The sequence below is a fragment of the Diadema antillarum genome, unplaced genomic scaffold (assembly GCF_040938485.1).
Source record: "Diadema antillarum isolate AM-2024a unplaced genomic scaffold, OU_Dant_1.0 seq00000839_RagTag, whole genome shotgun sequence".
In the NCBI taxonomy this organism is placed as follows: domain Eukaryota; kingdom Metazoa; phylum Echinodermata; class Echinoidea; order Diadematoida; family Diadematidae; genus Diadema; species Diadema antillarum.
The window spans coordinates 227,498-353,804 of NW_027271715.1; the positions used below are offsets into that span (position 1 = coordinate 227,498).

The window sequence follows — 126,307 nt, forward strand, 5'->3', positions numbered from 1 at the left end:
GCCTCCATTCTCAGTAACACTTTTCATGAGGGAGTAGTGTCTTTCAATTATTTAGATAGGTTTACAGGAGAGTCCATTTGTGTTGAATATCCATCATAATCTCAAGGTCAGAGTCTGCTCTTCCAAAATGTACCCTTAATTAGAAATCCATGTCTAGTGACTTTGTTGGTTCTGTGATGCAGGGTCACATTTATTGTATACAAATGTACATCCTTCATGATCAAGTATCCATGTATGATCTATACATTGGCAAATTCTTGCCCACATACAGCTTGTACACTTGTAATCTTCAGTCCATCAGAATTATGATTGCTACATCACATGATTTTGACTCAGCAAATATCATAAGAAAGAGAATTCTAGATGCATGTTTTTGTTTTCTGCCGATAAGTAAACTCTACATAATGTGACCACTAATTGTTAAAAAGTACTGTACAGATCAGACTTCTTGCATCTACAAGGACACACACACACACACACACACACACACACACACACACACACACACACACACACACACACACACACACATTCAATACACACACACACTATGACAGGAATTTACAAAATTTGAAATTATTTGAAAATATTGATAAATCTCATCATACATGTATGAGCATGTGCTTTTGTCGGCACATCTTCAAGGTGATAAATCATAAAGAAATTGCAACCATGCACATGTCACTTCTTTTCTACAAATCAGCCAATCTTTTTATTGATTTTACAGGTGACCAGTTTATAGAGGAGGAGAACCTTGTTATAACAAGCAGCCAGGGACCAATGAAATTTCCTTCTTATTACAGGTTTCTTGGTATATCAGAGACAAAATCAAAAGAATGTCAAAGGAATTGAACTACAGAGCAAAATTACCTCACGACATCAGGTATCTCTTTATATCCATTCTAATTATAACAAGGTTTCACTGTATGTTGTACACAAAGTAGAGAGTATCTGCAAGAAGATCTATGTGTAGCTGTAGGTTTGGAGTACAGGATTGTGTACAAAAGAAATTGAATGTGTGTGCCAACTTTTGCTAATGATGCATGTCATCTCACAAAGCTGTAAACTTTAAAGAACAGCTAAAAGTATAGTATACATACAATACATTACATTAGTCTAATTATTTGACACCAACATAATCAATACACTTGAATGTACCAACACAATCACATCTAAGCATTTCTACAGCAATGCTTGAAAAATGACTTTGTCTTGCTAAATACGTTTGCCAGGTACTGTAGTCTGTTCCTACACATGTATTTAAATCAACACATCAATTGTAAGCAAGTACATACAAAATTTTCACACGCATAGAATAAGTCTAAAATGAAATCTTTACTTGCTACTGAAAGAAAGACTGCTCTCGTGTTTTACTGCCTTTTCTACTTTAAATAGCTCTTCTCCACATTGATTTCTACAATTTACACATTTTGTTCTATATCAGAATGTGACAGTCAATTCAGCAAGTACCCCACTACTCTTTTTGCCATTAACACAATCAACTATCTCATGAACATGTTCCTATATTGACTTTTTTCTTTTTGTGTGTGTGTGTGTACCTTCACCTATCTTCTTCCTATTGTTGCTTTTATTAGGGGGAAGCAGCAAGACCATACTTGCTTACTTATACACATTCTTTCTTACATAATACCATCAGTGCTATTAAAAACATCAACAACACTGTGACTCCTAAACAAACAAGTACACAGATGTCGAAAAAAGGAAAGACATGGTAACATGTAATAAAGAAGTTAAACAACTCACAAAAGTCCTATTACTCCTGAAGCTTTTAGCAGAGAGAACCACAGATGATAAAAGTGACTCACTCAAAGTAGAACTTGTATGTGGTCAGAAGGAAATACACCATGTCTTTGTGTTGGAACATAACATATATGGAATGAGGTTTTTACAATTAATATATGTACGTCTATGCCTTCTGATAAGATTGTTATATACAGAAACACTGCAAACAGACCTGCAATCCAAAATGATTGAGAATGAGTTGTGCATGTATAAACTATGACTACATAGGATGTCACAGTTATATAATTATGATACATTGTAGGCATTAAGTTTCATGTAAACAAGTTTTGATCATTAGAAATGCGGTGGTCTCTGTTTCATCTAAATTTCATTTAAAAGCAAATCCACTAGACTTAGAAACTTAAGTCCATGCTATCCTAATCATTGCAGTGGCATAGCAGATATATACAATGTAGTACAATTTCTTGCAATGCAAGTTTCATCCTTCGTAAGTCATTTGATACATTTAAAATTACTTGTAAGTACAAATGTACAAGTGTATGTATATCTGTGGTTGTATGTCAGTAATACAGAAGTCAGTCTGATGATTAACTGAACTATGATGTGTTTGTTACAAACTTCAATGTGCAGTTGTCCTCATGAATGTAATTGAATCAGGAAAATGCTGCCAGGCAGAAATGATGAGAGAATGCGAGAGAGAGTGATTGTTTACATGCATGCAATTCATGTGAGTATGGTGTGTTCTAGCCTATAGAGGGCGTCCTCTTCAGCAGCAACTGCAGCAGCAGCCCTCCTTACTTGACTCTATTTTGTCTATTGTGTCATGTTAATCAAAGTAGAACATCAAGTCTGAATACATCTGCTGTACCTATGCTACAACATTACACTTGCTTCATTGACATGTACATCTATGTACATGTATGTACACTGTACATCCTCTATTGTGAAAGCCATTCACTTTTTCACAAGCTAACTTTTCATTGGAACCTTATCAATCAATAACTTACATAATATTATTGTTTTTAATTATATTTCTTGAGTACCTTTAAACACACAGAAGCAATAGAGCTGGTAGGAATATTTTAGTAGGTGTGATGGTTCATTTGAATTCTGCAACTTTGAAAACCCATATGCCGAGTGAAAAGCACCCAATACATTTGCCACAATATTACAAGGTCTACACTGTATATAAGCACACTGCTGCATATTGCAAGCTCCAGTCCAATAATTATGATGATAATAATCAACATAAAGTGTGATTTTGTCATTGCAATATTGAAGATACACTCCTCTGCCATGCTTTGGGTTATCAAAATTTTAGGGTCTGTACGGTTACACCAATACATTTTTTTTTTTAATGCCAGCATTAATCACACTGTACCTTTCCTGCAATGAAAATATGTTGTAACATGTTTTCATGATATAGCTCAAATGAGTTCTCTCTTGACAATGCATATAATTTAACATACATAACTTGTATTCCATTGTGTTTTTAAACATAAAACTGAAAAAAAAAGGAGCAATACAAATGAAATATGCAGATAATTGGGGGTTCACATCTATGGGCTGGGAATAGAATTTGTTACATTCCTGGATGTTGACATCAGTCAGGGGATAAGGCACTCCATTGGCGACTAAACTTCTAGAAGCTAGACACAAACAAATGAAATATAACAATTTTGTCTGTTTGCAGAATGATCATATTAATGTCCAATCTCCAGCTGCAAGTCCTATTCAGTCTGTTACCCTCTTATAAGTGAAAACAATTGACCAACGGCAGTGGATATAAAATAAAACTACAATTCGTCACACAAACCGAGAAAATCTTTCAAAATATTGTGACAAAAGTAATTTTGTGTCCCTCATCGGGTATACAAATTCCCATCAAGTAATTTTGTAAAATCTTTATGCAAGATATTTATAACGGTGATAGGGTGAAGGCATTTTCATTTGTTAGATTGGAAGACTCTAAGATTTCAGATTTCAACAGGAGAACACATGTCCAATATGTGATTTTGTCCTTGAATCATACCTACCTGCATCATGAATGATTGTATTAACAAAAGGCAGTATTTCAGATCATATTCTCAGTACACATGGGTAGCCTAGTCTACATGTACATATGTCCATTCAATCCTGGTGGCACTTTGTGCATCATTAGGGGGAGAAGTATTTCACTTAATCAAAATTAACTGTTGATTTTAGATTTAGTAACATATGTATGTTAAGATTTCTTATAAATACTTTCATGTTCTGACATCAAATAACTTGCAGAATAGACATGTACAATGTAACTTTCAAAATATAACAATTATTCTGGACAAGATTTCTCCATGCTTACTGTACTGTAGTGGAACATAAACCTACAATGCAAAAACATTTTCATTGAGTGCCATTAAAATTTCTTTTCAAATAATCCAGACAGGACACCTAGACAGAGGATTATTACCAAGATATGACATTACCACAAGTAAATAAAGTAATCAGTGCATCAGGCAACAGAATTAAATAAACAACCAACAGGGAATGTGAGACACAGTTTACTGTTTATAAATTTGACCCGTTGGTAAAGACATTTTAATGTACTGATTAACACAACAGTACATAGCATTATAGTTCCAAACATAAAAGTAAGTGGTGTCTTCTCGCTGAATTAATAACTCCCGTCTGCCGTCAATATTATGTGTGTGTTAGAGTGTTTGGGGGGTATTAAAGGGGATTACAGATCTGACCATTCAGAATCTTGGACAATGAAAGGTTTTAATTCTGCTGGAATAAAATCATATCTATTTTACCTCAGCTCTGTGCCTTAACTCCTTGATAAACCTGAATTGATAAAATAATCAGTCACTGCACCATGTGGCTCCAGAGAAGAAAGTAATTCGACAGACAAGACCACTTGTCTTGTATGCAGCTTGCAATCAAATCTAGCTTCTGCCATTAATTGCTAGGTCTCAGTCCAGCAGGTATGAGGACAAGACCACAAGATGGCAGGAGGTTACATCTACTCAAGGTCCAATCTAATGTAAGGGTCCCATCTTACAGAGGAGAATTCAAAGGCATCATTGCATCAGTACTCATTTTCTCACCTACAGCTGCTACATTGTAGCATGGCATCTACTCCTCTGTTTATTATACAAATGATGCACAGGATAGAGTGCGTTAGTGTAGGCGTAGTGCACTCGAGGGTATTTACAATTGTGAAACATGCACGAGGCGAAGCCGAGTGCATGTTGCACTACATTGTAAATACCCGAGAGTGAGCTACGCCTACACTAACGCCACGAAATAATCCTGTGCATCATTTGTTTTATAAAATGGGTCGAAAATTCGAAAACTAACATCATTTTTCAGCGTTTTTCACGTACCTTTGTGGGTCAAGACGTCCGAAGATGTTCGTCCCAAACTTTTACGCACGTCGCACTCGCGGAAGTCCCGCACATACAGTATAAGTATAATGGGGGGTTGGGTTTCCGGACACCCGCATGAAAACTTACTTATTTTACATAGAATATGCACCCTTTACCTTAAAGACTTGATATAGACTCCTCATATAGGCCTACTAGACAACATACTCTGAAAACGGCGTGAGAATTAACCTGCTAAATCGTTGGATTTGCTCTTCAAAGTGACTCCATGTACGCGTCCGGTCCCATAACGCTTGGTCTACTGTACTGTACAAAGTGTACGTATAGTACAGTATACGTACGTACGCCACATATGTTATGCACAAGGGAAGACAGGCCGGCCGGCCGGCAGCCCGAACTAGAAGTTGTTTACAGGATTGACAGCGCGTACGCGTATGCATGCAATTCATCAAAGGAGCCGCCGCGCGCACAGACGATCGGCAATCTACCATAGGATTACAGGCAGTGCAGTTGTACTGAAGTAAAGGAAGGAGGTGTGTCTCATTTCAGCGCTTCCTATTGGCTACATTCTTGAACCCATTTTATAATACTTTTTAACCCCTTGGTGTAACTTTATTCTAATATCTTGTCAGCACTAATTGTTATAAAATGATGAAGTAGACCCTAATCAAATGATTGATTGACAGCATACATGTGACCAGGCATTTATTTCACCTAACACATAATTTTGCTCATAACCAGTCCTAAGTAAAGTATAATGACCACTCATGAGCACTTTTCATGTCGCGACGGTGACTGGGCGAGATTTCCTTGATGTAATTACACATAAAACCAGCTGCTGCGTGATTTAGGGTGGATTATCAAACAACAAGGATCTGCTTCATCACTTTATAAAACAAATAATGCACATCACTATGTTTGGGTATGGCATCCACACTCAGTTCCTTTGAAACAATCCAAGCAGAACACTATCAGCAGTTGCCCTGGGTATGTTAGACTGTTCAAAAGGTACCTTGCCCTCACTAAGATTATATGTATTATTTGTATATTATAGCATTCAGATTGATGAACTCAACCTACAACCGGTATACTCACTCTGGCATTAGGACTGGGTGAACTCAAAATCTGTACCCATAGTATTCATTGTAGCGATAGGCTTGCGCTACTTCCAAGGCTTTTGCCAAGTTCTGTGATTTACGTGACTGACGGGCTCGCTTCTTGGACTCGAGAGATGTTGCCCTCTGGAAGGAATGGGCCTGGCGCAAACTAGCATTCTTGGACCGCACCCATCTGCAATAGAGGAAAAAATTAGACTTAGGCATACAACATAGGTGATGACTGTTATTCAAAACATCCGTTGGCTGGGAGGTTTGTTATTCAAAAGATTCATTAAATATTCTAAATGTTTGTTATTTCTGAACACACAAATTCCATACATGTACAATTGTATATACCTAGATGTTTGTTGATCTAACAGTGAAAGAGGATTTATTAATCTGAACATGTGTGGTGTTAGACTGAAGTTTCAATGGCCCAAAATGAAAAGCAGTTCAGACTAAAAACCTTTTTTTTTCATTTTCAGATTAAGGAACTTTTGGAATATCAAATTGTAAACATTAAAACATCATACTTCCATTGGAATGTACCTGTACTCAGTATCACAATGGCAAGTTTAAAACAAAGGATGACATTCAGAGCATGGTAACAAGATTCATTCAAAAATATGATTGTAAGACAGGAAAAAAACTGCCATGTTTAGAGAGAGTATATTAGAATACAATGTAGAAGACAATGATAATGTGCAATCATCAACTTTCTTTTACATAATCTGAATTTCAATACCTCCCAGTGACTCTAGTCACATATGTGCATATAGCCACGAAAGACATCACGACATAGGAACCAGGTATCTTTCATGTAAAGAAAAATGTCAAGCATTTCATTGCATCCAAAGAGTTCACCTAATTTCCCTCACAGAAGCACAAGAGTTGCTTTCGAGCCATTTGTCATAAATTTTGTATGATGTACTGAAAAATACAAATCACGCTCACATGTCCCCTGACTGTCCTACGTTATCTTAGTTTGAATCCAAGAAGTGTGGTAGAGATTTCAGCATCTAGTACCTAAAATCATGTAGTACCTAGTATAGAAAAGAAAAAAGCCCCCCCCCCCCCCCCCACAAATGACGAACAGGTAGTACTCACTGTTTAAAGGCTCTCTCACAATCTTCTCTGCTCCGCATGAAATATGCTTCTCTCTCCTCTGCAGTCAAACGCTGCATGACAGCTTTCTCAGCTTTCTTCTGATCTTTCTTCCTTTCCATCCACGCAGTAAAAGCTTCTTCAGGAAACCTCTCTTCCTGTACACATGAATGAATGGAGGCTAGAATGTCAGCCACATGATCAAAGGGGATCAATCCAGGAATATATGACAAATCAAAATCACCGAAAAAAAAAAAATGTTTTGATGGAATAACTGACTACTATGGTCTCCCTTCAAGAGATTCTCTGTTTTTGTTCCACCCCCCCCCCCTTCATTTATCAATTACATAAGTAGCAAATAATACTTTTCATTTGCAAGCCTGAAACAATAATGAGGAATACAATGTAGATCATTATTTTGCAGCATAGAATCTTCCTGAGAAGCAAGTATAGATCATTATTAATAACAGTATGATGTGTGTCTCAACTTGGAAGTACAACTACTTAGATAAGTTTCAAACTTACTTTATTTTCCAACTCTGCCTTTCTTCTTTCTTTTTCCTCCTGTCTGCGCTTGGCAGCTTCTTCTCTCTTTTTCTCAAGCCAAGCCTTGAATACTCCATCACATGTCTCTTCTTTGTCTCTTTTCTCCCTTTCTTCCCTCTCTTTTTCCTCAGCTGCCTTTTGGGCCCTAAGCCTTGCCTGCTCCCGACGAAATTGTTTCTGCTCTGGGGTCATTCCATATCTTGACCTTACATTCCCAAAGGGCTCTTCATAAATGGCAGCTTGGCGCTCCTGTCTATCATATTCCTTGCTTGTCTTAGCTGACATAGCACGAGGTGGTGTTGACCTCTGATGCCTCAGACTTGAGCTGCCTCCAGTTGCTGTTGACGGGCGGGGTTTTTCTGGTGGCTTTGGCTGTACTACAGGGAATACACTTTTGTTTTCACTTGGCTCTGACTGAACTCCAGGTAGCATCACACCTAAACTTTCTCTTTCTTCTGGACTCAAGTCTTGAACATTGACATAGAAGAATTTCCCTCCACGCTCAATCAGGACATGTTCATCATCTGCTAAATCTTTCCCAGTGCTCTCCTCAGAAGAGTTCAAGCTTGGATTTCTATTACTCTGCTGCTGTGGTCTATCAAGAAGTCTTAACTTTTCCAACTCAATATCATTTGGATCACCACTACCACTGACAACATTAGGACTCTCCACATTATTAGTCACTGTCTGATCAGGTGCACTGGATTGGTGAGAAGTAGAATCCTCCTTGTTCACAGGATCTGTTGCTTCAGTTGCAGCAGCATGTTGTACCTGTTCCTGCTCTTGCTGACTGCTATTTTCTGGTGTCACACTTCGCCCATCCCCCTCAGTCCTGTTTGGCAAACTCTCATTATCATTTTGTGATGGGGTCTTCTGGTCTGCTTCATCGCTTTTGATTTCTTGTCTAGATGTGCCATCAGCTGCCTTGTTGGTATCTGGTAGAATGTTCTTGCTGCTGTCTTCTTCCACTGTCCTCTGGGTTTGGTTTTCCTCATTTGCAGTCTCTAGCTGCTGAGGAGATTTCTGGTTAGTTTCTTCAGCTTCCTTGATGTCATTTTGACCAGACTCTCTCCCACTCTCTCCAATGTTCCCATCTCCTCCTTCTCCATCCAGCCTCCCTGCCTCTTCATTTGCTATGGCAACCTCATCCTCAGTGTATTCTGGAGGAGGAACTGCCATGCTGACAATATTCTCATGAAAGAACACTTTCCTGTTCTTCTTCTCCTCTACAGGACCCTCCTTGGCTAGTTCTTCATTGAGTTGTTTAACCCTGGCTGCCACATCATACTCTTCCTCCATGTCATCTGGGGAGTTTGATAAAAGTTCTTCCCGTAGTTTGCGTAACTCCTCATCGATAGCTCGCTGTCGAGCATCTATATCTCCTTTTTCAGCAGCATCCTGAGGAAATATGGATAGGCAGTAATGAAATGACAATTTGATTGACATCACGAAATTAACAATCACATTAAAAAACCATGAGTATTCAATACAGTAATGCTTTCAATGAACATTCAAAGAGAATGTCCTTGAGTTTGAGAACTTTGATGAACATTATAACTGGCAATCTATGCTATGTGACTTCAGCCAATATCCTGATACATCACACCATGGCTGCCTTTGTTTTGTTTTGCTTTGTTTTTTGCTTTGCTTTGCTTTTTCCTCATGGATTGGGAGGCTCCTAAACATCTCATGATTTCCAACTTTTTGACATACCATATTGTACATTATCATCTACTACAATGTACACTGTAGGACGTTTTAGCGGCGCATTAAAAACGTGTATTGTAGTCCGCTCAATTTTTACCGTTCAATATCAGAGCATATTGAACGAAACACATCTATAGGCCAACGCATTAATTCACCATAGGATACCGTTATTACTTGCCGTTCAAGATCCCATCATATTCAATTCTGTCTTGTCTATTGCACGAGCCCTTGCTGAATGTGCAAACACTTGCTACTATAGCGCGTCATTTTGTTACAATTCACAAGCGCGCAAACATCTTGCTAGTTGTTTGTTTCATACGCAGTTTTAGGGGATTTAACCTTTTCAGAGCTGGGATGTGACTGCAGAGTCAACTTCCAAGACGAGTAGAAGCCGGGTAATTTTGTGCAGTTTATGCTTGCTCTGCTTGACTATACAACGTAGATGATAATAATTACATTGGATGGCCTTGATTCATGGAATACCAGGGAATATTGCACTCGTTAGGGTCAATATTACACTCATCTTCAATTCATGCAATATTGGCCCTAACTCGTGCAATATTCCCTGGTATCCCATTCATAGCCATCCAATATACACTGCAATATAAATATCCACACTGATGTTGGAACCTTTACTGGTACACAACAAGTTTCTACACTGTACATGTATACAAGAGTGTTTCAGTAATGCTAGTCTAAATTATCAAACAATCACAAGACCTTGTGTGATAAAGAATAGAACAGATCAGGAAAATTTCTTTCACAATACATTTCTGTCCCAAACTAACAGCAGAGCTACACAGATAATGTCCTCATATAATCCTAACAAACTTATGTTTAGAAGGAAAGCACATAATCTGCCACAAACTATTATCTTTCCTATCAAAATTGACTGCAACGTAAAAAGAGGCTTTTGTTTGCATTTTAAATCCAAAAGTAAAGCATTTGGTTATAAGTTGTACATGGTACAATGTAGCAGCATGAATGAAAGATACATAGTGTACTTGATACTGATATAATACTTAAAATTGTGTTTTAGTACTGGTAATCTACATGTACTAGGACCATAGGAAATCTGAATTCTTTGCTTTTAAAAGTGACATACAAGATAGAAAATGATCTACAACCATTTGAAACATGTAATACACTGTATTTCATCTTTAATTGCTTAGAAGGTGCTTGTAATCTCAAGATACAGTGCAGCACACTGTTCATTTCTGACTGAGACCAAGTATACATTGTACATCACTGGTTGGCACATTTTGTTTTGTTTTGTTTTTTGTTTTGTTGTTGTTGTTGCTGCTGTTTTATTTTATTTTATTTTATTTCATTTTATTTTATTTTTTATTTTATTTTATTTATTTATTTATTTTATTTTATTTATCTTATTTATTTATTTATTTATTTTTTTTTTTTTTGGGGGGGGGCTTTCCTGAACATTTCAAAGACATTTTTTACATACATGTGTACAAGGACTTATCCCACCAACAATGATATATTACTGTAATGAGCACTTTCCGTTGCCAGGTATTAGAAGAACAATTGATGTCTAAAACACAGATCGAAACAGGGTCTGGAAACTGCATCTAGTCATCATGGATTTATTGATCTGCATTCTTATGAGTTGAATAATCTGTTATTCTCACAGGCTTTCTCAGCATTTCAGCTACAAGCCTGTACCTGTATGAGCATGGAAATCAATCATTGGCCAACATTTCATTGTGTGCATTTCTGATTTTCATCAACCAAAGAGATGCATTTTGCTTTGGGATAGCAGTCTTTTGGTTCTCATAACCATGCTACAGTGTCATAAATATTAGATTAGATTTGTACATCAGTCTTCCAGTAGCACGTAGACTTCCATCTGGACAAGACATGTTCTACATAACCAATGCCTGGGATAACCCATATCTCACTGCACTATCATAATGCAGCCAGTCTTCCATGGAAACAACCCAGTGTGTGTATTTGGAATGGACCACTTCTTCAGAATAAAGCCCTGCTCTATGGTTGTGATGAATGAATGAAGTGAGGTCTTTTTACATGGACCTGATGACTCATTCATACACAGGACCTCAATTTTTGTGAGTGCTATTGGTGGGACAGAGTGTCTCACCTCAACTATAGACTGTATACATTTAGCTATCCAAAGCGATGGAATGATAACATGCCACAACATCACTCAGAAACTCCACACTACATGTAGGTTTTGAATCTGAGCCACTTGACTGCAACAGTGGAAGGCAGTACGCTACCTGTATTGCCTGAGCCACTTCGCCAAGATGTGAAACACAACTTACATTACTTACAATTATAAGCATCCCTAACAATTTATTTTTTCTATGATTATTATCATGATTATAATTATCATCATTATTATCTTTATTCTATTGTTGTTATTATCATCATTATTATCATTATCATTGTTATTATTATTGTCATTATCATTATTATCATTATCATCATATACATCTGGACTAAGCATCTTCAATTGATAGGGCACAGTTTTATTTTTCAACACTCTGCTGTACTACAGTTGTCGTACTAGCTGAAATTACAACCCTATGGCCCGAATTCACGAAGGTGGTACAAATGAAACCATGGTTTAAACCATGGACAAAGACCATGAAATGCCAAGTGTCGCCCGGAATATTTCGTTTACGAAATTGGTCATTTCGTCGATAAAATTACCGTTTCGTTGACGAAATGTTCATTTAGTTACAAAATGTTGCCATTTCATTACAAAACAATCATTTCATCGACATAATGACTGATTACGTAACGAAATATTCCATGCGACACTTGGCGCTTCATGGTTTTTGTCCATGGTTTAAACCATGGTTTCATTTGTACCACCTTCGTGAATTCGGGCCTATATGTGCAGTGCAGTAAATTGGCTATCTATATATTTCTGTTTGAGGTGTACATTTTTTTTTAGTCCCCATGATAAAGTGATATTTCACATACATGTAAATGATTTTCAAGAGATGGTATGTAAGAAGATAACATGAATTTGCCTTTTAATGGTTTTTAATCAACAGCAATCTAGAATGCTGGGATTAAGAAAGATCGATCCTTGGGCCTATGTCATTTCTTTCGAATATAAATGATTTGCCAAATGCTTCTAATATTTTACAATGAATTTTATTTGCCGATGGCACAAGCATATTTTGTCCCATGATGATATGGATTCTTTACAAGAGGTTTTTAATAATATTTGCAATATGTTACAAGTTGGCTACCAATGAATAATTGTTAATATATCAAAAACTAATTTTATGATATTTTCAAAGAAAAAAATGTAGCATTGACACTGTATTTATTACATTGTAACATGTGTGGTTCTCAAATCATGCAGGCTTCTTCACTGAAATTTCTTGGAGTTTTTGTAGACAATAAGCTGAGTTGGTCTAATCATATCAATTATGTTTGTAATAGATTATCAAAAAATATTGGTGTAATGTATTATAAACTTAGTTTTCTCCCGAAGTCTGTTTTGAAATCAATCTATAATGCTATAATTGTACCTCATTCAGATTATGGAATAACTGTTTGGGGTAATGCTCATGACTGTCAAACAATTCAAAGACTTTTAGTACTTCAAAAACGTGCAATACAAATCATTTCCCATGCCTCTCATCTTGCCCATACCACACCACTTTTTTAATCCCTGAAAATATTGCAATTGATGTATAAATATCAAGAGGGGATTTTTATGTACCAACTGTATTTATGAAAGAATCTTTTATTACCAAAAACTCTCTTTTATTTTTACATGTACATGTACAATAATGAAATTTATAATTATAATACGCGAACCACAAGTGATTTTCACCTACTGTACCTTTATCTCGTACATCTTTTTATCAACGATCTATTCTTTACAGTGGTCCTATTCTGTGGAATTCTCTCCCCTTTGTAATACGCAATGCTAACTCTTTGAATATTGATAATTAAATCTGGTTATGAAAAAATTCTCCTCAATAATTACAACCAAACTCAGTTAAGTTAAGAGCATCAGTTTTTATCCTTTACAAGTATGTTATGAGACATCAGGTATTTTGTTATTTGTCATTGTACGTTGATTGTCATGTCTTCGTCTTGTCATGTTCTTATGTTTTACTACAGTACTTGCTTCGAACACATTGGTAACAGAAATTTAGCGAATATTTTTAGGTCAGCCGAAAATAAGGGTCATTTCCTTTCTGGCTGCTGCCTACCATAGCATTTCTTTGTACACTGTTTAACTGATATGTTTGTAATTGTTTTCTAATGCTGTTGTATGTGTTGTTTGTCTTTTAATATCTTCTTTGCCTTGGTGAAATAAAGAAACTTGAAACTTGAAAGAATTATGAAGGAGAACATACTCAATCTTAATTTGAAAAATTAACTTCAATGTTAAATTTACAATGACTGATTCATAGCATCATGCATTTTTTTGGGGAATAAACGAGAAGAATACAAAACATCTATTACCTCTTCATCCTCCAGTTCCTTGTCGACAAGCCTTTCCAGCTCCTCATCTGTCTGAGGTTCATCATGGGCACCATTCTCTCCTGATTTCTCTCTCTCCATCTCAGCTTTTAGTCATCAACGTCTGGAGTGGAAATTTAGCTCAGCATACCAGCGATGTCATCCCAGGGGTGAAAAGTACCATTCCTGTGTCAACATTTAAATGACGGCAAAACCGATAACTACACCAGTAGTAGGGCTACACATACTACTGAGCATGTATCAAGGTATTTTCGTAGAAGTTTTGCATAGAAAATGTGAAGGGGAGAGAGGAGACCAAAATGAACGGATGAAAGAATTTGGCTTTGGTCTGTTTCACTGTGCATTAAATCATCTTTAATTTATATGTTTTCATTGTATTAATGGTACTGATTGATTACAGGTTTGTGCACAATACAACCTACAACTTGTACTTGATATCATTGCCTACTGTATTGGGTTAAAATTGTATTTTCACGCATATGTGCAGTTATCATACTGACTGACCCTTTGTTTTAATTGGGATCAGTAGTACACTGTAGTCTGTACAATGTACGTCATGTAAAGTTTTCTGCATTTGGTAAATTGTATTTCACAACGGGTTCTTGATATTTTTTCTCTAGTCTGTTTTAGAGAGTGCACTGCACAACATACGCAAGCACAACTGGAAGTGAGTAATTAATAAATGTTTGAAACGCACTTGCAGTGTTCAACTTGCACGAGTTTTGAACATGTTTTGATTAAGGTAAAACCCCTCTACACCATGGCATGGTACCATAACAGAACTTACGGTAATCCACACACAGCCATTGATGAGACTGTCAACTGCTGCAGAGATTACTACTATTTTTAGGGTTGGTCCTAATACTCATCGACTACCTAATTTCTATTTGCCTGATAAGAATATTTAACACTGAAATTCACGTAAAAACTTGACCTACGTGATTAAGAAAATCCAGCACTATCAAATGCTGTTGTTCTCTTTTCAATTCGAAGTTTCAGTGCAAAAATGTCGCCGTCAAACTTGAGTGCCCTCTTTTCAGCTCCCCGCGGTGCCGCTCCTTTTATAGATCGACCGCTATTTTTGTATTGACAATGCACACAAACCGAGTTGTATTGAACACCGTGTTGTATGAAGCTTTTTAGAAAATGCATTGACATTACGTTATGATTCGGTTAAAATATTCATTCGAAATTTTGTCCTTGATTTAAACCATTAACAGTGAATTTTTGTTTTCCCCACACATCCTCATCAACAAAGCCAACAACACATTTTTATGTGCTCTGCGCGCACATGCAGTGCGTACTAAGAGTTCTGTGCGCCAAAAACTAGTGTTTGGTTTCAAAAATGGTGGTCGATGTGTAGTAGAGTTGCCATTACTACTCAACCAAGGAGTGCCAGTGGTTTCTACTGCACTGGTTATTCATCAGCCTTTCCTCTCATCATGCTCATCAGCTTCTAAAGTTCTAGAAGCTGCTTTCATTTCTTTATACTCATAGTTCAATCATTCATACTGCGACTGAATGTTTGTCTCAATACTGAGGACGAATTTAATTGCTGATTTCAGATTTAATAGTCTGACTCTAACAGTTAAGTAAGTTTATAGTCATAACTTTAACGTTACCACATTTCTATCTACCAACCAAGATTTTACATGAAGAGTATCTTTTCTATGTCGTCATGAATGAGTAATAACACTATCTCCTTGAAATTACAGCTATCATTTATGGCGCATATCTATCAACATGTGTTAAATTGAATCGAGACAGCATACACTTGCCACAAGAGTAGGCTAAATCACATTTTTATTTAGAATAGACATAGAATCTATATTTGCGTTAAGAGCGAAATTTCGCATTACGCAGATAGAAGCCTTCGGGACTATATGAGAGCTGTCGGTCCGACATTTTGCTATTGCACATTTATCAAAAGTTCGTCTAAAATCGCCATGATGGCAAAAAGTATTGCTGTAAAACAGTAATCATTCACATGAACTTACCCTATTGTATGATATTATTTATCATATCCTAGATTTACGCTTGATCACTGTCCAAAAATAATCAAATTTCGGTCGTCACTCAAACTTCGCTTTCACGGTTTCTATGGAGGTCGTCCAATCAATGTTTATGGGGCAACGCGAACCACATACCACGTCCATATCACGTACGGACGAACGTATTGCACACAGCACAGTGTACCCAGTGATAGCTCATGCATTGAGCTCCGCGAGCCGTGGCGACGACTCCATACGGCACACACACACAGTCATACACACACACATACACACACACACGACACACACACCTTGTCCAACAACTCAAACGTTCAAGTGAAGTGAAGTGATAACTGCTGACACACAAACCCACGTTGAAGTAGGATTCTGCGAATACTAGTACTCAGTACATTCAATATCATCATACAAGTCAGGTGAAGATGCCAGATGCAGAATGCAATACTGTTTTATGTCATTTCTGGAATTAACGGGGATGATGACACCCACCTCCCTGATTAATCAAGTGATAACTGAATAGATGATCGACCTGTGATGATGACAATATTTATCTTGAGATTATGGATTCAACGGCTTATACCGCGATCTCTCTCTTTTCCTTCGACGTGTTCATACTGACATAATAATGATAATGTTATCCCCGCCTGACTTTCTGAAAGAGGCATGTCAAGTACTCTTTCTTTCTTTTTTTAAGCCTATTTTAGAAAACCGAAATTGCGTCAAACTTTCTTTATGTATTCTGTATACCGTTTTCCATACTTGACGTCACAAAGTTCGTGGCAGCACCGAAACTTTTTTTTTTTTACAATTCATAACTTTTCAATGGACTGACCGATTTTCCTCAAACTTTCATGCTGCATTCACTCAATTTACAAGTATTTGGGTGTCGTTCCCTTTGACAGGGTAATTCAAAACCAGCTACGAGTTGTCTGAAAAGAAAGAATACAAATTTTCGAGCGCAGCAGCGAAAATCTGATCAAAATCTGATTAAAACTAGGGACCGGGGTTATGAAATTGTGACGTCTTGTAAATTCTAGCCGGACAGATATTGAACAGTTGATATAGATACTAGTATGCAAAAGAGTGAACTGATAAATGTCATCACCTCATCCAAGTTTACCACAAAAAAAAAAGAAAATTAAATTTCCTGCTAAAAAAAATAATAGATTAAAAAAAAAATTAGTAAAGCAGACCCTAATGTTATTCCTGCCATGGCTAGATAACTTCAAAATAATGATCACAGTCAGATATATTAAGCTGTGGGGTGTACTAAATTTTGGAATTAATTTGGTAACAGTATAAAGGAAGCTTAATTCTAAATATTTTTCATACTTTCAAAAATAAAGCTAAAATTTTCTATAGTCTTATGTCCCAGGATTAGTCATACTTTTGCGAGCTCTACTTTCCCGAACAAACTCATTTAGTAATTATGGTCGCAAAAGCCAACCTTCTTTCTATAGGTCCTATCTTGTTGAGTCCGTAAAGTGTATATCAAACTCATGCGTGTGCATGGCAACTGGTTCTGGGGCGATGACATGAGTAACTATAAACTCATATAATTCCATCATATTGACTAATCAAGAACTGTGAAAATTACCCAAACTTCAAAATGTTGTAGCATCACTTTTTTTTCAGATTTTGATTAAATTTTCGCTGTTGTGCTTCTCAAATTTTACTCTGTAGTTTCAGACTAACGTTTGACTTGTCAGGAATTGCCCTTTGCTGAACAAAAAACAAAAAACAAACAAACAAGCTTAATCAAAGTTCCGTCATTATGTATAATTAAATTGAAAGTTGATGATGATTATCATAGACTGGTCCCATTTTACCAAGAGCATACATAGAGCATGAAAGACTCTACAACTTTGAACTGCATGCTCTGTGAGAGTCTCTAAGACCCCGTTTACAGTGCGAGGCTCGGCCGCGGCTCGGCCGCGGCTGGGCCCAGCCCCGCTTCAGTATAAACGCGCAAAAGGCCAAATGCGGGGCCAAAATTGGCTTCGCATTTGGCCTCGCTCTGGAGGTGGTCTCGGCCGCAGCCGAGCCGCGGCCGAGCCTGGCCTTTTCTCAGTGTAAACGCAAACTGGGCCAAATGCGCGGCCAAATTTAGTCTGGCTTCCAAACCCTCTGCCTGTACTATTTCGCTATTCAGGATATTAACCCCCTCATCGTCGAAAACTAGTATAGTTTAAGGTTGTTTTGTCCTGCAAAAGATTTTTCCTTCGGCAAAGGCCTTTGCCCGAACGGCGACTTCGTCGCCACGGAATTCAGTTGGCAAAGGGTCTGAAAACCAGACAATACCAAATTGCGTTTGTTTACAAGCAGAGCGCTACTACGACAAAAAACTGAAAGGTTTGAATCAAAAGCGCGGCCGAGCCACCGAACTAAAAGCCCGGCAGTGTAAAGTTCGGTGGTGTAAACGGACAAAATTGCGGGGCTCGGCCTCGCAATTGAGGTTGGGCTCGGCCGCGGCTCGGCCCAGCCCCGCACTGTAAACGGGGTCAAAAGACCCCGTTTACAGTGCGGGGCTGGGCTGAGCCGCGGCCGAGCCCGGCCTCAATTGCGGGGCCGAGCCCCGCAATTTTGTCCGTTTATACTCCGGGCTCGGCCGCGCTTTTAATTCAAACCTTTCAATATTAAGTAGTTTTTTGTCGTAGTGGCGCTAAACAAACGCAATTTGGTATAGTCTGGTTTTCAGACCCTTTGCCAACTGGATTCCGTGGCGACGAAGTCTCCGTTCGGGCAAAGGCCTTTGCCGAAGGAAAAATCCTTTGCAGGACAAAACCACCTTAAACTATACTAGTTTTCGACGTTGAAGGGGTTAGTATCCTGAATAGCGAAATAGTACAGGCAGAGGGTCTGGAAGCCAGACTAAAATTGGCCACGCATTTGGCCCAGTTTGCGTTAACACTGAGAAAAGGCCGAGACCACCTCCAGAGCGTGGCCAAATGCGCGGCCAATTTTGGCCCCGCATTTGGCCTTTTGCGCGTTTACACCGAAATGAAGGAGGGCTCGGCCGCGGCCGAGCCGCGGCTCAGCCCCGCACTGTAAACGGGGTCATAGTTGACATTGTTGTTACTATGTTATTCAATACCCAATGCATTAATACGCATATAGTCTTCCACTCGTTTAAAAAAAAAAGATATGAAAAGGTACATCAACATTCTACATGTTGTCACTCCTCAAACCTTTTGTAAATAATTTTGGCAAAAGTTAAGTTTAACACTCAAAATGTCGGATGTAATCATTAATTTCTGTAATAGTATAGTTCAACATTTTGAGTGATGAATTCAACATGAATTATTAATATTTACAAAGGTTCGAGGAGTAATTAGGTTTACCATAAGTTTCATTATTAGAGTGTTCGAGACCTGGATGTAAAGGGACAATGTGGGCAAAGCATTGTTCAAAGACTTCAAAAGCCTTACTATGTATTCAGGGCAGGACTGGAATCTTATAGGACCTGTTTATGTGAAAATCAATACTTAACCACAGTAGACCTATAATAATTGTTTATAACTGAAGGAGAGACGAGAAATGTCACCCGGCTTTAAGATTTACCTTCCATCCTCTTTATCTCTTAACAGTTCTCCTGAAATGTGACCGTTTCACGATGTTTTTACCAACCCTCTCGTTATGTTTCATGTGCATGATAATGGTAGTAAACGAATCAAAAGCGAAAGACAGCACGTCATCTTTTAGCTGACATTTTCTTTACCCTCGCTGCGTAAACTGTACCCCTCGAAATCATCAGCTCCATCACAATGTATTGTATAACACGGACATAGTACTGTACTCCTAGGCCTATGCCACTGGCGTAGCCGGGGGGGGGGGGGGGTGGGCGATGGGGGCGGTCGCACCCCCCCCCCCCCCCCTAAGATTTGGACCGGGGATTTGGGAGGCGGAAAAAAAATGCGTGTATACTGTATGTATGCACATGAAGCGGGTCTCCTTTGCAACTTTTCATCAAATAAGATATTTTTTTTGAATATTTCACTCAAAGTGTGCACCAGATCGTTGAATTTCAATTCAAAATATGCAAAATCTCTCGTGCTTGGGAGGGGGTATCCCCCTCCCAAACCCTCCCCCTCTGTGCCTCTTTCCCTAGCTAAGTACACTTTTTAGATTTACAAAAAATTATGAATAATTCTGAGTGCACAAGACTTATCACTTATATTCCGAAAACTCAAGGTTCCCTCATGTATAAGGGGAATTTCCCCTTTTAATCGACGCTTTCCTCCCTCAGCCCCCCCCCCCATCAGTTTTTTTTTTTTTTGTGTGTGATTTCCCAAATGTTGATTCCATCAAATATGCGTATACGAGATATCTCAATTTCAACCTTAAAAAGGCAAAAGCTCCATCGGAAGGGAAGGGTGGAGATAACACTCGCCCACGCCTTCTCCCTGCTCGTCCCCCCCCCCCCCCGCCATGCACAGAAGTAGACTGTGGCTATACCCAGATCGCTTTATTTCAATTCTAAAAACGCAAAAGCTCCACGAGCGGGAGGGGGAATCCCCCTTCCCCTAAGCTCTACCTCACTAGACTTTATACATACACACAGATGGTGCACATTCGGAATAAGAGCTAAATTCCGTGATTTTAACACTTCGATGAAAAAGCATTGCAACAAAAATTTGCACCAGATCGCTGAATTTCAGGTCAGAAAACGCAAAATCACCTTCGTGTGGCAGGGGATATGCCCCTATCTACACCCTCGTGTGCATGCTTTTTCTGTTTGATTGCTGAACAGACAGCGTTCATGATATTCAGTGTAAGAATTAATACAAGAAGACTAGTGTATTTGATATACCATTTTATAGGCAAATTGTTCAATAATAATCTACACTAAAATATACTGCAACCTTGAACAAGTGGGACTGTTTCAACTCGTTAAAACACGCAAAAACATGCATCAAATTGCACCATTTGCAACATCAAAATGCAAAAAGTTCTTACCGTGGGAGGGGGGACACCCCCCTCCCACACCCTCCCCTACCCCCTCGCTCGCTCCGCTCGTTCGGGTTCAGTCGCGTTCATGATATTCAGTGAAAAGAATTAATATAAGACGTGTATCTAAATTATACCCTTTTATAGGCAAATTGTTCAATAATAATCTACATCAAAAAATAAACTGCTACCATAAACAAGTGGGACTGTTTCACGTCGATAAAATGCGCAAAAACATGCATCAAATTACACCATTTACAACAGCAAAATGCAAAAAGTTCTTACCGTGGGAGGGGGGACACCCCCCTCCCACACCCTCCCCCCTCGCTCGCTCTGCTCGCTCGGGCTCGGTCGCTTCGCTCCCTCGCAGACTAACCGCCCCCCCCCCCCCCCCAAGATGAAATCCTGGCTACGCCGTTGGCCTATGCCTATATAGATTGCTCATTCATCAGCACAAAGCAACAGCCGCCGAATACATCCGAGTACATATCCGTTAATGAATGCATGCTAGTCCAGCGTTGTTAATTCATTTTCAGTGGCATTGAACCCAATGAATTCAGGCAGCCTTGGCTTGTCATATCACACTGCCAACAATGGACTTACTATAGAATATACATTTATGCCTGCTGTTGTTGATAGGGAATTCGCCATATAGGCTACTGACTCGGAATAGCATCGTTAATCACTTTTTGAACAGTGAAATAAAAAAATAATAATAATTTGAAATTGTATCAATGCTGCACGCGATAATCGCATTTATGTAGGCTGGTATAATGTAATGGACGATAGGAAGGATAACCATAAATCATCTGTCATAGGGAAAGAGAGGGGGAGGGGAGGAGGAGGAGGAGGAGGAGGGGAGAGAGGGGAGAGAGAGGGGGAGATACAGATAAAGGATGAGGGACACTCTGAATCACAGTGTGGTGCATGACTGTGTTAGGTGTATAGTGCGTTTGGTCAAGAGATGGCGCAATTATCTCTCTCTCTCTGTTCTGCCATGGACGTCACTTAGTTTGCAGGCACAAACCCTTGTTGGTCGTATTAGGAGTCTGCATGTGCCAAGACTAATACACGCACCACTGTAGCTACAACACAGGGCCTATGGGACAGTGCCGAAGTGGTGCATATAGTAGTCTTGGCGCAGACTACTCTACGACCAACAATGGTTTGTGCCTGCAAACTAGACGTCACTGCATGCCCGTTGGCGTGTTTTTTTTTAGACGGCGCAGAGTGGGGAAACTAAAAATTTATCGGGGACCCTATCCCTAAACCTAACCCTAATCGTAATCCTAACCCTAACCATCAAACCCTAACCCTAACCCTAACCCTAACCCTAACCATAACCAAAAACCCTAACCCAACGTTTTTCCCATAGGTTTAACACGCGCCATGCCCCAATCTGTACCGTCTTAAAAAAAAACGCTGCCCGTTGTCGATCACTGATGCAGTATGTTTCCGCCATCTCCCTCTATCGTCGCACGAATGCAGCAATGTAGATCCTAAAATAATTAATAATAATTATCAGAGCGGGATGATAATTATGTACGGGAGGCTCTGTGTACAGCCTGCAGTTTGATTATTGCTCTCTTGACCGTCCCGTAATTTTTATATTACATAAAATGGCACCGTTATAAAAAAATTCACATGTTATTAATAGATACCGAGAACTGAGCAGGGATACCGTCTCCAAAAACTTAACCTTGGCGATGCATGTCTCCCCTCGTGACAATAGGCCTATAGATAGCTGATGTGTTCAGAAACTTCCTGTAGGCCCTATATTGTATGCGTTCAGATACAGCCTCTTGATGTGCATGAAGAGTACTAACGCTCTTTGGAGTATAATTCGACATAACGAATACTGTTGTTATGGTGAGATGCAACGTGGAAACATCCTCTTCGTCTACTCAAACTTCATAATCATGAGCCTGTGGATTATGTATTTAAAAAAAAAAAAAACATCACCCATTTGTAATAACGTGTGGATCAATAATCGATGCATGGGTACGTAGGCCTAATGAGACAAAACAATCAGTCATTCATTTTCGTCGGTGAGCGCACACTGCACATGCACATTGATAAACTTCATATGAGAACATTATCAATAACAATGTGGTTCACATTGGCTCATACCCCCACGCAATATAACACCCCCCCCCCCTGCAATTTGAGTTATGTATTTGTTTATTACTGCATTAAACATCCAATCTTTCGGGGTAGTTAGTAAGATGTGCTAGCAGACTATACGGTGGAAGGGATAAGAGTTTTCAAAATGTGATTACAGCATAGAGACCTTTATTTTTTTGTTCTCATATTTGAGTGATGAACCATGCTTTCCTGGCAGATTGCATGAGACACGTGAATGAATATCTAAGAAGTATGTTTTTTCTGCAATGACCGATTGGAATAGGCTCTACAGGTGCATGTCATGCATTATGTAGGCGTACCATTTTCCAGTGACAGTGAATTTTACAAGGACAATGCGAACAGACGAAAATCAAATTTTACACGCAGATTTAATTTATTGAAATGTATGATAAACAGGCTCTTATATAAAAGGATCAGTCTGCGCCGGGTTATCTAATTCCACAGCTGCTTATAGCTTGTGTTTAAATTGCACAACTTATTTCCAACATGCGTCTGTATTATTATTCAGACTTTCATATGAACGACATGCGATCACGGAAAACGTCGTTTATATGCTTTCATTATCATAATATTATATTATTTTATGTCTCCTTATCTTTTTAACACAGGACCGCCACGTGGCAGGTCTGAATGTAAGATAGCCAACTTTTTTTGATTAGCCAACCACAGTTCGTCGACTATCATATAGCTGCAAGCGACATTGTTCAAATATATGTGAATGACTCCATGTAATAACATGCGCGATTTATTGGTCATGCGGGCGTTGAGATGATGATTATCCGCTTGGATACAAATGAACTTTTGCTCTATCTAGAGCCTTAAAAAATATAAGAAAACAACGAATGAATACAAAAGTTTTTAAAAGTAGACAAGCACTGATCTCGGAGAGTATTACTTCTGCAAAATGGCTCATTTCCACCCGTAAGATTCAGAGGGTGATAAGGGCACCATTTCATGAAATATTATTATGATAGCAACTGATAACTGTTGCTGGAAGCTCGGAACGGCAATTGTTGTTAGAGTAACGACATAATACTAGTATTGGCTGTTGATATGGGATACTTAGTACTGAGTATTGCCATTCCAGCAAGATATTGGTTGCTATCCTAACACTTTTAACGAAATTGGACCAGCCATAACATCATTACCAAAATTCAGTCATGTGTTCTTGGTGTGATTATCAACTTTTCCTATAAATTTCAACCATATCAGTTCGTAAACTTTTGATTATTTTTTTTCCCCGCAAACAGACAGACAAACAAAAACAACCCCGGCACAGGCCTAAACATAACCTCCTTCTATGTCCCGTCCTTTACTTGGGGGAAACTGAAAAAGAAGAGAGGACGTGTGGTACAAAAAGTCTTAGTAGGCCCTCTACGGTCATGAATCTATAATTTTTGACCGCCATGATAATATCGGTCACCGCAAGTCTAGCTGGCTAGCTCTATTTCCGCCTGCAGTGTTGGGTGTAACTTCGAGACATTCGCGTATCAGTCGCAGAAAGTGGAGGAATTTATTCACCCTGAAAGTGGTGGCTATATTTGCGCAATACAGTGAATGGTAAGTATTTGAGATCAATGATTACATTACGGACTCGTAAATGCAATTGCACCTCTTAGCTTGAGCTGAAGTGATAGCTATATGTAGGTGCTGCCTGGTCTCTCTCTCTAGCTCTCCACTCCAGTGCCAGTGCCCAGTGGCAGTGTAAATTACAGTAGAGTCTACTACTGTCTGTATTCGCTCACCGCTCACGTACTCACCAACACACCCACATATTATATCCATACATGTATTGTCACATTACAAATTGTACGATAGGCGACACCTTCCCAGGCCGATGGCGATAGCCTACTGAGCCTGAGAGGTAAACTAAGATTGTCAAACTAAGTTTGTGGTGTGCGAGAAGTGTAGTGTATGAATACATTGTAATGTTGACAGACAAGTCTGTCTAATTCCGCGATAAACTTCTCATTTATCTAGGCCTATATAATTGCTGTACTAATGACATTTGCTGGGTCAGTTTTTCGCTTCTTTAGACAGACACCATTCATTGTAGCCCAGGAGACCCGCTGCTCTGCGGCGGGGTCCTGGCGGCTACCTCGCAGTTTCGTTAAAGTGAGAATCACGAACAACTCCCTATTGCCACATAGTCAGATATACGGCAACTTCACAAATAAACCATGGCTAAATTTCTATCATAAACACAGTGACAATAAAAAGTGAAATATACACTACCCCATTGCCCTAGTGGCCTAGTGGAGAGCTTTGCTGCTATTTTGAACGTGTATATCCATTAGTACGCATCTACGCATGCGTGAACAATGACGTCAACGTTACGGATGCTCAAGGATGAATGCATCATCGCACGGTGCATAATAAGGTGAAATGAATATGCATCATGTAGCGAGCTAGCCTGACCAGACACTGTGCTGCGCACAGGGTCTGACATGTGTTAGTGTTTCAACGTTGTAAACGACCGTCACTATTGACAGCAAAATCACATAAAATACCTTTTATTTTGTATGATTTTAAGAGTAATATAATTTGCAACACTTACCTACAGCGTATTTTCCTGATGGTTGAGTTGAATTCGGCGTTTTGTTGGTATCCAGACCTTATTGTTGAATTTTTCGGAGTAGATCGTGCGGTGGCATCTTTTCCTTCGAGAGCTTCACAAAAGCAACAAACTACCACGCATGCGCATTCAGAAGTAGTTGCTTTTTACGTACGCCCGTGCGCCCGTGCGTTTCATGTGTTACGTAAAGCTTGTAGTAGATCCGCGCGTGCTGCACCGGCAATGATTTGAACTTTTTTAGTCGGGGTCATCCGACTATCTCATCACTTCCGCCCCGACTACCTACGTTGTAGTATACGAGAGTGAATGCCATTCATATAACGCGCAGATGAGGAGTGAAGCAGTAAGGACGTTTACAGACCTGATTTCAGCCATAGATTTCGGTAAGTTTTAGACGTAATTAAACAAAAAATCGCATACCGGTTATTGAATGATGGTCATAGATTACGATTATTCCTTATATTTTAGTTTTCCACGATTAATAAAGATATTCATGAAGGAAACAGTGAACGATAACAACGTCCGCGAAGGAATAGAGGTGCAGCGCTGTCGCCAGCGCTGCGTGTAGTTAGTAGCGAGCAGACAGCTGTCGATGGACTGCACTGAATGCATGCTGTGCGCATGTGCAAGTGATTGTGAGTTTTAGTGAGCATCGGTGAGCTGAAGATATTTGCCTTATAAGACAGCATTTTCTGCATCATAAGCAATGGAATGCATCAAACAGTCGCCGATGTGAATCATTTAGGGTTAATCGACCCATGTAAGTATTCCTAGTTGTTTTTGTTGAAAAATTAAGGAAATATAGCACCGGAACGGCACCTGTTTTGTACAACATTAAAATCTGAATGCGAAAACGGCGCAGCCCCAACGCTGCACGTTGGGGCTGGTCGCAGTTACATTCATTGATACATACGCTATTGCGACGGTTTGAATCGTTTTGATTCAACGCAACTTCGACCCAGTTCCCCCCGCAAAAAATGGTTAGACCTATTATTATTTTTTCCAGCTTGGTTTTCAAACCAATCTGGAAAAAATATATACAGGATTATCGGTAATCAGTAAACATTTTGACTCACCTCTTCCACTGTTTCCTCCTGTTTTCTGGTCGTTTCCTCCACTTCTTTGCAGCGCTACCAATTCTCGCCGCCTTCATTTGAAAAATTACCGCACGAACGACTACGGCAAGCCAAATGCTCCATACAATCACTATATTGTATGACTTACGTTTATTGACTAAAGTAATACAGTTGTAGTAAGTTCGAGCGCTGAATTTGACTTCGTAATATTGTGAATGAGCATAATAATGCTCATTCACAAATATTGTGAATGAGCATAATAGTGCTCATTCACAATATACAGTAACAAAGTTAAATTCAACACTCGAACAACTTACTAGTACTTTTGTCAATGCTCATTCACAATGTATTGCGAAGTTAAATTCAGCGTTCGAACAACTTATGTACTATGTACTAAGAGTATTTTAGGTATCTGTGCAGTCACTACTGGATGAGAAGACTACTGTACTACAGTGTATGATGTCACATGCTTACAACTATAAAACAAAAGGAAAATAAAAAGAGAATTTCTCAAAACTTTACTTTTTTGGTAAAGTGCACATTTCTTCGACTTGCTACTGAAGTATGTTAAGGGCAATTCCGCGGTTAGCAACGTTACATTTAAAGAAATTTAGATATTTATTTTCACTTCTAAATCACTATTTATTCATTTCAAGTCAAAATTATGTTAAAACATGTTCATCCTTCCCAGGTCTATGATATAGAAAAGAATGAGTACAATCCAATAAATATTAGAATTGCTATGGCAACTAAAAGGGCTGGTTAGTAACGTTACGAAAAAAGGACATGACAAAAAAATCAATGTCTTGTAACAAAAAGTGTGCAAAATTTCAAGTTACTTCAAACAAAGTGTTGCATTAATTTCAATTATTGCATCATGACAAATGTCCACGCAAATATTTTTAGCAGTTCGACAGATAATTTATTAGCTAGACCCCCAAATGCATTTACGGTTAGTAACGTTACATTTGTCCGGAGTAATTCCGCAGGTCATTTCACCCGTTTGTAATTGACAAAATGTCACATGACTTCTGGTGTATTTAAATGTATTCATCTTTTACCTTTTAGCAAAAATTTGAGGAAAAAATTTCAAAGCAACCCACTGTAATTTGCATTTAAGTGAATTTCAGCATCCCCAGTCCCACATGTACATCTTAAATGATGGTTTTAGATTTCGCAAAATCAATAAATACGAAAAATAAAATCTACTGAATTTGAAAGACCTTAGTGATTGGTGAACATCCATGGCATTAGTTGATACCTAAATTAAAGAGTAAGATAAAGAGGCACATTTCTTTTATCCATGTCATGTCCACCTAACTGCGGAATTGCCCTTAAGGGTAATATTACTGTATTCCCCCTGCCTTCTGAAAGAGAGAAGTCAAGTGTTCTTTTGTTATGCAAGAAAAATGGAAATATGTTGAATTTTCTTTATTCTTTCTTTATATCATTGTACTCATGTGACATCACAAGCTTACTTAGTCTTTTCATGTAGTCAGACTGAGCAGGAACTTCAAAAATTCATAACTTTTGAACGGATTGTCCGATTTTCCTCAAACTCTCACTGATGTGTTCTACTAATATTGCTGCATTCACTCAACCCACATGTCTATAAAGGTGAACTTGTCCTTTAACATAATTTTGCACCTGTTTGTTAAATTACCTCCAAACATGCACAAACTAACTCAAAATATCCAACAATAGCCTAGAATATTTGCATCTGAGTGAGATTTAGTCCAGTAGAAAAAGAATTTTTCACTATTTTGACACTTAAAAATTTACACTTGTCGGGATATGTCGATCGCAGCTAAACTGCGCTGCGTTGCATACAAATGTAGGAGCAGACAACGCAGCATGGTGGTGTACAAAACATGTTTACGGCAACATGAAGTAGCTGAATGTAGCTATCTCAGCTCACAGCGATCCGAGCAAGTATGGTATCCTTAAAAAGAAAATACTTTTTTCACCTTTCTCTCAGCAGCCGAGTCGCGGAAGCGACTGATTGAAGATGGGGTTGGTGGTGTTGTATGCGTGTGTGTTTGTGTGCGCGTGCGTGTGTATGAATTGATGAAACATTTTCATGAAATTTGTATCATTATACAATTAACTAATTTGTATTATTGTTTGTATGAAAAAGGAAAAAAATAAAAGATTGACAAAAACAAAGTGTGTGAGGGTGTGTATGTGTGCATGAAAGAAGATTGTGAAAAATGTGGTTGTAAGACGAGGTCACAAGGGTGAAAGAATATTAAAAGTCTTAAAAAAGGAAATGAAAGAAAAATAAAAAAAAACTGGAAAAAATCAAACAAAGGGTTTACAAAATAAATCACTGAAAGATAATGAAAGGAAAGAAAGAAGAAAAACTTGCATTGTAAAGGAAAGCAAGGGAGAGATAGATATGTTTGAAAAGAAAAACAGGAAAGCAAAGAGAAAAAAGTAGATTGAAAACAGAAAGGCACTACGTAGAATAATAGAATGAGAGATGAATCAAAACTGGATGAAAGCAAAGATGATTAGAAAGGAAGAAAGAGTTATACAGGTTGAAAATAAAATGAAGAAAAGGATTCATAAGAACGACGCATAAGATAAAGATATTGGAGAGGATAGGAAGGAAAGACCCTTGTAGTTGGAGGAAAAAAACAATCCATCAAGAAAACAAAGGACAATTAGGCAGAAAGTACAGTTAATTAGGAAATCGAGAAAGTTAAGAGGGAAACCAGGAAGAAATGATTAAAAGGAAGGAAAGGGAAATTTAGACAGATTCTGCCTGAAATGAAAGAAGAAAAGACAGAAAAGAAAGAGAGGGATACACTAAGTGGCAGCACACACTCATGCATGTGCTCAACCATTTGTTGTTTGTTGGGGGGGTGGGGTGGATTCTGCCCCCCCCCCCCCCCCCCCCCCCCCCCCCCCCGAGACGTTTCGCGCTATAATTCTGTAACTTGAGAAGGCCTCGTCGCGAGGCTTCTTGACTTTGTTCAAGTCTTGCGCAACTTTTGAGACCAAATTTGCGACGTCCGCGCATACTTTTGCGAAGCCACGCCCATTTTTGTAATGGAATGTCGCCCCAAAATGGGCACAATTTTGTGAGTTTGTGTACATTTCCTATGGAAAACAGTGCTCTGTCATGAAAGACATAAAAACCTGATTATGTTTACAATTAATCACTTTCATTGATTAATTTTGTGCTAATTATGGTAGAAAAGTGGTCAGTGACAATTTCCAATGAAAAAACAAAGAAAAAAAAGTTGAAAAACAAAGAAATACATAAGAAATTCTGAAAACAATAAGATACATAAGAAATGAAATGAGTTTTGGAAGTTTTAGTAATGTACAATTGTTGAATGTGCTAAAACAGATTTACAGATCCAAAATTAGACTCTCAATGCTTTTGATTAGGCTAAAATTAATAATTAATTAATTGAAATTAGAAATTCATTGTTTCAAAAAATCTTATGACACAGTCTTGTAGATTATGACGTGGGTCTCACGCATGCAAAATTTCATCGCGATGGCACCACCGATGGCCGAGATCTCGGGGGGGGGGGGGGGGGGGGGGGGGGGGGGGGGGGAGGGGGGGCGGAATCCATCCCCCCAGGCTGAGCATAGCCAAAAAAGCCCGGCCCTTTCAGAGTTATAGCCAAAAAAGCCCGGCCCTTTCAGAGTTAAGATGTGTAATGGGCACTTGGAGAGTAAAGGCCAGATGAAGGTAGGCCAGGGCGAGTCTGCCACCTCTCGATTAGGGAAGACGGGTATCCTGTGGCCAGACCATGAATGGCCTTAAAACTTAAAAGTGAGCAGTAGGATCTTGAAATCAATTCTGTTCTTCATGGGAAGCCAATGCAGCTCAGCCAGGACATACATTGTAACAGGGGTGATGTGATCATATTCCTCAGCCCAGTGAGCAAACAGTGCCACTGCATTCAGTACTGCCTGAAGTCTGTTCAAGGTTGCAGATGGAAAGCCAGCTAGATACTCGGTATAAAACAATTTAACACAATGCTCATAACAATTGACAGGAACCTCCCTTATGTTTCAGTATGAATAAATTTTGGAATAAAAAATGCATTGTCAGATGCTTGAATTACTGTTAATATGAAATTCAATAAAAGATCTTCAGTTTCAAAGTTTAATTTCAATGAAACTTGTACATGAGCTATACTTTGGTCATAATGTATTGGAATACTGCCACCCAAGAACCAGCATTACAATATGAGAGGTGAAAGATGATTGTTTTGGCCTCTATCAATATCTGTCAGCACTACCACTACCAGTATTTCTTTCTAGTGTAGAGTGTATTCAGACTGAATTATTCAGTATATCTGCCTTAAATTTCTTTTGGGATTTGTTTCAAATTCTTCTCTTCAGAGAAAATTTGCTTTGTAAAGTTTCATGAGGTTCATTTTTAATTTGAGTTGTGATGAATGTAAAATGTATGAATTGTGTTAAAAGGTCACTACATACAACACTGTAAAGCATCATTTACCCACTAACACAAAATGAGAAAGAGACCCTGTACAATGTACAGTGTATGTACAAGTACAAGTACATATTGTACATGTAGAGTGCATATGATGTATATTTTCATCAATGATATAAAGCGATGTGCAATGTACAATGTAGTTGTAGGCCTACATGGTTCTGCTGGGATCCATTTCATGAAGTCATCACATGGAAGTCTTTTATAATCTCAGAATGGCCACAGTTGTTCATGTGTACTACAAGTACATGTATGAGAGAAGTAAAATTCTATCCATTTTCTGAAGTCTCTCCTGGATATTGAATGTGATTTACAGTTGTATGAGCAAAAAGTCTCTCATACATTAAGACTTTCATGAAATGGACCTGCAAAGCTTGTCATAAACTATAGCATCCTTGACATTGAATAGAATACTTTCACTACTCTTTCAATTATCATTCAAATGCTTCTTATTCTACTGTAGATACATTGTACACTGCACTTCACACTCTAACCTAAAAGCATGTGTCATGGCTGGTGTGTGTCAGCATCAGTGTACATTAGGACTCTGCCTGTAGCTGAGAAGGCGTCCTTGTGCCTGCTTGTCCCATCTTTCATCTCAGTCTCCTGTGGCAAAGGGCATGAATATCCCTCGGCAACGCAACATATCACATTGCAATTACAATTTAGGGACTGATGATGAAGTAGTGTAGCAACCGTCAAAACAGGGCAGTAGAAAGGAAGCACCAAGTCTTCTTTTACGTCAGCCAAACTTTGCCAAGAAGTGGGGGGGAGGCTAGAAGCATAGCCTTGTACTCCTGGCTAGGAAATATTGCATACATCATGTTGTTGGGTGATCCAGAGAGCCAGTGAGTAGCGAGTGTGATTTTTTTTTTCTCTCTATTATTATAAGCCTGCCCAATACTGTTGATGGGGATAAACAACTTTTAATGTTCTACAGCTGTATGATTCCTTTAGTAATAGTACCATATTCTTTTTTTGTTTTTTATGGATATCTGCAATCACAGTGCTTCTTTTTTTTCAGACCAGGAAAATATTTCCATCATGTCATAGGGTATTTTAGTTTTTGCATTGTGCATGTAGATGATTTTGAGTGCACACTTTTGTCATTCATTATTTCATAAGCCCAAACCAGTAATCTTTCTTGTTTTATTTTCTGTGACTGATGAATTTTTCCAACGCGAAATGAAATGAAAGACTGAAGATGTCACTGCCATCCAAGTCACTCACAGTGAGAGGCTCTGAAGAATCCCCTCTATCTCACCCAATGGGAGTACAGCATGCAGTAAACAGAAAGACCCCTCCATCTCTCCCCCTTGCTTTTTCCCTCTTCTCATGTCACCTCACGCCTGAAAGGAAATACAGCAGGGACATAATGCTGTACCCTACAAGATGCCTCTATGTGTGTGAAATGAAAGACAATGCACTGAATATTTACAGTGTAGCTCTCACCAGTTCCTTCACCCTTATGGTTCATATCAATTTGCTCTATCATGTATCCCCTAGGAGGCACCAGAAACAATCTCTACTGTAGGTTAACTACAATGTATCTTGAATGCAGCATGAAGATTATTCCAGTCCATATACACTGTAATACTGTAAAACACAATATTTTTGCGGCATGAAATTTTCGCGAATCGGAGCCGATGGCCTTTTTTGGGGCATGAAATTTTAGCAAGTTGCCTCTAACATTCAATGCATATAGTGTACGATTGTAGACAAGAACTTTCACGTGCATTTAATTTCACAAATTTTGGCTCGCGCGCAATTCGCGAAATTAAAATGCACGCGAACATTCCTCAACATTCCTCAACTGTGCTATGCTGTCAAAGTGCTCTAGTTTCACGATATAAATGGACTAGTGTAGGAGTCTGCTATTGTACATGTATCTGATTTGATATTTAGGCCTACTTTAAAGTGATGGAATTTTATTTACTGGGAAATGAACCTTTACCATCCCTGCAAGGTCAAACTATTGTGTTATCCCTCAGAGTGAATGCAGGAATGCCCATAAACATGCAATCAATATTGCTCAATTCATACCCATTCCTCTTCCTCTATACATCAACTGATCGTATTTCCTCATGAAAAAAAAAAAAAAAAACTATGTAAACACAGGAAATAGAATGTAAAAAAAAGATTGCAGCGTCCACATGATATTATAGTGGTCATGATATCAAAGACAAGAATGACAGTTAGTTTCATACTGTGCTGGCTTAACTAAAGAAACACTAACCTCCAAATTTCCTGGATTTGATGAAATCTTTATTTTTCTTTATTTTTTTTTCTTTTTACATGTACACTTGTACTTAACTTTTGCACTGTTTTGAAAATCAGTGTGAACACAATGGATTTTTCTTTGAAGAAAAGATGAACATTGTTTACGTCAGACACCTTGTTGGAAGTGTTAACATACATAGTGTAAGAAGTACACATAGTAGTTGATATAAAAAGTGGTCTTGGAAGTGTGTGTTCCTTTCAGTTTCACTCATTTGGCGTCACCCTGACATGACCTGTTGGAAAAGAGGACAACACTTTGTTACTTTAAGGTCTCGAGAATATGGTCTGTAGATTACATTGTACTCATCATAGAGTAAACGATTTAAATCACCCTCTGCAATTCCCGTTTGCTGCAAAAATGCATAATTTGAATCATGCTTTTAGTGATGCATTATCAGAATTGTGATTCAAATTATGCAGTCTCAGTATATTTACGTGTGAAAACAGTCTCAGTACACGTACGTGTGAAAACAGTCTCAGCCTTGATGTGTGAAGTTCAGAGTTGTGATGATCTAAACAAGAGGAAGGAAAGCACATGACTGAAAAAAGAACTTTCTATTTTCTTCTACACGTACTAAATATTGTGGTTGTGGATGTGCAGTGGGGAGTGTGCACATGACTGTAGCAAACATGGACTTTGCTACTTTTCTATAGTACCCTTCAAAGTTCAATTCCATACTCCAGACATACACAGGTACAATGTCACGACTTGAGTCAGGTGTACAACACAATGTACATGTATTTTCTCATTGCTTGTCTGCCTATGGCACATATTCATTACAGGGATTTTCCTGAGTAACCATACACTAGGAAGTAATTAACCAAATTGGCAGCTCTACTATACAACTCAATCCTTCCCAAATACCCCCTCAGCTGAGTATCAGTCATACAAATGGCATTTCAAGTTTGGCTGACACTGACTAGTACACTGTGTGATACAAAGTTTAGTTGGGATGTTCATAGTCATTTATAATATGGTTCATTAATTAGTGCTCAGTGCATTATGCTCCAGATGTTTCCTCTGCGATACAATTCTTGACATTATGCCCATAATGTATTGAGTGAGAGTGCAGCCCTTTTCCATATGACTCTCTATGGATTGGATACATGTACATGCAAAGAAAAAGTGAATATCAAAATCTGAATTACATCATAGAATTTAATACACTGTAAAAGTGGATATTTTCGCAATGTTGAAATTTTCGCGCATTTCGCACAAAGAGAAACTAGCTACAATCATTGTATTAAAACATAAGAGCATGCAAATATTTTTGCTTGCCATACGTTCCAGATGTCTTGATTCTGCAGAATTAAAAACATGCGAAAATCTTCTTATCAGGCGAGCACAAAAAATTTGTCGCACGATTTATATCCACTTTTGCAGTATCAGAGCAACGTGGTCATTCAGGAGTTGACAGTGCACAGGAAAGGCCTTTTCACTTGGTCATTCATGAGATGGTCAAGATGAGACCTTTCCACTTTTAGTCATAAATGAGACAGTCATGATGGAGCTGTCAATCTTGTTTATTACGTATACTGTACAGTATATTGTATCAAAGCTATTATGCTGGTTAGTGGTGTGCTTTGGATAACTCCTCATACTCAGTCCTTCATATTTATACATGGCCTCAATACAATGTATGTACAGTGGATTTGAAGACAGTAGTGAAATCAGCACAGATCTTTGTAATGCCATTTAAAATTATAGATGCACTACTGTATACATTGTATACAGTACCACATTCTTACCAGATAGAGGCTACAGGCTTGTATCAACATTACAAAGTTCAAGCATTGTGATATTCCAACTTTTGTATTCTTTTTACTAATACTTATAATACCAAATAAGTTTGTTTTTATACTTTGACTTTTATGCTTATATAGCTGTTATATGTTTCATGTTCTTTGGAACATGGCTGTTACTCCTACCACACTGTTCTATTCCCTTTACCTTGTACAGGTATGCATTGAACCCAGTCCAGGGAGCCCCAACCAGCCAATATGCCTCTAATCAAGAGAGAGGTTGAACCTGTCTTGGTTAGCAGGGTGGACATCGGCCGAGAAATCTCCAATGAGTTGGAGTGTGTCACAAACTTCACATTGGCCAGTATTATTCGCCAGCTGAGTAACCTAGGCAAGCATGCAGAAGACATCTTTGGGGAGCTGTACAGGGAGGCCATGGGACTGTCACACCGTGCCAACACACTACAGGATCGCATCGATAAACTCTCCGACAAGGTTACTAAGCTGGATGCCACTAGAGATCAAGGTAATACTAACATCACACCTAGAAGAACAGTACACTGCTGCAGTGATTCTCTGCAATGCAAATTATTTTCTCCATTTTCCAAGCCACAGTTGAGTCACCAGACTTTTTTTTATTTTTTATTTTTTAATTCAGACTTTCAAAATTTGTAAAACCATATCAAGCTTCTTTGGACAAGTCCTGTGCAGAGTTTTGTATGTTTATTATTAATATTTTTATGTAAAATTTGCATTTCTTAGGGCTAGCAGATTTATGTAATCTGTAATAGTTAAACCATGTCTTCATGATTGTACACTCCTTGTATATCATGCCTTGTGAAGTCCAAATTTGTGCAGGATATAGCAAAAAACAACACCACAAAACTATTGTCTGTAGGGATTTGAATGGGTGGTCACCTCAGTGGCTTTGGTACACTAAATTATACTTCCTTGTACTAAAATGGACACTGGTATGCATGAAATAAATGAGAATCCCTCAGATATTTACATACAATGGATCCCCACTTGGCATGGCAGGGATGGCAGTGTGATGTCATCAACACTCACTGTACACCAACACAAATATTGTACGCCTGAAGAAAGAGACCCCTCTACTGTTACAACTGTATGATAGTCAACAAGAACTGCAGTGACAGAAAGGATGATATCATATTGCAGGGCTGCCAACTCTCACACATCGAGCGTGAGACTCACACATTTTGGTCCTTTCTCACTCTATAAACTTTATTTCATTTGCATGCATTTCTATTGATCTCACTAATTTTGACTCCTAAATTATAGCATTGGCCTATGGGAGTCTCACTCTCAACTAGTTTCCAGTGTTGGCAGCCCTGTCATATTGTGATCACTTTTTCCAAAGACACTAAATTTCAACAGAATACAGTGATGAGGTCTAAATGTGTGTCTGAATACATTTATACTTGAGTAGGCTGAATACATGTGCAATACACAAATTGTACAATGTATAGTGTCTCATTCATGTTTTTCTTTCTCCAGACTGGAAATCCAAATAACACAAAGATTCCTGCTGAACAAGCATGATCTAAAAATGTTCATACAGATAACACATATTAATAATAGTATCTTGTGCATCACTTCCTGTATGTATATGGGTCATTTACAAATGCAAATGTATACAATGTGTGTATGCACCTGTATGCTAAATGTGATTCGCTAATGTGGACATTTTCACAAAAGTAACCATTTACTCTGTGTAATTTTTAACTCAGTGGAATATGTAACATATCAAACTACAATGTATAACATGTTCAGATGGGCCTTGCAGATTAGAATTAATAAAACCAACAATCCATGGTGTTGCACTTGTATGATACATTAGTACATGTATGCATACAATCGTCCCAAACTAGGCAACATTTTCACCTCAGGCCCATTTTCAATAGAGAAATATGGCAACATTATGTAATTTGCAATAGTTATCCCTTCCATTCTCACTACTCTGAAAAGTGATGATGTCCCAGTTGAGAAGAGTTGTGAATTTTTGTCACTGCGTTGTGCTCAGTGCATGCATTCTGCTCAAGAGTCAGTAGCCAACAGCACTGGCTGTAGTATAGAAGCAATACAGTAGGCTGGCTGACTTACTTTCCATTTCACATGTTGGCATGAAGTGGAAGTCACATGACAGAAAGTGGAGAAGGTTCACACTGCAAATTGTGTTATGCAGCTTAAAGGGAAAGTAAACCCAAAGAGCAATGTGGATTGAGTGAAAGCAGTAATATTAGTAGAACACATCAGTAAAAGTTTGAGGAAAATCGGGCAATCGATGCAAAAGTTATGAATTTTTTAAGTTTTGGTGTTGCAACTGCTGGGTAAGTGGACTACAGTGTACAATATAAAGAAAATAAGGGAATTCAATAAAAATTCATTTTTCATGAAAATTACACATTCCATCAGCTTGATACTGACATAGACATGTTAGGGGTAGCACTTATTCCCCCTGCTTTCTGAAAGCGGTTAGTCAAGAACTCTTTCATTTTGTTAGAAAAGTGAATTTTTGTGGAATTCCTTTTATATTTTCTTTATATTGTGGTCCTCTCATACGTCATAACCTCTAGTAGTCTCCTCATCCAGCGGTTCCAACACCAAAACTTTAAAAATTCATAACTTTTGTATCGATTGTCCGATTTTCCTCAAACTTTCACTGATGTGTTCTACTAATGTTACTGCTTTTACTCAATCCACATTGCTCTTTGGGTTTGTGTTCCCTTTAAGCAAAGGTTTATAAAAGGTCATGCACCTGTGTGCATTTTCTCTGCCAATAATTTTGGTGAATTTTGGCAAAGTTACTTGTAAGATTTTTCTAATGTTTGTCATCTTTTCCTATTTGTGTGAATGACCCTCTCTACTGGGTGCAGTTATTTCCTGAAAAAGAATGACAATCCTTTCAAAAACAGGTCATGTGCCTGAGGCATCTCAATGATCACTATGGGCAACTTCATCATTGGAGGTATCAAGCAGCAAGTGATGATGTACAGTGTGTACATTGTACATGTACACCCTGTGTATCATGTACACTGTACACTGTACTTCTGATTATTTTGTGAGCATTGTACAAATATTCTATTTTATAGGTAGGGACTTCTGTGGCAATTTCAGAAGTGTTTGAATTTGTGATCAAGAACCACAGAGACAAAATGAGAAATACATGTAGAATCATATCCCACATAAAGAAAAGAGTATCAGAAAATATATTTTGTGGCTTTTCTTGTGCCTTCCAGTTTTGCTGACGTACAGTTGTACTTGTAGCTGTAGCATTAGCAAGCCGCAGAAAAGTCATATTCAGGTAGTTCATGGTTTATTTTGAAATTTTATAGAATGGCCATCAGTCATTGTTATAAGTTACAAAAATGTGCATTATTTCATAAAGGTGAATTGTTGGTGTGTTCAGGAAAGCCACCTAGGAATTGACAGCCTTGACAGCAAGACAGCCTTGCTTGGATCAACTTTCCAAATCAAGTCATGGAGAAATAATTCCTTCATTATGTTTTGCATTAGTCCTTACTGCTGTTACAGCAACTGTAGATGTACTGGATTTGCTACCAAGTCTCAAAGATCACCAGAGTTTATCCTGGTAGTGTAGTTTTAAGAAGGTTGCTATTCTTGAAGTCTACAGCAAGCTATGGAATGCAGGAAAGCTCTGTTTGAACTACAAAAGTATAATTGAAGCAGGAAATGAAAGCTCCAGCTTGGTCTGCTCTCTCCCATCCCTAAAGGGAAGGCACCAAAAGAGAGTCTCTAAATGTCATTGAAGGTGACATGTGTAAATGTGATTTCCTGGTAGATGATATTTTCTGACTTACCGTACTCAGGAAGGCTGTCTAGAAGTCGTATCTTGTAATTCTTGCAGTTTGACGCACATTGCAGATTAGTGCTGGCTGCTCCCATGGGGCTTTGTGCATTTTGATCATTCCAATGTGGGCTACATGTATGATTGCAAATGTAGTTTTATGTGATCAAGGAATAATTTTCCTGGTACAGCATCGCATTGCAATTTGCTCTGCAATTTTACACCACTGCTACACAACAAACTATCTTTTATGTAGCAATTTTCTTCCATAGAAATGTACAGGATATCATTTGAAATATTGTTCATCAGCTGAACTTGCTAATCAAATTTGAGTACGAAAACTATTCCCTGGTGATGGTGCATCGTCTCCCTTGAAATATCCTGTTCAGAGTTTACTGCAATACAACATACAGTACAAGCTGTACAATATGATATGTGTGCTCCACCCACAATGTACAAGTATGTAGGCTTACAACTGTACAGTACATACATTTCCTGGTTATGTTATGTTAATTTGACACACACTTCATTTTATTAATTAGTACATGTAGGCCTACATTTACTTGAAAGATTGCCCTGGCTACAATGTACAATGTACAGTACAGAGAGTGTACATTACAATGTATGTACAAATGTAGTTGTGTAGTGTGGTGGGAATATTCAATTTGTCTAGCCAGCACGCAGCAGCACAAATTTAATTTGATTTGAAGTTTCTAATACTCACCTAGATGCAAGATGTACATGTATTACATACAGTGTAGTTGCATGGTTCATTAAACAATATTTCCTTTTTATGATATTCTTCAGCATAAATACATTTTACATACTACACTGTACACCTTGTATGTTTACAATATGTACCTTGTATGATGCCGCATGTTGAAGAAATGCCTAGCTTAGAATTTTCTTCTTTTATTGTAACCCCTTGCTGACAAAATGAAACCACCAAAACGAAAACAAAATCAGTGATATTTTGATGCATATTATTGTTCTGATGAAACAGGAAGTGCACCTATCAGTTTCCTTTAAAATTGTACAGGATGTCCGAAGATCATGTACATGTAGTTTGCTGTTTCGTGTACAGTTCTTGCCAGATCTGATTCTGCAAATTTTATTAAGTGTACAGTGTAAATACTGTAAATATGTGCAAGTGTACACATTGCAGACATACTGGTACATGATGACAGACAATGTCATCAGAACAACGTACATATGTACAGTAATGCGACTTGATACAGTGGGTGATTTCAAGTTTGGTGCTAGTGGTAGTGCTAGTGCTGACCGGTGATAAAACCGAACTTGAAATCAGTCAGTGTTGGAAGGTTGACCTCAAAATTATGATGTATTTCCGGTTGCTGGTGCTGGGCTCAGTGTTGAATGTCTTCTGCTGAACTGAGCTCCCCCATTTGTGACAGCAATTTATAATTACCACGTACTCTTGTACATGTTTGTTAGTTTGTTTTTTCCCCATTGGCTAACACTAGCCCCTACTAAGAGGTGGGGATTATCATCTTTGTCATTTCAAGTTCGGTGCTGATACCTACTGTATTCTGTACCTTGTGCCAGGGGATTGATAATTGTGATCGGTATTGTTGCGTCTGATCGTCAGTGTGTGTTAGAGCTACATTCATGGATTTAAGGCAGTAGATTTCAGGAGCTAGCACTAGAACCAGCACTACACTGAACTTGGAATCACTTACTTAGTATTGTATTCCTGCAGATCTTTACCGTAGAGGGCAATTACCCCATCTGTATGTACATGTACAATGTACTGTATTGTCATTTTACTCTTTACATTGAAGGCGGCCTTCATTTCACTGTAAATGCGCAAAAGGCCAAATGCGGAAGTAACAAAATTTAGCCAAGCTCTGGAGGTAGCCCGGCCTTTTCTCACTGTACAGTCGCAGCGGACGGGTGCAATTAACTCGCTGTTTTCATTTTGACGCGACCTCGCTTTCCTCTTGAATGAACGCGTTTCGCACGAAAACCGCTAGGAAAGTGTCTCAGCAAAACTACTGTAACTTTCTATTAATTCATATTTTTTTATTTAAATCCAAACAGTTATAAAAAGTAAAAACCTCATGTTAAAGGGATCGTATAGTTTTGTTTGAGACCTAATTTCAGGTTTCTAACATTTTTGGTGAGATAATGAGAAACCTCTTTGATATATTAAAGAGCCCTGATGTAATTCTATGAGGAATTCAACGTTTATTTGATAAAGATTGGTTTTGAAATGGCTGAGATATCCAAAAAAAGAGCAATTCTAAAAAGTGTAGGACCCACACTTTATTACGATTGCTTTGTTTTACTATGTTTTTGGATATTTCAGTCATTTCAAACCCGATTTTCATCAAATAAACTTTGAATTCCTCTTAAAATGGTATGCTCTGTACTATTTCATAAGTGTTTTCTTGGTATCTTGCAAAAAGTTAAAAGCGCAATTCTCATCTCCACCAATAATGTACCATCTCTTTAACCTGCCATTATGTAACCTTATTTAAATAACGACAATAAAATATTCCAAAATGGAGCATAACTTCACTCTCAAAACGGAAAATAATTGTCAAAAATCGTTGCTAAAATGTCACATTTTGACTTCGTGAACAACAAATAACTTTCAAGTATGTTAAGTAAGTATGTATTTCTGTACAGAACTCTAGAATATCACATTCGAGATGTCGTGCATCCGGAAATGTCTGGAAATAATCGAAAGAGGTGCACTTTCTACCTTCGTTCTGAGCACGAAATTTCATTGTCATTCGCACACAGGAAGACAGGGTACAGTCCCACGTGCCCACATCTTTGTGGCGCTCACATCACCAGTACTCTGATCGTAACTCGTACCGGGAATTCGTGGTTGTATTCAGGGCCGGCGCAGCCGTGGGGGTCGTGGGGGCTCGGGCCCCCACACTTTTTGTGAACCATACAGCTGTACAAAGGAATACAAGGTGTCATCACTTTGGGCCCCCACACTTTTTTCAACCAGGAAGTATGTAAGCGGCACTAAAATAGAAATAGATAGACCACTCTTACAGTAAGTGCTTGTTTATGAGGTGACGAAGTCCCCTGCAGCACACTGCTACTCATCGACACCCCGCGGCCCACTCTCGTCATGCATGACGTACAGTGTACTAGTTAGGCATCTGCAGCAGCCACCTCGTATCGCACAGTAACAGTACGCTGCATCGACCAGTCAGCTCGCTGGATCGAAGCAGCATAGGAAAGTCCATTCATTGCGCAAGCGCAAATCAGTTTTTCTTAGAGTATGACATCATTATTCTCGTTTGCTGTTCCCCCACAATTTGAGATTTCTGACAGGATACCTCATTTACAGAGACTCCAACCCCAAGCACCTTCTGATCTGGAGATTCTCCCGCCTGAAACCCCTAGCAAACGGGAGACCCAAGTTTATGTGTGCGAAGCGCGAAGTTCCTAGGGTTATAGATGCTCTCTGGTGCTATAAGGCTTATTTTTGCAACTTGATTACGATAGCAATAAGTAAGAAATCCTTTCCAACGGGAGACATTGAGCCAGGGCGGGAGAAATTAAATCTCAAACGGGAGAACGGGAGATTTTTCAAAAGTGGGTTTTCGGCGGGAGATCTCCCGTCGAAAACGGGAGAGTTGGAGTCTCTGCATTTATTTTCACTTTTATAACTTCAAAATTTGGTCTTCGGCAAAGCGAAAAGCACCCTGCTAACCTCTGCCCATGTCTTATGAATAATATGTATGTTAAGTTTCGTGAATATTCAGCGGTGTGACCAGATGTGTCTGGAAATAATCGGAGGGTAATTTTCGGAGACAGTGAAACATGAAATGTTGAATAACTTTAAAAGTACTCAGTCGTTTCTCGTGATATTTCGTATGTGGATAGAAATCATCATTCTGCATTGATACTGAAAGTTTGAATGATTTTGGTCAATGTATAGCGGAGATATGAGAAGGTGAAATTTTGGTGAAAATGAGAACGCCCTATTCACACTGCCTCCATGACGGTTGAAAATGCAAAACGTTTTGTGGGTTTCTGGGGAGTAAATAATTATAGTCGTCTGCTGCGACTGTGTAAACGCAACCTAGGCCAAATGCGGTACCAAATTTAGTCTGGCTTCCAGACCCTCTGCCAGTACTATTTCAGGATATTAACGCCCTCAACGTTGAACCACACTGTGTCCTGCAGAGGTCTTTGCCTTCGGCAGAGGCGGCGACTTTGTCGCCGGGAGTCCAGTTAGCAAAGGGTCTGGAAACCAGACTATACATGTACCAAATTGCAACCAGCGCCCTCCAGATAATAGTGTTTGTGTAAGCAGAGCGCCACTATGACAAAATAAACAAAGGTTTGAATTAAAAGCCCGGGCCGTGCCCGGCATCGTAAAGGAACAAAATTGCATGGCTGAGTACCGCAATTGAGGCCGGGCTCGGCCGCGGCTCGGCCCAGCCCTGCACTGTAAATGGGGTCTCAGACAAACTGCTTGCAAGAATTCAGTCTAACTGTATTGATTTCAGACAGGCCCAACAGACAGTGATTATATGCCACACTTACACATAATGTACAGATGTAGTAAACTTTGTACTGTGCCACACTACAATTACTGTAGTTGGTCATTAGGCCTTCTCCTTGAATTGTTGAAAGACAAAGTATACAAATGTAAAAGGCATTACCTACAATTGTATAATAATAAAAAATAAAGAGACTCTTATAAAGCGCTCATTCTACCTAAAAAGATACTCATGGCGCTATAGAACAGAGTTCGTATCGTATCACGTTACAACAGTATCACAGAAAATAATAAGAACAGTAAACAAACAATATACACATACACATGTACAATACATGTACATTAGATCTTACTTCATAAAAAAAAAATACCTTGTACAGTGTCATAGGCCTATACATGTATGTTGTACTTGTAGCTCACTGAAGTTCCATTTTGTTACTGTATAGTGCAGGGTTGTTTTGCTTAAATCTGCTTTGTAGTGATGTAAAAGAGGAGTTCCTTCTTCAGTTTGTTAAAACTTTATTGTTTCACTAGCCAGTTGAACCAGTAGGGTGGCAGTGTGATAAAATCTTCATATTTATAGTGATGGATATCTGTAAAAGTGGAAATTTTCGCAGTGTTGAAATTTTTGCGCATTTCGCGCAAACAGAAACTAGCGCGAAAATAAAAGCACGCGAATATTTCTGCTTGCCATACAGATTGTATGTTCCTGTAGTTCATGTCTTGATACCGCGGAATTAAAACCACGCGAAACTCTTCTTATCCGGCCGAGCGCGAAAAATTAGTCGCGCGAAAATATCCACTTTTACAGTAATTGAAAAGTTGTTCTTACAGTTGTACTGCATGCAATGCTGAAACAAATGGTTTACTCAGTACCATGCTACAGTGGTACAATGTGAATAGACATTAAGATGTACCTCATTGTCTGTCTTTAAAGAATACAAATACAGCAACATGTACTGTACAATGATAGAAAATATATTTTGTGTAATAATCCAAATGAACATGAAGAATACATTGTAATTGGTCTGTCATTAGGCCTGTAGTTTTTTGTTGAAGATGTACACTGTATTTGTAGTGCAGTACTGTAAAAGTGGTTTCTTTCGCGTGCAGAAACTTTCGCGGTTTCCATCGATGCCGACTTTTTCGCGTGTGTTTAAATTCGCGGTCGGTAATGATAACGTTGTAACAACCGACGAGTTCAAAACATTTTCTCGTGATGTTAAATTCGCGGTTCAACCTCAAAGCGCGAAAAGCGCGAAAATAAAACCACCACGAAAGAAACCACTTTTACAGTACATTGGACAGGCACATTTTGTATTGCTCTACAGTGTAATTGATTTCTTCACACTCCACAAGGAGCACAATATTGTATTCCAGCACTGTGAGCATGTATCATACAGTACATTGTACATGTATTCAGTAAAGTGTGCAAGGGAGTACCAGAGTGTGTGTACAGTGATCACAGTCTGAAATACATGTACATTGCAGAGCTACCAAGTCTCACGCATTCTGCGTGAGACTCAAGCATTTAGGGTCTGTCTCACGATCTCACGCATGGCACCCATTTTTGTCACGCATCGGGTGAAGTCTGCAATTTGGGCCAAAAATAAGGAGCATAGCTCAAAGGATTAAAGTGATAGTAGCAATTGAAGGTATATTTTCCTTTTGTCTTTCAAAATCCTATACTATAATACTCGAAGTTGTTGTTGTTGTCGCGGCCTTATGTATTTCCTGTTTTATTTCGGCGTTGCTGGTTTCTCTATCTCCTCCCGAGCCGTCGGCTCCGGGCAGTTGCGACCGGTGCCGTCGGCCGCAGGAGAGTATCCTACATCGAATGGCGCGGGTTTCGTCCCCTCTCCGCCTCCGTGTCGACGTCGAGGACGAAAAAGAAAAATTAATTAGCTACATGCATAATGCATTTTTGTGCGTGACGAAAGAGCCGAGCGTTTCAATATTCACGGAACCTGCGCTGGCCTCCTGCTTTCTCGATCTTCCATCTTTTAGCTTGCAGAGACACTGGGGGATACTAAAGATGATGGTGCAGCGAAATCTCTGACATCTTCCGGCGGACGCGCACGCACACATACAATGTACCTCGCAGAACTCTATACACACTCTACACTGTGTGTATATAGTTCTGTGATGTACCTTTGCCTCCGCCTGTTACGTGTACTGAATGTATTGACGATGGTTTCACGAATCTGTGTGTGCGTGACATGGACTACAAGGGCATTTACGTACAGTTCGCCATTATTGGCGTCCCCAAATGAAAACAACGAACGTTGGTTATGTAATTGTATTTTGCACAACTGCAGAATACTATATGCAGCTCAGGTAGGTCATTTAGTTTGCTCGCCGTTTGCTCTCAAGTCCGGTGTCATTGTACGCAGAGTGTTTAGGACGCGGCTAAATATATTTGCCGATCGTACCCTTACATATCAGATTACACGCGCAGCTGTGTCCATTCGTTTACTGCAGAGCTGCTGTAATCATACATATTCATAAGATGAGCGGACGTAGAGGAAAACCTCGCTTTGCCGACCGCCTATTTTTAAAATTGCAAGTGGAAATAGAATGTGTGGTTCTATGGTCTATCAAACCAAGTTTTGGTGACAAAAAAAGAGGGAGCAAATGAAGACGAATGCAGTGATGTATATATTCTTCTTTCTTCCATAACATGGGAAAAATATTAAAGAAAAAAAAATACGAGGTCGTGAGAACCTACTCCCACGGGTGCCTATTAAACCTGATGACTATGATCTCCCCCTGCCCAAATAATAACAATGATGATGATAATAATAATAATAATAATAATAATAATAATGATAAGGATAATGATATAATAATAACAATAATAGGAGCAATAATTGTAGGCCTAATATTAATTATGATAATGTACAATCTGAAGCAGATGTAGTTCTATATTGATATGATATATCAAGCCAAGTTTTGGTGATTAAAAACAACAAGGAGGGAGCAAAATTATGAAGACGAAAATATCTTATTTTTCTCTCATAACGTGGGGAAAAGAAACATGAAAAAAAAAACCACAAAACAAACCGAGGCCTTGCGACCAGCCGTGGATTCCCGCGGGTGCCCGCGTGGATGCAAGAGCAGGGGGTAATCAAAGTCATAGTGTTAATATCTTCCCGTTTCAACGGGAACAACCTGTGGGCAGAACTTTCGGGGAATCTCATTTGCGTTTTTGGTAATTTTTCCCTGAATGTTTTTGTTTTTTGCCCTGCGGAGGTGGAAATGTGTGTGTGCGTGAGGGGGGGGGGAGGGGTGAGGGGCAACAAGACAACTGTTGGACTTTAACGGGTGCAAATAACCCCTCGAAACTCCAGTTCTATAATAAAAGCAAGTAGTGGCGGGAATGATCCCTACCAATGGACCGGATCGCCTGGCATATACTACAAAAATGTATTATAAAATTTCTGGGAAGGGTGGTCATTTAGAAGACAGCACAATTAACGAAAGAATGAGAAGACTTTTCTTTTTATTTCTTCAATAAAAATGTGCAAAATCGTATTATGAGAAAAAAAAATAAAACCCCTCAGACCCGTGGATTTCCACGGGTGCTGCTAGTTAGTAAAAAATAATCACTTAAGTATGCGCCAGATCGCATCATTAAGAGCTAATAGTTTGAAAAAGCTCCCTACCATGGAAGGGGGTCACCCCCCTCGTTCGCGTGCGCATGCGCGCGAGCGCCGAGACGCCGAGTCATGAAAATCTCACTCATAAAAGTTTTTTGAACTTGACATCTCTGACATTGCGATACATGACCTACTGTATAACACGCCATACAGACTGTGAATAATTTAATAGCGAGTCTAGATTTTCACATATTGGGACTTCCCTACGATATCTCGATTTCTCGAGTGCTTAAATTTGCAATCGTGAAGTACAATTGTAGAGTGCTGTACATTACTGAACCAGAGACTCCAACCCCAAGCACCTTCAGATCTGGAGATTCTCCCGCCCGAAACCCCTAGCAAACGGGAGACTCCAAGTTGATGTGTGCGAAGCGCGAAGTTCCTAGGATTCTAGGTGTTCTCTGGTGCTGTCTTAGGCTTATTTTTTCAACATACGATAGAAATAAGTAAGAAATCCTTTCCACCGGGAGACACACAGCCAGGGCGGGAGAAATCAAATCTCAAACGGGAGAACGGGAGATTGTGCAAAAATGGGCTTTCGGCGGGAGATCTCCCGTCGAAAACGGGAGAGTTGGAGTCTCTGCTGAACAGAGAAATGTACCGGTACATATTGTACAGTATGTGCATGTCACATTCCTATTGAGGTCAGAGTCAATGTTTTCGCATGTCTTTAAATTCGCGAATAGCACCAGACTTCTAGAATTCATGAAAACAAAAACCTCTGAAAAGGTTAAGGCCTACTGTATGCACACATTTATCCTGCAATTGTACAACAAGTGGTGGCAAATTATGTTGATTACAGTGTGTATCTGTCTGCATACAAGTTGTATTTAAGACATTTGTATGTGTACAAGTGTAGATTGTAAAAGCACTGTACACCTGGGTATTGAGGGCTATTTGAATACACAGCAGTTGGATCATACAATTGTACAACATTGTACCAAGGAGAAGCTCCTTGATTGTACAATGTGTACACAGACCTACAGTACGTATTGTACATGTGTGTACAGAAGGATTCTTGTTTGAAGTGTCAGTGCTCCAATGTTAGAGCTACGTGTATCATGTATCAAAATTTTGTCATGCATTATTACAAGTACATGTGTGCAAGGTCCACCTATACATAATTGTGTAGTATACTATGTACACTGTACAGCTGCGCATTATTCACTCAGAGTGTATGCTGTATGCAGATGCTGTACATTGTCAACGCAGAAAAGTGTGATCATGTACAGTGTATTGTACATATGTATGTTCACTGTATAATACTAGTACCCCCTTGGTTGTATCTCCCTGGTTATAAATGTACAATGTACAATTTTAATGTGCAAAAGACAGTTACAAAATGCACTTACTGTACATTACAACTGTTTTGTACAAAGGTCAGTATGAGGAGTATAGACAAAGTATAAAAAGGTGTTGTAGGTTACATGTATGTACAATTGTACAGTAATGACATTGCAACTTTAAATCGCTCTGTTTAGGAATACAATGTACATTGTAGTACAGTATACAGTACTTACACGGGTGTACAAGTACATTGTACATAAATTGTATGTACAGTGTAGTTTGTATTTCATGAAAAGTATCCATACAAGTACTTGACCTGAGACCACAGTATTGGATGACTCATCAGCCTGCTTAATGACTCAGGTGACGTAATGCTCTCGTCGTTTAATTAGCTCTCAGTGTGACACTTGATTCTCATCGTACAACACTATACAGGAGGGGTGGGACCGCTGTAGATCTCACTGGACCGTGACTGAATACTCTTTAGGGCTTTTTACACTTGTGTTTCTTAACCCCGGACTTTCTCTGACCCAGGACTATCGTTAGTCCCGTACCAATTTTTTCAGCTTTTTACACTCGCCAATTAGTCCCGTACTATCTCTTGTCCGGGGCTAAGGAGAAAACTGACCTTTTTACACTCGTATTTCTTAGCCCCGGACTTTCCAAACCACATGAATATTCATAATTACGCTGTGTACTGTACACGTACACGCACGCACCGGCAGCACTTGATTACCTCGTTTCTGATTGGTCAGTGAGGGTCGGACTTCGTCTCCGTCGCTTAGCCCAGGATTATTTTTTCGTTCTGTTTACACTCACTTGCTTGGCACCGCAATTGCGGTGCTAGCACCGCAATTGCGGTGCTAACCCCTGCTATTTTGCAGGGCCAGATAGTACCGTACTATCGGTGGGGCTAGCCCACTTTGGCAAAAACGAGTGTAAACAGAAAGTGGGCTAAGGATAGTCCCGTACCAACGGTGGGGCTAAGGCCCCCCCTTAGCCCCACCGTTGGTCCGGGGCTAAGCAAAAATTTACAAGTGTAAAAAGCCCTTTTGGGTCTCTTCCTCATCCCCACTGCTGCACTAGGATGCTAGAATGTGTGATTGTGGTCATGTGACCACTGGCATACAATGTCCCCTCTTTACATGATACAGTGTAGCATGTGCATGATGTTGCCAGACTTACAAGTAATGGCTGATAGCCTTCATTGCAAAATGAAAACATCCTGCAGAAGGGTATGATATTTCAGTCAATAAAACCCCACCCAATACACGTATGAAGGCTAATATTATTTGTGTTTTTGCCGAGTGTTTCAAGCTGTCTATTTACAATGTATACTTTATTAGTAAAAGATTTAAAGACCTGGCAGCATTGGAAGGGAAGGGTGACCTGATTTAATCTATCTTCATTCGCAGCCCACTGGGGTACATTAAACAACCATGACTAGTGCAGACCTGCTGGAATAGAATTGCCCTCAGCGAATACACAGTGCACACAAATATATTGCACAATATCAAAATGTGAGCTCATTAGTACACAATACTTACAAACTGTACTGTACAACATGTATCATTTGACTCCAGTCAAGGTTATTTGGCAATATGTGTGTGTGTACATGTACAGTTTGCATAAAGTAGCTTGTTAAGAGAGATTACAATGTATGAGAATTTACCTGTACATTGTAGAATAGAATTTCATTGTAAATGTTTCTGTTCAACATCTTTACATCATGATTGTCACAATTTTTCATAAATCCTGCCATTCTAGAGATCTGGGACTGTGGATGTAGATTTTTTTATTTTATCTTCTTGAACTTTAGCAGATAAGATTCAATGTAGTGTACATTGTATGTTTGATAATTTGAAATTTGTGTCACACCTGTCAATCATCATTTACCGGTACGTGTACTGATACATGTAGTATTCACAGAAAATAATTTCATTGTTAGAAGTACTGTAGAACATATTGTTTTCATTGAACATCATATTGTCAATGAGTGTTTTGTTTTGTTTTGTTTTTTATCTTGGTACCTTGTTGAATGCGCAGCAGAAGCACCATCGATTTTTGACATTTTATTTCAGATGATTTGATAGTTTTAGTGTGCCTGAAAGGGGAGTTTCTATAAACATAACATGAAAGAAAGCAACAGATCGGTATACAGTGTATCAAAAAAGGACATCAAGACAGTTGATATACTAATGATGCACAGGATAGAGTGCGTTAGTGTAGGCGTAGTGCACTCGAGGGTATTTACAATTGTGAAACATGCACGAGGCGAAGCCGAGTGCATGTTGCACTACATTGTAAATACCCGAGAGTGAGCTACGCCTACACTAACGCCACGAAATAATCCTGTGCATCATTTGTTTTATAAAATGGGTCGAAAATTCGAAAACTAACATCATTTTTCAACGTTTTTCACGTACCTTTGTGGGTCAAGACGTCCGAAGATGTTCGTCCCAAACTTTTACGCACGTCGCACTCGCGGAAGTCCCGCACATACAGTATAAGTATAATGGGGGGTTGGGTTTCCGGACACCCGCATGAAAACTTACTTATTTTACATAGAATATGCACCCTTTACCTTAAAGACTTGATATAGACTCCTCATATAGGCCTACTAGACAACATACTCTGAAAACGGCGTGAGAATTAACCTGCTAAATCGTTGGATTTGCTCTTCAAAGTGACTCCATGTACGCGTCCGGTCCCAAAACGCTTGGTCTACTGTACTGTACAAAGTGTACGTATAGTACAGTATACGTACGTACGCCACATATTATGTTATGCACAAGGGAAGACAGGCCGGCCGGCCGGCAGCAGCCCGAACTAGAAGTTGTTTACAGGATTGACAGCGCGTACGCGTATGCATGCAATTCATCAAAGGAGCTGCCGCGCGCACAGACGATCGGCAATCTACCATAGGATTACAGGCAGTGCAGTTGTACTGAAGTAAAGGAAGGAGGTGTGTCTCATTTCAGCGCTTCCTATTGGCTACATTCTTGAACCCATTTTATAATTGTTAATAATACTTAGCATTGATTCTTTTTTTTTTATACCCCCGCCAAACGAAGTTTGAAGGGGGTATATAGGAATCAGCGGACGGTCGGTCGGGCGGTCGGGCGGGCGGTCGGGCGGTCGGGCGGTCGGGCGGTCGGTCGGGCGGTCGGTCGGGCGGTCGGTCCGTTGCAAATCTTGCGTCGCGAACTACTTCCTCAGTTTTCAACCGATTCCCATAAAACTTGGCACAGATGTGTGCCTTGGGTTGTAGATGTGCAAGACATATTTTTTGACAGTACCCAAAAGTACGTTGCCATGGTAACGGCATATTATGGGCAAAAATGGGTACAAATCTTGCGTCGCGAACTACTTCCTCAGTTTTCAACCGATTCCCATAAAACTTGGCACAGATGTGTGCCTTGGGTTGTAGATGTGCAAGACGTATTTTTTGACAGTACCCAAAAGTACGTTGCCATGGTAACGGCATATTATGGGCAAAAATGGGTACAAATCTTGCGTCGCGAACTCCTCCCACAGTTTTTGATCAATTTTTATGAAATTAGGTACAGATGTTCATCTGAATATGTTAATGTGCAAGACACATATTTCCGCCGTGGCAAAAAGTGCGTTGCCATGGTAACGGCATGTTATTGGTAAAATATAGGGCAAAATGCTTCATGGCAAAACTGCTTCATCAGTGTTCTTCCAATTCTCATGGAATTCATATTGAATGTTTGTCTTAGGATATAGGTCAGCATGACACATTTCTTGACAGTGACAAAAAGTATGTTGCCATGGTAACAGCTCACATATTATGAGCCAAAATGATGGAAAATTTTGTGTTGCAAACTACTTCCTCAGTTTTTGCCCAATTTCCATGAAACTTGGTACAGACGTGTGCCTTTGGTTGTAGATGTGCAAGACGCATTTTTCGACAGTACCCGAAAGTACGTTGCCATGGTAACGGCATATTAATGGCAGAAGATCAAGGAAAGATCTTGCGGATTTAACTACTTCCTCAGTTTTTTGACCAAAGCTTATCAAATGTTGTTTTGACCAAAGCTTATGAAATGTTGTTTGACGGGGGTATAACCAGTCGCTGTAGCGACATTTCTAGTTTAACATATTTTAGAAATGATTATTCACATTTTTTGGATCGTGACACTGTATGGAATACTTGTGTACTTATCAGTTATTTGCCTTTCATAGTTATGATCATGATTCTGCATATCCTTAGAAGAGGAACCTGGTATGCATTTCTGTGTGACTGTGTTCATGATGTATCAAATGCGTTGTAATTGACTATTGTACATGAAAACTGGGGGAGTTGATTTGTTGTAATAATCTGTAGGCAAATCGTGTTCAGCAATTGTCTATTTTTTTGGTCAGAGATCTGGACAAATCTGTAGATGATATGGTGACCCTCATCGTTCAAATTTTCCTGATATGTACACTGTAAAGTGTCCCCACTTTCACAGAAAGTATCTGTTGCTTTGAGTTCAATAATGTACAAGTGTAATGTAGCTATATCACTGTATTTGAATAGATGTTTTCTTTCAACATATCTTATAGTATCATGTTTTTGGTTATCATGTTATTATTTTGTTCATTCATTTACCAACTTTGCTCTCTGATCTCCACTCTCCACTCCACCCCTCCTTCTCTCATACCCTTCCTCTACACTAGTCTCTCTTCAAGACATTCACATGCGCAAAGCCTTCAAAAGTTCATTGGCCCTTGACACTGAGGTGGTATCCTCACCCACCATGCCGTCAGCTATGAGGGAGACCTACATGAGATGTGAGAAGCCGCCCAAGCTTTCTCTACTCAACCAATTCAGGTAGCTGGGACTCACTGTATGATGGCATGTCCTCATTCTTTTATTTGCAATGCAAGACATGGGAGCTCTCTGCAGATGGTGTTCATTGTAGTAGAACTCTTCATTTGATTGGAGAGCAGGAAGACTTCTGGGCAATGTCAGGATACTTTTCGTACCACAGAATCTAAATTCTTCAGATTATACAAGTTATTTAAAAAAAACACATTTTTTCATACAAAACTGCACTGGTCAAGTGATGAAATACATATCAATTACAGTATACCTGGTACCTGAAACTGGTACTGTGTTCATTTACACATAGTGCAATTATTTTGATGTTCTGATTTTGCACTGTTCAAGAAAATGAATGCAAACTCTATCATTAAGAAATGTATTAAAGTGGTTTTAATGATGGTAGAGTGTTTAATTGATTGATTATAGTGTACCTTGATCACTATGTGTAATTTCGTTCTATCAAAAGTTTGATGCACTTCTTGAGAGGTTTAAGAACTCCTGAACAATGAAGCCAAGTGTATGGAGTGTTCCCATGTCTAGTATTGCTGTCACATAGAGAGAACAATGTTTGTCCTCACAACATGCATGTTTGATCAAGAATAACATTGTCTGGATGGGGAAGTTTCATTGAATTTCGGGAAGTTTCATTGAATTTCCTCAGTACATTTTGCATGAGAATGACATCCATGCAAAGCTGGTGTTCCGTGATGAGGTGAGTTGTCATGGCAACGATGATACAATGTAAACACAAATGTTTTACAAGGCGGTAGCCATGATGTTCAAGTTGTACATGTCTTAATCCCACTGCTGCCAATGCACTCAGGAATAGTTTTCTATGATGAGGATGCCATGCCTTACCAGAACTCAGAGAAACCTGACACTATGTTGCTTGGACTTGAAACACGTCCAATTGCTCTTCATGAGATGTATAGTAAAGCTGACTCTACTCCAGCACTTCAAGGTCTTAATCGGTTCAGGTAAAGCAGTGGCTGTACCATGTGTTGGGTAGATACATGTATCTGATTCACTGTGCGAATCAGACCTTGAAAGCATTTAATGTCAAATGATCGCCATCTTTTATTTAATAGTGGTGAATAAATGTTTCCTTTGATTTTCCAAAACCACTAACTTTGTGACAACACAAAGGATTTTATGTACAATAATGTAGATAAAGTAAATTGCTGCAGAGATCGAACAATGATTTCAGTTTGAAAATACAATGTGCTGTCAGTGTGTGAAGTTCACTCCCATTGGGCTATTAAAGATAATAATATAAAGTTTTGGTACCTCAAAAGTTTCCCTGAATTTCCTTGTCTTAGTTTTTGTTTCAGGTTAAAGTACCTTTCATTCAACTAACACTGTGAGACTTACCCGCCCCAAAGTGCTCTCATGTCTTAGTAATCATGCAATTAACTGCGACCAGCAGCCCCATACACATAGCGTAATGGGGCTTCACATTGTAGCATTCAGGATCATGACAGATTTAGTATCGCGGGTAAATATCAACTTAAAATCCAAAAATTTCTTCAATTTGAAGACTTACCAATTAAGTTGAAGTATTGAAAACAGGCTTCGGACAACGTTTGGTTCTGCCAATAGTCCCTTTCTGTTCAAATTGATGACTGAATGTGACTCGGTCGAGAGGACCTTGGGAGAGCTTCATACGCTGAATACTATACGGCCAGCGCATGCGCACACATCACATGCGCACAAAATTCAAATCCATGAACGGATAAAATGTTTGTGTGCGCATGCGCTGCCCGTAGTATTCAGTGTATGTAGCTCTCCCAAGGTCCTCTCGACCGAGTCACATTCAGTCATCAATTCGAACAGAAAGGGACCATTGGCAGAACCAAACGTTGCCCGAAGCCTGTTTTCAATACTTCAACTTAATTGGTAAGTCTTCGAATTGAAGAAATTTTTGGATTTTAAGTTGATATTTACCCGCGATACTAAATCTGTCATGATCCTGAATGCTACAATGCGAAGCCCCATTACGCTATGCGTATGGGGCTGCTGGTCGCATTTAATAGCTGATGCGTATGGGGCTGCATGCTGCTGGTCGCAGTTATCATGCAATAATGGTTTTGTACAATACGTATACTACCTCGCCGCCGTACGGCGGCGGCTCTGGTACGAAACCATTATTGCATGATTACTAAGACATGAGAGCACTTTGGGGTGAGTAAGTCTCACAGTGTTAGTTATATGAAAGGTAGTTTAACCTGAAACACAAACTAAGACAAGAAAATTCAGGGAAACTTTTGAGGTACCAAAACTTTGTATTATCTTTAAAATCTAATCGGAATGAGCACACATGCGAGCAGATAGACCAATCAGGTATAGAGTAATGATTAGATAAGACACAAACACTAGCATCTTTTTTTACAGAGCAGCCCATGATATTGAACATATAATAAAGTTTCAACAAGGCACTAGTGTTTTAAGTTCTTTGTGTGTCTTCACCAGCCAGCCATGTTTGATGTGTAGGAAATGTGGTACAAACAGGACTCCTGGCCAGAATTTCTTGACTTATTTTCGTTTGCATTATTTGACTCTGCAGGGAAGATGGCAAGGATGGCTTGAAGTTCTACACAGATCCCAAATTCTTCTTTGAGAGATGGTGTAATGAACAACGAAAAGATATTGAAAACAACATCCGCAAACGGAAGAGAAAGCGGGTAAGTGATAGGAATGATGGCATGACTCTTTGCTGGTGGCGAGATTTTTCTTCCTCATGTTCATGGCCTTGACTTTTCAGCATACCTTTCCTCTCTCAATCTCTTTTAATCCTGATATAAGTATTCCCCTTTCAAATGTGTCAAATGAGAAAGCCTGAAATGAATAAAACTAAGCTGAGGAGTTGAGAGTAGCAAACCAAAAGTAATACAACATTCATCTGGCAATGCTGTTTGGGAGGGTTATTGTCATTTGATTTGCTGTTTTTACTTACTTTGAAATGTAATAGAGTTCATATACACTTTGTGTACATCGTAAATGGTATCACTTTACTCTAAGTCCTATGTAATGTTGCCATTCCATGTTATATGGTTGTATATTGTCTGAAGTTTGAAAGGATAAATAACTTACGTTGTTTGGCCAATGAAAGCATGCCTCCTGCAAACTAGTGTGGAAAGACACAACTATTACAAGCCATTATCTACATGTACAGAGTGACATGATTAAATACCTCTATAGTTCTACTTGAAAAGACCTGTTTTGGGTTTTTTGAGACTGATGATTCCCCACAAGAGACACAGGTTTGTCCTGTTCTGTGTGAGAGATCAAAGTATAAAAAGGCAGGCTTATAATGAGTGGATTCAGGAATGGAAAGTGATAATACAGTGTATGTTGATTTTGTGAAAGCACCAGGATATGAGACAGGAAGAATGCCAGTCACAGAGTACACTATTTGTTGCACACTTTCCCTAGACTCGGTCCATGCTACAGGTATATTTATCCCTCACATATTCACTCACATTATACAGAATCCCCCCCCCCTTTTTTTTTTAATGAAATTTATTGGCACTTGAAGCATGTGAATTAAGCTCAGATTTCAGTTTAAATAGGAAATGAACATGCTGGAATGGATAAGTATTGGCACCGACATGCTTTTACTATATGAATGTAAACCAGGGAGCCATTACAAAAAGGAGTGGAATCTCTTCACGATTTGTGCAAATTCATGTGTAGGTTCTATAGCATGACAATCGAATGCTTTCATAGCATTTCTTTGGCTTTGATGTTCCATGCTCCATACTGCTCTTCCATAGATGTTAGATATATAGAGACCAAAGAAGAAGTTAGTGATTTTAACAAATTTAAGCTGTTAAATCTTTCAGACTAAAGTTATGGGCTGATTGGTGTTTCTGCTTGTTTAGTAGCATGTTACATTTTTTTTTTTTTTTTTTTTTTTTACTATTTTTTGCTGGCACGTCCTGTTCCCTACACATTTTGCTGCTGAAAGTATAAAAAAGGATCAAAAGGGGCCTTAACTTTCAATCCTAGCAGAATCTTTGTCGGAGGCAAAATGATAAACAGGCAGGGAAAACAATCACAGTAAGGACTGCACACAACAAGCGCAGCCAGGGGAGGGCTAGGGACACAGTATGAAGAAAACAAAAGGTTGGAAGTCATGGGCAAGAAGCCCAACAAGTAAGGGAGGGGATTAAAGCAGGAGGGTGGACAGACAAAAGACACACAAGGAGGGTCAGTGATGATCCCAAGCATAATAGGGGGCAACCTGAGCAGGATAAGGATGAATGGGAGGCAACATTGTAAGCAACAACAGAGGGATAAAGAATAGGAAAAGAGTGAAATAGCAACAGCATGAGTGAAGGGGTGGGGGGCTGAACAAGCTTCGAGCTCTAACAAAATGAAAGTGAGAGACAACCAACAAATGCAACTTACAAAACATATCAAAGTATACAATGAAAATGATAAAAATAATAGTAATAAAATTTGATAAAAGAGATAGCGAACAGCTGCTTACTGGTTTTGTTGATAGGCGAGTGATGCATGCTTAAACAAAAGTGCCGTCTTTTGTCAAAGCAATTAACACCTTTGATAGAGCGCAGAACTTTTCTGCAGCACAGAGCATGGTTGCAAAGGAGAGATTCTACAATGTGGTTTCTTCTCCTTCTCTAACTCTTCTGTTTACAATAATAGTATAATAAAGTAGGTCAACCTCTATAGGAGAAAAAACAAAACAAAAACAAAACCCAAACACATTTATGGCAGGTGTGAAAGCATACCACATCTGATCTTAGCTCTTAGCATTCATTGCTTCATATCAAAATCCGTGTCAAAGGTTTCACAAGTTTTATCATGAATTTGTGACACAAAGGGTAGTGTCTTGAAAACAGTGTTCGAAAAAAAATTTGGAACAAGAGTAAATTTAAATGTATATATGAAAAAAATACTGTGACACAATAAGGTGCTTTTTCATACTGAAGACGCTGAAAGTACCATGTGTAATACTTTTTTTCTCGCTTTGGTATCATTTATTTACTGGAAGTAGTGATTTATTGTCCGTGTAAGGGAAACATTTGTCATATGAAGTGAATTCATGTTACCATTCAAGTAGGTCTTGATGCTCTAATGTGACTTGCACTTGTTTATCAGTTCTATTTGTTCTTCATCATCTCTGTCTTTCTTTTCTTTGTACAACAGAAAAAGCCTGCTGCAGAAAAAGGCCAGCAGCCAAAGGTCCCAGTCAATACGCGTAAGGCTCGCTATCAGATGTATGCTGGTGGAGTGGAGTTTGCAGACAAAAGACCATCACAAAGTATATCACACAGTCATGTCTCTTCCAATGAGATTGATCATGACCAAAACAAGCCAAGAATTACACACTCGGATTCAATCATTTCCAGTACACCCTCTGACGACTCTGGCATCAATGGGCAGACACAGAGAAAGAAACCTTCCCATGGGCCACCGGCCCAGGGACCACCTCCACCACCCCCTGCTTCACAGCAGCCCTTACCAGGCCAGCAACCCATGAATGGAGATGTGGTGCTTAGACCGGTCAGACCCGCACCCGCTCGGCCAGCCAGCCAGCAGCAGCAGCCGGCAGCTCAGATGCCATACAACATGCCACCTCCTCCACCTGACGTGCCTCACCACAACTCCCTTAGCTCAGCAACATCCGGTCACTCTAGCCTCGCATCGAATGACCTACCGCCTCCTCCCCCTCCCCCACAACCTACGGCAGTCAACAACCAAGTTCCTGCACCTCCTCCACCACCTGTCTCGGCTCAGCCTCTTCCAAACAACATTCCTCCTCCCCCTCCCCCGCCTCCTTTGGGGGGTCCAGCCGCACCCCCTCCACCACCCATCGGAGGTATACAGAATAAGGCACCTGCGCAAAACAACGTCCCAATACCACCACCACCACCAGGCCCAGCACCAAGCTTTCAGCTTCCTGCAGCCCCTCAGACACCATCACTGAACTCGGAGACACCAGCCGTCAGCTCGCCAAACAGACCACCACCTGTTCAGGCCAGTGATCCAAGGAGTGATTTACTTGCAGCCATCAAAGAAGGTCAGAGCTTCTCCCAATTAGAATTTTTTTTTGTCCCTGCCAAACGAGTTCGAGCAGGGGACTATGAAACGGGGCTCCGTACGTGTGTGTGTCCGTGTGTCCGTGTGTCCGTCCGTGTGTGCATCCGTGTGTGATCAAAATGTTCAATTTGCTACTTCTCTGTCATTTATGAGCCAATTTTGATTCTGTTTGCTTTATATGATAGCACTACATGGGAGCTTTGAAACTTCTACACAGAATTTCAGTTGTGACCTTTGACCTTGACCTTTGACCTATATTGTACATTTTGCTACAAAATGCTACTCCTTTGCCATTTCTAACCCGATTTCGATTCCGTTTGCTTTATGTGATGGCACTAGGTGAGGGCTTCAAAAGTTCTACACAGAATTTTGACCTTTGACTTCTTTGACCTTTGACCTTGATTTTTGACCTATATTGTACATTTTGCTACAAAATGCTACTCCTTCGCCATTTCTAACCCGATTTCGATTCCGTTTGCTTTATGTGATGGCACTAGGTTAGGGCTTCAAAACTTGTACACAGAATTTTGACCTTTGACTTCTTTGACCTTTGACCTTGATTTTTGACCTATATTGTACATTGGCTACAAAATGCTACTCCTTCGCCATTTCTAACCCGATTTGGATTCCGTTTGCTTTATGTGATGGCACTAGGTGAGGGCTTCAAAACTTGTACACAGACTTTTGACCTTTGACTTCTTTGACCTTTGACCTTGATTTTTTACCTATATTGTACATTTTGCTACAAAATGCTATTTCCGGCGGGGACATATTATATTACGCACCGCGTAATTTCTACTTTTCCTTGTTTTACCTTTTTCATTCTCATACACCTTGTCAGATAGCTTACTCACACTAAAGCTGCTAAATATCAAAATATTTTGAGCCTGACACACTGTAGTAAAAAAATGTTTGGTTTTTTTTTTTTTTTGGGGGGGGGGGGGTGGAGGGGCTGGTGTCATGTTCACTACAGATGTACATACTTGTGTAGATCATTCAATACCTACACTCAGTATACCAGGATGACTCCAGCTCTCAGTTAAGATTAAACAAGAATGCGTATGCTTTGAAGATTGATTTTTCATCCATATACCTTTGAAATAAAACAAAATTTGTTACACTGATCTGGTAACTTGAGCGTGATGATAGAATATTGTATGTCACATATCACCTTGTCACAAATTTTTCTTGATGGATTTTATTTTTTCTTAATTTTTGGTGGGGAAATTTGGGCATCTGTTGGTAAGTACCAACCCAGGCTTCAATGAAAGCACAAGCTTTTCTAATCCTCTGTTGCGATGTCACCATTGCAGGTATGAAGCTACGGAAGGTGGAGGTACAGGAAGAAAAGCAGCGTCACAGTGAACCAGCACCCAACAGTGTGGAGGCCATCCTGAGACGACGTATTGCAGTAGAGCTCAGCTCAGATGAAGAGGACAGCCAGGTATCCAGTGACTATGAAGCAGAGTGGTCAGATGAAGACTAAGACGTGTGACAGCCTCCACTCTACACACCAGCCTACAGTGATATTGTCTCATGCCCACATTCATGTCACTATATATTAGTCTTTCATCAGACACACAACAGCCTCTATGTGGGCATAACACACATTCTCAAGCATTTGCAGTGACAGTTCTCATGCATTTGAATGAAATCACTTTGCATGTTGTAGAGTGGCCATTTAAACTGTAAAACCCCTCATCCTGGACTGTGTTGGAACCAGAACATATTCAATGAAGCATTTAATGTGAGGCATGTAATAAGCTGTCACTGTAATCGTGGATGTGTCACTTATTCTATCACTGCTTTTACTATTGCAATGACGGTGATATTTCCTGCATGTTATGTTCACATAAAATTCTGTGATATTATGGGATAGTATCCCATCAGATAACTGCCTTGTATGCACATCAAACGTGTAGGGTAGAAAGCTAAGCAGAGATGGAGTGCATTGCAAAGTAGAATTAGTGGCACATCAGTGTCAGCATACAAGTGATTCATGTATTTGAAGAGTGTTTTCATGCAGTCCTTTTTCTCAAAGTCTGATGCACACAAATGTGAATATATCAAAGCTGGATCTTCTCGCTGAGAAATTTTGCTGTTTTTAGGTAAAATTTTCTGGAAGCTGCAAAGATCAGTAGAGAAATATAGTCATGCTAAGTAGGAAACTGCTTGGCTTCATTTATTTTGGGTATGTTGAAATGATTATTTTTAACTCTTGGAAAATATTGAGAACTCTCATCAAATTGAATGTAAGGAAAAGAAGACAGTAAATCTAATGTATGTTTATGTAACTTTCTATGTAAATTTTGTGAAATATAAAGTATGTATCTTGATTATGAATTGTATTGTAAATACAAACTTATATTTACACATTTTGGTGAATCTTTTGGAAGGAATTTTGTACATTACAGAGGAAGTGAGTTAGAAGCAAGGTACATCTTGTAATGGTAATGCCCATTGGTCTTCACATATTTGATAATTCATGTAATTTCCATTTACATATATCAGTTTGGCCCTGTTTAGTTGGTCCTGTAATTGTTGAAAGAGATATGTAGCTGTTTTAGGAAGTCAAATGAGTTTTTATGTTCAATACACAAATACAGGAGTATTAAATCTGTTCACATACTGAAGTTTTCACTGTTTTTACACACATATATGCATCTACATGCTTGCACATTCACTAATATACAATTCTAACTGACATTATAGCTGAAGCAGGCAAAACCCAAAAATATAGAATAAATATACCAAACCTCTGCATATGCTTTTTTTTTTTTGTAATGGAAGAGAAGAAACAAAAACATTGAAAAGTTGTCCATGCAGTTTTGATAGTTGATGCTGACTACAGCAAATATATTGTGGACATTTATTCTACATGAAAGAGTACTCTTACCAAAATCTACTATTGTATTCTATTACCTCTAGACAATCACACATCATCATGCAGACCAAATCTTGAAAGGCTAGATATCTCTACTCAGATGAAGTGTGAGAGGTAAAATAGGTAGCAGCTACATACAGAGTATTAAAAGCACAAACAAATGCTATAAGTAAATTATATTCAGATTCATGTTTCATTCATTCTGAGGAAATAAGAAATAAAATCAAAGGTAGATAATTTTCAACAAATATATTTCTTGAGCCAGAATTTAAGGAGGTATTTTTACTTTAAAGCAGAAAACTGAAATTAGACTATTTTTCTAAGCACAATTTTTCATGAGAACAAATACTACAATCCTAATTGATTCTGGCCACATGGGAAGCGGAACATTGTGTGCTCAAAGATTTGTGTCCACTTATGTGTCAACAGTGAAGGTATCTTCTTCTTCTTTTTTTTTTTTAGGTATAAGTTTCAAATGTGTGGAACTAGTCCAATGAGCAAAACCTAGTGTGAATGGGGGATTGATACAGTATTACACCTTTCATACTAGATTGCATGAAAAAGCTTGTACTCCCTTGTCTGTGCCATTACTGTGATTAGTCAGCCACCCTCATCGTACCAGGGAGGTGTGATTCACACCTCTCCTCCCCCCTTTCCCCATCATGCCATCCTCTACACCCATTCTTCTCTCATCTCTCTACTCTCTGTATTCATGCATTAACAAGGCATGTATATAAATTGACTACAAAATGTCTACACTGTGTATTACCATACATGTATGCCATGCTTCCAGCCGTTGTTCTTGTAATATAGTTGAAGACTTTAAAGTTACTTCCCTGTCTGTTCTTCTTAGTGTTATTTTATAAGAAACGTAAATAAACTGAAAACCCATTTACATATATATTTTGCTTTTGATCATGATATTGGCATGTGAAGATATTTCATATATTTGCAATTATTCAATGTATTTGTATTTTCCATGAGTGGAGCTGTAATTTGACCATTTAAGCCTAAATATCATAATTGTAGTCCTTCTGAAATTCTGTGCAGCTTCAAACAGGCATAGGCACATTCATCAAGCATATTTGTAATTTTCGTGCACTTTCACAATCTGTAGAGTGCATGGCCTTCCTGACCTGTAAATAGTCAGGACTTCATGTTTTAGTCTAGATCCACTGAATAGAAATTGTCTATTTTATTTATTTGGTTGAACACACAGATAGCAGATGTGTTTGTATCATATACCAACTGTTATTTTTCAAATTTTGCCCTTGCCAGTGAAACACATGGAAAGCTATTCTGGCATTGATTTGAATTGAACTGACCTCATGTTGACAGCGTGCCAAGGGCTAGAAACAACGCTTAAAAGGAGGTTGATCTATTCTGCCTGGTGTTCTACAGACTTTGATTGTAAGGAACTCTTGTCTTGTCCAACCTGACAACACATTCATGAATATCTTTGTGGCTTAGTCTACAAAGAGACATGAGAATAAGTGAATCTAAATCAGTCTACAAGAAAAATTGCCCTTCAGACTGAATAATGAGAACAACTTGTATTTTACCTTCTTTTTCAAACAGGTTCCATTTTCAGAAGAGTAGTGGTCAAATGTGTTGATTGAATATGAATAATGACGCAATAGTGGTCAATTTTCATGTGTTGAAAAAAGACAATATCCACTCAAAGGGAAATATCACACAAGGTAAAGAATGTCCCATACTGGCTTAAATTAATGTTGGTGTTGATAAGAGGCTAGTCAAAAGTCTCTCATAGTGACAAGTCTCATCACGGGACTAAACTTGATTGTAATAGGTGCACTCAGTGTTTGTACCAAGAGTGAGCAGAGAATAATTTCTCATAAATAATAATTACCCTAATTCAATTAACTTTTATGTCTTACATTTTGTTTCTTAATCTTTATCTTCATAGCCAAAACCATTATTGGTACCAGATGTTGTAAGTTACAATATGCTATATTGAGTTTTTGTTTCTTTATGCAGTTTAATGTTGATTTATATGTTGATTTAAGCAATAAAATGTAACTAGTTTGAGAGAGTCATCAAATATTATGTTGGTTCCTAGAACATTGCATTCTTTTTTTTTATGAGTGTTTTGCCTCATATTTAGATACTGTTGTGTAGTGATTTTTTGAGGATAGGTCATTTTATCATCTAGTCTGGGCCCTGTGATATGATCAGTCCATTCTCATTCAGTTTACAATGCTAGATGATAACAAAAAAAAAAATCTTGACAAATGCAGCAAAGGAAAACTAAATCTGAGATCTTTCAACATTTCATTCAAATACTTACAGGAATTGTTTACACCATTCTGTCATTGTCTAATCTACTTTTGGCCCATCACCTCTGCGGAAAACGTTTACTAAATTCAAAGCTTTAATGGCTTTTTAATTTTCTCATCTGCTTGCATATTTTGATTGAATACAATACCTCTCTACTCCACATTCTAGTGCTTCATAAAATGCCTTCCTTATAATTATCAACTTGAGATAGGTCAGATTACTCATCTAAACAAAATCTTGAACTGGTCTCTGGTATGAGGAAGTGCACTGTCTAGTCAGATATGATGGTTCTCACCAGTCAGTCAAGATAATCTCAGGCATCATTAGTTGCCGACAGTTACAGGTAGAGCCCTAACTTTTTCATCATTGAGTGATAATTTTCCCCTAGAAGGTAAGAAGTGTTTACATGGACTGCCAGCTATTCCTCCAAGGGATATGATTTTAGAATGCTGCAGATTCTGTGTACATCTTAAAAATGCAAATACAAGTTTCAGTGCAACCTGTAATTTTCTGAACATTTTCGTCCTTTTTCTTTTTTCATAGCCATTGTATATCTGTATACATAGTGTGCTGTTATAATGTGCATTGTACATTCTACGGTGCAAGCCTGATGCACTGCATTCACTTATTCTAGTATATTGTGTGATATCAGTGAAAACACACAAAGTGATCCTCTTTCATACTCACCAGGTCATTTGATACACACCATCCATGGTCATAACCAGAAACAGCCACTTATGTCTGTAGTACAATTTCTAACATACCACTACTCACTGCGTGCTTGTTCAATGGATTTTGTTTTGTTTTGTTTTTTCTTCCTTCTAATTTCTCTACGGTATATGGAATTCATTTATGCTAGCTGTTTGTACTATCATGCTATTGTAATAAAATGAGACTAACATGGGGAATTTGAGAGTGTGTGCATTCCATTTGTAAAGTACCTGTATTGATTAAACCTATCAATACAGGAAGAAAAGATAAAGAATGGTTTGGATTGATTGTCTGTGTGTGTGTGTGTGTGTGTGTACATAGCCACTGTCGTTAAGTGGAATTGTAATTACATGTAAATCACCCACACTTTCGTCTATCATTCCAGGGGCCCATTTCATCAAGAGTTAGATTTATTTACGCCCAATATATCAAGCATAACTCGGAGAATTGCACATGCAATCAATACTGATCGTAAGTCTGTTTCAGAAAAAAGCAGATCAAGCATAAATTTTTTGAATGTCATCTATCATAATATCAACCTTTTAGTCTTTAGAAAACTGGCGTCTTTGGAGCAAGCCTTGTGAGAGTGACCACTGAACAAAATTTCATTATTTCAAGATTTTCCTTGATGCAGACTTTAATCTGTCATCAATCTACATAGACATGGCATGTCCATGCAGAACTCCAGCCAAGTTCAGAAACATACCAGGGCCCAATTTTATCAAAAGATATAACCGATTATAAATTTTCTTACCACACATAAGACTTACCATAAAAATCAACTACAGTACTGTATATAATCAAATGTAACTCTTCATAAAACAGGGCCCAGCAGGAGTTTTTGGTAGTGCATGTATGAGAGAATTTTTTTACCAGTAAAACTGTCATTATTCCCCTTATTTGACAAACAGGAAGTGCGGTGGAGTACTCAACTTCTCAGTACATGTACATGTGCCTGCTTCTAGGATTTGCAACCAAGCATCTCATACAGGCTACACACACATACACACAATTGTGGCACATAAATGCAGGCTACATTCAGTCGATGTTGCACAAGTTGAAAATTTGGCCAAGTGTGAAAAAAAAAAGTACAATTGTATACTGTACTTCTCAAAGTAAAACACGTACATGTTCATGTACAGTCAACTCTACCCAAGTAAAATCTTTTGAGACTGAAGAAGGTTTGACTTGAGAAAATTTGACTTACATGTATGAGGGGTCAAAAAACAAAATAAGATAAAGGACTGGGTTCTAGTACAGTAGGTACTGGCGACTTGATGCGATTACTAGTTTTTGAGTTGTGTAGATTTGACTGTACTGTAAGATACAATGTACATAGTGTAATTGCATGTATGTGTATCTCTCCTGCAAGCAAGTGGGGCTCAATGTGTTGTGACCATCTGTACAGTAGTCCTACATGTGCAATTTACGGGTGTCTGTCTTGGGGGTTTTGTCAGGAGAAAATTCTTGCAGTCTTAGCTACAGTATCTTTAACAGGGTTTGCTAGTCCCAAATTTGTATTGCGCTCTGACATCTAGCTTTTTGAGATGGTGTTATTTATACTAAGGGACTGTATGCCCTTAGAGTTGATGATAAAAACAGAAAGAGTAGACTGAAATTGTATTGGTACCTCTGTCATGACTGAACTCAGTGCAATATGCAGCGCCCAAAGGAATCACAAAGCAAGTCATAAGCACTGCGCCTCCTTTGGAATAAAATATGCTTCTCAGTACCTGTAGGACATCATGCCCCATTCTTAGTCCAAGGTGTATCTAAACGACGTAGAAATAACTTCAATCACTGTGAATCAAAGGTTACAAAACAATAGGAAATTTATTTCTACAATGTTTCAAAAACATTTCTACCTAGTGACATTTTTTTTTTCATAATCAACATAACACTTCTGTACATAGTCCCACTGACAATGATCAAGGTACACAAACAATAATTTTCATGTTTAGAACATAGACTTCGTCATATAGGGTTACACAGTCACATTAAAACAAGTCTCCAAAACCTCAACATGCACTAAATAGCCTAAAAGCAGACCGACAGACTGACAGTTGTATACAAGTAACAGTGAAACAAAACTGTAATGATTTAAGATATGACAGGAGAATCCTCTGCAAAATACAATGTGAATTCATTAAAAGCAGAAGTTCAAGATATCACCACCAGCTTAAAATGTATCTTTCATGTGTGGGTTGGTAGGCAGGTGGGCCACTTCATCGGGTGAATAACACCCTGTTCAGTACGATGAATGAATGAAGTGAGATCTTTTACGTGCATGGGTTGTGACTCTCTCACACACACGGGATCTCTATTTCATGTCCTATCCGAGGGACAGCGTTTTTGCCCCTTACTAGTAAGAGTGGAAGGAATGCTTGCACACAACATTGTTCAGCTGGACTCAGGAATCGAACCTGGGTCATTTGGATTGGGAGGCACACGAGGTACCCACTGAGCCAAATTACCCCCCATGTAAATGGACAATGCAAATCTAAGACACGATGTCAAAGTTTAGATTGAGTTTCAGGAAGTCCTTACTCTGCCCACGTGAGATGGTAACTGTGATGTCATGGATGCATCATACCGTTTCTTTTGCTTCTTTGTTTTGGGTTTTTTTACAGGTCATCAAGAAGTTCACATTTCACATTGAGCCAACTCTGTATACAAAGCATGCACAATGATTTGTCACCAACCACCTTATTAAAAAATACGGGGAATTGGTATTTTCATAGACTTTGGTGACATATCTAATGGAGAAGAGTGGATCAAGGGCAGTGCATTTACCAACTCATCAGGGTGGTGTACAGATTTCAATGAATTTGATTAGAATTTTCACACGACAGATATTTACAAGAATTGTCCATGTTTGTCCACATTTTTACAATTCATATGATTTTCTGACAATTGTGCCATGTTAATGATGACAAACTGCAATGTATCATTCCAAATGGAGAGTGAATCTCTAAAAGACTTAACATGACACCATCACCAGGCTAACAATCATTTCTAAGACTGAATTCTCATCTCTTCAATCATAATGAGAGGTGATTATTGTTGCTGCCATACCATCATTAGAAATGTCCACTGTCGTGCAACGAAAACTATGTATCCCCCAAATTGTGGCAAGGGCTAAGTCTCTGCCATTTAATCCTCATTTGACTATGATAAACATCTGTCAAGAAATGTGGCTGATTAGGGTACACACGAGCAGACCCTTAGAAAATCAAATTTTTTGTGAATAAAGACAGAGCAAGCTAAAGGGCACTATCACATAAAGTTACAGGCAGCTAGATTTTTACATGATGCACCTCCATACTAAACTTGGCAATAATCCGTCCAGAAACGTGGCCATTATTGCACACAAAATGTGACTTGTTGGCAGCTGTGGTGTACATGTATGTAACCCTGCTACATCCAAAGTATTTCCTCCAGTACACGTGCCAGGGGGTACAATTACAACAATCTTCTCAATTACAAGGACTAATGAGAGATGATCCATGAAGGCCGAGTACTGACTGGTGATGATCACTACTGGCTCTACATGAACTGAGAAAGAATCAGTCACATACAGCATGATGGCCGAGTCCGGTGGGTCTTTTTCCACTGGCCAATGTCCAGGTAAGGCTCTACAGCTTTATGACAAGTCGAAATCATCCAGTGGTACTGTGTCAATATTGCTCGATTGCTAATTTCTGTACATCAATGTCAATTTTACAAGACTGGTCACATGGGTGTAATATTCCAGACATAAAAAAAAGAGTAAAACACATGGATTCATGCCACTGCTACAACAAATTTGAAGTTGATAATATATTATCATAATCAAATAATATGTGTGTTAGCTTATATTATCTCAGTATTAAAGGGATGTACAGTCTTGGTGGAGATGAGAATTGGGCATTTAACTTTTTGCAAGATACCAAGAAAACACTTATGATACAGTACAGAGCATACCATTTAAAGAGGAATTCAAAGTTTATTTGATAAAAATCGGGTTTGGAATTACTGAAACATCCAAAACAAAGTAAAACAAAGCAATCCTAATAAAGTGTGGGTCCCACACTTTATTAGAATCCCTCTGTTTTGGGCATCTCAGCCATTTCATAACCAATTTTCATCAAATTAACGTTGAATTCCTCTTGGAATTACATGCTCTTTCATATTTCATAGGAGGTTTCTCATTATCTCACCCAAAAATGTTAAAAACCTGAGGTTAGGTCTCAACCAAAACTATACAAGCCCTTTAAGATACCTAACGCCCTAAAATTCATCACTCAACAAACCGCTCTCTTTGGTCACAGTGGAATTTTCCTCGGATGTGAATTGGTGCTGACCCCACATACTTGATGAAATCAGTGCAATTTCTTTGTCCCCAAGATCACCTTTTTTTAACACTGAGTTTCCCTCAGTAATTTGATGTAAACAAACTTTTTGTACATCACACGGTGCTTTGACAATAATATTCTGAAGTACTCTGCATTTATGGGGATGTGGGTTTTTAATGAATACATTTAGCTGAGACAGTCTGTAATCAAGACTATCCCAGTGATACACAGAATACATCCTTTACTTCAAACTGTCATTTTTATCATTAATTCGGATGCAATAATGCCCCAAAATAGAAATACAGTTGTATGTATGTAACTTGTGATCTTGAGTTTACAAGATGTGCAAACCATAAATACTTCATCATTTCCTTCCCAGACATGAGTTATCCAATGCAGTACTGATACAGATGGATTTCAGAAAAATACACAAACTTATCTTAATAGCTTTCTATAGTGTTTCATGTGAAGACTACTTTAAACAATGGCTCAAAAATCTAAACTGTGCATGCTACATAGAAGCAGCCATCTTTCAAACCTACATTGTATCTCCTGTTTTCTCACTCTAACAGGATAAAGATATCACTTCCACGTCACTGCTACATATCTGCAGAAGCAAAATAAACTGATTGTGGTCGATGTACCATGTCCCTCACCCTCATACCTTCCTACTTATTTACTAGCTGACATAAACTTTGTCCTCAAAGTATCCATGATAATGAGTATTCTTGAACACTTACTAAAACACCGAAGGATACAATGTCCCTAGTATAATTTCATTAAATCTGAAATAGCTAATATCCTGATTTTATTTTGTTTTTAGATCACATTAACTGTCTGCAATAAAGAGACAAATCATCTGCAAATTATCTAGAAAAGAAAAACAAAATTGCAGTTTGCATCTTGTTTCTGTCAATTTTATTTTTAAAATCACATGACAAAGCTATATTTACAATGTATTTTGTTTGACTGAACTTGACACAAAAATCCAAACCCAAGTACCCTAGCATCTGCTACAGCTTAAAGGAAACAAACCTATGCACCTACTCGTCACTGTCAGTCTAGTGCCAAAAACAAAGCAACAAAATGAGAGTTAGCCATATGAAATGAATTACAATCCATGCACTTAACTGTCCTTTTGCCCACATTAGAAGGGATCACTTTTCAAGAATAAAGATGGATTGGAGATGAGTTTTCTCTGTAGCATGAACACAATTTTGGGCCAATTATATGCAGACAAGTGTATCAAAATTAATCAAACTAATTTAAGAAGAATGCTCAGTCACTGAAATAATCTCTACTAGATTCCTGTCAGCACATTACAATTTGCTCTAAGATGTGGTACATGGCAAAATGTGAAATGTTTCACCTGAAAAGCAGAGTACCAATATCAAAGTTCACATTCACACAAACTTACAAAAGGTTTGGGTTTGGTTTTGCATACACAATGAAAAACAAATCTCCAATGATCAAAATCCCTGACCCTCCCAAACCTGAGACGATTAAATTACAACTGTATGTTTTTCCATACAGATCGAAGCCACAGCATGAGAATGCTGTAGTGAACAATCTGTAGTATCAATTTACTATACCTATGACAGTACTCTCAGCGGTTGGATAATTTAAATAGTGATGATGGTGGTGATGAGACAACGAGAAGGACAAAGTAACCATGGTAATGATGACAGGATGATGATGGTGAGTTGGATGACAGCCATGACTGGAAGATGGTGATGAGGAGGATCAAGTCGATGAGATACAGGTTGACTCATCGGTCAGTGAAGATCACATGGCCAGATAGACCACAATGGGACAGTGGTCACTCCCAAAAGTCTGTGTCCTCATGGCATGGTCACACAGTTTGGGTACTAAAGCCTTGGACACCACAGCATAGTCCAGTCGCCTGAGTAATTAAACCATAAAACAGTACAATCAGTGTTAATCAATTCCCACAACAATTGCAATGTGGGAATAAACATATTAACAAGATAACACACACACACACATCTACATACAACGACAAAGCCTCCAGCCAAATGACATAGAAGTGCTGCATGGATAACAATAATGGACAGACTTACACAAACAACATTCACTGACCTGAATTCACACACATACACACACACACACAAATCACAAAGAACAGCATACATACATGTATACTATGGGTTTCATTATGCTTCAGACAAAATGAAACAGTCATGCTATCAGCTGGTGACTTTCACTTTCTCTATACTACAGACGTAATGCAGGTGAAAAAAGAACTTGATGTTTCATGTGAGTAAATTCCGAGGACAATTGAACATAATGGCATGGTCTTTGTGTTGAGGAAAATAGACTCATGACTTGATGCCATTCTGTGACAGGTTAAAGGCAGCTACACATGATCCAACCATATAACTAGCCACTCTCCTCCAGTAAATTTAATCAGAAATAATATTCCACTGACATTTGTAAAGCTGAGGTCAACTTCTACCTCTTTTTGCTCCATCTTACCATCCCACATTCTTAGCTCGACAGTTTCCCATGTAGGTCCAAAAAGAGTAGGCATCTTTTCTGTCTGGGTAGAGATGTCGGAAGGAATCCACGAAGCCTTCATCTAGGAGATTGCTGAAACCTTCACGCTCCCTGTCAGAGAACCCTGGGGTCTTATTGCGGTTGCTCTTGGGGTTTTTCAGATCTAAAGAGGGAGACAGATTGGAATGATAAATGAAAAATTGATTTATTTCAGGGGTTATGCCTTCTGCTCCAAGACTGCATTGAAACTCAACATTCAATATCAAACATTTCAAGAAAAGTCACTGATATTGCTCACAAACTATTCCAATCACCTACCCCTTTTGAAGCATATTAAAGAGTTGTAGTAACAATGTTTTCATTTTATTTTATTTATTTATTTTTCCCCCTTTTTTTTACTTCATGCTAAGCAGGAAACATCTTGGAATTCCTTCAAGGCTTTCCATTACTTGGGTCGCAGAGATAGGAGAAAAGATAATCTCTTAGGCTTGGTATCACTAGGTGGTCTTGAAATAATGTACTAACAAACTTTGCCTTGAGAGTTTCTGGTTAAAACTATGGACATAGGTAACACCAATGCAATACTACACTATTCACTGAGGGAAAACCCGACATGAGGAGTACTTTTGGAGGCACCGAGGGCAATAGTTTTAACCAGAAACTCAAAATTAGGCCGAGGGCATTTGTTTTATATCCTGGATTTTTTTTTTTTTTAATATGCAGGGGGAATATGTGAGTTGAGAAAAAGTTTGGTTGAGGGATCCTACAGAGACTGTATGAAGAGATGCACAATGTCAGAATTGCTTTGTGATGTCACAATTGCTTTGCAATGTTACAAAGTTTTGTTAGAAATTACATTTCATAGAGGGTCAGTACAAAGCAGTGTGCAATGTTAGAATGGCTTTGTTCGAAATTGTTTTATTTCAGAGTGACAGTACAAAGCAGCATGCTATGTAAGAATTGCTTTGTGACATCACTTCACAAACAGTAACCTACTTGTATTTGGAAAATGTTGTCATAAATAGTGACATCATTTTCGAAATAGTACACCATGAAATGTGAGACAGGCCGTCATTCTGAAATAGCTGAAAATACATGATTATTATGATCATGTAAAGCTCTCTAAACCAATCACTAGGGGATTGATTTTTGTATCCAAAATATGATTTTCACTGTGCTTTGTTTTATGTATCAAGGTTATATTAGAGCTGACTTGTGATGGCTCATTCAAGTCAGAAAAAGAAAAATGTCATAAGTTGGATGCTTCATGAAGTCTCTCATTCAAAATTCAGTAATACTGTCTCCACAAACAACCTGTTGGTACAAACTACAGAGTTTTCTTACCAATTTCCTCATGAGCGACATTCATATCCCCACAGAGGATGACTGGTTTCTTCTCGTCAAGTTTTTTGAGATATTTGAGGAAATCCTTGTCCCACTGCTCCCTGTAATCCAACCTATAGACAGCAGTGGACACATTACATCACTATTCAGGATAAACTGGCAAATCATACTACATTTCATTTCATACCACAAAGAACATTCCCTATAAAGTCATTTATGTAAAAAGTAGACACATGGCATTGATATCAATTCTACACTAAACTATGTGTAATCACATAAAACATGCATTTAGCATACAATGTCACTTTGTTACCTTGAATAAAAAACAGATTCAAGAAGGGCCTATTAAAGGTAACTAGTTCTAAAAAAGGAAAAAATACATATTTACGGAATAAAAGAATATTTCACCAAATTTCTTCCTTTTCTTCATTAACATCTGTAATTCACAGCTATTAAAGAATGTTTATGTTCAGAAATTTGACAAGAAGTCTGAATACACAAGATTACACTGTGTATGTCATGTCAACTGCACAAAGAAATCACAAAATTCATCTAGTCAAATTTCATACAAACAAAACATAAATTTAAATACATAATATACACATACAATTATCAGCATCTTTTTATAAAACCTGGAAAGAACATTCTTTATGGGGTAAAATATTTGTTTTTAACAAAGGTATGTATTCCACCATTTTTTCTTCTGTTGGTTTGTAAATGGACATCTGTCTTTCATCTAACTGATGGCATCTGACTGTATCCTGCACGCAGAAAATTTTGTCTTATCTATATTTCTTTGGTGTAACCCTTTATTACTACAAATAGTGCGTATTTCTATGTTGATTTCTTGCAAATGAAATGGGTTGAATGAGATTTGTTGGGGAGCTTTACAAAAGTATAGATAAAATCAAACTATCCAAGGAAGAGATTTGACATTCAGTGACTTTATCAGGATTTTTCAGATATATACACAGAAATACACTAATAAATAGTATGAAGATCATTGATGAGGTCCAGTGTATTTGTCCAAAGGGTCTTTGTCAAATGGAGAGCTATCACCCAGCCACATTACATAGATAAGATGCCACTCATGTGTTGAACATGTTTTTCTTGCATGTTTTCAGTTTTGATGCAGGGTGTAAGTAAGGTTTTTGCACCGAAAGAGGAAAAACAAATATCAAGTGTCAAGTGACATCATGTGTGGACACCAAACCTATCTCTTTATCATGATATGTGTATGTGTTAATTAATAACTCACCTTACAAGCTTTCTTCCAGAATTGGGTACATCTGCAACAGTAAAATGACAATAAAGGAAAATTTGGAGAGTCATAAACACATCAAACAAGAGTGATGGAACACTAGCTCTCTTCTTCAAACACATCTTGTATGGAATAAACACATCATGTACAGAGTACACTCAGCTCTGATCAAAACCCATTCAAGATGGACTGATTTTCCTAAAACATGTATTTCTCACTTATCCCTGCCAAGAATACTAACGACAAGTCTTAGACGGATTAAACTAATCAACCTGCCAACATAGTCAATCCTCCTCTACAAGTACATCTCAAACTTTAACCACGTTAGTCTTCTTTTGTCTTTCTTCTTCTTTCTCTTAATTGCACTCTGACTCAGTAATACAAATTAGGCTTCATTTAAGGACTTTTCTTCAGTCTAATGGAATTAAAGGTAATATAAAGTTTTGGTACCTCAAAAGTTTCCCTGAATTTCCTGTTTCAGGTTAAAGTACCTTTCATATAACTAACACTGTGAGACTTACTCGCCCCAAAGTGCTCTCATGTCTTAGTAATCATGCAATTAACTGCGACCAGCAGCCCCATGCACATAGCGTAATGGGGCTGCGCATTGTAGCATTCAGGATCATGACAGACTAGTATCGCGGGTAAATATCAACCTAATATCCAAAAATTTCTTCAATTTGAAGACTCACCAGTTAAGTTGAAATATTGAAAACAGGCTTCGGGCAACGTTTGGTTCTGCCAATACTCCCTTTCTGTTCAAATTGATGACTGAATGTGACTCGGTCGAGAGGACCTTGGGAGAGCTACACTGAATTGACGGTCAGCGCATACGCACACATCACATGCGCACAAATTTCAAATCCATGAAGATGTCTGTATGCGCATGCGCTGGCCGTCGATTCAGTGTAGCTCTCCCAAGGTCCTCTCGACCGAGTCACATTCAGTCATCAATTCGAACAGAAAGGGACTATTGGCAGAACCAAACGTTGCCTGAAGCCTGTTTTCAATACTTCAACTTAACTGGTAAGTCTTCAAATTGAAGAAATTTTTGGATTTTAAGTTGATATTTACCCGCAATACTATAGTCTGTCATGATCCTGAATGCTACTATGCGCAGCCCCATTTAGTTATGCGTATGGGGCTGCTGGTCGCAGTTATCATGCATGCAGTAATGGTTTCGTACAATACGTGTACTGTATATTGATTCTCGCGGTACCGCAGTACCGCGACGGCTCTGGTACGAAACCATTAATATTGCATGATTACTAAGACATGAGAGCACTTTGGGGCGAGTAAGTCTCACAGTGTTAGTTATATGAAAGGTACTTTAACCTGAAACACAAACTAAGACAAGGAAATTCAGGGAAACTTTTGAGGTACCAAAACTTTATATTATCTTTAAGCTATGATGGGTTGACTGCATGAAACATTTCTTTATAACCACTCTCACTGTATTCAATTATCAAACATTCATTATCATATAACACAAGAATCAATGAAACCCCTACACAAATACACTTTTTAAGCATAGTCATGAGGTTTAAAAAGATCACTCATGCAAGGTATTAAGATCATAGCAATATCAATGCAATAATCACAATAACTGTAGTTTGTTTGTGTCAAAAAATTATAAGCAAATGTACTGTAGTCTACATTCAAGGAAGAGTGATTGCTACAAAACTTACAGACACCAACGAAGTAGAAGGAATCAAACTCTGCAGTAATCAAACGACCTTCCTTGTCATGCTCCTCAACACCTGGGAAGGGAGGAAAAAAACAACTCAAAGTTTGTTGAACTATTTTCAGAATGATTACAAGCGAAGTACTTAAATCACAGTACTAATGACTTTTCAATCTAAAATATACTTTGGGCACAACAACAAGCACACAGATAACATGACTGATTAACAAACAGCCAACATATGACACACCATATGCTGAATGATTTGATATGTTGAACAAGGTTTTACACTTTCATTCTCTCCAGTCATGTACACTGCACTGACAACCGCAATTTTATCAAAGAGAATCAAACATTTTTGCAAGGAAATACATCAATTTCAACTAATCAAAATATAACTAGAAAGGTAGCACTTTTACAATATATGGCATGTCATTTCTTTTCTTCTGCTGAAGTTGAAAGTTGAAAGGTTCATGGTAACTATTAAACCTCAGGTGAGTCACAGCACAAATGTACCTTACAGTATTAACTCCAGATGACAGAATGATGAGAAATAGAGAAATGGAAACTTCTGTGAGGTGAAAACAAAACAGTCAGTTATTTTTAGCTCACCCATGCCCTTTGTGACAGAGAGTGGTTTCTTCTTGGAGTAGACTGCCACACCAGAGTAACCTGCCTTCTCAGCTGCATTATAGGTAACATGGTAACCTTCAATGTCTGCTTCAGGGGGTGGCTTATTAGCATCAATCTTGGTTTCTTGGGCTAGGAAGATGTCTGGGGACTCCTTGACTACGTAGTCAATACCTCCTTTCTGGAATCAAATGGAATGAAGACAAAACAGGGTCTTGTTTAAAATACAAAGCTTTACTGATAGAGAAGAGAAAAAGAACAGCAACAATAGAAAGATGTATAATACAGTAGCTAGCATGTCTCACTACAGGGCTGCAAGCTACATAGGAGCTTCGACACCTGAAATGGATAGTTCTTGCTCGAGGTCAATTTTTCATGAAAAGTTGCCCTATTAAAAATTCAGAGATTTGCACATGAAGAGTAAAAGGGAAATTCTACCAAAATAATGACACCATTTCAGAAGACTCCAACCCCAAGCACCTTCTGATCAGGAGATTCTCCTGCCTGAACCCCTAGCAAATGGGAGACTCCAACTTGATGTGCGCGAAGCGCAAAGTCCCTTGCGGCCGGGGTCCAGCTCTACGGTTCTAGATGTTATCTCATGCTATCTAAGGCTTATTTTTCGAAATACAATGACACTAAGTAAGAAATCATTTCAAGCGGGAGAACAGGAGATTGTGCAAAATTGGGCTTTCGGCAGGAGATCTCCCGCCGAAAACGGGAGAGTTGGAGTCTCTGCTTTTCTACTACACTGCTCCCATTGTCTGACCAATTATTGTGTAACCTTGAATCTAGTCTCTTATTTGATATACAAATGTACCATTAAGTTTATCTTACAAATAGCAGTTTTACAAATTGACACAGTTCCCAAAGCACTCAGATGTCAAACTCTTGGCCACAGCAATACACTGCTGTAAGGATCTCTGATGACTACATCAAATTGATCTAGAACAGTGTGTTAGATTCATCTATCACAAAATTTGCCTCTGATCTCTCAACTTTGACAAAATTGACAAAAATAGAAAGCCTCAAAGTAGCCTTCTACTACACTGATTCAAATAAAATCTATAACATGCTGCCAAAATCACCGCTAGACATTTTTGCATTCTTTGTATGCCTTTGATATTGTTCATTTGATTTAGAATCCATTTGAATTAATCTTTAAATTGTACATCTCACAAACACACATCTCAGTAAAATACCTCACTTCATTCTCAAGCTTTATCACACAAAGATGGACAAGAATACACAATGACAGAGAATCAGAATGTCTGTGGAACCACAAAATGGCAGAACCACATTGATCAAAGTCTTGACTTTGTGATTTAGTCACACATGCTTAACTACTGGATAGTTTGTCACTCAACATTATTTTTCAATACTACAAGAAAGCAGTATGTTGAAAGCAAACTTAAAGTTTAACACAGGCTTGCTGGAAGAGTGTGATGGCTGTCTTGTGTGTGTTCTGACTCAGTAAATTCTACTAATGCACTTACATTGTCTCTTAAACACCCATCAACACTTTTGTAAAAAAAAAATAATAATAATAAATCTTAGTACAGGACATACTTCAATTCATTAATCTGTTAGAGTTCCAGAAAGCTCTCACCTTTATCCAGGCCTTCATTCCACCAATGTTCCAAGCAGAAATTTTCAGGTTGTATGCTCTGATAGAGGAAGAAAAAAAGATATAAAATTGATCAAGACTACTGGATAATCACAAACACTGACATCCCACTTCCCTTCACAACACACTATTTTCCAGACAAAGCCCTCTCCTGCCGAGGAAGGAGAGTTGATAAACGCACCCTTTCATAAAAGGCTTTCCTAAAGGGCTTTCAAAACAGCTTTGCATTTATCAACTCGTAAAAATTCCTTGAAAGCTGTTTGGATAACCTGTTTCTGCCGAGTTTTGATAAACGCAGCCTTGGTCTTGTATCTTTTTAAAGCAGAACTGGCTGCATGTTGATTCCACAAATAATAGCCAATGAATGAAAAAAAAATATCAATAGCAGGAGTTACGATACTGAAGTAGTTAGAATTGAAATCAAAGCATAGAACTCTTTGAATGATGTTTTTAATGACAAAGTGACATTAATGAGGAACAAAGTGTTGCTATTGTTTTTTTTTACTTCAATGACATAACAAAATTACATGTAGGTAGTTCAGTGAATTAATTCCTATCAAAAAGTTGTTACTGATCAAGTTGAACTCACTGTCCAGTCTCAGATTTCTTCTCTGTGGTGTAGACTTCTTCCTTGGTTTCCTCCTCACCTGTAGCTGTCTCCTGTTGACATCAAACAAACCAGTCACATCAACAATGTTTCTCATTACATCAACACATAGCTTAGCATGACATGGCAAAAAGGAGCTTCTTAATTTCTTCTACTGTTTGCAGATTACAATCATTAAGCATTTCACATGTCAAGTTTTGTTGGTTGGAGTCTTGTGTTTGCATTTCTATGCAATATTCTAACATTTAGCTGCCAGAATATCAAGCACTGTAAAGGACAAGTCCACCTTCATATACATACACTGTAAGGATTGAGAGAATGCAGCAATATTAGTAGAACACATCAGTGAAAGTTTGAAGAAAATCGGACAATCCGTTCAAAAGTTACGAATATTTTAAGCATCTGCGCAGTCACTCCTGGAAGAGAAGACTACTGCAGTGTATGATGTCACATGCGTACAACTATAAAAGGAAAATAAAAAGAGAATTTCACAAAACTTTACTTTTTGAATAAAGTGTACATTTCTTCGACTTGCTACTGACATATGTTAAGGGTAATATTATTCCCCCTGCCTTCTGAAAGAGAGAAGTGGAGTGTTCTTTTGTTATGGGAGAAAATGGAAATATGTTGAATTTTCTTTATTCTTTCTTTATATCGTTGTACTCATGTGACATCACAAGCTATAGTAGTCTTTTCATCCAGCCGTGACTGAGCAGAAACTTCAAAATTTCATAACTTTTTAACGGATTGTCCGATTTTGCTCAAACTCTCACTGATGTGTTGTACTAATATTGCTGCATTCATTCAACCCACATGTCTATGAAGGTGAACTTGTCCTTTAAGTAGAATCTTTCGCAGAGTGGAAATTTTCGTGAATTTTGCATAACCAGACATCAGCGCGAAAATAAAAGCATGTGAATATACTTGCATGCCATATGTTCCTGTAGTTAATGCCCCGACTCCGCAGGAAATAAAAACACATGAAATTCATCTTGCCCGGCCGAGTGCGAAAAACTACTCGCTCGAAAATATCCACTTTTACAGTAGACAACCTATGACTTTACTATGCCAATTTTGAATGGTTTAATTGGTTTACTGTGCTATTACAACAATGTCATTACCTCTGGTGCTGTTTCCTTGGCAACCTTCTTGGCTGGTTCATCCTCCGCTCCTCCATCGGTGTTTGCCTGCACACACGTACACACCAGACATAAAAAATTATGTATATTTGTGTAAATCAAAACGAATGTCAACATGCATTCGATTGAGATTCATTCCCATCAAAGAAGGGGGGAGGAGTACCATTGACCCTTAATCAAACTATTAGTATTTAAACTCAAGCCATGAGCACTACCCTTGACCGACAACCTCCCCCCCCCCCTTTTTTTTTCTTTAATGTGTGTGTGTGTGTGTGTGTGTGTGTGTGTGTGTGTTTGGAGCCTACTGCACACACAAACACAGACCCTGGACACACACTCCAAGAACGTTCTGCTACGGTGGAGAGGCCCAAGGGTCATCATAGTGATTTTGATTGTTTTTTTCCAACCCGGCTCCTTAGGGAAGCTCAACAGGGAAAGCCTGACGGCAGCGCCCCTGCGCCACTTCGCGCCACCTGTTGGTAGATGACCTCGTCGACGACATGAATGACTTCACTGCACGAATCATCGGCTAGTTTAGTTTATCCAACATGCTACAGCTTTTAACAACAGGAACAACACCTTCAATCCCAGGTTCAAGGTTCATTTTTGTGACGAGCATACTACTAGACTTCTAGCTCGTTGTAGATTTAGGCCTAGTGCATCGCATCCCACAGCGAATGCAGCTAGCAGCGAGTGCTTTACACGCCAGACAATGCAATACATTCCGCACGAAACCATACAGCAAGCTGCTACGGACGAGGCGAAGAGCATCGTCAACACAGTGACGAATATAAAAATGTGTAACGTTCTAGAATAAGCAAAATTCTTTTTTACGCAGCAAGGGTCTTACCTTTCTTCTCGGCATGATGATACCTTTTCTATGATACCTGCCTCTCACGTATGAATTGTTGTTAGGAATGAAATGGAGAGCATGAACGAGATCTTGATTTAAATAACGTGCGTTGAGACAAAGAATTCTTGTCGCTGCATGTCTGATCATTGGGCTGTGTGTGCATGCGATATACTAAGTACGCGACGCGAGTGTGATTGCTTCATATCTGAGCTGTGTGTATTATTATGTACGAAGCGGCTAGCGTAGCACGTGCCGCTATTTGTTACACACCGTTTGAGAAATTGACTAGTCTTAAATTAAACTTTGAATACAAATATCAATTAAAAATCTTTTTAAAAAAATAAATTTTCATTTTATCACGCAAAACATATTTTTGCTTTTGAAATAAAAATACTTTGCTGAGTTATTGATATTCTAAATTTCCAAAAAAGGTAGCAAATACGAATTATTTATCGGAAAATCATACGGATTTTCTAAGTATTCCCAGGGACTTTCTTTACTGATGTGTGTTACGAAAAATAAATAACTTAAAACTAAATTCATCAGGGGGGTGTTTCATCAACGCTTGTCAGCGCCGACAACTGTCAGCGCTGACCAATTTCAGCAAGGTCCTTGGTTTTGATTGGCTGAGATGCTCTGGTCACTGACTGTTACTATGATGATTCAAGTTATCAGCGCCGACAAACGTTGATGGATAACATTGACATTGATATGAGCAATATATGAATAGTATGCAATCTTTGGAGGAAATATTTTAAACTGACAGTATGATTCAGTTTCATTAATTTAAACATTAATTTTTCAGCCAGGATTCAGATTTTGCCATCTTTTCGGTTACAGCTCGTCATTCCGAAGGTTCGTTATTCCAGGGAGGTTTTGTCTCACCTCCCTGATTATTCCGAAGGCTCTTGAACAGTCCGAAGATTCATTATTCCGAAGGTTCGTTATTCCGAAGGTTCGTTATTCCGAATTTCATTTTCGGATCAACAAATCTTCGGAATAACGAACCTTCGGAATAACGACACAAATGTTCGGATTAACGGACCCTTTATCATTTTCGGATTAACGAACCACTAGGTATAGGGAATTTGTGTGTTTCGGATTAACGAACCTTCGGAATAGCGAACCTTCGGAATAACGAACAGCACCCATATTTTCACCCGCTGTACAAAAGTCAGTTGGTGTATAATGTGTGTAGGTGACACCCAGTCAATGGTCCCGGAAAATGACCAGGATTTGAACGCTCTATTATTCATTCATGAGGAATTCCACTATCACAGCTGTAGTCTTTATTCATTCTGAAATGTGGTGTACGCAAGCACATGGAAACATGTGCTTACTTTTTTTTTCCATGTGCGTGCATTTCACCATTTGCTAGGAATTCAAACTAGCACTTAGCAGTGCCCAGGGCAATCCATCATGAATAATACTGATAAAGCATTCATGTATGATAGCAGAGCTCTGAACAGGTGGTATCCAGAATCCAGGTCCATTGTTCAGGGTCATTGCAAGTACACACTCACATACACATCATTACAAAAGTTCAGGTTTTGTACAGAGGGTTAAAATTTGGCCGAAATCTGGAACCTAACTTTGAAATCAATCATTGATTTCATGAAACTGATATAGGTTTTCATATTCAAATCACCTCCAACTAAATTGTACACTATTCAGCTATCACTAATATCAATGACAGTTTTATCTGATATAGTTTTCGAGCTATTAACATCAAAAGTGGAAAATGTTTTTTTTTGTAACACCTATCAAGTACAAATGTGGATGTGTTCTGCGTTTGATGCAGATGGAAATCTGTGTGTACATGCGTGTGTGTGTATTCAAAGGAGGGAAGTGTGCGGAGGCTTGAACGTGTTTGGATGTTTATACGGTGACAATAAAAAAAACCGAGTAACACACAAATTGTATAATTGGTGGGGGAATTCCACAGGTGCATTGTACCTTTGATGCCGGGTTTGATGCCGCCGTCTTGCTGAGCGATCTGAAGATTCATTTTGAGCGTTGACATAATGTTGGCTATATTTTGCTTGTTCATTCAAATTTTCGACGAATACATACGTCTTCCTCAGGGTCGACAATGACAATTATGATTATCCTGATTATGATTATCATTATGATTACACAATCTTAATTGTCATTGTCGACCCTGAGGAAGACGTATGTATTCGTCGAAAATTTGGTCTGAATGAATACCACTGTTGGACTAAAATGCATTACCACCCTACTTCGTCATCTTTTATAATTATATATATATATATATATATATATATATATATATATATATATATATATATATATATATATATTGTAGTTGTTCCGCGTATTGGCAGTACTAGAAATAGCAATAACAAAGTCACAACAGAGGAATGCAGGGAATGCATTAATAGCCAATCTTGATTTCATGAATAATCCGAATTTTCGAGGATCCTTCCTCTTCTTCAGGGATGACAGTGCGGATATTCACAATGATTATAAAGAGTCATTGTGAATTATCTTAATAATCATTGTGAATATTCGCACTGTCATCCCTGAAGAAGAGGAAGGATCCCCGAAAATTCGGATTGTTCATTAAATCAAGATTGGCTATTAATGCAATCCCTGCATTCCTCTGTTGTGACTTTATTATTGCTATATATATATATATATATATATATATATATATATATATATATATATATTTACATTAACCGTTAGAACTATCAGTAACCAATCCTCAGACGTCCCCGGAAAATATTAATACGCATGCTCTTACACAAAAATAAAGAACATCAGACAGGACATTTCACTCCAACATGATTTAATTCAATACTCTAGCATTCAGAAAAAATAGTTACAATTTCATTTCAGAAATTTTTAGGCATCAATGTATAATGTATGACAGAGATACATGTAGGGCCTACTAATAAAATTATTGCGGGGTTGGGGGTAAAGTGGGGTATGGGAAGGTAGGATGGGGGGGGGGGGTAAATTGTCCGTTGTTATCGCTCCAAAAGTTTCTGCTTTAGGTGTTTTAGCACTTTTTCCTCTTTCATGTTGAAGTGGAAGAACTCAACCACTTTCCCATAGCCAAGTCCTGCTCGACATTCCTCCACCTTGTACACTGCGTCGAAGAAAAAGAGGAAATCTTGCTCCTTCATTTTGTCTACCGCTCTCTGAAAATATGTCCATTTTCTCCTCCCATGGCAACAGCAAGCATTCTGGATGGTCCATCTGGCCTCCGTACTCCATGATACACCCTATATGCAGTTCTCTACAGCGAGGTTGTGCATGTTGAATGACAATGTCCTCACTGCCATCAGGATGGGAGCAGCGGGGAGTGAGGCACTGATGCCACCCTCCTTGTCCTTCTCCACAAGTTCATCCAACTTCCCATCCTCAATATTTGATGACAGGCAGCTCCCCCCCCCCCCTCATCCATCTCCCCAGCTTCAATGACGATGACTGGCTGCTGTTGCTGCTGCTGCTGCTGTTGCTGCTCCACATCATCATCGTCATAAAAGGTCCTCCTCACAGGGTCCAGTTCGATGCAGGTCAACCGACGGTCCATCCGACGGAGAGGGGCCCAGGTGCTGGCTTTGGGTGAATGTGGCATCCGGAGTTGGGTGTTCGTCTACCAACTGTTCCTCCAGTTGTGAGATGGCAGACTAGAAGTGCTATAAAGACGGCAGGGTATGAGTGTTAAATAGTCGACATTTGTATTGAAGTTGTGTTTTGTGTATTTTTTTTTGTTTGTTGTTCCTGCCCCACTGTTCTTAAAACATCCCTCCCTAAGGGGTAGCATTTTCCTTAATATTGGCCATAATATCTTTTACCCGCACAGTATCGCTGATCTCCTTCAGAGATCTGGTTAATTTCCACCATTGATTCAAGGACATCAACGTACGAACGTTACTCCTATACGTTTTAACCACCGCAAAACGATCCTTACCCAAATGGAAAGGTTTTGAACCCAATTCAAATTCACACAATTCAAAACTCTCTTCATGACTATAATGAAATCCTGCCTCTTCTTGCACCTTTAACTTCTTGCCATTACTCTCAAAGGTTACATCCTGCATATACAAAAAAAAGAGAGAAATATATATAACATAACTGAAAGAAAATTGTTTCAACCAAAAACAAAAAGCAATATAATCTATGTTAATATTCCACAATCCGTCATGCCCCTGTTTCTTTCTTTTTATTTCATCCGCTTCTTGCGTTTTTCCTTTCCTTTTAGGTAATAAATCCGATACTTGTAACCACACACACACACACACACACACACACACACACACACAAAGATAATAATAAAGAGACTCATTGTACATACCTTCAATGCCAAGATGTTCCCTGGTTATGGTACGGCATTGGGCGACACGTGGAGGCCTATAGCTGATGGGTCTACCCAAAGTCGTCCTTAGGAATTCTCCTTACACAAGGTGTGTTCAGTGATGTCGACATGGTTGCAGGATACAATCCCGAAGACGATGTGGCCATCATGTTTCAAATTCGTAGGAAGGCTGATGGAGTAAGCACCAGTCAATTGCATAAGTGGCTAATGTATGATGAAATAAGATGCCAAACGCGTCGAGCTTTATACCATCCAACTCACCAAACTCATCCCACTAAAAGTCACGCACACGCCATCCCCCTCCTCCTCTCCATCAATCAGAACCACGTAACACTCTGACATTTTGTCCATCCTCTTTTCTCATTGGTCGAAAAATACACCCTCACTCACACATACACTCACTCTCTTGTATGTCTCGTCCAATGCATCGTCATTATCTTTTTTTTGTTGTTGTTGTTGTTATGAGGCGTTCTTCCCCCTCACAATAGACGACAGAGACGTGTGAATCAACATCCGGGAGATGCACTATACCTCTTCTATTGTTTACCGTAAGGAATCGTTCATTTATTCGTTAATACTTTGTAGGTATTCACTCTCTTGTTTTTCTTTTACTCCTCCACAAACAAACAATGATGACTTCCGGTTCAAAACATCGGGAAGATGCACCAATTACTCCTTTCCACCATACACCGGAAGATACGCTAATTACCCCCATCCGCTGTACTCAGTATACCGGAACTCACACATTGCCTTTCTGTATAGGTCTTACTCTTTTCTAATGTGAAAGTCAAATATGTATGTATATATATATATATATATATATATATATATACACTTGTATATTCATCAGTATAGTTGAGTTAAGGGAAACAGAAATTTTGGCAATAGTCGCCACGAGATACAGAAGGTTTACGAAGGGAAGTCGTGAAAGTTTCCTGTTACAAGTATAGGTGCCTATTACTGCAAGAGGCACACAAAGTAACGGAGCATAAACACGAAGCAAATAAACCACACAATCCTCACCTACGACGAAATAGAAAATAGTGCAAGTGTCAAGACAGTAGCTGATTCATGGGTCATTATACTGGTTCGTCCAGCGGTGATCTACCAATTTTCACATTTTAGTCAATCAAACAAGTGTTTGGAAAGCGCCATCTACCGCTCACTCTGGCTCCATCTGAAATGCTCACACGCTTTGGCGATTTGAGAAAGCAATAAAACTTCATTGTGTTTGACTGGGTGTTGTGACTGTGTGTTTGTGTATGTATGTAGCCTACATTATTATGAGCTGCATGTGCTGCATAGACCTTTGTGAGTCTGAACACAGACTAATTGACTAGCACAGGTCGACAATAGCTTCGTGACATGTAATACAAAGTGGGCCACTTTTTCCATTCTGATATTTACTTTTCTGTCAATTTTCCAAGTGTACATTGATATTCTTTTTTTGTTGTTTAATGAAATCATATGCATGATTTATCATACTTCATGATACTTTAATTATGTTATTTCTTTAGAATGATAAAATAATAATTGTGTAATACACAGACCTTCTTTGTATTCTGTTACTGTTTTTGTGGCCGATATGTCAATTAAACAACAAATGAACAAATTTTGAAAGAAAAAAAAATCTGTAAATAAAAAAAAAACTCAAAAACCCCAGTTACAATGTAACGAAATACATAGAGACTTGAGGAAGACCATATTTTTCAATGTACTAACCCATTATGTTTATGTGTTCCTTCGAAAAACCGTTTTAATGAGTGACTATTCATGTATCTACGTATTATTGGTTTTATTTTGTTTCGATCTCTGATCAAGCTCCCCTGAATAAATATTCAATAGACCCTATATAATGAATCATTCAATGAATGGATAAGTTAGATGGATAGATAGATAGTTAGATAGATAGGTATAGATAGATGGATGAATGAATAAATAGATACATAAAATATATAAATAAATGGGATTATGATACCAAAAAAGGCGACTTTCTACATTTCAAACCTAAGCTGTTGATACAAAAAGGAATGTCAGTGCAAACATTATATATCTTACTAATTTAGGTTTAACTCATTTGAACTGATTTTATCATTCACGTTAGAACACTATATACTTGCAGGAGGTATATTGTTCCATGTATCTATACTAAATTTATGAGACATGGGACATTAGTATTATTACAGAAACAGTCAAAGTAGCACATCCAAAAATACAAAATATTCACGGAAATTGGATGAGACTGTATAATTTTGTATCATAACGCCCTATCACTTTCTAGAAGATTATTTTCCATTCTTTAAAATCATCTAGATGGCTACAGTCATTTTCAAAACACAGGAAAATCATAGCTGATCTTACACTTCCGGGTTTCAAATTCCGACATGCTCCTCGTCTGCATCGTACTGGAGGAGGAGTAGCTGTTATCCATCGAGACTCAGTAGACTTGGTGACTTTGTCGACTCACGCTTTCCCCAGCTTTGAGAGTGTGTGTTGCGACTTAACACCTTACCACAATTCTTCAGTCTCCATTAAGCTGATTGTGATTTATAAGCCACCATACAGTCGAAAAAATAAAACAACATCATCAATGTTTCTTCAGGACTTTGCTGATTACTTGTCTGTGTTATCTGCATCCCCTTCCAAGCTTGTGATTGTCGGCGACTTCAACATTCACTGGGACAATCAATCCAATGCAGATACCAAGAAATTTGCAGACATCATTAAATCTCATGATCTTCTTCAACATGTTTGTGAGTCCACACACATCAGCGGACATATTTTAGACTATGTCTTATCCAGAAGAGATGAAGATGCTATCAGGTCAGTAGAGGTCTCCTCTTTTCTCAGTGATCATGCAGCCGTGCACTGTGATCTTCATATGTCCAAACCTGCAGTTGGGCGTAAGGAGATAGTATATCGCAAATTGAAGACAATAAACCATGAGGCCCTTGCTGAAGACTTGGAGTCATCTGACCTTATTCGTAAACCCGAGACTGACATCGACAAGCTGGCTGATCAGTATGACCGAACACTATCAACTATTCTGGATAAACACGCACCCATTAAACGATGTGTTGTTGCCACACGTCCACCAAACCCATGGTATTCAGAAGAGATCACAGAAGCAAAGAAGCTGAGGAGGAGACTAGAAAGGAAATGGAGAAAGACAAGACTTGAAGTAGATAGACAGTGTTTCAGAGATCAAGGTCTGATTGTCTTGGACATGATAAAGAAGGCAAAGGCATCATTCTACGAGAAGCAGATCTCTGACTGTGTCAGTCAGAGAGATGTCTATAAAGTAATAGACAAGATGCTTCATTATCGCAATAAATCTGTCCTTCCAACACATCGTAGTGACCAAGAGCTGGCAGAGAAGTTTATCAGGTATTTTTCAACAAAGATACAAGACATTCGAGCAACACTTGATGCTGAAGTGCTGACAGGGGGAAATCTTACTACAGCTCATTCTACTGAGAAAGACCACACGCTCAACAGCTTTGACTTGGCATCAGAGGAAGAAGTGAGAAAGATTATATCTGGTTCCCCGCCTTCTTCTAGCTCACAAGATCCAGTTCCTACATGGATTTTGAAAAGACACTTACATCTTCTTCTCCCAAGCATTACACTGATGGTGAATAGATCGCTTGAAACAGGCATCTTCCCCAGCTCATTCAAACAAGCTGTCGTTCGACCTCTGCTAAAGAAGCCCAGTTTAGACCCCGACACCCTCAATAGCTACAGACCAGTGTGCAATCTCAAGTTTATTTCAAAAGTTTTGGAAAGAGTCGTAGCCCAGCGTCTTCAAGAATATTTGGAACTGAATGATTTAAGTGAACCACTTCAATCTGCTTATAAGAAGCATCATAGCACCGAGTCTGCCCTGATTAAAGTCCATAATGATATACATCAAGCACTCGACAAGAAGCAAGCTGTTTTCTTGGTGCTCCTTGATCTGTCAGCAGCTTTCGACACCATTGACAAGGATATTCTTATCACAAGGTTTCGTTCAATAGGTGTGAAAGGATCTGCCCTTGCATGGATATCTTCCTATTTGTGTAACCGTTCGCAGGCAGTCAGGATCAATGAGTGCATGTCATCCTTCGCTGAACTTCTGTATGGTGTCCCCCAAGGATCTGTTCTGGGCCCGTCATTCTTCAGCATTTATGCAAGTCCTCTCGCAGAGATCGCAAGGACCCATGGCATCCATATACATCTTTACGCTGATGACACCCAGCTGTACAGCTCATTCGATCCCTCTGATCCTTTAAGTGAGGCCTCTACCAGACATAGACTTGAAGCATGTATTGGTGATATGAGGGCTTAGATGATATGGAACAAACTCAAACTGAATGATGACAAAAGTGAATTTATGATAATTGCATCAAAACATCTGGCAGCAAAGGTCCGTAGTCAGTCATTACGAATTGGATGTGTCAATGTACAATCTGTGTCAAATTGTAGGAATCTTGGAGTTTATTTTGACCCTGAAATGTCAATGGCGACACACATTACAAACACATGTCGATCTGTATATTTGCAACTACGCAATATTCACAGTATCAGAAGATCCTTATCAAACAAAGTTGCAGCCTCCCTATTCATTCGTATGTTTTGTCTCGTATTGATTATGGAAATGCATTATTGTTCAAGGCTTCATCTTACCAACTGGCCAAACTACAGCGTGCTCAGAACTCTGCTGCTCGGGTCCTCAGTGGAACATCTCGCTTCTCCAGCATTACCCCAGTTCTAAAAAATCTTCACTGGCTACCAGTATCCAAGCGGATAGAGTTTAAAATTCTTATTCATACATGGAAAGCAGTACATTCTTCAGCTCCAAAATATTTGCAAAACCTTGTTTCAGAATACGTCCCTGGCAGAAATCTCCGTTCATGTGATAGTAAACAATTAACAGTTAAAAGAACAATCTCGACTCTCGGAGAAAAAGCCTTTGTTTCTGCAGCCCCATCTCTCTGGAACGCTCTTCCACTGAGGATCCGATCAGCAGAGACCATTGAAACATTTAAAAAGCTTTTGAAATCATTATGTTCGCATCTTGTTTCGATTGAATTTTCAACGAATTGTTCATTGGTGTGTATATCTCTACTTATCTCTTTCTTCTTTTTCAACCTTCTTATGTACAATTATGACTATGATGTATGCTATTCTTTTCATAATTTCGTCCCTCTGCGCCTCAGAATAGGATACTAGATCGAAGGCGCATTACAAATGCTGTACTTATTATCATTATTCATCTCCCCAAAGTGCAATGAAGTGCAGGTGCTAAACTGAAGTGAAAATACCTTATGCATTGGTTTGACAATAACACCATTTTAATGAAATTAATCCAGATGAAAACTGTTTTCTTAATTGCCACTATTTAATCAGAATATATTTTTGAATGTTCTAATGCCTCATATCGACCCTATATTTAAAATAATCGGACAACGAAATGTTGGCTGAAAGCACATGGGTCTCTTCCCACACGAAATTATTGGAAATAACACCCACTGGCTTGACCGCAGGCTATTCTCAATCCACCAAAATTCAGTGATCGTTACGTTGTACAATGCTGGGCATCGGTCTGGAAAACAACAGTACAAATATCAAAGACTCCGATCATTGTGACAATGACTTATTCTTACAAGGTATAGGCGTATATTTTCTTTAAATCTATCTTTCTTGGAGTATAATCAGGCATTGGAGTGCTCCAAGAGCTAAGCGGAGGTATTTACTGTTTACGAACGAGACACATTCAGTTAATATTTCACCTAGGAGACGGTTTTATATTACCTAACAAGATGAAATTTGATGATATTCTTTCGACTCTTGGAAACTTTGGACGTTATCAACGGCGAGTATATACCTTGGTTTGTATCATCGTTTTCACCAACTCATGGATGTCGATGATCCAGGTGTTTATAAGTGCGGATGTCGACCACTGGTGTGCCGTAAGTAAAAAAACATAATGTCTTTATCAGATAACCTCTTCTGAAGGCAATTCAGCGATTCATGAAATACACATTCAAGAGTGTTTAGTTCTCACGGAACTATGTGAATGTCTCCATTTAAGCTTTGATAATGCTGGGAGCTCTCTGCGTGTTGTCTTTTCTAACTTTCATTAAATGATTTTATTTAATGTCACCTTAAAGGATTTTTTTTTCAAAAACGTTATTGATTTAGAGATTGCACAATGATTTGGACACACTCAGTAAAAGTTTAAGGATGATATATGACAGTCCTTACAATGAATTTGTAAAGTTTTGTTTGACATTGTATCATGCCGCTCAATCTAGATTGGAACTCTTTTGGTGACGACAAAGTCGAGAACAATGTGAAGAAAAGAAAGAAATACTTTCGACAACCTTCCCCTCCCCCTTATTCAAATAGCTATAGAGACATTAACCCTTTTTATGCCTATGAGCCACATAAGCACAAATTTCGCACACGAACCAATGGACAGGAAATAAACGTGACACACAAGTGTAAATGGTCCTATGGAATGGTTAGTGCCCGTATAGTTAAGTATATCATCCTGTCATCATTCAATTATGTTGTGAGCCAGAAGGACTTTCCAACTAAACTGTTTATAGAATGTACTAGTCACCTTATACTTGGTCAGAGGCAAGCATAAAAAAAAAACCCACAAGGAATATATAAGCGCGCCCTCACACACACTATACATACACACAGAATTATTGTAGATATTGATAACAAACTATTGGACAAATCAAAATTCACATCATGTTTGCAGACCATTGTAAGGCACCAGGAGACATAACATCGCATCAGCAATAGTTTGTTATACGACCAGTATGGTAAAATCTAACGAGATTAATCAGTTGTTTTGTTTTTTTAATTGTTTTTTTTTTGGGGGGGTATTTCCTTCTTTTTTTCCTTAAGCATAAAACTTGATAGATGCATTACTGACAGTGATTAATTTTCAAAACCAAAGAAATAAGATTTGTTTTTACTCCTTGGTTTCTATGAAACTTTGTCAGAGATAAGCTTAAATGTGTGTTCCTATACCTATCACTTTAATCTGCTTCATACATTTTGATTATGTCTTTGTTAAATGTAAGAAATGTTTTGGCCGCTACAATTGGGCATAATGATTGGGTAGTAATTGGAAGGGGAAAATTGGAAATTTGGAAAAAAGGTAAACGACATTCAACCATTAGTTTGAAGAGTTAGAAGGGTTATGTCAAATTATTCTTGTGATGAAAGTATATGTCAGTTTTTCAAATGCTGCATATATACTACACGAGTAAAATCATTACAATCTTTTGCTGCAGGGATCTTTTATACGAGTTAAAACACAACAAAGAATAGTTTTATTAAGTATACAATACGAAATCTTCACGAAACGTTTCAAGCAGAAATCTAATTCTATGATCATAATGTGCACATTAAATGTGTTGTAATTTAAGACGCGAGTGAAGTCTTGTCGCGACACACACACACACACACACACACACACAAATTGTTTATTACGGTCCCCATTTGGGCCATCAAATTTGCAGAATCTCTGTGAGGGTGTAACCCGTTTTAAACCAAACTCTTTACGGATCTGTTTTGTTGTTGTGTTGTTTTGTGTTAGTAGTATGTAATTAATGTTTCTATATCTATTCAAAAAAAAAAAACGCGTTCTAGCTCTCCTGAATTTATAACCATGATATATAATTATATCTAACGATGAATTCCACTACTCTTATTGTGTGGTTAATGTAATAATCACATTAACGATTCAATTTCTTATCGATTCATTATGGTAAACAAATGCCTGTCTGTAACTCCTGCTTTATATGAATTCTGTTGATTTAAGTCTACTAAGATGTTTCACCTGTGACTTTAAAGGGGGAGGAGTGTTTTGGTTGTTGACCAATGGTGTATCTTTGTGTTCAAAGATTCTTTCTCTGATAATACCGGTTATTAGCATGATTAGCAACCAGTTTATCTACATCTGCATTACTTGGCCTCTGGAGATTTTCTGCTGTCCTTCCTAGATTAAAAATGACAATAAACTCCCCCATAACTTCATGCATTATCATCTCCAAACAACTAGAACATAATCAGCGAACATAACGTGTATAGATCACACAGTTGACGTTGTCATTTGTCTGCATTTAGCACACAGTCGCGCAATTAATGTTGTTGATGTTTTCTTTTTAGTTTGGTTGGTTAGGTCAAGGGTCAGTGTTTTTCTCCTCCCCTTGATGGGAAAACGTTGTTTGTTGTTCTTGTTTTTGGTTTCTAAGAGCCACGCAATTGTGTAGGGGGAGGTAACTGGACTGCACTCCCGGTCTCTGCCGGACCTTCGATTGATAGTCTAATCAGAGCTCATTGCTAATTATCCGTACTTTACACTATGATTAGAACTCTCCTGCTATCTCTAGGTGATTTAGTCCCAAATTATCAGTTTATTATATAGTACACTTCGAACCATATCAAACAACGCTCCAGCACTCTGTGTTTACAGTGAAGTAGACAGTTACAGATGATGAGAACCAAAGGGTGATTGACGATGGTTTAGCCATTAGTTATGGATTAGTAACAAACTGGTCTTTTCAAAGTTTTCCATTTTCATAGAATATTCAAGTTCGTTTTGAATAGGAGAGTATCCTCAAACAAATATCAGAGACTTCTTGAAATCATAATAAGGATATCATAATATTGTGATAACTTATAGTATAGAAATGTGATAGTTTAAAAACCACTCTCATATCAACAGCAGATGAGGTGATAATCGTCTCACAAGAAAAAAAAAAAAGAAGACGGGGAAATATCAAAGAGAAGACCTATCTAATTCACACCAAAAAATGTTGTTGTTGTTGTCGTCGGGTTTTTTTTGTTGTTGCTTGTTTGTGTGGTTTGTTTTTGTTTCTTACAATAACCGATATTTCTATACCACGTTGCTTGCAACCAAAATTATCACGCTGTGAAAAACGCGACAAGCTATAGAATTCCATAACATTATTAGGCTAGTTCTGATTTTGAACTTTTACGGTTCTGTTATTCTGACTTTCTGTCCTTCACTGTCCTTCTGACTACACTCCTGATCTTATACTCAGTTATAGCGTGGCGGAATTTCACTTTAAGACACTCTACTTCGAGTGAACTTTGAACCCCGAGGAGAGCATGCACCCGATTATGATTACAAACCATAAACCTTGCATTAGAATTTGGGGTAGGTGAGCAATGTCACATACAGAAGATCGACAACTGTGGTTTGTCCTTATAGGACCTATGGGTTTACTTAGTAACATTACATAAGGAGCTTAGTATGCTTAGTTCTCACACATTACAGACCAACTTGCTGGACTACGACTGACTGGTAATTACTGAAGTACCCCTGAAGACATCGCATAGGAATATCAAAATTTGTTTAGGGTTATGACATGGTAGTATACACATTATGTCATGTTTGCCCCAACAAGTACTTGGGGGAGTTTACATGTATGCATTGTAAAATGCAAATTTGGATTTAGAAGTTTGACGGGTATTGACGGGTAGAGAAGCGGGTCAACAGAATCTCTCTAACGCCTCAACTCTGCATTCATGCTGCTCCATCACTATCAGTGCGTCTATTGAAATGGCAGACTGAGAGATGAAATGTTGCAGTAATTACCGTAAAGGCAAAGACTGAGATGCACCATGCAGTTCGAGGACTTGCTCAAGATCTTGGGGGAGTTTGGACGCTACCAGCGATGGGTGTACGCCCTCGTGTGTTTCCTTATGTTCTTTACACCTTGGGAGGACTACATCCTCGTCTTCCAGAGCGCACCTGTTGACCACTGGTGTGCGGTATGGTCCGTTTTTCTTCTCTAACATACTACTTGTTTATGGCTCAATGTTCAAAGGTTTTATGACATACAAATCACGTTAATTTGTGTTGATTCACGATTACCTCAACATCACTTTTGGGGTGTAACGATTATTTATATGGAAACATTCTATACATTTTTAAATAAATCTATCTTCTATTTTTCTTCAGATTACTTGGATACGCCCACAAAAAAAAAAAACCCTCCAAACGCAGGTTCTGGTTGTGACCTCATTTGAGGCGTTTTCACATCAGCCCGAAAAAAATCCAAGCTCGAGATATTTTTAAACTTCCCAAGTCAGAAAATAGCGCGCTATTTCGAAACATCGGGCTGATGTGAAAACGCCTAATGGTTATGTCAATCATTGCTAAAGTACTGATATGTCTAACAAAAGACATTAAACTGCATCTTCCCCTCGACTCAGCATAACTTGCATTTTTCTGTGATATTCATGTGACTAACAAAAGACATGGCAAACAGGGAACATGGAAGTTATGCTCGGTCTGGGGAGGATGCATTCCAATGTCTTTTGTTAATCAAATTATTACATTAGCAATGATTGACAGATGAGGTCACAACCAGAGGGTTCGGAAGGTTTTTTAAGGGCGTGTCCACGTATAATCTGAAGAAAAATAGAAGAAAAAAATATTCATTTGTATGTCATAAAATAATATCTACTACTACCACCAATTAAACTAATGGAACAGCTATAAAGTGCTGTGGGGTTTTGCGGTCCAAGTTAAATTGATATTACACTCATTCAGGTTGCTATCATGTCTACACAGCAGTTTTGTCTCAGGAATATACTTTAGATTTGTGTAATTTGTATTCATGTTAATTTGATTTGATTTGATTTGATTTATTGGTTCCTGCATTATCATTGCACATGCAGATACATACACATGTTTGTGTGTATACATTGTTGGTGCCATAAATTGATATATTGTTAACAAAGTAAGTTTCTTCATTGCCTTTACAATATACAACAAAACATATCAGCGATACAATGAATAATACAGAGAGCTACATCTTAAGCGTTGCTTGATTTGCATGCAGCCCTCGTAAATAATGCATTTACTGGGAAATAGGAGGGAGGGATGACTTGCATAGAGATGGGATGGAAGAAAGGAGAAAGGAGGGGAGAAGTCTGTCTGCTATCGCTAAAGGTTTACATAAAATTAGATCACCTGGATCTCTGTTCAGTAAAAAATTACAAAGTTTTTTCTCACCGAGGTACAAGTAAGCACTTACACATGGTCGGTTACATATCATTACGTAATAAATCAAGAACGGCGATATTTCCACGAGGGAATTTCATATACAATACACTGACATTGTAAGATCACTGATATCTAGAGAGCAGCATTGTCTTTACAGCTTTCTTAAAAGAGTACATAGACTTTAAAGTTCGAATTTTTCAATTCAATTCAATGTTTTATTTCATTTTTCGACAAAAAAGATATGAACATCACTTTTTTGATAACAGAAATTAAGGTGCGCAAAGTATAACATGAAAGAATGTAGATACAATGATTGTACCACCTTATAATAATTGTACACTATCATATAACTCAAGTGATTAGAAGTAATTATACAGTATGCAAAATTCGAAAAATGGAGGGACCCACTGAGAAGACAAAGCTTGTAGATTGTGGGCCCCTCAGAGGAAAAACATCAGTTGAGAAAAAAAGTAATAGTCTGGAAGCCCACTAGAAAGATAGATCAACAAAAGCAGACAGATATACAAACAAATAAACATGAAATGAGATTGGAGTGGGAGTAACAATACAATGGAGAGTTGACTATGAGACGAGACAAAATGAGGCAAAGCTAACATAATAGAAAAGAACAGAACAGACAAAAACGTTCTACAGAGACAGCGATCTCGTAAGAAGTATGTCGAGAAAGTGAGAAAAAGTGACGCGAGAAAGAACAGGGCAATAGACATATATGATCGGAGAAATATCGTAGCATTATATGAATATAGTATACAAGAGTTAAAGTATACTTGGCAATTAATATGTGAAAACGTAGGTTCTTAGAAAAGAAGTTATAACAGCTGGTTAATTCTATTCAGTAGAATAAGGTTGCAATAAAGAAACTTTCAATTTCCTCTTGAATGAGTATATTGAGGGGGCATTTTTGATATCAGGATGCATGGAATTCCAATAGCTCGGGCCAGTATAAACAAATGTGTTCTTTGCTAAAATCGTACGGAAAAGAGGTAAATGATATTCGTTAGAGCGTCGAGTTGGATATTCATGAAATGACTGATTTTTTAGGAACATGGAATGGAAAACATCAGGAAGAAGGTTATTGTTGTACATATACATAAATTGACCTAAATTGAATAAAAACAAATCTCTAAATTTTAACAATTTATTAGAGGCAAACAGTGCATCTGTATGAGAACGTATGGGAGAATAACAAATGACACGAAGAGCTTTCTTTTGCAAAAGGAACACTCTATCCAACAGATTTTGGTGCGTGTTGCCCCAGACTAAAAGTCCATAATTAAGGTAAGGCAATATCAATGAAGAGTATAACATAAGTAATGATTTTTTTAGGTAAACACAATTTTAGTCTATTAATAACGCCTATATTACGTGAAATTATATTACAAATATAATCGATATGCAATTTCCAAAAAAGTTTCTCATCTAAAATAACCCCAAGGAATTTAAAAGGAAGAGAGTTTCAAATATCGGGTCTGGTGTGTCTGACAAATTTCAGAGCCATCAACGTTTTAGAATTGTGTAAATGAAATTTATCAGATTGTTTATAATGGGATAAGAATGCATGCCCTTGTTTAAATGAAATAATGAGAAAAAAAAAGAAAATGGCAACTGACCGTTATATAAGTGAAACATAAAGAGTGAATTTTGCGAAAAAAAGACAAATAATGTCGTTTACCTTGAGTGTTTTTAATTCTGCGAACAAAGGATCTGAATGGTCCCGATAACCTGAGTTGGTGCATATACGTGTAGCTTTCTTTTGTAGAAGCAATATACTGTCAATGTGACTTTTTGAATTTGCCAAACAATGTTACAGTATGAGATATTCGATAATATCAACGAGTTATAAAGCATAAATGAAATATTCTTGGGACATAATACTTATGCTTATGGAGTAAGCCAACATTACGATACACTTTATAAGAGATGTATCGCACATGAGCGTTCCATTTCATGTTTTACTTTATATATTCCCAGAAATTTGACACTTTCCCTTTGTTCCAATAATATACCATCCACTTTATTCAAATGGTGCATTTAATTTTCATGCTTCTTATTATGAGAATGAATGAAATTTGTCCTTTTTAAGTTGAGTGATAATCTATTGCTCTTTAACCATGTAGATGATTTTGGTAATTGAATATGAAATTTTGCCATTCAATTAAAATAAGAAATTCAGGTCTACTCCGGCTTCACGAAGGGGTCAGTATAGCGAGAGACGGTACTACGCGATTCCACAATCTCAACATTCAAACTTGTTTCTGATCAATCTCTAAGCTATCAAATCAGTTGTTTGACGTTTTCTGATTGTTATCGTGTAATGAGTTTAAATCGGTTGTTTTTGCTGAAAGCACTATTGTTCTCATGTGTGCTTTATCATTTTCCTTGTCGTATCGAAAATCCGCATTGCAGCCTTTACAATCATACGAAATGGACCGAAACACTCATCCTTATATACACTATATAACTCTACTCATGCCTATATCGAAGATTTTTTTTTTTGCCCAGTTTCGTCGAAATTGTATCCCATTTAACAACGTTATGAAAAGATAAAGATATAAAAAAAAATATTCAATTAAAATGTTTCTTGGAAAACCACATAATGTCAGCGCATGCGTCAGCAATTCGACCATCAAACACGTTGTCAAAGGCGGTGTGATCGCAAAGGTGCACAAATCCAAACTACAAAACACTAAGTGCACTTTCTACGCCACGCGTCTAGCAATGTCTAGAAAGATGAATATGGGGCCAAAATCTGATATTTATTCTTGAACATTAGCTGAAATGATGATGTAGGGGGAATACTTTTAACTCTTTATCAAATATACGGCGAAATTTTTAATCGCCAACCCAACTTTGCGACAACAAAATTATGACAATATGCGGATAATACAATTACCGCATGGAAACATTTTACCCATATAAGAAGGTCCTGCTCATTAAAAATTTGTAACATGTACGTTGCTTGAATGACAGCTTGAGACAATTAACACACTCTTGGATCCCACCGATATATCTCTGACTGACACAAAATGCCATAGATCTGAAACTATTTGAAATCATGACGGTTTTGTATGACGAAATGATAAAATTTGAAAGACAAACTTTCTGATGGGGTTTGTTGACTGATAAAGTAGAGACTGGTACGAGGAAGCACAGAATAAACTCCTCCCACAAGGGGGAAAAAAACCAGAACTTGGCAACGATAGAATAATAGTTTATGATCGTGTTTTACGACGTGTGCTTAACAGTCGTGTACTACTTGATCTGGCATAAATATGCCAACATTGGGTGTCACAGCTTGACTTCAGAATGAATCAAAGATTTCCAATTAATGACGATATACTTGTGTGTGAGGAACATAAGATTATTGATATGTATAGGCCTACCTATAATAAGGATGGGTAGGGAGCTGGTGGGTACATCAGAAGTGAGAGATATTTAGCTTATTCCCTACCCTGATAAAAACTAAGATAAGAATTCAAAATGTTATAATTTTTCTTCCTCGGGCACTACTTTGTTGGGGATGAGAGAGGAGAATATAGGCCGGATTAAAAAAGAAAATCATGGCTCATATAATACACTTTGTATCTAAAACTGATTTATATATATGATCTCATGTCTAAGGGGGTATTGCAAGAAAGTTGGAAATAATCGCAACTCGACTTTCCTGCAACACCCCTAAGACTGTCACCCAATTCATTTGTCAGTTCAAAAATAATGACATGCAGTATATTATAGCTATGGATACTATCTAAAAAATCGAGTGAAAATATTCACTCTTGAAGGAGTAAATACAAAAAGAGTGAATTTAGAGTGAAATTGGAGTGTATTTTGAAAATCCTTTTCACTCGTTTTACAGTGACCTCAGGGATCACTCTAAAATCTTCGAGTGATCCCTGCCATGAGGTCACTCCAAAATGAATGAAGATAAACATTTTCACTCATAATTTACTCCTATTTCACTCTAAATTCACTCTTTTTTGTATTCACTCCTTGAAGAGTGAATGTTTTTATTCGATTTTTTTTTCAGAGAGTACCCTTGAAATAAAATAACACTCCATGTTCATGGACATCACGTTACAACTCCCCTTTTCGGCTTTATCCCCCCCCCCCCCACACACACACACCATCCTCCACAAAGAGAAAAGAGGAAGAAAGGTTTATTATGAGACATAACTTTTTGCCACTTTTATATTACTCGCAGATTACAGTCAATGTGAACACGGAGTTCATTGATATTAGGGAGCCATGTTTGCTCAAACGCATGGTGTGTTGTCTCACTTTGTTTGTAACTTTAATTTCGTTGTAATTTAGACGCGATTCCATGAGTCTGTTTTAAGGAGAGATATAGGTATTAAACAGATAAAAAGGACCTTACTAAAATATCTTCAGCAGGAGTAAAGGGTAATGGAACAGTGATGCTATAGTGGACTTCAGACTTACAGATTCCAATGATTATTATCAGCAGTCACTGGTAGTAACTATTCTCAGTTTGTCCCATACAAATAAAAACGAACGTAAATGCAACTACGGATGAAAAGCAGTCCCAGTACAAGCTGAGCAAATTTGTATCACTGTCCCTGAATATCGCTTGAATGACAATAATGTACAATCACATGATTATGTTGTTCCTCGCTTAATTCAGAGACATCTTTGACAGCTTTGTGAATACTTTACAATATCACGAATTTGCGTTAGATTATCAAAGAATGACTGCAAACAGTACGATTTTAACTAGCCAGTTTCGAAGCGGACAGCAGTCCCGCATTCCCCATAACGAATTTTTGTTATAAATGTATGAAAAATTAAATACTTTGCATAAAAAGTGGTATATCGATGATTAAGGAGTAAAGGGCATGCATGGATGACACAGTTGCCCCCCTCCCCGCACTAGAGAAAATCCCCCCCCCCCTGTACGATGTGTTTGCTGACATTTATGAGGTCATAATGCCACAATAAATGATAAAGTGTCTATCATTTTTTTCCATTCACTATATGCAGTGTAACCTCCTCCCCCTTTATTAACCATAAAAGTTGCTCAAATCAATTAAGTTTTAACGATAGATTCGAAAACTTTAAACCATAAATGGAGCGTTATGATATTTACCACAAATCAGTCAAAGCGATCATAAATAAAATAAGCTTAACTATAAACCTAATAGATTCTTTAGATAGTTAACTTCGGTCACGTAAGTAGCATTTATTGGTCGTAGAGGTTACATCTCGAAAAGCTTTGTGAGTAACTCTTTGACTGACCTTATCCAATAATCCAAGTTGCCGTCAAAACCTCTCCTATACTGGCATGACTGGTCACAAAGTAGTGGAGTGTGTAGCTTCTATACAGTACTCTCCCGTTGAAGAACTCGGGACCGGCGATTTTCTTTCGATACATTGAAATTTCGTTACAGCCGAACAGTATAAAAAGTACATAAAGAAAATATATAGATGATAGTTTTGAGACCTGAATTCTTACTTCGTTGTAACTAGAATTTCGCTATAACCATGTCCGTTATAACGGGAGTGCACTGTATTCGTATTATTGGGTTTGTATGTGTTTTTGTTTGTGTTTTTGTTTCGCACAAGCCTCGGACTTCGAACTCGGAGGGTGGTGGACTTGATTTCGACACAGACTGACAGATCAGGATGAGATGGAATCGAATTAAATGACAGATTAGATAACAGCAATGACAACGTCCATAATCATGATTACCGCAGGGCAATGGCCTGAAAACTTATGAACTGCCCATGATTATATTCGTTTTGTATACTTGCATTAATATTTGTACACAATCCAGGTTGATTTCGATTTTCTCATTTTTGATTTGATAATATCTTATTCCTGGATGAAACATTCGTTTCATATGTTTTCAAAGGTATTACACTTCTGCTTATAAAGTACTTGTCGACGTGAAACATCACATTTGTGTGCTTTTGGATTACATTCTTGTGAGGTAGAATGTGGAAGACACAAGCTTTTTTTTTTTTTTTTTTTTTTTTGGGGGGGGTGTCCCAAAATCATCTTGCTGTTTTGCTGTATGTTACTTCAGTTTCTTTGAATACTGTGAGATTTTTACTTTTATTTTCTCTCTCTCTCTCTCTCTTCTTGGTATGCAAGTAACATGACTCACATTCAACATTTCACGATGTATCATTTAAGATCCCGTGTTCTTTTGACTTCAGTAAAATCCGAAAGAAGATTTGGCAAGACGCCGGAGAAAAATCTTGCAAATATTCAGCTGTATATAGAACCATGACAAGGGAGAAATCCCGAAGTAACACGCACGCAAAGTAGGGTAATTTACATACCGTATTTACCGTATGAAGGTTTAACGTTAACTGAATAAACATAAAACCATTTTGTCTATACTTTTAAACGCTTTTGAAAAGAGAAAATAAAGATTTTCTCTATTTCTCTCAACCTGAATGTTTTATTGTTACCCCCCCCCCCCTTGCGTTTATCCTAAATGGGTAATAAAAGAAAAAAAAATATTGAATTTGTCGAACATTTGGACTGTCCATGCACGTTCTGTGTGTGTATTCAGGTCACAATCACCTTGATCTGGCAAATTTTGTATTCTTCAATCGTTCACTAAATAATTTGCTGATGCAAAGTTTTCCGTACTTTCTCTTCAAATTTGATGCTCTCCATACTTAAAATTACTAATCATTACTAATCAGTGATTACATTTTTTACTTGCTACAATGGTACGGGGGGGGGGGGCGTTTCATCAACGAGTTCGTCGGAGGTTTTCACCGATAAATTTGCTATCAGACAATCAGACGCAAGGATTTCAGTAGCTTTTAACATTTGTCAGTGTAAATCACCGACAAAAAGTTTCATGAAACGGTCCCCAGGTCTATCTCAGCGGGTAATCAGGTGAGGAAGTAAACATCTCACATGTTCTCTCTCTCCCTTTGATCTCATCCTCAACTACCCCAGACACCTGAGTGGGATGCGGGATGTGCAGACTACCACCTGTCGGAGGATGCCTGTGAGATGGCCCAGAAGGAGGGAAGTATTCCTGCTAACTACTCCACCAGCGGTGAGCTTGAGTATCGACAGTGTGTCAAGTATAATGTGACAGGAGTCCCCTTCTGGCCGGGTATCGACCCTTCGAACTACACCGATGGAAACATGGAGACCATTCCATGTGACCAGGGTTGGGTTTACGACGACAGCCAGTACGAATCCACTACAATTACAAGCGTGAGAATTTTCCTTCATGATCATCCCTACAGGTAGTAATGTACAGAGTGCACGTGTCCTCACAAACAAATACTTATACAAGAGATTGAAATGGATGTGGCGCCAGCACACAAGCACTTAAGAATCGACAATGTTGAGAGGTATTACAGCATGATCACATTCTCACGAATTGTTTATTCTTGAAATTGATGTGTTTCTACTTTTCGTTGATTTAATTTTTTTAACACTAAAATGATGATTTATGTTTTTTATCTTTTATATGTAGCTCTAAACTTCAAATTTTGTAATCTACGATACGTTAATACGTTGAATTGAAATATGTACTTAAGTGAATTTTCCTAGACTTTTCATGGTTTGATATCACTGGTAAAATGAACCTATGGATAATTATAATGACATGCGATAACAACCACGTGCTTTTTGTTTTTGTTTTTGTTTTTGTCACGACAACGTCAAAATTCATTTCGTTTCTTCCTTTCAAGTATAATTCCACACCATTTGGTTCATGTTGGTTTAAAATCAGAGAATAAATTGATATATAGAATATTGAACGTGAAGGTTTAGAGTTTGCTTTGAACTGAATGATAATGTGCTATCGAAAATGTTGCATTGGATGGGACAGGGACGTGCTGACTGTGTTTGTATTGAGTTAGGAATGAGTATTATGCATGCTAAAACATAATATCGCATAATTTCTCCGCTGCAAGGAGCATGAGTGCAAAGGAGAGATTCTGGTTTCTTCTCCGGCTACATCTATAACACCTCCCTGAACAAATTATGTTCTACTGTTTGTATAAATTGTCTACTGTGTATTTTGATAGTGTTGAGATAAACGTTTATATCATACTTGACCCTAGTTCAATTTAGTGTGTGGCAAGGATGATCTCTCGGACGTGTCTCAGACAGTCTTCTACGGTGGCTATCTCGTTGGCTCGCTTGTCTTTGGCATCTTGTCAGATATGTATGTATACTTTACACTACTAAATAATCTCCCTCTCTTCTCTCTCAATGTAAGAAACAAACAAACATATATAATAATAAACAAATATACATATATATATATATATATATATATATATATATATATATGTGTGTGTGTGTGTGTGTGTGTATATATATATATATATGTATATATAATTTTGTTTGTAGTCCGCGTGTTGGTACCAGTACAGAAAAGATGACGAAGTAGGATAGTGATGCATTTTAGTCCAACAGTACTATTTATTCTAACCAAATTTTTGACACGCCTCTTCTTCAGGGTCGACATGAATGATATATATTATATATATATATATATATATATATATATATATCCCTCTAGTTCACTATCTTGGTCTCTACATTTCACTAAGTCATCTCTTCATCTAGCTCTCTGTCTGACCTTATAGCATAGCATTCAGTCTAGCTGTCTGTCTGTTTACTATATCCGTCTCTTCTCATTTACATAATCTTTCTGTTAGTTTATTCATTTTGTTGATTCTACATTTTTCTCTTTGCTTGCGTTCATACTGCATTCTATTCCCAACATCACGCGACAGTGATTAAAGTAATCTACATTGTTGTTTGTTTCTAAATCCTAGGATCGGTCGATGGTGGACACTTCTGATATGTATCATCTTCAGACTCTTGTTTGGAATGCTCCTTGCTTTCTCCCCGAACTGGTGGGTCTTCACTGTCGTGCGATTCTTCCAAGGGATGGGATCCATAGCAACGTACATCATCCTCTTTATCATCGGTACGTGACGTCACAGGCTCGAACTATGCAATGCACCGGAATATACGTACGAACATGTTAACAAACAAACTCTGATCTGTAATGAATGTATTACAGAAAACACAAATACAACGTAACCATTGGTAACTAATTCTATTTGTTTATTTGTTTGACTTTGATTCCCATTGACTTCAGGTGCTTCGAGGTACGTGGTGTTTAGTGTGATTACGCTTGACATCAAAATCCATTATCAAATTTTGCGCATCTCAAGGAATAGCCAAGCATCCTATCATGAGAATAATAATAGATATCATTTATAAAGCGCTTATAATTTAAGCGTCTAAGCGCTAGCATCATGTACAAGTAATGGAGAAAGATTAGATAGGAGAAATTAAGATTAAGAAGTAAAAGTAACAAGGAAGACGGAAAACTGAATACCCTTCAGCCTACAGGGAGAAAGAAATAACTTCTCATTTTTTTGTTTGCTTTAAGCAGAAGAAGAAGAAGAAACTTTACATACACCAGAGTTGGCCTGTATGCTTCCAAAGTGATTATACCAAACATCGTTACCATGGTTACAGTATCATGAGCCATAACATTCATCAACTTACAGCACCCCCCCCCCCTCTGAATATTGGCATTTCAAAGAGGAAAACACGTTACCTCAGGAGATGAAAAACAAGATGGCTATAACAGTGGATACAGAGCGATGCGAGTAGAAATAACTTGATGTGTTCGTCTAGAGGAAGCGAGACACTTGCTGCGTATATTTACCGAACCTGCATTGTCACTTTCAAGCTGCTGTTGTATTTAGTTAAGATTGACTCTGACAGGCATGTTCTTTTCCTCTTTATTTTTTTTTTTAATGAAGGTACCGAGTACGTGGGACCTACCAAGAGAAATGTCGCAGGAATTTTATTTTGCATTCCCTTCTCCCTTGGTTACATGTTCCTGGCGCTCATTGCATTCTTTGTGCGGGAATGGAGAACCTTACAAATAGTAGTGACGGCACCAACCGCCATCTTCTTTTTGGTCCTTTGGTGAGCATTGAAACATGAATCGATAATCATTGGTAATCGTAGACAGCAGAGTTTATTAATAAAACCAAACAACAACAACAACATACACACATACACACCCACCCACACACACACACCCACACCCACACACACACACACACACACACACGCATACACTCACGCACATTGATGTGACAGGCTGTAATGAATGTCGTAATATTTTGATTTTATAATTTTGATGAAATGAAATTAACTTCGTGTCTGCCCTGTGCATGTCCCGTCTCACTGTAACTTCTGAAACACAGAAGATGGTATCGATACCTTGTTGTATGATATTTAACATAGTTTAACAAGGTTACTTATATGTCCACAACAGGTAATGATTCAATAATGTAAACACGAAACTATAAGGAGTCTGGCATGAATAAGTAAAATGTTTGTTTGTTTGTTTGTTTGCTTTTATTTCTGCATTCAATCAGATGTTATTTGAATGCAAACTTCAAAAAGTACAAAGACAAAGAATAACAAGTGCAGTGAAATAAATCGATAACAGTACATAAATAGATTCACATAGGTGATTGCATTGAGCAATGTAGATACACAGAAACATAAAATAAAATATACAGTATTTTTCAGTAAACAACAGAGATAATTGAATGTAGGAGACCACCATCATAAGCGATTAAGCTTGAAATGGATGGAGGCCTCATGTAAAATGAGGTAAAATGTGAAGTTATGTTACACGCCGTACCTGTACGTTTCAGTTGCCATGGATACCATCATAACTATACTCATCCATCTCACTACTGCAATCTTCATAACTTATGAATTGTCAATTTATTGGACACCTTGGACAAAACATCCAATCAATCGGTGATCCCAAACTGAGGACTTCTCAGAACATTCTCCTCTATCATGTCTATTTCTTTTGACACTGTCACTTGTAGATATCTAATGATCATCGCTGTTTGGTCTCATTGCAGGTTCATGCCAGAGTCAGCAAGATGGCTCATTTCTGTTGGAAGGTACGATAAGGCTGAGAAAATCATTGCTCGCATTGCCAAGGTGAACAAAGCAGCAGCACCGGATCCTATATTCACTGAGGAATTCAAGAAAGAGCAGGTTGGTAAATACATCTTCATCAGGGTCAATTGAGAATATGCTAATTACATAACAATATCTGATATCATAAACAGCTCTGTCTCATCGTTGAACAAAAAGATTAAAACCCCCGACATACTATTTAGAAATAATCATTTATGCTTGTCAGCGGCAAAGTGCAGGGTTATAAGTAACCTAGCACAGGTATGAATGGTTATTGTAACAATAATAATTGATTCTGAACGTAACGACAAACAGATGGCGCTCTTATTGATGTGCTTATTATACATAACATAATATGTAATTTAGTTGATGTCATTTAATACTTATGAAGAGATTTTACTTTTCGTGTCCAAATGAGATGGTGCTAAAGTCTTATTAAGAATCATTACAAAAAACAACAACAACAACATCATTAATGCAACGGTCCGGAGGTGATGTCATAAACCCACACACAAAAAAGATATATAGAACTATATTGTTTCAGTGGGGCTGGTATCTGTTACACCCTGAAGACTAATAGGCCTAAATGGTAATCAGTTATGTGTCTCAACCCCTTTATTTGTGTATCTTCGATAACACCAGAGATTTATCGAAGAGGCACAAATTGGCGTGTTAATTGCTTATCATTTTATGCTGTAGGAAGCGATACGACAGGAGAACAAGCCAACAGCTTTAGATCTCTTTAGAACCAGGTCTATGTGTCTACGTACCCTGAATCTGATCTTCAACTGGTGAGTCAATCCCCCCCCCCCCCCACCGTCTCTCTCTCCCCTCTCTCTCCCTTTCTCTCTCTCTCTCTCTCTCTCTCTCTCTGGCTGGCATTTACAGAGAAAGCAATAGAGTACATGTATCTGTAAATGAAGTATATAATCCGAAAACGGTGACCACTTTGTTTATTATGGATCTAATATTCTTGATACTCCTATACTGCAAGCATTCCCCCTCAGAGAATGACTGAGTGAAGGAAGTGTGCTGAGAGTTGAGAGATTGAAAATTATTGTCATTCCTTGTGAGAATCAATAGGTAAGCTAGCATTTTTTCAGCAAGAATGATTACTTTGCATGAAATCAATAACTTTAAGCATCACATATCAAGACAGCTGAACAGGTGTACAGAAAGTTAAAAACTATGAATGTCCATGATTTGTTCTTTTTGCGGCAAGTTGGGGAACCAGACCTGAGCCTTTTGGAGATTTTTTTTTTTGCTCTCTCTCTCGATGAGCTTGCTTTTTTGCTTGTATCGAAATCCTTACATAACTCAAGTACAAAAAGGACCAAAATGTATCATAACGCAGAAGCAAATAAATCAAATCAAATCAAATCAAATCAAATAAAATAAAATAAAAAAATCAAATAAAAATTGTTATCCACGGTTGTCTAGGATGGTGAACACAATGGTCTACAGTGGTCTGTCTCTAAACTCGTCCAACCTTGGATCCAATGACTACGTGGCTTTTGCCATCTCTGGCGCCGTAGAGATCCCTGCCTACATCCTCAGTATCTTCACACTTGAGTACTTCGGCCGGAAACCGTCGTTGTGTGCCTTGCTCCTACTCGGGGGCGTTGCCTGCTTGTGCACGGCTGTAATTCGTAAGGGACTTTACGGTTGTAATTCGTAAGGGGCTATATCTGGAGTCTAGCATCATCATTTCAATTGATGATCGCGTTCCTGTTGATGATAATGATGATGACAATGACAAACAGAAGGAATTACAAAATATGCCCAACTCCACCCATCAAAATACCAGCTGGACAAGGATCTGATACTGTAGGGAAAATTAGTCTACCAATGATATCCCACATGTGCCCAAAATACGTTGCCATTCCTGACTAATACATTTGTAATACTGCTTGAGAGGACGAACTCCACTAGAACAACAGCATCCGTATTACAGTGCATTAAGAAGATATTTGCTTGGTGCACTTACCGAGTTAAAATGAAAATAGATGACATCTGACATTTCGAAAACAAATTGTTGATTCCCCGTGTACTCGAGTTATCTTTGAACTTATTTCACAGTTTTAAGAATACTCATGAACTATTTCTTTCATTAGCCTCGGGCGTGTGGCTAACAACGGTTGCGATGGTCGGGAAATTCGGCATTTCTGGATCACTTGCCGTACTGTACCTCTACACAGCTGAACTTTATCCAACAAACATCAGGTAAGACTCATCAATTATTATAAACATATATAATGGGTGAGTGTATCACAGTACATCGCCCAATTCAATCAGTCGTATACAGGAGGATGGTGTTTGTAACCTTTGGAATGGCTTTAACTTCGTGAGGAAAAAGAGGAGAATGGAAGAAGGGAGGGAGTGTGCTACTTTTGTAGATTAAGGATAGGATGGAAGGACAGAATTGATGGCTCTTGCATTATCCACCCAGACGTTTTCCTTTGTTCTTATTGTTGCTGTTACCATGGTTACAACGTGTCTGTGTTACCGTAACCAGACGGAATGTTATACTTCGAGAGCCTATTTTAGCAGGGACCTACGCTGATGTTGTATTTATGTTTTCCTGTTTTTTAAACGTTCACATGAATCAACGATCATGATGAAATTTTTATGGACATGCAATGATGTTTTCCGATCAAACGCCAGCTATTGTTTCCTGTACATTAAAACAGAGAGTTTCCGCCTGTTTGTCATACATTGATCATCCTATCTTTGTTTTATGTCTTCCAAGGACCGTGGCAGTGGGGACGTGTTCTATGTTTGCTCGAGTAGCTACCATGTTGGCTCCACTCATCCTCACATTGGATAAGTTCTGGACACCAATGCCGCTGGTCATCTTTGGGTCAGTGGCCGTCCTGGCCGGCTTCTTCACACTCTTCCTTCCAGAGACTCGAGGACAAAACTTACCCGAGACGAGAGCTGACAGCGAAAACGTCGGAAAGTAAGAAATTCTCTGCCTTGTTTGGGGGAAATCAAAGACCGAGAGAGAGTGAAATGGTAATATTGGGATGATATCTTTGCAATCATAATCATTGTCTTAGTTTGAGTCAGGTCGATGTAAGTAAGGTCTGGCATCACAAATGATATAGGCCCTACCCTTTTAGTCAGCTTTTTACCTAAAGTATGAAAAATTAAACGATAATAAAAGAAGGAAATTAATAAAACGTTAGGTCTGCGTGATAATGAACGTGATAAGAAAATGTTTGCACGGATAGCAAGATTGCAAATCGGGTTCAAATACCGGCCCCATAAAGGACATTGGCTAGTCCATGGTTTGTAATGGCACCTAACACAGGTAACTTTTAATAGTATAATTCTGCATTCTATGTGCTTTACTAGTACATCAAATCAAACGAGCTGATGAAGCGTTCAGGATCGGACGTGAAACCGTTCTCGGAATTAAAACGGTAAGTCCAGATAGATAATTATTGTTTTAATTCTTTACCTTTAATGTGCTATACATTCTTTTGCGAAATTTACCTCACTTGTTTTTGGAGAATAAATTAAGGGTCTTCCTAATGTTAGCATGCAGGAGTTACAGCCTTACCTTAATCTGACAGCAATGCAGTAGATCTGAAATTTTTGCCAATTCTCCTGGTCATTGTTTGTAAATCATCGAAGTTCTTGGAGATACTGGAGATGATACATTCTTGTCCCACCTATTCCTTTTTCTGTAGGGTGACTAATCCATCCGAGGACTATGAGCAAAACAATGCAGGGAAAACCGAGAAGAGGCTCCCAGAAGGAGAATGCTTCTCGAATTCTGCGTACACCAACGTCGCCTACAGCTCCTGTGAATAACTTCAATTGTTTTGTGGTGCTGGTATCACCACAAAGCGTTTGTCTTATAGAGAACTCTCTTGGGGATCAGTCTGTTGAGACTTAAAAAAAATAGTCAAGAATTTCATGCACGCCGAGACAATCTGATGTTTGCAATTAACATTTAAACAATAAAGAGTGCAGAAATGTCTGACCATTGTGTTATGATCGTTGATAACGAATCTATAATATAAGTGCAGCTGAGATTTTGTAGAGAATGTGCCTTGATACAAACCCGTATTCGAAGTCAATACGCCACAGTATACCGTGTCAGTATCGCGAACAGGCCAGAGTGGACACGGTGGACGTAAATGAATTAGCATAGTTGATTCTATTTTTATGTTTTATAGGTACTTAAATTTATAGATATAGATACAAGTTGAAAAATAAGTGCAGAGTGTAAAAGGGAAAGACAAAATCTAACATTCTCTAATAAGTGCGTATTTTACATTGAATTCCATTCGAAGTACGCTATAATCAGCAGCCCTTTTTGGCAAAATGCCATAAATCTCTACATTCGTTGATAGCAGTAACAAAATGTCTAAGCAAAAAAAAAAAAAAAAAAACTGCTTTTGATAACAATAAGAAGCTACATGCTTTCGTCCATCTTATTCATTTTAATCGGTGTCTGTAACCCACATATCTATTGAAAGCTTGCCAGAAAGGTGGATGGGTATTCCACAAACTCAAGTATACTTGCGCCCTCTTTTGACTAATGAAAGATATTTTATCGTCACATTGTACTGTCTTCACAATGGCTCAGTCCAATAGTTTATGTGTCTTTACAAGACAATGTATAAACATTATTTTTCGTGTTAGAAATGTAGTTGCAACAGTGATCCAGCTATATGCAGGATGCAGTGTTGCTTACCTATTCAAGAAAGCAATGTTTGTTAAATGTAATGCCATTTTCTCATTCAAAGTTTTTATACGTCATGCTTCCATCGGAATTGTTAGTTAGTAATTGGCTTTTATAAAAGAAGATCGTCAAACTGGTTAAGCACCATGTTTGCATATTTTGGAGTAAGTCCATTATTAGAACGAACATTTCAAAACCTTTCCAGTGATACCTCACTTTTTGCATGTAGGACATTCTTTATCGAAAATATCCCATAATTTATATGTTCTTAGTTTTTGTTTTGTTTTATAGCAGCTCTGATCGCGAGTATCTCATGTTAACGAGTATCTCATGTTAACGAGTATCTCATGTTAACGAGTATCTTATGTTAACGAGTACCTCATGTTAACAAGAACGAAGTTAACTCGTTTTGTGGTCTTCATCTATGAATTCTGGCTCTATCATGTCTAGAGTTATGACGAAACTCTTTGCTTTCCGCACTGCAGCACAATACTCGATCTGAAAACATGAAAAAGATTGACAGGTACGATCGGACAATCAGAAAGCCACGTTATGCTGTTAAAATTTTATGATTATGTTAGTTCAATAGAGACTGATAGTTATACAAATTAGTTTTTGCCAATACTCTTTGCCATCCATGTAGGCCCTACGTTAATCAATCAAGTTGAACCACTATTTATTCCTCCAAATAACGTTCTCTGCTCAAACTATAGGATTTGGAGTGAAACCGATGAATGTATATATATATTTGCCGAACGTGATGATTTGGTTAAGACCCTTACTATATACGATAAGTTGATGATGTAAAATGAAAAGAGGATAAAGTGATGTCATAAATACCACATTGTCAATGTCCTGAACTAGGTATCTTAAAAAAGAAATTGTGAGTGAGCCGAAGAGTTGAAAAAACTCTGCAAAAGTGAAACAACATGTCCTGAAGTCAGGATATGAACGTAGAAGTTCTTGAGTGCCATTATATGCGAGTAAATGAGTGCAACATTTCATCTACACGTGTTTCAATGACTTTGATTCCACTTGGACTGTTTGGTTTTCTCTATCATCTTCCTCAGTGTGCTTGGTGACAAAATAACGTTATCCGTTCCATAGTCACATGGGAGTGGTGTATTTGTGATTGGGAATCGAAACTTCTCCAACATTATGAAGTGCAGCTCAGGTACCAGCTTAGTGAATAATAATCAATGGACATTACATGCTAAAAATTTGACGAGCTGATTTAATATTGTACGTAATCTAACACGTGATGAAAGGGTGAAAGGTAGCACACATCCTTCGTTTATTCTTCTAAAAACTAATAACCAAACAGGGTGTTGACAACGAAGGGGATTGTGGACTGCTGTTGCGACTTCATTGACGGCAATTTTCGTGGTTTTAGATAATTATACTAATATGACTTATACCCCACAGCTTAGGAAATAGTTTGAAGCAGTAACAAAGATTGCAAAATTCATGCGTTTCTTTGTATTATTATGATATAGCTTGTAATAATCGCCCACTCTTCATGAGAATTAAATTGTCATGCAGTGGTGTTAACTTTGAGCTATGTTTGAGCCTGTCATCTACTGCTTTCCGGGCAGCGACACTACCACCAGGCTGTCCCTGGTTGCCGGCAGTGACACAATGAACAGTAGATGACAGGTTCGAGTCCAACTGGTTCCTGTTTTCCGACATGTTTGTTAATTTACAGATCAGCATTTGCAATCTTAACAAATTCGATTTGTAGAGGGAGACAGAGTGAAGAAGCTCGCACCTGAACATAATTATAATTCTAAACGAAATTCAAAGTTTAATGGATGAACATTATTTTTGAAATGGCTGACATATCCCAAACACAGTTATCCTAATGAAATATGGGAACCACCTTTTATTAGTCTCCCTTTGTTTTTACTTTGTGTTTGGATATCTCAGCCATTTCAAAACCGATTTTTATCAAACAAATTTTGAAGTCCTCTTATAATTGTATGCTCTTTGACATTCCATTAAGTGGTTTCTAAGTATCTCACAAAAAGTTAACAGCCGAATCCTCACCTCAATTAATACTATGCTATCCCTTTAAGAAAGGTAAATAGTGAGAGTCGAAGTACAGTGCTGAGTTGGAAGTTGAGGTAGCACTGGGGGAGATGGGGGAATGGGAGACAGGGACAGTTGTAAGGAAAAATAACTTATAATAGAGTGAGAATCAGGTCAAGGGTTTGAAAGTCGGTGTGGGAGGAGAAAGATGGACCGGACTGAAGAAGGGAAGAGAGGGAGCAATTGAGATGAGATAGAGAGAGAGAAGTGATGAAGATGTAAATTTTTGAATGAACGCAAACAGAAAAACTGACCAGAAATGAATTTTATCTATTAGTGGAAAATTGAGCAAAGAAAATGGGATTCCATAGGGATTCGAACCCGAGACCTTCGGTGATCCCTCGCATTTATCTTCAAGTTGAATTATCCTGCGGGTTTATACCAGGTTCAAGTGTGTACGTGTGTGTCACGTACAAACACACTGCTATAGCTTCTGACCATTCGAGCATTGGGAATTTAGGGTTTCTGGGACGAACACTTAACTAGGGCTTTCTATTGCTCAGTAGGTATGCACCGGGCTGGCAATCCGGAGGTCTCGGGTTCGAATCCCGATGGAATCCCATTTTCTTTGCTCAATTTTCCAGTGATAAATTCTCTAATGTTCCTTCCCCCTATCCTCCCGTCTACCTTTCTACTCTCACTATTTGCGTTCCTTATATTCTCCCTTATGATATGTCACTTCAGCAATTCAACGGTGTCTTTCAGCAGATATACACATATCTAACAAACAACAATACCCTATGCCTGAATCAATTTGGTTTTAGGCCAAACTACTCAACAAGCCTTACACTATTTAAAAACTCAGTAAAAATATAACTAAGGGTCAACGCACAGCCACATAGACAATGGGATATGTCGTGGGTTTGGTAAACACTGGACTTAGAAAAAGCATTTGATATGATCTCTCGTGATATTTTACTCAGGAAATGAAATTCATAATATGGCTTTAAATGGATGGTAGGCCTATTGTATAAATTGAGGTGAGGATTCAGCTCTTAACAGTTTGCGGGCGAGATACTTAGAAATCACTTTATGAAATGTTCAAGAGCATGCAATTCTAAGAGGAATTCAAGGTTTATTTGATAAAAATCGATTTTGAAATGGCTGAGATATCCAAAAACAAAGCAAAACAAAGCAATTTTAATCAAACATTGGTCACGCCTTCTATTAGGATCGCTTTGTTTTGGATATCTCAGCCATTTAAAAACCAATTTTCATTAAAAAAAAAAACAGAAACTTGATTTTCTTTAGAATTATATGCATATTTCATAAGAGGTTTCTTATCTCAAAAAGTCATCGTAAAAAAAAACAGCTCCCCCAAAAAAACAACAACAACAACGTTGGAAACCTGAAACCCCATCTCAATTAACTAAAACTGTACCATCCCTTTAGGGATGACGCCTTACAATAATGGTTCAAATATTATTTTTATTTTCGTAAACAAGTGACCGTTATGAATGGACACATATCGACTACATCACTTGTCATATTTGGTATGCCCCAATGTAGTATACTGATGGGGCCTTTATTATTTATTCTGGGCACGAACGACCACCCTTGTGTCGTTCGTCATTGCACTATGTCTTTGTATACGCAGATGATACATGTTCAGACATGGCGGCGAAGGATCCCGATGAGCTTTAAAAAAAATGGTTAACGACCTGGGTTAACGATGACTTAACGTCAATATTGAAGTGGTTGAGCCGTATTGATTGTAAAGAAATGTAAAATCATGGTGATGGATCTCGCTTGAGACTATCCCGTTTTCGCACAGTAGGCCTATATCCTTCACCGTTCTAAACAACGAGTTTAGTTTGTCTCCATAAAATGTAAATACCCATAGAGGCGTCATTCTTGATGTATAGGCTCAACAAATAAGCCATGGGAAGTCAAAAGTTAAGACGCTCACAGTTATTTATTTTGATTGGAATACAGCGACTGACACTGTACAAAAGCATGGCACAACCCCATTTTAAAAGCTGAAATACAATTCGGATGAACTCAAATTCCACCGCCACACAGAAACTCCAAGGCCCCATTCCATAAAAAAGTTGATATGAAAGCAACTCTTGCTGGAATGGCAATTGCCATGACAATAGCAAGAATCCAGCTTCCTGATTGGCTGTTACTATTGGACGTTGTCATTCCAGCAAGAGTTGCCATCCCAGACATCTTTTGTGAAATGATGCCCAGGTTGTTTAGAAGATTGCACTGAGAATATTCTTCCAAGTAAATGTCCTGTATACAGTAAAAAAAAAATAATTTTCATATTTTCTGTCTGAATGTGAAAAAAAAATGCCTATATTGGCTTTTAAACAATTTCGTAATCTTGGACAATGGAGATCTGTGAAAAAAAATGAGCCTCATTTTGCCCCTATCCCCACCCCCCCCCCCCACACACACACAAACATACCCACACACATCCCATGAACAAAAGTGAAACTACAGTCACCAATCGTGTTTCTCAAAACACTAACTAAAGTTATCACTTCAGGTGCGAGAGAAGGTTTGTATTAGATTCTTTAATTTGGGAGTTTTGTCTCCCCCCTCCCTGCGTCAGCAGGGAACTCCTCAAAATAATATCATTACCTTCACTTGGATGTACCTGGAACCAAACAGCGAGTGTTCGACTTTCACCACCAACAACAACAACAATAAAAATCTATCTCCAAAAGCCAAAACTTTAAAAACACATATAAACAATGATAAACGAAATCGGACCTGTAGAAATCTTGGTATGACAAGAAGGACCACACTCCCCTATAGGCAAACATTACAGGTTTGTGAGACAATAAACGAGACCATAGACCATGTAGACCTGCTCTAATATAATGCGTTCAAATTCTATACATGTTTTGTTCACAAAAGTTGCCCAGCAACAACTAAATTAATTGTTGTCTGTGGAACTTAATGAAAGGGAACAGGTGATTGAAATGCCTCGTTATTTCGGTACAAAAAAAAAATGCATTGTAGTACTTTACAAGAATGGCCTTACAAAATCTCTGAACAATCTTTGTGCACTATTCTATCTGTTCATGAAAACTGAATAGGTCCTACATAATGGCAACAGGACCCATTTCAACTTAATTGGAATCGCGTGGAAGATGAAAGATGATCACAGAGAGTAAAGAAAGTAATCTTGCCTTCTTTACTGATCTTTCTTTTTGAACAAAATGTCCTGTTCAAAATGAAACTAAACTGGTAAAATGCTTCACTGTAGGTCTACAGTGGTATGGCTATTACATAATCTCATCCGCACGAGGGCGCATTTATCTTGTACAAATCGAAAAAGCATTCATGTCTCAAGTTTTACTCACATCGTCGATAAAATGACTAACATGCCGAAGGAATAATGATAATATCAATAATAATAATAATAATAATAGCTTAGGAACTCCTATTCAAAATGTGACCCAATCAAAAATACCTTACAATGATTGTGATTATTCTGATTATTTCAAGAAAATCTGAGAACCCTAAAGAAGAGAGGGATGAAAGAGATAAAAAGACAAAAATCATGAAAGGATAGAATTACGCTTCATAAATCGAGAAAAATACGTAGTCATCCAATAATAAGAGCGTGTCCTATCTCGCGTTCATCAGACTCTGTTACATCTTGTTTTCAGAAATAAGGATATCTATGAACTTGAAAAAACAATAGCTGTTATATGAAGTCAATCACATAGCGTGGTTATGTTACCAATGTTACCGTTTTACATAGTTATTTCGGTGCATTACACACTGTAAATATCAAAATTAACTGCTGGACTAGTTCTAGTTCTATGCCTGGTTCTTACTTGGGAGTTTTCTTTCTAGTCACATAATTTTTGCTTGTTTGTCCCTTGTTTTGTGTTGTTTTGTTTTGTTTTTCACGTACAATAAGACTGAAGAATTTGAATTTGCAGGCCCTTGACCCCGTGCATCGTCCTTTTATCTCGGCGCCTATGAGCCTGGCTTGGAAGTAGAATAGGATGTGGATTCCTTAGTAGATTTGGGATTTTCTCTCTTAGTCTGTGGAGGGACGCTCATGATCTCTTGCTTTTCACATGTTACATACTCTAAAGACCATACCTCTCCAGGGTGCATGGTGCGGAGAGTCCTCAAAGACTCTTTTTACAAAAGTCCAGCTCAGGCAGTCATTGACGCTATTAAAGCTCGTGGGTTAATGATTGTTCGAATCAAATCCCCGTCACTGGATATAGGAAGTCTTCCTGGTGTCTGAAACTTGTTTCTAATAACCTTAAGGAGTGATCTCTCGTATAATCGTCGTCAAGCGAGAGCTCAAAGTTGACTCCTGGTTTGGTTTGATCCTTTAAGATCAGACTCATTACGTTTCAAATACCTAATCTTTTTGTCGCTTTCTCTCTCTCCCGCGCGCTTATCCAGTAAGGTTTCAGATAATCTGGCTAATCTATGCTCATATGATTTTCGTTAGATACTTGAAATAATAATGAAGATGAAACTTGTTGAAAGGAGTGTTTTCCTTTCTGTTCCTTTGTCTCCTACCCCATAGATGGTACTCTATTTCTTTTCTTTGTTTATTTTATGCACGTGTCTGTAAATGAGCACAGATTTTTGCATCCATGCACTCCAGTTCCCATCATGTGTCCATTTTTTTTTTTTTTTTTTTTTGGGGGGGGGGGGGGGGGGGGTCCCCGCCTCCTTGAGCTGTTTTATGGCAGCTGTTCCTGTGGAGGAATTTGATATAGTATACAAGACCAAGGATTTGTAAACAGAAGGTCTGGGGTTCGAACTCCGCTTTGTGCGTTCATCCTTACAGCACTAGATATTTTGTTCACAATGTCCCACATCTTGACCCAATAGGTGTATTAATGGCTACTTGATAATGCTGGGGGTAATGCAGGCCTCTTTGAGAGAGATGACTTTACCACAGAAGAGACTACCCTGGGTATATAGGCCTACGACCGTATCATTGTTCCTTCCATAGCAGTCAAAAGTGTCTCTTTTTGCCCTCTTTTTTTTTGGTATAAGGGGCAGTATGAAATATATACGTTTAATACATCAACAATTTTCTGTCTAAAAACGAGAAAGAAAAGATCATGGTTTGTCATTTGGCTTGATTATCTTCACATCTGGGTCAGTGGGGGAAGGAGAAGGTCTCATCACCGGAGATGTACCCAATTTTCATTTCATTGACCTACTTTCTCATCTGATTCGCATAATAGTTTTACGGTAAAAGGTGCATGATAGATTTCATAGCATTTGATAAGTAGGCCTATTTTTCTGTCTGTCATCATGGTCATAGTTAGTCATTAAGGCATAAATTTATGTTTTTATATGTTTCATAATCATACACTTCTCATAATGATTTTTTTCTTGCGATTTCGTACTTCAGTGTTAACTCGAAAATAATGCTGGGTATATTTTGCTTGTTTATTCATTAAATGACTACAACCTCACTACACATTACTGTGCGTGTGTTTTGAGATGACCTGAAGTGTGTTTTGAGATGACCTGAAGTGTGTTTTGAGATGACCTGAAGTGTGTTTTGAGATGACCTGAAGTGTGTTTTGAGATGACCTGAAGTGTGTTTTGAGATGACCTGAAGTGTGTTTTGAGATGACCTGAAGTGTGTTTTGAGATGACCTGAAGTGTGTTTTGAGATGACCTGAAGTGTGTTTTGAGATGACCTAAAGTGTGTTTTGAGATGACCTGAAGTGTGTTTTGAGAGAGCCTGAAGTGTGTTTTGAGATGACCTGAAGTGTGTTTTGAGATGACCTGAAGTGTGTTTTGAGATGACCTGAAGTGTGTTTTGAGATGACCTGAAGTGTGTTTTGAGAGAGCCTGAAGTGTGTTTTGAGATGACCTGAAGTGTGTTTTGAGATGACCTGAAGTGTGTTTTGAGATGACCTGAAGTGTGTTTTGAGAGAGCCTGAAGTGTGTTTTGAGATGACCTGAAGTGTGTTTTGAGATGACCTGAAGTGTGTTTTGAGATGACCTGAAGTGTGCTTTGAGATGACCTGAAGTGTGTTTTGAGATGACCTGAAGTGTGTTTTGAGATGACCTGAAGTGTGTTTTGAGATGACCTGAAGTGTGTTTTGAGAGAGCCTGAAGTGTGTTTTGAGATGACCTGAAGTGTGTTTTGAGATGACCTGAAGTGTGTTTTGAGATGACCTGAAGTGTGTTTTGAGATGACCTGAAGTGTGTTTTGAGATGACCTGAAGTGTGTTTTGAGATGACCTGAAGTGTGTTTTGAGATGACCTGAAGTGTGTTTTGAGATGACCTGAAGTGTGTTTTGAGAGAGCCTGAAGTGTGTTTTGAGATGACCTGAAGTGTGTTTTGAGATGACCTGAAGTGTGTTTTGAGATGACCTGAAGTGTGCTTTGAGATGACCTGAAGTGTGTTTTGAGATGACCTGAAGTGTGTTTTGAGATGACCTGAAGTGTGTTTTGAGATGACCTGAAGTGTGTTTTGAGATGACCTGAAGTGTGCTTTGAGATGACCTGAAGTGTGTTTTGAGATGACCTGAAGTGTGTTTTGAGATGACCTGAAGTGTGTTTTGAGATGACCTGAAGTGTGTTTTGAGATGACCTGAAGTGTGCTTTGAGATGACCTGAAGTGTGTTTTGAGATGACCTGAAGTGTGTTTTGAGATGACCTGAAGTGTGTTTTGAGATGACCTGAAGTGTGTTTTGAGATGACCTGAAGTGTGTTTTGAGATGACCTGAAGTGTGTTTTGAGATGACCTGAAGTGTGTTTTGAGATGACCTGAAGTGTGTTTTGAGATGACCTGAAGTGTGTTTTGAGAGAGCCTGAAGTGTGTTTTGAGATGACCTGAAGTGTGTTTTGAGATGACCTGAAGTGTGTTTTGAGATGACCTGAAGTGTGTTTTGAGATGACCTGAAGTGTGTTTTGAGATGACCTGAAGTGTGTTTTGAGATGACCTGAAGTGTGTTTTGAGATGACCTGAAGTGTGCTTTGAGATGACCTGAAGTGTGTTTTGAGATGACCTGAAGTGTGTTTTGAGATGACCTGAAGTGTGTTTTGAGATGACCTGAAGTGTGTTTTGAGATGACCTGAAGTGTGTTTTGAGATGACCTGAAGTGTGTTTTGAGATGACCTGAAGTGTGCTTTGAGATGACCTGAAGTGTGTTTTGAGATGACCTGAAGTGTGTTTTGAGATGACCTGAAGTGTGTTTTGAGATGACCTGAAGTGTGTTTTGAGAGACCCTGAACACACCGACAAGTGCTTCTTTAGACTTCCCCAGTCCCATCAATTATACACTTTCGAGACGCACGTTGTACTCGCACAGATGTTTTGCTTGACATAATATTGGGAACACATCAAGTTCAATTTCCAGCTGTAACTCGCAGGAAATCAAAGTATCAATTAAGTTATCTTGACCCTGCTCGGAAAACTCGCTGCCGTATACTCAAATATTGATATCTAGCCATCACTCATCGTAAAATAAAGTACAGATGTTAATTACCAAAAGGTTTACAAGGGGCTCTATTTTGGAACATTAATGTGCGTTTTGAGGTGACATAGAGTGTGTGGTTTGAGAGACCCTGCATGGATGACGCCGGCTGGTATACATTGTATAGTGACTAGAACGCCCCCAGTCCCATACAAACTTACATACAAACAAAACACCCACCTCCAGTTTAAACTCCGCGTGGGGTGTTTTGGAGGATCACTACCAAGTACCAAGTAACATACAAACTAAAATGGCGCCGACCGCAAGGGAAAAGGCGCCACTAGTTATTAGCCTCGGTTGACCAGGTGACTCACCGGGCTTGAAACTAGTTCGCGACTAGTTCGCGACTCTAGATTTTGCTAGTTGCAGAGACGTCCCCGCGACGTCTCCGAGACGTCTCCAGAAGATTACAGAGTCTCCGATTAGTCGCCAGTTAGTCGCAAGAAATTTCAACATGTTCGACTTTTCGCGAAGTCTCCGCGACGTCTCCGAGACGTCTCCATCAGTCGCGGAGACGTCGCGGAGACTAATCATATCCGTGACTACTGAGACATCTCCGCGACGTCTCCGCGATGTCCCAGAGACGTCTCAGAGACGTCACCGAGACATGCTGGAGACCAGAAAGACTAGCGAGAGGTCGCGGAGACGTCTCCGCGACGTCTCCGCGACTCTATTGACGCAGTTTGACCTACTTTAAAAACCACATGACCTATCTGTGTGCTGACATCCTGCCTATAGATCAAGTCAGGTGATCCTTCAACGGCTCCTTCATATTTGAAATTTGTTGGCACCTGCCATAACTCGTCTCAGAGACGTCTCCTTGGTGAGACCGCAAGGCATTTTTTATGTTGGAGACGTCTCCGCGACTGCTGCGACTGATAAGTTGGAGACGTCACGGAGACGTCTCCGTTGGTGAGATACATATAGCTTTACGAAGCTGAACGTTTTTTTTTTAATGTCCATTCAGGACGTAGTGAAAGAGGCTTTAAGGAGCGAACTTGCTTTATTGTACGAGAGAATCGAAGCGCTATAAAGCCGCATCATGGATCTAGAGTAGTCAGCAGAAAGATCACTGAAAGAGGTTACTGTCTTAATGTCCTCAAAGCTGGAGAGACAGGATTATCCAAATACAACAGACTTGTAATGACCTTAAACAATACTCGCTAGGAAAAAACACTTCAGAGATTACTTAGCAAGTCCAGAAAAAGAAACTTGATTTAGATCTACAGAATGGAGTCAAAAGGGGCCTGAGCTTTCGATCCTAGCAGAATCTTCGTCAGAGGCAAAACGACAAACAAGCAGGGAAATCAATCACATAATAAGGACTTCATACAACAAGAACAGACAGGGACATGCTGGGTACACAGAACAAAGAAAACAAAGGAGAGGGTGGGAGGTCACGGGCAAGGAGCCCAAGAGGTAAAGGGAGGGGGATTAGAGCAGGAGGGTGGAGGGTGCTTGTTTGTCATTTTGCCTCTGACGAAGGTTCTGCTAGGATCGAAAGCTCAGGCCCCTTTTGACTCCATTTTACTCCATTGGCTCGCCTTCATTGGATAAGCAGTTTTCAGCAGCTTTTTTTGCTACACTTAAATCTACAGAAATCAGAGATATATCGAGGTCATCGAGTTACAGCGAAAGAAAAATCAAGAAAAAATATATATGGAGCTTGAAAAAAAAAGACGATAGATTTGAAACAATATTGTGTGTGTTTTCTTTGGAAAAAAAAACCAAAACCCATAACGTTATACGGTCTATGTCGATCGGTTGGATTGAGATGGTCTAGGTGGAGAGGTCGGTATTATGTCAGTAACATATAGACAAGTGTGAAGAAATGACTTAGAGAATAGAGGAATGAAATGTTATCGTAGGAAATAAAGATAAAAATTGTTGTTCTTTACACGTCAGTACTCTTTACAGAAAGCTCATGCACACAAGCTTCCTTTTCTTTTTTACATTCTCGATGAGTCAGTCGACAAGGTATATCCATGTTAAACAATGTAATTAACCCATAGGAGTTTTCAGTTTTGACATAAATACCAATTAAAGATAAATTATCAACTAATATTCTGCTTTCTCCGTCACAACGCAAATGAGACTGATGTCATGAATATGCATGTTGGTACAAAGTGGGTGTGGCCTGTTCGGCCCACGGTGGAAGACAAGATGGCTCGAGGCTGGGACCATTTATGCCGTCTGTGGAGGCGAGGGAAGAATAAAGTTTTCGTTACCTAGTGGTGGTGATTTGTTATGGTGTCAGAATGTGTGACATGTTGTTGCCCCATCAGGATTTACCTCCTTCCTTGATAAGACGAATACTTGAAGAAAACCAGAGTAACATCCTAGTAAGTCATTGATATACTTGCTACTTACCTTGCACGTTGTGAAAATTGTTCTGTCAGGTGTAACCGTGTACATGGTGTGTATTGGCTTCAGTGACCAGTGGCGGATACAGGCTGGGCGCACCGGTTGAGCGCCCCTTTTATTTGTATTTTTTGTTAAAACAAAAAGTGGAAACATTGTTGCAAGCAAACGCAGGATTTCGATTTAAAGAAATCCCTTCTGAATTTGTCAAATAAAAAAAGATTACTAATCATTGACTGGGGAAAAACAGACAAAAATCCCCTGTTAGTGATGTTCTGCATCCAGACCTGTTAAAATTGGCATCTGAATATATGCCCCCCCCCCTTCATTAGCTGATACCTACCAATTAGGACCGTCTGATTACTTTTTCCGTCATTAACAAAAACAAGATACTCTCAGTGTAAACTCAGAAAACCGATATTACAAAAAAAAAACAACTTCCGTTTCACATAAAGCTAAAAAGTTCCCTTTTCAATAGGTTCACATGGCAATGTAACTGACTTCCTTACTTGAATGCATTTTTAACAACACTTTCAGTCTTTTCACTTTTTATTGTCACACCACTGTTCAGTTACTCTCCCCTTTCTCAATCCTGTTCTACACCTTCGATGTACCCTGCATTATGATGAAGGAAATGTTAATAATGATAAATGAATGAATAGATGAATGACTTGAAACTCCACCTAATAATAGAATATATTCAAACAAAAGTCAGTATCGTCCACAAAAGTGTAGGGTAGAGTTGTATGTTAAAAAGTGTTTGCAGTTGTACGGGGGGGGGGGGGGAGGGGAGGGGGGACTATTTCACCCCTTCTCCGATCTATTCCAACAATAGATATAATAGAGTATAATCTACGATTTTATTGATATTCTGTCAGATTAGAGTCCAGAGTCATGTCCAGTCGAGTAATTTAGATTTTTATTTCAGTAATATTTGTGCAAATTTCAATTCGCGCATCCCCATGTCTATATGCCATTATATACCACTAATCTTTTATAAGTAGGGATGGCGAAAAGTACACAATCATGCTTCAAGTGGCTGGTCATTATGCAATGGAACATGAATCCATTGTATTCCTATTTGTTGAGCGCATCCACCTTTGCACAAACTGCAAATCATTATCTTTTAGTGGTAGCATCGTTCCATGGTTCAAAGGGAATATTTAGGAATGTCGTGACTCTAGAATCTCTTGAACCTCCTTGGTGGTTTCTTATTCATTGGTCGCCAAAGGCTCAAAAGATTGGTCTGTTGGAACGAGTGTTGTGTGGCGTTCAATAATAGATGCTTGAATATAAAGGGATAGTACAGTATTGGTGGATATGAGAATTGGGCTTTTAACTTTTTGCGAGATACCAAGAAAACACTTATGAAATAGTACAGAGCACACCATTTTAAGAGGAATTCAAAGTTTATTTGATGAAAATCGGGTTTGGAATAACTGAAACATCCAAAAACAAAGTAAAACAAAGCGATCGTAATGAAGTGTGGGTCCCACACTTATTAGAATCACTCTGTTTTGGATATCTCAGCCATTTCAAAACCAATTTTCATCAAATAAACGTTGAATTCCTCATGGAATTACATGCTCTTTCATATTTCATAAGAGGTTTCTCATTATCTCACAAAAAAAAATGTTAGAAACCTGAAATTAGGTCTTAACCAAAACTATATACGATCCCTTTAACGATACTAGTCTAAAGCCTTTCTGTTAATTCACTAAGCCTCACCGTCCGGATGAATGTCAGTAAAGGCATGCCATGCTCTATCAGGCGAGATGGTGGTAACGCCCATGACCTAGTCTACCTTTTACTTCTTATTGAATTACTTCCAAAGAGTATCTTCTCAGGCGCGTCTAATAATGCTGTTATTGTCAAATTGGGGGTAAGGATAAAGATCGGAGGGAGGATTATTGAGGATCAGATTGGAGCACTGTC

At 38.4% G+C, this 126,307-nt stretch overlaps 5 protein-coding genes across 5 annotated transcripts; 3 read left to right on the top strand and 2 right to left on the bottom strand.

The window, feature by feature from the left end:
- Positions 1-6,250: 6,250 nt before the first annotated feature.
- LOC139740159 (uncharacterized) lies at positions 6,251-14,200 on the bottom strand. Its single transcript, XM_071650746.1, has 4 exons — positions 14,063-14,200; positions 7,859-9,277; positions 7,337-7,491; positions 6,251-6,422 (listed from the first exon to the last, which is right to left on the bottom strand). Exons 1-4 carry the CDS (start codon positions 14,159-14,161, stop codon positions 6,251-6,253), a joined length of 1,845 nt encoding a protein of 614 aa, XP_071506847.1. The 5' UTR covers positions 14,162-14,200.
- A 10,420-nt stretch (positions 14,201-24,620) lies between these two features.
- On the top strand, positions 24,621-63,979 carry LOC139740181 (uncharacterized). Its single transcript, XM_071650769.1, has 6 exons — positions 24,621-24,741; positions 35,553-35,861; positions 53,292-53,445; positions 56,003-56,120; positions 58,612-59,485; positions 60,819-63,979. Exons 2-6 carry the CDS (start codon positions 35,594-35,596, stop codon positions 60,989-60,991), a joined length of 1,587 nt encoding a protein of 528 aa, XP_071506870.1. The 5' UTR covers positions 24,621-24,741; positions 35,553-35,593; the 3' UTR covers positions 60,992-63,979.
- Positions 63,980-70,228: 6,249 nt separating this feature from the next.
- On the bottom strand, positions 70,229-81,520 carry LOC139740190 (exodeoxyribonuclease-like). The gene is made up of 10 exons (XM_071650774.1): positions 81,392-81,520; positions 80,524-80,589; positions 79,385-79,455; positions 78,778-78,835; positions 77,151-77,349; positions 76,543-76,614; positions 74,852-74,882; positions 73,594-73,706; positions 72,229-72,412; positions 70,229-71,635 (listed from the first exon to the last, which is right to left on the bottom strand). Exons 1-10 carry the CDS (start codon positions 81,404-81,406, stop codon positions 71,518-71,520), a joined length of 927 nt encoding a protein of 308 aa, XP_071506875.1. The 5' UTR covers positions 81,407-81,520; the 3' UTR covers positions 70,229-71,517.
- A 4,330-nt stretch (positions 81,521-85,850) lies between these two features.
- On the top strand, positions 85,851-90,069 carry LOC139740160 (uncharacterized). The gene is made up of 2 exons (XM_071650747.1): positions 85,851-85,919; positions 88,390-90,069. The coding sequence occupies exons 1-2, from the start codon at positions 85,851-85,853 to the stop codon at positions 90,067-90,069; spliced, it is 1,749 nt and encodes a 582-aa protein (XP_071506848.1).
- Positions 90,070-95,506: 5,437 nt separating this feature from the next.
- LOC139740161 (organic cation transporter protein-like) lies at positions 95,507-111,607 on the top strand. The gene is made up of 11 exons (XM_071650749.1): positions 95,507-95,546; positions 103,745-104,011; positions 104,869-104,972; positions 105,592-105,746; positions 106,597-106,765; positions 107,728-107,866; positions 108,488-108,579; positions 109,229-109,437; positions 109,903-110,011; positions 110,538-110,747; positions 111,484-111,607. The coding sequence occupies exons 2-11, from the start codon at positions 103,802-103,804 to the stop codon at positions 111,605-111,607; spliced, it is 1,521 nt and encodes a 506-aa protein (XP_071506850.1). The 5' UTR covers positions 95,507-95,546; positions 103,745-103,801.
- Positions 111,608-126,307: the final 14,700 nt, after the last annotated feature.

Excerpts from the sequence above, each read along its gene's own strand:
- LOC139740159 (XM_071650746.1), bottom strand. The coding sequence starts at position 14,161 with ATGGAGAGAGAGAAATCAGGAGAGAATGGTGCCCATGATGAACCTCAG. Across the intron at positions 9,278-14,062 it reads AGGAACTGGAGGATGAAGAG|GATGCTGCTGAAAAAGGAGA; the intron begins GTAATAGATGTT and ends ATATTTCCTCAG. Across the intron at positions 7,492-7,858 it reads AGGCAGAGTTGGAAAATAAA|GAAGAGAGGTTTCCTGAAGA; the intron begins GTAAGTTTGAAA and ends TCATGTGTACAG.
- LOC139740181 (XM_071650769.1), top strand. The coding sequence starts at position 35,594 with ATGCCTCTAATCAAGAGAGAGGTTGAACCTGTCTTGGTTAGCAGGGTG. Across the intron at positions 35,862-53,291 it reads GGATGCCACTAGAGATCAAG|TCTCTCTTCAAGACATTCAC; the intron begins GTAATACTAACA and ends CCTCTACACTAG. Across the intron at positions 53,446-56,002 it reads TCTCTACTCAACCAATTCAG|GGAAGATGGCAAGGATGGCT; the intron begins GTAGCTGGGACT and ends TTGACTCTGCAG.
- LOC139740161 (XM_071650749.1), top strand. The coding sequence starts at position 103,802 with ATGGCCCAGAAGGAGGGAAGTATTCCTGCTAACTACTCCACCAGCGGT. Across the intron at positions 107,867-108,487 it reads AGGAATTCAAGAAAGAGCAG|GAAGCGATACGACAGGAGAA; the intron begins GTTGGTAAATAC and ends TTTATGCTGTAG. Across the intron at positions 110,012-110,537 it reads CTTTATCCAACAAACATCAG|GACCGTGGCAGTGGGGACGT; the intron begins GTAAGACTCATC and ends ATGTCTTCCAAG.
- LOC139740190 (XM_071650774.1), bottom strand. Across the intron at positions 73,707-74,851 it reads TCTGGAAGAAAGCTTGTAAG|GTTGGATTACAGGGAGCAGT; the intron begins GTGAGTTATTAA and ends TGCTGTCTATAG. Across the intron at positions 71,636-72,228 it reads CGAGCTAAGAATGTGGGATG|GCGACTGGACTATGCTGTGG; the intron begins GTAAGATGGAGC and ends TTAATTACTCAG.
- LOC139740160 (XM_071650747.1), top strand. The coding sequence starts at position 85,851 with ATGGTTGCAGGATACAATCCCGAAGACGATGTGGCCATCATGTTTCAA. Across the intron at positions 85,920-88,389 it reads TTCGTAGGAAGGCTGATGGA|CTTGTGATTGTCGGCGACTT; the intron begins GTAAGCACCAGT and ends TCCCCTTCCAAG.